Below are 142,726 nucleotides of genomic sequence, written 5' to 3'. Positions count from 1 at the left end.
TTTAAAAGGTTCCCCTTCTCCTTCCATTTGAAGAACCAACTCCCGCCTTGTTGCCTTGTTTGTTGGCCGGTGTAACTGTTAGTAGCGATAGCGATAATGGGACAAGCAGCAGTTACAAAGTGTGCAAAAAAGAGGTGACAGAAACTTGAAAGTGAACTCTATTTCAAATTTCTTAACCTCAGGAAGTTAGTGAATAATGTTTTTAAAGTTATATTTTGTTTGGGCCATGAGTGCCAGATTGAGGAACAATAAATACTTTTTATTTAATTTAATTAAGTTAAATTAATTAATTAATTATTTATTTTTAAAGATGACCGGTAAGGGGATCTTAACCCTTGACTTGGTGTTGTTAGCACCACGCTCAGCCATTGAGCCAACCGGCCATCCCTATATGGGATCCGAACCCGGGGCCTTGGTATTCTCAACACCGCACTCTCCCGAGTGAGCCACGGGCCGGCCCCAATAAATACTTTTTAAAAGTATGCACCCACACAGTTTTATTGTAATCTTTGTTTCCTCAAATATCTGGGGCTCTAGGGTGGTGGTTCACAACTGCACATTTGCTTTACTTACAGGTTAAAAAAAAAAAAAAGAACTTGGACTCTACCCCAGACCACATAGAAGTTCTGTCTAGCGTTGAGCCCAGGCATCAGTGCAGGTTGAATTATTTTTGTTAAAAGATCCCCACATGATTCCAATATGCAGGTGGAGTTGAGAATCACTGCCCGAGAACAGATTCCCAGTGTGGTCTCAGCCAGTATTAGCATCGCCTGAGAACTTGTTACAAATGCAAATTTTCAGACCTTTCTCAAGACCTATTGAATCAGAAACTGAGGGGGTGGGACCAATAATATGTGTTAACAAGCCCTCCAGGGGATTCTGCTGCAAGCTAAAGAACTCCTATGGAGGCACTATGTTTTAAAGCTGAAAACAATCAAAAAGGACATCTCATCTGTCTGTCCTTTTGTACCCTGGAAAAAGGAGGGAGAGTTAAACAGCCTCCTATTAAGTTCCTGGAAGAGTCAGGCCTAGATTCTAGGTTTTGCCTTCCCATCTGTAGTCCTCTCCTCTCTGAGGTCCTGTCCACTCTTGGGCAGCCTTGTGGTAGATGGTCCACAAAGATAGCCACAACTCTTCCCAGCCCTGCACATGCATGTCACTCTTCCCATCAAGAGGTGGACTTGATTTTCCTTCTGTATTAGTCAGACTGCTAGGGCTGCTGTAACAAAGTACCTCACACTTGGTGGCATAAAACAATAGAAGTTTATTGTCTCATGGTTCTGGAAGCTAGAAGTCTGAGATCAAGGTGCTAGCAGGGCTCTGTTTTCTCTAAAGGTGCTAGGAACGGGTGTGCTCCAGGTCTTTTTCTAGCACTTGATAGCTGTGGCAGCATAACTCCAGTCTTCACATGGCGTTCTGCCTCTGTGTGTATATGTCCGATCCCGCTCTATACTAGTAGTACTTCATCTTAACTAATAACATCTGCAATAACCTTATTAAGGTAACATTCTGAGGTACTGGAGGTTAGGACTCCAATATGATTTTTGGTGGGACAATTTTTTTTTTGTCAGCTGGCCAGTGTGGGGATCTGAACCCTTGACCTTGGTGTTAGAAGGCTGTGCTCTAACCAACTGAACTTACCAGCCAGCCCAAAGGTGGGACACAATTTCTAAAGTTGAGGCAATAGCTATGCCAATTGTATGGCTAGGCATTTCATAACCAAAGCCAAATCGTTTCATTATTTTAGTTATACTAAGTTTCCACTTGTATTGTCAGGGCTAGGGCTCAGATCCTTCAAACCCATTGTACAGACTAGGCCACCAGACCCCTCACATGCAGGTCCATGCTAGGTAGCTGGGAAAGATCCCAGGAGCCGTTGGCAGACGACATGAGCTCAGTCCTCAGCAATGGCGGCAGCAGTAGCGGTGGCCTCTCGGGGCATCCTGGGTACATTGGCAGTAACAGCTTACAGCAACAGCCTTCAGCAGCAGCAGCGGTCTCCCCGTGGCCCCCCTGGGGCATCACGGGGGGCCCTGTAGATCAGAGCCGCTCATCCTTTATACTTAAGTCCATAACCCAGGACACCTGGGTGCACATGCACAATTACATTAGACAATAGTCAAGGAACACCTGGGCACACGTGCATATTTACATCAAATGCTCGGCAAGATTCTGAACATCTGAGGGGCCCTGACCATTTTCCTATATTTTCCCAGTGTAATTCAACCCATAACACCTCCCAATGAATCTGGACCTCAAGGCCTAGGTCTTAAGAGACCTCACAACTTGTTTTCATTCTCTAAAAGCTGGCTGCCATGTAAAGAATACGAATTACACTGCTGGAGAGAAAAGCTCTGGAGGATGAGAGGCCAGGAAGAAAGGAAGGGAGGCCCAGCGCACCCCTAGCCTTTCCAGCTGTGTGAGTGCTGCCATTTTGGGTTTGGCTAGGGCAACACAGAGAAGGCAGCTTCCACCACCAAGTCCTGCCCAAATTACAAATCATGAGTGAATCAACAGTGGTTGTTTTAAATCACTAAGTTTTGGGGGTAGTTTGTTATATAGCAAAAGATAACTGCAACAAACCCCAAGAAACACAGGGCCTTTGTAATTAATGCTAGATTCCTTCTGTGGGAAGCCCTTCTGTCAGAGCCCAATGCCTGCCTATCACTCAGATAAAATATTTGGGTCTCACTGTTGGCTGAGTGGCTGGGAATGAGGACAAAGTTGTGCTTGTATTTAATGAATGGCCCCCTCTGACCTACCTAAAAGCTTCTGAGAGTGCGGGTGAGAAGCTGGGGCTCTGGCGTGAGCAGGGGAGGGGCAGAGAGGTACTGAGGGGCGCTTTGTGCAGGTGGGCTTGCAGCCAGAGCTCGGGTGCACAGAGCCAATTGTGTGGGCTCCAGAACACTGGAACCTTGGGAGGTTAAGAGGAGGAATACAAGTAGTGAGAGGCCTTGGTTAAGGGGAAAATTGGAATAATTAACCACTGAGTACAAGTGTCTTCAAAAGAGCTTAATTTTGGTGAAATGAAGAGCTGCAGAGAAGCACAAAGAAGTGATTACTTAGAATAGGAACAGAGGATTATTATATGGAGAACAGGGATGGAAGAGAAAGTGCTTAAACACACAAAGCCCCCTTTCCTCCCTTGTGGTGTGTTATGGTCACCATCGTATTGCTAATAGCAAATACTAATGAGCGCTTACTGCGTGTCAGGTACTGTTCCAAGCTCCGTATAGTTAATCCTCACAACAACCCTGAGGTAGGCACCATTGTTCTAATCTCATTTTATAGATCAGGAAACTGAGGCCCGGTAACATGACCAATGCCGTATAGTTACTCAGTGGCAAAGCTGGGATTCAGATCCAGGCATTCTGGCTTCTGAGTCTGTGCTCCTCATCACTAGCTATGCTGCTGTCCTTAATGCCGGCCAAATGGATTTCCATACTGTCCCTCGCACCTCTGCAGAGGCTTAAATACAGCAACTACACATGGCTCGTGCTTGGGGCTAGTAAAACCCACTCATGCCAAGGGGCCCAGCCATCAGGGGATGGCAGTATTCCCTGGTGGGATACTCTAGAACGAGATGACCAAATGGGCCAGGGTCTGCCTCCCCTTTAACTGTTGCTGCATGAAACTTTATTTTTTGGGGTTTTGGTGGCTGTCCGGGAAGGGGATCCAAACCCTTGACTTTGGTGTTCTAACACTGTGCTCCAACCAACTGAAGTAACTGGCCAGCCCTTTTTGTTTTGGTGGCTTGCTGGTATGGGAATCTGCATGAAATTTTTTTATGGAACTTGTCCATTGCCTGACAGCCTGAAAACAGCCCCTCCCAGAAGAGGCAGCCACAATCTCTAAGGAGGCTGCCCTAGGCTGGGAGCCTGCTCAGACTTGATGGGGAAACAAATCAGACTCCAGGAGACTGGAAAGAGGGGATGGGGTGTGTGGGGAAATGTCTACACCTGACACTCTCATCCTTCAGTGTCTTCCGAGTTGCCTGGGTTCTGTGCCCTTGTCCACGGAGAGGTGGAGGGGGGAAGGGTTCTTAACTGCAGATCTAGTCCCTGTCCCTCAATTTACAGGCCAGGAAAGAGTTTAGAGGAGAGAACTCATTGACAAGGACTAACCCCTGCGCCGAATGAGGTGGGTCATCTTTTCCCATGGGCTGCTACACCGCACTGTATTTCCTCCCCCAGACTGAGGGCTGGGGGTAGGGAAAGGAAGCACATGCTCGCCACGGGCTCCCACATTCTTCCTGTCACTAAGGGAATCCCATGTTACCCCCTCAGCTAAGAGCCCTGCCATGTCCTTCTGAGCAGGTGTGCAAGTCTACGGTTGAGCCAGCATCAACAGCCACCTGGATTGTTCCTCAGGGTGGTCAGAGTGCCCCAGGAAGTGGCACATAGCCACAGCTTGAGGCTGAGGCCCAGAACTTTGTCACCAATTTGCTTTCTAACTTTGTTCTCTCTCTCCCTGGGCAATGAGAATGAGCCAGCCTCATTATGAAGTAAGGTGCCAGGGACATGGAGAACCACCTACATTTATTATCATCCCTTGGACTTTAACTCCCAGACATCTAAGGTCTTACTTAGGTGGTCGCCATCTTTCCCTGACCACTACTCGGCACGCCTGCTCCTACATTCCTGCTCACACAAAGTTCAACCTAGCTCAGTAGCTGTGTATGCACCGGGGAGCCAGCTCTGGGCAGGCTGCGATTCATACACACCCCCACCCTCGAAGGCTCACGCACTAGGGGAGTCCTTTTTTTTTTCACTCGTTAGCTGCACCTTTCATTCTGGTCAGGTGATACCTGTTCCGTTGACACAGGCTGCCCCCTCCCGAGTTGTCACCTGGCTCCCACCACTCTGCCTTGCGCCGTAAGCCCCAGCGTTAGGGAGCTAGTTGGAGTTCTGAGATGTTATGCCGTTCCTTCTGCCTTGTTCTCTCCTGGTCTTCCTAGCAAACTATTCAGCCCTTGAAATCCACTCATCAGCCCTGCTGTCTGCCTGGCTTCTGGACTTCATCCGCATTCCTAATCATCTATCCCATCACCTTGTGATTCGTCTGCATGGCTTCCACTTCTTGTGGTGCTCCCTTCTAAGCTTAGACCTGGACGGCAAGTGCGTTTCATGCTCCGTGTGCTGGGGGCCCCTTGGAAGTGGCCATGCTGGGGATTCTAGGGCCCCATCAGGGCTCAGAAGGGGGTGGGGAAATGTATCCTGCTGGCAGTTCTCTTTCTTTAGATGCTCTTCCCAGGGCCGGCTTGTGGCTCACTCGGGAGAGTGTGGTGCTGATAACACCAAGTCCCCGGCTTCGGATCCCATATACGGATGGCCGGTTAGCTCACTGGGTGAGCATGGTGCTGACCACACCAAGTCAAGGGTTAAGATCCCCTTACCGGTCATCTTAAAAAAAAAAAAAATATAGATGCTCTTCCCAGTCCCCGAGAGGAAAGCTGAAAGTCTCGAGGAGCGCCTGACTCCTTTCTTGCCACTCATGTGATGGAAGACGAGATGAATTCTACCTGAAGGAAAAAATAGAAACCAGGAATTCCAATTTCCCACCTACAGATATACCTGTATGAGTGCCCATCTGCCTCTGTCGCTGCTGTATTTGATACGAGGATTGAGCCCTCAAAACACAATCCTGCACAGAAGGCTATGGCCTTCTGTGACCACCCTTCTCCCCCGGTTCTCTTCTCATCTCTTGGGCTGGAACGTCTCTCACCCTGTGGACAGCAGCACTCTCTGAGGTGTTGCCCACCCAAAATTCATATTGAAGCCCTGATTCCCAGTAGCTCAGAATGTGGCTGTATTTGGAGACAGGGCCTTTAAAGTGCTAATTAAGGTAAAACGAGGTCATATGGGAAGGTCGTAATCCAATATGACTGTAATGTCCTTATAAAAGAGAATTAGGACACAGAGAGAAGACCATGTGAAGACTCAAGAGAAGGTGGCCATCTACAGCCAAGAAGAAAGGCCTAATGGGCCGACCCCGTGGCGCACTCGTCGAGTGCGGCGCTGGGAGCACAGCAGCGCTCCTGCCGCGGGTTCGGATCCTATATAGGGATGGCCGGTGCGCTCACTGGGCGGCCGGTCACAAAAAACGACAAAAAAAGAGAGGCCTAAGAAGAAACCAACCCTGCTGACACCTTCATCTTGGACTTCTAGCCTCCAGAATTGTGAGAAAATATATTTCTGCTTTTTAAGCCACCTAGCTTGTGCTACTTTGTTATGGCAGCCCTAGCAGACTAACACAATATCTATAACTGAATTCATCTCCAAACCCAAACAGGAAACACAGGAGGAAGAACATCTCCTGCTATCCGAGGCAGAGAGTGACCCATGCCTCTTCCCTCCATGTGCCATGTCAAGTCGTTACTAAGTGCTGTAAGTCTAACCCTTTTCCTCTTCCTTTCCCCGTCTCACTGCTCTGGTCCAAGCATTATTTTTCACCTCGATTACTACAACAGTCTTTATCCCTCTACTGTGCCTGGAAATCTACCTTTCTTGCAACTGCCAAGCAATCCTTCAAGGCAAGTGCTATGGGTTGAATGTGTCCCCCCAAACTTCACGTGTCGGAAACTTGATCCCCGTTGTAACAGTGTTAACAGGGTGGGGAACCCGATTATCGTATTTGATAGGTGGGGCCTTTAAGAGGTGGTTGGATCGTTAGGACTATGCTCTCATGAACGGATTAGTCATTCATGGAGTAAGGGTTATCGTGGCTGTGGACTGGTGGCTTTATAAGGAGAGCACGTGAAAGTGCTCTTGCCATTCCCCCCACGTGATACCCTGCGTTGCCACAGATCCTGTAGAGAGAAATGAATTTCATATTTCATTTTCTTATAAATTACCCAGTTTCAGGTATTAGGTTATAAACAGCAAACTGACTAACACAGCAAGATCTCAGCACTACTGACATTTCTGGACAAGATAATTCTCTGTTGAGGGGTGGGGGGCTGTCCCGTGTTTTGTAGGATGTTGAGCAGCATCCCTGGTCTCTACGCATTACACAATGGAACCCCCCTATCACCTAGCTGTGACAACCAAAAGTCTCTCTCACCATTGCCAAATGTCCCCTGGAGAGCAAAACTGCCCCAGGTTGAGAACCACGGCTTTAAGGACAGGTTATCCTTGAATGCAGGCACTTGAAAGCCACTGAAGATTTTATATAGGAGAAAGTTCAAACTCCTCTTTTCCCCCATTGGCTCCCCAGCATCTAGAATAATCCATGGCACATAGTAGGTGCTCATAAATATTTGAAAAAGAAATCCAAAACCAAGGTCGTTCAGCTCTGTACCTTTTTCGCTAGCATCTCCTTCCTCTATCCTGTTTCAGCTACTAACTACTCAAGGTCACCAGAACATAATGTTTTCTATACCTTTTCCTATACCAGTCTCTGCCTTGAACACCCCAACCCATCTTCAGTATTTGGTTCAAGTGTGAATCATCCTGGAAGCCTCGCCTTGGCTGAGTTAGGGTTCCTGCGCCCTCAAGGACACCATGCATATATCTCATCCCAATTCCACAGAGCTTTAAGGAAGAGGGAAGACTGAAAAAGAGATAGCAGATAGGTTCCTCACCGTAGGCAGGACGACTAGTGCAGGAACTGAAAGCCTACCAGAAGAGGATTCACATCACAGAATCTCCAAAAGGCTGAGCAACTGGAGCACTGGGAACAGGGTACAGCTGAGAGTAGGAAGACTGGTTAAAAATCTTCACAAAGTAAGACTCCAAGATCCTATCTTTCACCTTATACAGGCAGACAGTGCATCCAGCAGAAAATAAGTTTATCCTCTGGAGCAGTCAAATCTAAAAGACTCTGTACCTCAGGCACAGCTCAGGGTGTAGGTGTGGAACCAGACTGAAAACCAGGCAAAACTTAGTGAAAGTCTGCACCACTGAAAAAAGAAACAGTCAAGGTCTCCTGTCCCATCTATATGTTCTTGGAAGGCAGGAACTTGTTCTTGTTAAGTTTCTAATATGGACCAGGTGCTTCGGAGGTGCTCGCCATCCCTTTCATTTAGGCCAGTTCCCCTTGGTCTTCAGTCCTGGATCACCAGCAGAATAACCACCCTCCTGGCTCCAAGCACTCCACAGAGCCAACTGCCCACAGGGCTCCTGGATCCTAGGGCAGTTACAAATGGAAGGCAATGGCACCTGCAGGAAGTCATCTAGGTTTAGACCTTGCTATGGCCACAACTAGAGTCCATCTGCTGCCAGCTCCAGGAACAGCATCTGTGAGGAAAACCCCAGCCCAGGAAGGACAATGCTTATTTAATTCTCATGCTTTAAGCAGAGTACTTAAGACTCCAAGAGTCTCTAGTTTCAGATGACAGCTCCCAAAGCAAGAAACTGTCCTCCATCTTGTTCCATAGTTTGAAAGGAACCCAGGCAAGGGTCTCCCAGGGATTTGGCCCTATCTGGGGCTAGGAGGTAGGTGCGGGGATAAGGCCAGGCACGGATTTAGCAAAGATCCTTCTTGCTCATTTCAAAAGTACAAAAAAAGGCCAGTTAGCTCAGCTGGTTAGGGTGTGGTGTTATAACACTCTGGTCAAGGGTTTGGATCCCCATAACCACCAGCCACCGAAAAACCAAAACAAACCAAAAACACACAAAAAGGGGGATGGGAGGTAGAAGACAACATGACTTACATTCTGTCCTACCTGGGGGCCATGTGAAGAGGTATGGCAGCTGCTAGCTTATCCAGTTGTCTCACTTGCTGCCCCACTTGTAACTGACTCACTCTACCTGGTACCTAATCACAGGAGCCTGCTCAGGGTGGGACGTCCAGCCCACATCAGACATTCTCCTTCCTGTTGCCTGGGGTACCCGTGGAGGGAGGAGTGGTCTCTCTACATAACAGTTTGAACTACCAGAGGAAGAACTGCTAATATGTATGAATTTATGTGCCCAAAGTAGGGAAAGAAGGAAACAAAATGTGAGCTCACTGGTTTCTGGGTGAAGACACCAGCAGAGCAGGCTAGAGGCACTTGCTGAACACAGACAGATCCAGATCCTTTAACGGGGCAGGTTTTTCTAACCTCTTTCCCTTCCTTCTATACTTTAATTCCACCTCTAACTCCAGCCCTTTGAGTACTAGAGGAACCAGGAGGTTAAGAGTCCACCAGAAACAGCTTTGAAGAAAAGATTCTGAAGTAGAAAGTCAACGGCTATAGCAAGGGAGACTTGTGTTGCTTGAGATGGAAGAGGAAGGTGGGGCATGAGTAGGGAAGACGCACACCAGTGTCAGAGCTGGGCTACTAGGGAATTAAGACAAATGAATAAAGGAGTCTGAAGGCCTTGTCTTCTTGGGACTATGAGGATTGAGGAAAGGGTGAGAAGTCAAGCAGGAGACTGTCAGACCTCTACACTCACAGCTGCAACTGCACAGGAAGATGGGAAAGCAGGCAAAGACCCAATGCCCGGGGCCTGACAATCACATCTATCCTCAGCATGTTAACTACATGCAGCTCCATGGTAGGGGTCAAAGTCTGTGGGCCTGGGCAACATGCTATGGGCTCTGGGATACCATCCTCTCAGCAAAGCCCTCCCAGGGATTAATCAGGCAAGGCTCATAGATGTTGGGAATCAGTCTGTAGATTAATGCTAATAACTTCTTTGAACCCAAAGCAAGACCACAGGTAGCATTTCCAGGCAGCCCCAAAGCTCACTGGTGCTTAAAAACAGCAGACATATCCTGAGCTACATGCTAGAATTGAGTGTCCCAAAACTAGAGTAGGTAGATCCAGACCAGGAATATGGAGGGCCCTCAACTCTCCAGTGCAGGCTGGGCTGGGTTCTGCTCACTGGCCTTGCTGGGAACAGAGCCTAGCCCTATGGAGATTTTCTGCCTTTTCAGAGAGCACACGTCAGCCACCTCTGCCTGGCTGAGGGGATTCTTCAAGCACATTATTATAGAGAAGCCTCCTTGAACCTGACCTGTGCTAGTAGGGGGCATTTGTCTAGCCTTTAGTTACTGCCAGGACCCTTTTACTGACCAACACACTGATCTCTAAGACTATAGGTGATATGGCTAGCCCCCAGAACAAGTTTCCAACTTTCTCATTAGGTACTCCTTCAAAAATAAAAGATCTTCAGCTTAAAAGTCTCATAGGCACTTAAAAAATTTATTTCATCTGTTCACAGCCCCAGGCTAGAGACCCCTGATTTTTGGACTTTGCCCCTTTATATAAGGCATCAGGGTAGAGCCCTCAGTGGTAAGATGGCTGCTGCAGATGGGCCTGTGAATTCAACCTCTACTGCCCTCTATTGGACATGAGGAGGGAAGATAGGTTAAAAATGCTTCACGCCTTCCAGGCATTGAAATTGAGCAGTTTTTGTCCAAGAATGCTAAGGGCAGATAAACTTTCAGCAGCTTTTATTGGAACGTCTAGAAGGCTTACCCTTCCTTGAGGTGGGCTGGGCAAATAGGGGCACTCAGGGACCTACATGAAGTCAAAGCAGCACAGCCCAGGTGCTTAGCTGGCAGATGTTCGTCAGCTCACCTAGAAGGACAGAGTGCAGATCCTCCACCAGACACTCCCTGGCCAGCGTCCCTGGAGGCAGAGGCCACCCTGCCCCTTAACTTAGAAGGACGACAAAGGAAGTTGGGAAGGTTAGAGAATTCCACATCACTTGCGGCATCAATCGTATTTGCAGGGGGTTGGGGAAACAGTGGAGAGAGAGATACAAAACTGGAGCGAGACACGAGGTGTTGCAGGTGCCAGGGCCCCTAGAAGTCCTCACTCTCATCCTCACCGTCCACGGACTCTGTGCCCACTTCTTCATAATCCTTCTCCAGGGCGGCCAGGTCCTCTCGGGCCTCAGAGAATTCCCCTTCCTCCATGCCCTCGCCCACATACCAGTGCACAAATGCCCGCTTGGCATACATCAGGTCAAACTTGTGGTTGAGGCGGGCCCAAGCCACGGCGATGGCTGTGTTGTTGCTTAGCATGCAGACTGCCCGCTGCGCCCTGGCTAGGTCGCCCCCAGGCACCACTGCGGGGGAATGGTAGTTGATGCCAACCTAAGAAGAAACAGAAAGTAGTGAGTGCCTGGCTCCATGTTCCCAGGAAGGGGTCTGTACTAGGATCCCCATAAGTGGGGAAGGGACTGTCACTTGGCGTTTGGCACTTGCCAACCTGTAAGAAACAAGGAGATAGAGGAAGATCATCACCATGAGGAAACACAAATCCAGAATGTGGGAAATTCTACAGGACAAGACTAGTCCCTTCAAAGTCACTACCAAGAAAAAAGGTGGAATATTTTACATTAAAAGACTTTACAGACAAATAAGTATAATGCCTGGTCCTTGATTAGGTCCTGACTGAAAAATTGACCATAAAAAACATTTGTGGCAACTGGAAACTTTGAATACTGATTAGGTATTCTTATTTGGGGGAAGTATTATTAATTTTGGTAGGCATAAAACCAGATTGGTTATATAGCTATATAAGTGAGCTTAAATGGGTCAACAAAGCAAAAATAAAGAAACAGATTTAGATGTTAAATCTAGGTAGTGGGCATATGGGTGTTAATTGTACTAGGCTTCCTTCTTTCCTGTAGTTTAAAAATAGTGTAAAAAATATAAAATTTTGTGAACATCTCCAATTGAATCTAAACTTAACCTACTTTGGGCTGGCCAGTTAGCTCAGTTGGTTAAAGCTCAGTGTTATAACACCAAGGTCAAGGGTTTGGATCCCCGTATTGGCCAGCTGCTCAAAAACAAAATGCAACTTAACATACTTTGAACATTGGTCTACCCAGAATTTAGAAATACATTTCATATTTTGGGTTTTTCCCCCTCTTAAAAAAAGGTTAACTTCCTATTAGTGCCTCTAAGGACAGAAAACTTACTGTACTTCCTAAAAGCAGCCTAGTCTGCCTTTGAGTAGCTAAAGCTCTTCCTAATATGGAGGCAGAAACAGTCTGTCTACCAGATATCCTACCCCTCATTTCGAGTTCTGAGCTACAAGACAACTCCTTGACACTAGCAAGCAGCTATTATCTTTATGACCAGGAGTCCCTGGATCCCCTCCCATTGTGGTCACATTCACAGCAGTGTCACAGGACAGGAAAGCTATATGTGTTTTATAAATGCCATAGTTGCTACCTTTAATCCTTCTAGAGTCTTACCCCAGAACAAACCCATAAAACTTAAACTAGGTCACACGTCCAGCACCCTGGGAAAGTGAACTGCTAACAGGGTGGGGCATAAACGAGTTCTTCCTCATCACTGCAAAAGGAAGAGACTGCATTCACAGATGCAGAACACAAGCTGTCTGACCTTCAGACCCACGTTTTCCCCATTATTTGACGGCAGGCCTTTCTGCGCTTCCAAAAGCATTCCTTTCTGAGCAAGTGCCATATCATGTGGCTATGTCCCAGGCACATGTAAACGAGGAGGCCATTCCCCCCAATTTGACTGGCAAGCCTGGGGAATGACTATTTGCCAGGCTAAGTGACATGAAACTGATATTTTTCCTTTCATAAAGGCAAGCTTTCAAGCAGAATCCACTCTGGCTTACAGTCCAAAGGCCTGGCTTCTAGACTGGTTGAGATCTATCAAGTTAAAGACACCCTCTAAAGCTGTTATCTGTCCTATTCTCTCCATCCCTAGTGCACTTGTTCTGCATTCCTGCAGCTCTAAAGGAATCTCCCTTCTCTGCAAGTACTCGATCCATGTGCTAATAATCCCTCTTTATCACCAACTTGCCTTGAAACCTGTGGGACACCAGTCCACAAACTGGATGCTGTGCTTGGTCTTGATGGTGGCAATGGCGGCGTTCACATCCTTGGGCACCACTTCTCCATGGTAGAGCATGCAGCAGGCCATGTACTTGCCATGGCGAGGATCACACTTGACCATCTTATTGGAAGGTTCAGAGCAGGCATTGGTGATCTGCCACTGAAAGCTGCTCATGGTAGGCCTTCTCAGCTGAGACAATGGGGGAGTAGATCACCAGGGAAAATGGATGCGGGGATAGGGCACCAGATTGGTCTGGAACTCTGTGAGGTCCGCGTTGAGGGCACCATCAAAACGTAGGGAGGCAGTGATAGAGGACACAATCTGGTCGATGAGCCAGTTGAGGTTGGTGTACGCAGGGTGCTCGATGTCGAGGTTGCAGTGGCAGATGTCATAGATGGCCTCGTTGTCTACCACGAAGCCACAGTCTGAGTGCTCCAGGGTGGTATGGGTGGTCAGGATGGAGTTACAGGGCTCTACAACTGCCGTGGACACTCGGGGGGCTGGGTAGATAGCAAACTCCAGCTTGGACTTCTTGCCATATTCAACAGAAAGCCGTTCCATCAGCAGAGAGGTGAAGCCTGAGCCAGTGCCACCCCCAAAGCTATGGAAGATCAGGAAGCCCTGAAGCCCGGTGCACTGGTCAGTCTAGAGTAGGAGATGACACTGTTAAGGACGTGGATGGCCTGTCATCTGCCCCCCACCCTCCTCTTCTGACAAAACCCTTTTCTGTCTAGAAAGCTACTGTTCCCTAACTACAATTGCATTCACTTCTGTATTGAAAGACTTTGAGGGAGGAGGGGTTAGGGAGAAATTGGCTAATGGACACAAAGAGTGAGTACATTTTATAATGATGAATATGACAACTATCCCGATCTGATCATCACATATTGTACACAAATACTTATAGTCAACTCTGTACCCCACAAATATGGATAACCAATTGTTTCAATAAAAATTTTAAAAATTAAAAAAAATGAAGACAAGCATAATTTTATTTTTGGGGGGCAGCTGGCTGGTTTGGGATCTGAACCTGTGATCTTGTCTAGCTGTGCTAAGACAAGTATAATTTATACGTAAGTGTGTGCATTTTATTGAATGTACAATAAATGATTTGACAAGTGTTTACACCTATAACCAAACTAATAAAGACAGAAATTTCCATCACCCCCAGAAAGTTCCCTCATGTCTTTTGCTTCACCTCTATAGAGGTGAGAAAAGAATATCTATAAGAGGCTTGGAGTTCCCGGGAGACAGATGACCTAGAAATGCAGCGCTGTGCGTGTGGAGTGGCATGGGTTGAGGCGGGACACAGGATTTGCAGTCACAGAGCTAGGCACTCTTAGCTTTGTCACTTTGCCCCCTAGTTGCAGGAAAATGGTAGTGGTGGCATCCTGTTGATCACACAGATTCCCAGGCCCACCTTGGACTGGAATCCCTGAACCTGCAGGTTTAACAACTACCCCAGGTGATTCTGATATAGCTGTTCCTTGGACCAGAGAAGCATCAGTCTATACCAGACACACGGGTAATGTCAGTATAAGAAAAGTTTAACCTGAGGGAGTGCTTTGTTTTATTTTCATTCTTGAGGAGGGGAGCACAGAATCCCAGTCCTCAGGTCATTCCTGAGTCCTCAGGCTCTACTGAGCAGCAGAGAGTATGTCTAGACAATCCCTCTAGATCGACAGTGCCAAGTACCGACTCCCAGTCGGCCTCACTCCTGGTTCTCCAGTGCCTCAGACAGGGGATGAGTTATCGGGAGAGGTAGTTTTAGGAGCTCAGCAGGAGCCTCTCCCAGCTGGAAGATCTGCGTAGGAGTCTAAGAACAAGCTGAGCTGCTGCAGAGATGGATGAAAGTAGGCTTGGATCAGACAATCAGACCTGGCAAAGCGAGGAACCAGCAGGATAGTAGTCCAAGTCCACAAACCCAGGCAGAGCAGGTTATTCAGGCATCCAACCCTAGTCCACACCCAGGACACACAGCTCCCCCTAGGGGGAGCTGAGTGGATACAAAGGCCATAGGCCACTTAATTTAAGTACCAGCCACAGGCCACACACGTTAAGACTCCCAGGCTAGGGAGGGAGGCTAAGGACGCAATGACCTCCTGCAGGTGCCAGGGGCACTGGGTCCTGCTCACCAATTTTCGAACTTGCTCCAGCACCAGATCGATGATCTCCTTCCCCACAGTGTAGTGGCCACGGGCATAGTTGTTGGCAGCATCTTCCTTGCCAGATATCAGCTGATCAGGGTGGAAGAGCTGCCTGTAAACGCCAGTTCTTATCCTATCTTGAGAAGAGGGCAAAGGGAAGAGAGGGTGGTCTCATTCCACAAGAGGACACAAGTTGCTAGAACCTTTGCTGCTAGGCTCCCCTGGGTGTAACTGCACAATGGAAAGTGCTGAACACAGGCATTCCAGAGGCCCACTTCTAAAGCCTGGTCCTATGTGGGCCCATGAGGAGGAAAGTCCAGGGTTGCCTTTCATGGTCCCTTCTCTCTGATCATAGCCACTTCACTTTTCTTAGTGAGGAATAAGAGGGGTGTCAGGGGAATCTCAGTTCATTTGTGACTGGTGTAAGAATTTAGGCCAATGCAGAAAACTCAGCCCACGGTTTTAACATCTAAAACAATATATTTGGATAGACGGGGGAGGAGTACAATGTTCATGAACTGAGGAGAACCAGATGCAGAAGGGAGGAAGCAGAAAAGCCCCTGGGAGCCAGCCATAGCCAAGTTAACACAGGCCCACATCCAATTAAGGGTCTGTTTCAGCTAAGGCTGAGCAGGGGGCCAATATGAATGCTCTCAGCTCCCAGTTACTTAGACAAATGACGTCCTCAAGAGTCTGAGGGTAAGTAAAAGGAAGTTCAAACTTTTTGCTTTTATCTGCTCCTTTCTACAGTCTTTTTTTTTTTTTTTTTTTTTAAAAAGATGACCGGTAAGGGGATCTTAACCCTTGATTTGGTGTTGTCAGCACCACGCTCACCCAGTGAGCGAACCGGCCATCCGTATATGGGATCCGAACCCGGGGCCTTGGTGTTATCAGCACCGCACTCTCCCGAGTGAGCCACGGGCCGGCCCTACAGTCTTCATTTTAGGTATGACCCCTGACTCAAACATCTGGCAGTTTCTGGACAGAGCCGTGTGACCGATCTCCCTCTCAGCACAGGAAGCCCCCAGAACCCTTCCTGAAGACAGAGTCTAGACAAAAGCAACAGATGTCAATCTTTGATGTTGTTCTTGGAAGGGTACTGCTTGCATTCCAAGTGTTTTCCTCTAAGCAGAGCTCCCCACTGACTTTGGGACTGGCAAAAAATAGGGGCTGCCCACTCACCTCAACAGAGGCTCCAGGTCCACAAAAATAGCCCGGGGAACATGCTTGCCAGCCCCTGTCTCACTGAAGAAGGTGTTGAAGGAGTCATCGCCACTCACCAGGGTCTTGTCACTGGGCATGGTGCCACTGGGTTCGATGTTGTGCTCCAGGCAGTAGAGCTCCCAGCAGGCACTGCTTATCTGTACTCCAGCCTGGCCCACATGGATGGAAATGCACTCTCGCTGGTGGGGGAAGCAGAGCAGAGTGACACGCTGTCAGCAGCATGGGGTGGGAGATGAAGGCTTGAAAAGCCTTCCTTGGAAGCACTCTATCTTTCCTCCCTGAAGGCTGAAGCCTAGCAGTGTGTCACCTAGTCCAAACCCCAAAAGACTGGGTTCTCTTTCCAGGCCTTCCCACACTTTAAGTCAAACCACCTCCAGAACCTCATTTCCCTTCATTTACTCAGGGCTTAAGAACAAGGTGGCTATGCCTAGGTCTTCTGGGGCAGAAACTAGAGAAAGCCAAAACCAAGTAGCCAAATCCCACTGCACAGTGCCCTCTCTGCTGGCTGGGGTGGCTTGGGAAAGCTCAGAGTCCTGTGCTCCAAGACAGGCCCACCAGGAGCTTCTAGGTGCAAGCACTGGAGCCTTGGAGAAGTCTCCCGTGGCAGCAGCTCTGTCTCCTCCACACCCTGAAGGGGCAGAAAACTAAGCTCAGGCCTGAACTGAGGAAGCAGTTCTGGAGTTAGAGTCAGCCTTTGGAACTCACCCACAACCTTTCCTTTTTGAGGAACATGTATTGACCTTAGACATCTGTCCCTGTCCACTGCAGTACAGATAAGCTAATCCTAGTAAGTACTGCTCAAGGGCCACAGTGGAGGCTGGGATACCCACCCCACCTTTCAACTCTTCTCACTTGGGTAACTCTTGTGATGGACAGATCCTCCCTCCCATCTTCAGGTCCTTCATCCCCAACCCATAATCCAGAGGATCAGTTAGAAAGGACTGAACACCTCCCAAATGCAAAAGATCTTCTAGGAAGGAGGACAGTAGGCAACAGTTTAACAGTCTTAGAAACTATCCTCCAAGGCCTCAGAGCCTTTAAGGGACTCAGAGCAGAGGTGGGGATTAAGAGATTTCTTTGGGCACGGGAACCTGTGTACACCTCAAGTTCTCAGGTTTAAGAAAAGGACCTCAAGTCCTTGGGCAACACAAGAGGAGAGGAGTGGAGTGAAGGTCATTCTTGTCCAGGCACCAGGAGCTTACAGAAATCCCTGATCAGGTATGGGGCCAAAGGGCGTGGACCTCCGACCTCTGGCCAGAGCCGGCCGCCCAAGACAAAGTCATTCAGGGAAACGGGTTCTGAACTGGAGAAACCTGCTGGAGTTTCCCAAACATCTCGGATTCTCCGGCGCGGGAGTGTGGTCTCAGAGAGAGGCGGGACTGCAGCTAGAGGCGGGCACCTTTGTCCAAACTGCAGCGGGAGAAATCCGGGGCGGGTCCTAGGTCCCCTCCCGACCCAGGGCGCGGTCTGCCGCGGAACGACTCTGGGGCTCCCAGCCTGCGCGCGGCGCGCGGACGAACCCACGGCCCGCGTCTTCCGTGTCGCCATCCTGCCCAGTCCCGCCGCGCTCCGGAGCGCTCCGAACCTTGCTACTTCGCACCCGCCTCCCACGGGGAAGGAGCGCCCAAGAGCAGCGCTCGCACTCCGCGGGCGTCCCCGGGCTTTCTGCACAGCCCCCTCTCGCCATGAACCCCCAACATGCCCGGCATCCCCGCGCGGCACCCCTCACCGTGGATTCCTCCAGTACCCCCAGCTCCCCCTCACCATGGCTGCCCCGATGGGGGAAGGCCGTGAAGGGTAGTTGACTGTAGACGTATCACAGGTCTTCAGCAACACCACGAATTCTGGTGCCTGCCAGCCGGCGAGGCTTATATACCCCGCCGGGGCTCTTCCCATTGGGCAGCGGCTGTAGAGAGCCGCCCCCTGCGCGCCTCTCATTGGGCCTGGCCCCAACCGGGGTCCGCCCCCTCTCCGCTATTGGTCGGCCGCTTATGAACTATCCCCGCCGTAGGCGGTCATTGGGCCGTTTGTAAACCAAAGGGAGGGAAAGCCCTCGGGGTCCGCGTCCTTCCGGTCAGCTCGAGCCTCTTGCTCTGTTACAGTGTGTGCTGAGTCTGGGGGTTGAATCTTTGAGGAAATACCTTCGCTTTGTTTTTGTCGTAGGACTTTACACCGGTAACACCGCGGACCTGGTTGGAAAAGTGCGTGAGCCTTGGAAGAAGGTGCAGACGTGAGCTCCGCAACCACGAGAGAAGGATGTTGTGATAAGAATCAGGTGCCGGGGGCGTCTGAGGCGGGAAGACTTGCAGCTGGGGGTGGGCGTGGGCGGACAGGTGTGGGAAAGAACATCGCAGGCGCCCGTTGTTGCCATTTACCTTCCTTTTGACTGGGGCAACGGCTCCGGTTCAGGTGACTCAGATTTCTGAAAGAACAAGAGGTCCAGGCTGCCCAAAGAATGTCGAAGGGGACTTGGGGGGTGAAGATGGAAAAGCAGGGTGGGGCCTTGAATGCTAAGCCGGAGAGTTTGCATATACAGTCAGCCCTCCGTATCCGCAAGTTTCCATTTGCAAATTCAATAAACCGCAGGTCAAAAATACTAGGGAATAAAAATAAATAACAATACAACAATAAAAAGAATACAAATTAAAAATACAGTATTATAACTGTTTACATAGCATTTACATTGTATTAGGTATAAGTAATCTAGAGATGATTTAAAGTATACAAGAGGATGTGCGTCGGTTGTATGCAAATACCAGGGACGACTGTAATTCCACTGGCTAAGGGGTACCATTGAGGATTTTTGAGTAGAGGCCTGATGTGATCACAGCAGCATTCTAGACAGTACATAAATGTTACTTGTGTATTATTTTTTCCAGAGGTGGTTTCATATTGTTCCGTGCTTCCTCTCCCCCAGCTGTTTGTTAGCTGAGATGAGGTTTTATTTCTAAATACCTACGTGTAACAAATTAGCCCCTTTTCTAGTCTGGGAGAGTTAATTGGTGTTTGGTTTTATTAAATGATGACACACCCCACCCCACAATGGTTACTCTTAATATTTGTGCAGCACAAAAAAATGTTTATATTGTGTAATAAATAAATAAATAAATATACATATATATAAATATACATATATATATATTTGTGCAGCACATTCCAGAGGAACCTGAAGAATCCATCATCTCCTATTCATTCTCACTATTTAGTGGAAAGGTGACTGAACCCACTTTATGAGAGACAGGCTTGGAGAATTGAATTGCCTGAGGAAAATTTGCCGCAGTAATGCCTTTTTGCTGATAGAGCTCAGCAAGACTCAAAGTTACTGTCACTGGCTAATGTGACATCAGACCAGCTGCCTCCTTGATTTCTTCATCTGTTTTTCCACAAGACTCTAGCCATGTCATTCAAAACTGTCCTGAAATATTTTGAAACTCAGTACTTGTGCAGGTGGCTCAGGGAGGTTTAAGCCCAAGGTAACAAGGTTAACTTCAAACTCTGAAAGGTGTTCTTTGGTGTTAACCCTTGGAACTCTGTTTTGGATGCCTTTTGTTAGGAGATAAGGTGAGAGCATGTGGGCGAACATTCAAATAAGTACTTTGAAAACCTTTGTATATACACAGCTAAGACATGGTTATTCACTGGCTTGTCACTGCCCTTGACAAAACAACTCAAATGTCGCATCCCACTAAAGGTGAGCGTATCAGTGATTAAAATGAAGCTACATAGTCACAAACTCAAAAAATCATATATTCAATATTCATCTCTTCCTTGCCAAACCTCATTAAGCATTCATTCCACCCCTGGTAGAGTCTGTCAGTTAAAAATGTCCTTCCATTCCTCTACTGAACAGAGCCAATTCTAACCCAGGGATTATAAATACATTTGAAACAGTGACATCCTTAGTGTTATTTGTGTAAATTACACAAGCCCCCCCCCCCTTGGCAATATACTTCTTTACATCACACTGATCAAAACTAATCCTGTTCGGCCAGCTGCCAAAACAACACAACAAAAACTAATCCTCTTATAAGGCGTTTGGATTTACTTGTGTTATCTAGACTACTTCCAAGCTTAAATTTTTATTTCTAACTTTTCCTCCCCACTTTCTCTGTATCACCACACTGATCTCAACTCTTGTGCCACTGCAGACACACCATATTCACACATCTCTCGGGACTTTAAAATATTTCTGAGGTCAGAGGGAGAGTCCCACGGACAGCTCTAGTTTTCAAGCAATCTAAAGGATCCTGATAAGCCTGCATCCTTATGCTACATATGCTCTCCCCTCATCCTCCTCCATCACATAGCAATAAAATGACACTGTGAATTGAAATGACAACCACTGTCAGACTGGGTAAGGAGGGGCAAAAGAAGATGGAGAGGCTTTGTGGGAGCAAGAATATCCTGTTTATCGAGTGGTGAAGTATCAAGGCAAACAGTGGGACACCAGGACTATGCTTCAGTATTCAATCTTGAGCCAGTGCCAAGACCGCACAGGCAGTACCTGGTTTTCAGATGACTGAATTACTTACAAATACCTCAGTGTAGTTGCCCAAGCTGGGTGCCTACATGAGCTGACTTTCTTTTCCTATTGTCTTAGCTTGAAATTTACCTCCCCTATGACTGGAGCAACTGCTCCCTAGAACCATCAGTTCCCACCCAATTCCTATTTCACATCTCATACCAGAGCCTATTCAGGACAAAGCGAGGGGGGGTGGGGGAGGGACAATGTATAAACCTATGGGAGTTAATCTGCCCATACCTCCTTAGGGCCGTAAGTGTTTCCAGCCTGCATTCTACCTTTCCACTAGTTACACCACTGTTACCTAGGTCAGTTCATCCTGGCCTCCAACCTGAAATAGACTGTCCAGGATCATTGGGTTTGGATTTTGGAAGGACTCTGCTATAATTGCAGCAGAGGACTTGTTCCTGGCATCCAAAGTGACAGTCATTTGTTGCGGTAGTACTATGCATTGGGTACCCATATAGGTTTGTGTCAAAGGTTACAAACTACTCATCATATATAACATTGTTTCTATCTATGGCAAAATGCATTGTTTCAATTGACTTCAAGTGAATTTGGTAAACTTCTGCCACTTAGACACATATTCCAGGAACTTAGTTTTCCAAACACAAGAAAACCTTGGTCACAATGGAAAGGTTGGTGCAGCTGAGGTTAATACCCTTTTTCCCCTTATCCCCTAAAGACTTAGCCTAAAGACTTAGCCACGGTCATGGCCACATTGATGTACTCTCTGAACAATCCCACACATCTGTTTTCATCATCTTTGTTAAATGGCATTGGGAAAAAAGTGCAGTACCTATTCTAATTTTTAACCCACTATTCCTGCATCAGAAATATCATTCACTTTAACCTCTAAGTCCATTTTCAAAAATCTGCATCAAATAGTTTAAATAAATTAGAATTTATTTTAAATTCCCTTAACAACTATTTATTTATTTATTTTTTAATTTTTATTTTGTCGATATACATTGTGGCTGATTATTGAACAACTATTTATTGAACTATTAAAATATGGCAGACATTGGGCCAGGCACTGTGGGTAAATGAGATATTCTTGGTCCCTATGTTTATGCACTTTATTATCCTTCGAGGTGAGGAAGTGGAGTCACGGGTTTTTTTTTTTTTTTTTTTTTAATTTTGTGCGGTTGGCCGGTAAGGGGATCTGAATGAACCCTCAACCTTGATGTTACAACACTGCTGTCTAACCAACTGAGCTAACTGGCCAGCTCCATGGGTTTAATGTTTAAATATACTTAGGTTTAGGAGACAACAGAAATGAAATGCCATCTGACTTTGAAGGGAAGAACTGATGTTTAGGAAAGTGGGCTTTGTATAGGACCATTGGTTACATTCTTTTGAAACTTTTTATTGTGAAAATATAACATATATTCAGAAAAGGACATAAAAGATGTACAGCTCAACCATTTATTACATAACCACTATCAAGGTTTTTAAAAAATAGAACATTACCAGTATTGCAGAAGCCTTCCTCATGGCCCCTCCAAGTCATTATCCCCACCTTTGTCATAAGTCAAGTGTCCATATGCATGGACATGTTTCTAAGCTATTTTGTTCCTTAGTCTATTTATTCATCCTTGTGACAAGCTACACTATCTATCCAACAGAGAAGTTTTCCACCTGGTTCTTCTCCATGACTGTCTTTGCCATTCTTGGTCCTCTGCATTCTCCTATAACTTTTAGAATCATTTTGTTGAATTCAAGACAAACACACGCAAAAAAACAAAAGCAAAAAGCTGTTGGGTTTTTGAGGTTTTATTGAATTTATACATCAGTTTGCAGAAAGCTGACATCTTTACAGTATGAGGAGTCAAACTTTTTTCTTAAATGACTGGATAATAAGTATTTTAGGCTTTGTGGTGTGGGCTGAGGCAAAATTGAGAAAATTATGTAGATATTTATACAGCCACTTAAGAATATAAAAACCACTCTTAGCTCACAGGCTCCTGAGTCTTAATAAATCAGGTGCTGGCTGAATGATTGTGGCCTGTGGGTGGTAGTTTTCTGGCCTCATGGCTTTGTTTTAATTTCTCTCAGTACTATCGTATAAGATTTTGTATTGCGATCTTACACACCTATTTGGTATGCCTAGCTCCCAGTTTTCTGGTTCTTTTTTTTCTGGCGGGGGGGGGGTAGCTGGCTGGAAGAGGGATCAGAACCCTTGACGTTGGTGTTATTAACACTGCACTCTTACCATTGAGTAACCCTGCTGTTAAAACCTTCCACTGAATTCTTAGTTTTGATTATTGGATTTTTTTTTTTTAATTCTAGACTTTTTTTTTTTACATGTCCAGTTATCTGTTGAAATTTCTAAAATTGTATATTTCCTAGAACACAGTAAGCAGTTAGTCTATGTTTGTCAGCACCACACTCAGCCAGTGAGCCAACCGGCCATCCCTATATAGGATCCGAATCCGTGGCCTTGGTGTTATCAGCACCGCACTCTCCCAAGTGAGCCACGGGCCGGCCCCGTCAGTCTATGTTTGATAGCACCAATATCTCTAGCCAATATGGGCCCGTTTCCATTGTCTGTTGTTTTGCTAGTTTTCTTATTATCGTATTTCATATGCCTGGTTACATTTTTTTTGTGATCAATATTAGAAGACAATATTAGCAAAATTATCCCTAGGATAATTGGAGGTTTAAGATGATGATATCTTCCTCTAGAGAGGGTTTTTGTTTGCTTATGCCAAGGGTTTACGGAAACTACCAGTCTGATCACCTTAATCTAATTTCAAAGATTGAGATAACTGGAAGCTGACCTGCAATCTCCTGCAAGAGCCTTCCTATTTCCTACATCTGGCTCACCTTTATTGCTGGGGTGCAAAGGACTGAGGGCCTCAGCCCAAAGTGAGGGACACCCCCATGTCTACCACCCTTTGACAGGCCCTATCCCCTACTTCTGGAAGGCTGTCAAAAATCACCAATCAGCTTTTGAGCTGCCTCCAAGTTTTGCAAATGGAGAACAGTGGCCCGTAACACTAAACCCACCTCCCAGGGCTTCCTGACCCCTCCTCAGTAGTCCTGGTGGTCCAGTAATTCTTCTCATGTTAGCTGTCTGATGCCTTCAAACAGATTTTCAAAATATTTTGTATAGCCTTTCTTGTTGCTCTCAGTGGGGTGGTCAAATTACCTATCCACCATTACCAGGAGCAGAAGACCTCATTAGTTATATGTTACTTACTTGAGTAGCCTCATACATGACATGGTAACGATATGTAACGTGTCAGTGCACTAGTGTCCATCTTTGATTCTGTGTTTAAAAAAGATATTTTTGTAGAAACTAGGCCTCAGCAAGATCAACTGCTCTCCCAATAGGAACTGCAAGTTTTTTGGGGGGGAGGATGGTGGCTGGCCAGTATGGGGAGCCCAAGCCTTGGCGGTGATGTTCCAAGGCTGCACTCCAACCAACTGAGCTAACCGGCCCGCCCTGGAACTGCAGGTTTCTGTAGTCACAGCAGCGAGCACAGGTTTCCTCTATCCACCCATGACAAATAGCAGTTAACTGATTCACAAGTGTTTATCAAGAGCCTATTATGTGTGAGGGGAATGAAGAGACGACATTCTCATTTTTATAGCAGCCACTAAATGGTTGCTTAATTAGATGACATACCTCAAGCTGAACCCTAAGGCTCAGGTTTCAACTCTCCTCTGCTTTTGCAAATTATATATTCTTCCCAAGGACATACAGGAACCTAATTTCCACTGTTTAAATGCCTTTATTTCTTTCAAATCAAACTGAAAAGGCAGAATAGCAACTCAATATTTTTGGCTACTGGGGCCACACTGTTTGGCAGTTCTCAAAAAAGGAAATAAAAATGAATGATAGATGTATAAAAATTATTAGAGATAAAATAAATGCAATTTAAAACAATGAGATACTATTTTTTCCCTCCTATTAAAGTGGCAAAAAATCCTATATATATATATATTTGTTTTTTTTGTGGGGGGAAGGGTGGCTGGCTGATACAAACTCTTGACCTTGGTGTTATCAGCACCATGCTCTAACCAAGTGAGCTAACCGGCTAGCTCAAAATATTTTTTTAATAATACCCAGTATCGGTAAGGGCTCAGAGAAATAAGTGTTCTCTCACACCACTGGACGAGGGTAGATTAACACAAGTTTTTTTGTGGAATGTGTCAATATAGTAAAGCCTTGAAAATGTGTATATCCTACAATTTTGCTTCTAATAATTCATGCCAAGGAAATAATTAGAATGTGGATACAGATTTAACTATAACGTTACACGTTACATCATTGTTTATAAGAAACTGGAAACAACCCAATAGTGGATTGTTTAAATAAATTATAGTGCTGCAATACAATGAAATACTAATAACAATGGTGTACATAGATGGCTATCTACTGACATGGGAAGATGTTCACCCTGTTTTGTTAAATGAAAAATGCAAGTTATAAAAGAGTACAGCATGATCTCATATTTGTCTTTAAAAAACCACGCGTTTATATAAACATATAGCAAAACATTGAGAAGGATATATACCACATTACTATTGGCAATCTCTGAATGGTGGAAGTGTGAGTTAATTAAAATTTTTTTTATATCCATTTTTCAACTTATCTGCAATGAATATGTACTCATATACTATTTCTGTGATTACAAAAAGAAACTTAAAGCCTAATTTTAAAAAATGCTTAGCTTAGGTTCTGGCTTGCGATGTGAGGGGCCATATGCCCCAGAGGCATCTACTTGGTTTTATTCTTTCTGACCTGAGTGGATAATTCTCAGTTGCTCTTCTGCAAATAGCACAATAATGGACATTTGACCATTTGTTTAGAAAAGAGTTCTCTTATTTTGTACTGGAGCTTGCTCTGGCTCTGTCTGGGAAGAAAGCCACCTTTCTAGGAGAGTAGGTTGGCTACAGAACTGTGCCCAAGGCCTGTATTCTAGTGGGAAATGCTTACAAAATTGTGGGGTGAAGGAAGGAGGAAGCAACCAGAAAACAGATGCAAAGGAAGTCTCTAGTTAGTCCTTATTTCAATTTTAGGTCTCCTGAATCTTAGAGGGAGGGATGACGGGAGGACACCTGAAACCTGATTATACAGATTACTTCTAGGATGGTGAGTTATTTCAGAAGAGAACTGACAGAATAATTGGAAATCATGTTGAATGCTTAAATAAGTTTGCTAATATCAAACTGTTAGAGCAAAGCCACAGATATAGAAATAGAGGCATTTGGAAGGTTTGTATTCTGAGTTGGTATAGAGATTCCAATTGAACAAAAACTTTCTGAAGATCATGCCCAGTAGGTTCGGTAAATGATGATCCTATCCATTAAAGAAGTCTTTCCTGAGAACAAAGAAAGTTACCTGTCCAGATGAGACAAACCTATAAACTCATGAATAATTTGGCAAAGGCCTATCCCTCATTATTTCTTACACCTTCCACTCTGATTCCAAGAGAGCCTGGGTAAACAGCTGGTGCTAAATTTTCCATGTGGTGGCTGCCAGATGGGGTTGAAAATCTGATTCTCAATTTACAGGCTATAAGCACCACATCAAGATTTGAAGAGAAGAGGGACCACATTCTTCTTCACAATAAAATGTCATTACCAACCTTGAGCAGAAGCTCTCAAACATGGTATTAGAGATGTATCCAAAGTAATGCATTTCTGATTAGCAGTTTAAATACTGAAATTTGTAAATGCTTTACTTTTAGAAAAAATAAATTACTGTGGATAAGAAGGTTAGCCATACAACAAAGTCACTCTCGGATACTTATATGTTTTCTTGAGTGAGACAGAAAAAGGCAGTTTCAACTATCAACACGTGAGCATCTTTTGACATGTCATCATGGCTAAAAGGCTGACTACTACTCTTCTATTGCAAGAAAAAAAGGGAGCTCCTGGGTAAAATAGAGCCTAGGCAGAATGCCAGGAATGAGACTAGGTTTGTGGAGGCATCAGTGTCCCAAAACTGGGGGAAAAGGGAGATTAGGAAATGTTGTGTTGCAACATGAACTAAGCAAGAGGTGTGCACTTGAGGCTCTAAGGAAGCAGGATTAACCCTGTGCGTGTTCAAGTGGACATGCTGGTACTCATTATTTATAGAAGTACAGAGAAGGCGGCAGCAGAACAGTTATGCCAGGTTAAATGCCAGTTCTTGTGGGGAGTCGCTTTTATAGTTGGGGGTAGAGCTGAGTCCCCCTCGCCTCAGTTACTCATGGGAAACCCGTTCCAAGGCCACATAGAAACTGTTCTTGTCATCTAGGCAATGCCAGCCAATTGGTCCAATTTCACAGTCTGCACAGACCAGAAACTTGATGTTGCCCACGTCTTTGGTGAAGCCCACGTTCTCAAAGATAAACATGTCATCAACCAGCCAGTGGTCCTGGAGGAGATCGCCATCAGGATTGCTGCCATCAGCCAGAGCTGGCTTCTTTCTCATAGAGGGAAGGAAAAGCTGCAGTGGAAGAGAACATAAAAAATATAAGTTAAGCTGGCCCATTCTACCTACACGGCTCCCTAGCAGCTCTGTGGAATGGGGAAAAAAAAAAAAGGAAAAGAAGCGCCCTCTCATTAAGTTTATAGATTAAGATGCTGGGTGGCTCTTCTGTTGCCTCTGGTCCCTGCCCTGATTCTTAAGGGATATGTGAAAGAGGCGCTTCAGCCAGTTGCTGTGGTAACTTTGCTTCCCTGCTGTCCTCACCATGCCCTACAAGGCCCTGCATGGTCCTAGTCTCTCCCCAGCTCATTATGCTTCAGCCATACTGGCCCTCTTGACAGCATATGTCACTTTGTCCTCAGATCTTGGGATGGCCTGCTCTTTCTTGGTATTTAGCCCAAATGTAACCTCCTCAGGAGGTCTTCTCTAACCATACAATTTGAGTTAGCTTTCCATATTGCCCATGGATTTTTTTGTCTTTTGTTTTTGGCAGAAGGCCAGTACAGGGATCTGAACCCCTGACCTTGGTGAACTGTATTTTTTTAAAAGACCTTTATTGAGGTATAATCGACATAAACTATGCATATTTAAAGTGTACAGTTAGAAACATTTTGGTGCATGTATACATAAGTGAAACCAATATAATAATCAAAAGAGTAAACACATTCATTACTCCTAGAAGTTTCTTCATGCTACTCCCACTTTTTTACTTATCACTTATTTTCTGAAATTATCTTAACTAATTACTTACCATGTGTCTCCCTCTGCTAGAATATCAGCTCCTAGAAAGCAGGATGCTTACCATTCTTATTCATTATTGTATCTCGAATGCTTAGTAAGCTATTTTCTTTTCTTTTCTTTTCTTTTTTTTTTTAATTGGTGGCTGACCATGATTGGGATCTGAACCCTTGACCTTGGTGTTGTAATACCATGCTCTAACCAACTGAGCTAACCGGCCAGCTCCAATGCTTAGAATAGTAACTGTTAACAGTGCAGGAACTCAAATATTTGTTAAAAGAATGAATACAGGATATCTGGCTTTGATCTATTCCATCATTGTTACGAATATACAAGGGATCTTCAAAAAGTTCATGTAAAGATTTGTATTTTTTTTTTTTTTTTTTTACTGTGGTAAAATATATAACATAAGGATTGCCATACTAAGCATTTTTTAAATTTCAACATTTATTTGTACATATTTGTGGGGTACAGTATGTTTCCATACATGCATATACTGCACAATGATTCACTTATGGTAGGTAGCATAGTTTTGTACCTGTTAGTCCACTACTTCATTTTAAACATTTTTAACATACAACTCTGTGGAACTAATTACATTCACAATGCTGTGTGACCACCACCTCTATCTATTTCTAAAACTTTTTCGTCATTCTAAACATAAATTCTGTACCTGTTAAGCAATAACTTCTCATTAGCCCTTCCCCCCAGTTTCTGGTAACCTCTAATCTACTTTTGTTTATGAATTTTTCTATTTTTTTCTTTCCTTTTTTTTTTTTTTTTTTTTTAAATTTTATTTTGTCGATATACATTGTGGCTGATTATTGCTCCCCATCACCAAAACCTCCCTCCCTTCTCCCCCCCCCCCAACAATGTCCTTTCTGTTTGCTTGTCATATCAACTTCAAATAATTGTGGTTGTTATATCTTCTTCCCCCCCTCCCCCGGTTTGTGTGCGTGTGTGTGCGTGTGTGTGTGTGTGTGTGTGTGTGTGAATTTATATATTAATTTTTAGCTCCCACCAATAAGTGAGAACATGTGGTATTTCTCTTTCTGTGCCTGACTTGTTTCACTTAATATAATTCTCTCAAGGTCCATCCATGTTGTTGCAAATGGCAGTATTTCATTCGTTTTTATAGCTGAGTAGTATTCCATTGTGTAGATGTACCACATTTTCCGTATCCACTCATCCAGTGATGGGCATTTGGGCTGGTTCCAACTCTTGGCTATTGTAAAGAGGGCTGCGATGAATATTGGGAAACAGGTATACCTTCCACTTGATGATTTCCATTCTTCTGGGTATATTCCCAACAGTGGGATAGCTGAGTCGTATGGTAGATCTATCTGCAATTGTTGGAGGAACCTCCATACCATTTTCCATAGAGGCTGCACCATTTTGCAGTCCCACCAACAATGTGTGAGAGTTCCTTTTTCTCCGCAGCCTCGCCAGCATTTATCGTTCATAGTCTTTTGGATTTTAGCCATCCTAACTGGGGTTAGATGGTATCTCAGTGTGGTTTTGATTTGCATTTCCCGGATGCTGAGTGATGTTGAGCATTTTTTCATATGTCTGTTGGCCATTTGGATATCTTCCTTAGAGAAATGCCTACTTAGCTCTTTTGCCCATTTTTTAATTGGGTTGCTTGTTTTCTTCTTGTACAGTTGTTTGAGTTCCTTATATATTCTGGATATTAATCCTTTGTCAGATGTATATTTTGCAAATATTTTCTCCCACTCTGTTGGTTGTCTTTTAACTCTGTTAATTGTTTCTTTTGCTGTGCAGAAGCTTTTTAGTTTGATATAATCCCATTTGTTTATTTTTCCTTTGGTTGCCCGTGCTTTTGGGGTCGTATTCATGAAGTCTGTGCCCAGTCCTATTTCCTGAAGTGTTTCTCCTATGTTTTCTTTAAGAAGTTTTATTGTTTCAGGGTGTATATTTAAATCCTTAATCCATTTTGAGTTGATTTTAGTATACGGCGAGAGGTATGGATCAAGTTTCATTCTCCTGCATATGGATATCCAGTTGTCCCAGCACCATTTGCTGAAGAGGCAGTCCCTTCGCCACTGAATAGGCTTGATGCCTTTGTCAAAGATCAGCTGACAGTAAGTGTGTGGGTTGATTTCTGGATTCTCTATTCTATTCCATTGGTCAGTGTGTCTGTTTTTATGCCAGTACCATACTGTTTTGGTTATTATAGCTTTGTAGTATAGCTTAAAGTCAGGTAGTTTTATGCCTCCAGCTTTATTTTTTTTGCTCAGCATTGCTTTGGCTATGCGTGGTCTTTTATTGTTCCATATAAATGTCTGGATAGTTTTTTCCATTTCTGAGAAAAATGTCTTTGGAATTTTGATGGGGATTGCATTGAATTTGTATATCACTTTGGGTAGTATGGACATTTTCACTATGTTGATTCTTCCAATCCAAGAGCATGGGATATCTTTCCATCTTCTTGTATCCTCTCTAATTTCTCTCAGCAGTGTTTTGTAGTTCTCATTATAGAGATTTTTCACCTCCTTGGTTAACTCAATTCCTAAGTATTTTATTTTTTTGGTGGCTATTGTAAATGGGCAGGCTTTCTTGATTTCTCTTTCTGCATGTTCACTATTGGAGAAAAGAAATGCTACTGATTTTTGAGTGTTGATTTTGTATCCTGCTACTGTGCTGAAATCATTTATCAATTCTAGCAGTTTTTTTGTAGAGGTTTTAGGCTGTTCGATATATAGGATCATGTCATCTGCAAACAGGGACAGTTTGACTTCATCTTTTCCAATCTGGATGCCCTTTATTTCCTTCTCTTCTCTGATTGCTCTGGCTAGTACTTCCAACACTATGTTGAATAGGAGTGGTGAGAGTGGGCATCCTTGTCTAGTTCCTGTTCTTAAAGGAAAAGCTTTCAGCTTTTCCCCATTCAGGATGATATTGGCTGTGGGTTTGGCATATATGGCTTTAATTATGTTGAGATACTTTCCCTCTATACCTAACTTATAGAGGGTCTTTGTCATGAATGAGTGCTGAACTTTATCAAATGCTTTTTCAGCATCTATAGAGATGATCATATGGTCCTTGTCTTTGAGTTTATTAATATGGTGTATCACATTTATTGATTTGCGTATGTTGAACCAACCTTGCATCCCTGGGATGAATCCCACTTGATCGTGATGAATAATTTTTCGTATGTGTTGCTGTATTCTGTTTGCTAGTAATTTAGTGAGGATTTTTGCATCTATATTCATCAGGAATATTGGCCTGTAGTTTTCTTTTTTGGTTATATCTTTACCTGGTTTTGGTATCAGGATGATGTTTGCTTCATAGAATGAGTTTGGGAGATTTGCGTCCGTTTCAGTCTTTTGGAATAGTTTGTAAAGAATCGGTGTCAATTCCTGTTTGAATGTTTGGTAAAATTCTGCTGTGAATCCATCTGGTCCTGGGCTTTTCTTTGTTGGGAGCCTTCTGATAACAGCTTCAATCTCCTTTATTGTTATTGGTCTGTTCAAATTTTCTACATCTTCACGGTTCAGTTTTGGGAGCTTGTGTGTGTCCAGAAATTTATCCATTTCCTCCAGATTTTCAAATTTGTTGGCGTATAGTTGTTTGTAGTAGTCTCGAATGATTCCTTGTATTTCAGATGAATCAGTTGTAATATCGCCTTTTTCATTTCTAATTTTTGTTATTTGAGTCTTCTCTCTTCTTTTTTTTGTTAGCCATGCTAATGGTTTGTCAATTTTATTTATCTTTTCAAAAACCAACTTTTTGATTCGTTGATCTTTTGAATTGTTTTTTGGTTTTCAATTTCATTCAGTTCTGCTCTGATCTTAATGATTTCTTTCCGTCTGCTAACTTTAGGTTTGGATTGTTCTTGTTTTTCTAGTTCTTTAAGGTGAAGTGTTAGGTTGTTCACTTGCCATCTTTCTATTCTTCTGAAGTGAGCGTTTAATGCAATAAATTTTCCCCTCAATACTGCTTTTGCAGTATCCCACAGGTTTTGGTATGATGTATCATTGTTTTCATTAGTTTCAATAAATTTTTTGATTTCCTGCTTGATTTCTTCTTGGACCCATATGTCATTAAGTAGAATGCTGTTTAATTTCCATGTGTTTGTATAGTTTCCAGAGGTTCGTTTGTTATTAATTTCTAGTTTTAATCCATTGTGGTCTGAGAAGATACATGGGATAATTCCAATTTTTTTGAATTTATTGAGACTTGATTTGTGACCTAATATGTGATCTATCCTGGAGAATGATCCATGTGCTGATGAGAAGAATGAATATTCTGAGGTTGTTGGGTGGAATGTTCTGTAGATATCTGCCAATTCCAATTGGTCTAGAATCTTGTTTAGATCTTGTGTTTCTCTACTGATTCTTTGCCTAGATGATCTGTCTAATATTGACAGTGGGGTGTTCAGGTCCCCTGCTATTACGGTATTAGTGTCTATTTCCTTCTTTAGGTCTAATAGAGTTTGTTTTATAAATCTGGCTGCTCCAACATTGGGTGCATACATATTTATGATTGTTATGTCTTCTTGATGGATCAGTCCTTTTATCATTAAGTAGTGTCCCTCATTGTCTCTTTTTATGGTTTTTAGTTTAAAGTCTATTTTGTCAGATATAAGAATAGCTACTCCAGCTCGTTTTTCTTTTCTGTTTGCATGGTAAATCTTTTTCCATCCTTTCACTCTTAGTCTGTGTGAATCTTTATGGGTGAGGTGGGTCTCTTGTAGACAGCATATAGTTGGGTCCTGCTTTTTGATCCAGTCAGCCAGTCTGTGTCTTTTAATTGGGGAATTTAAGCCTTTTACATTAAGAGTTGTTATTGAAAGGTGTTGATTTATTCCTAGCATTTTATTGGTTGTTTGGTTGTCTTAAGTGTCTTTTGTTCCTTGCTTTCTGATTTACTGTTTGTTTTCTGTGTTTGTTGGTTCCTTAGGTTGTAGATAGTGTTTTTGTTAGCTTGTTTTCTCTTCATGAATGCCATTTTTATTATACTAGCGGGTTTAGATTTTTCTTGGGTTTTTATGGCAGTGGTAGTTATTTTTCAGGAACCAAACCCAGTACTCCCTTGAGGATTTCTTGTAAGGGTGGTCTTGTGGTAGTGAACTCCCGCAGTTTTTGTTTGTCTGAGAAATATACTATTTGCCCCTCATTTCGGAAGGATAGCCTTGCAGGGTAGAGTATTCTTGGCTGGCAATCTTTGTCTTTTAGTATTTTGAAAATATCATCCCATTCCTTTCTAGCTTTTAGGGTTTGTGATGAAAAGTCTGATGTTAACCTGATTGGGGCTCCCTTATAGGTGATTTGACGCTTCTCTCTTGCAGCTTTTAAGATTCTCTCTTTGTCTCTGAGTTTTGCCAATTTGACTATGACATGTCTTGGAGAAGGCCTTTTTGGGTTGAATACGTTTGGAGATCGTTGAGCTTCCTGGATCTGAAGATCTGTGATTTTTCCTATACCTGGGAAGTTTTCTGCCACTATTTTGTTGAATATGTTTTCAATGGAATCTCCATTTTCCTCCCCTTCTGGAATACCCATGACTCGGATATTTGATCGCTTATGGTTGTCTGATATCTCTCTCAGATTTTCTTCAATGTCCTTGATTCTTTTTTCTTTCTTTTTGTCTGCTTGTGTTATTTCAAACAGCCCATCTTCAAGTTCAGAGGTTCTCTCTTCAACTTCGACAAGCCTGCTGGTTAAACTCTCCGTTGTGTTTTTTATTTCGTTGAATAACTTCTTCAGTTCAGCAAGTTCTGCTACATTTTTTTTCAGGACATTGATTTCCTTGTACATTTCCTCTTTCAGATCCTGTATACTTTTCCTCATTTCATCATGATGTCTAGCTGAGTTTTCTTGTATCTCATTCAGTTTCCTTAGAATTATCACTCGAAATTCCTTGTCAGTCATTTCAAGGGCTTCTTGTTCTATAGGATCTAGAGTTTGAGATTTATTAACTTTTGGTGGTGTACTTTCTTGATTTTTTGTATTTCTGGTATCTTTTTTTTGGTGTTTATTCATTGTGGCCGGGGGTTTCACAGTCCACCGGTTTGAGACTAATGACTAACTAGGATGTTGCTGTGGTTGCCAATTTCGTATGGCTCCCTCCGTGACTGCTCAGTTGGCCTCTAGTGCCTTGTGTGTGTGGTTGCCTCGGGTCTTGGGCTTCTCCGGGGAGCCACCTTTCTGGTCAGCTTGGACTCTGCTGGGCTGGTGGGTCACGTACCACAGGGTGTGTGATCTCTGTTGAGCTTTCACTTCCTGTGCAGGACTTCTCCCTGTTCCGTGTGCTCTGGCCCAGGCTGTTAGATCGTGCAGTAGCGACCCCACCGGGTGTGTGGTTTTTGTCGAGTCTCCGCCTCCCTGGCCGCACGTCTCCCCACTCTGTGCGCACTGTGCTGGGCTGGGGCGTGTCTTCTGCACACCTCGTCTAACAGCTGGGCCTTCAAGACCCTGCTCGGTACCGCCTCGCCCAGGAAGTCTACCAGGTTTCTGCTGGGCACAGACGACCGGTCTCTCTGGGTGCCTTTGTGGCACTATGTAGATCTTTCTCGGGTCTTGTTCACCTTTGTATCCCCCCAGTATAAACCGAGTCTAGCGCCCACCTGCAGCCTGGTCTCCGGCAGGTTCAAGCGGACCTGGGAACTCTCCTACCACACTATTCCCAACCAGAAATTCGTTAGGCTTTTTTCCAAACTGGTGGCCGCACAGATGGTATCTGCCTCCCAGTAACAGGGAGTTTACCTGGGGCCGGAGTCCAGGGTATGGTGGAGTGACAGTCGGCCTGCCCGTACTTCCTTGCCCTCCCGAAACTGGCCTGGGACGCCCTCCGCCACCAGCCCCGCCAGAGAACCGCGGAGGGAGTGGGAGCCAAGGCCGGTCCGCAAGCTCCGGAAAGCCCCGCGCCAGGCCAGCAAGTGGGAGGGCTCAGTGATGGCCGAGCAGGGCGGAGCTGCCCGCACCTGGGAAAATGGAGGCAGCACCGGCGGTGAGTGGGCTGGTGGTGCAGGCGGGGGCCGCTTGGGCATCCACCCCCCGAACGGAGCTGTGCCAGGGATCACTCACAGTGCTGTGCCAGGTCGGGTGCTCGCTCTGTCTCTGGTTTGTTGCCTTCCGTGTTCTCGGCGCTGCCGCCTCGGGCTATTCAGTCGCGGCGCGGCTCGCTCCCAGGAATCTTCTTTAATGCCGGCCTGAAACCTCGAATCCTGAATAGGGCAGCTGGCCGCCTTCAGTGCGGCCCCAGCCTCCGGGATCCTGGCTGCATCCACAGCAGCCCTGGCGCCATGTTCCCTGTTTTGAGACTCACTTTTGCAGCTAAGAATCAGTTCTTTTCCTGCTCCACACTTTAAAGCTGTTGCCTGTAAATGAGGCAGCCTCTCCTGCCGGGGGCAAAGTGGCGGTCACCCCCCACGACCGGTCAGCAGCAGCAGTCCTCCCTTAAGAGATGGCGAGAGGAAGGACCACAAGTTTTCCGGCTGCCTGAGACCCAGTGGCCGCCTTTTCCACCTCAGCTACTCCGCGCCAGCCGCCGCAGCCGCCGCCATCTTGAAGACCACATCCTTCTATTTTTTTTTCTTAATTGACCCATGATAATTGTATATATTAATGGAGTACAATATGATATTTGGTACATTTATACAGTGTGCAGTGATCATATCAGCATATCTATCACCTCAAACATCTATCACCTCTGTGTTGGGAACATTCAAAACCCTCTCAACTAGCTACTTAAGTTATATAGTAATTTGTTGTTGACTGTAGTCTCTTTATATTGCTATGCAACACTACATCTTATTCTTCCTCTCTCTCTACAATTTTGTATCCCCTTTCCAGTCTCTAGTAACCACTATTCTATTCTCTACTTTTTTCAAATCTAAAATGGATTTATTATCTATTCATTTATTGAAACATGATTGTACATATCTGTGGGGTACAGCATTGAATATCAATACCTGTGTGCAATATGTGATGCTCAAATCAGGATAATATATTCAGCATTACACAATGTATTCATTTTTTGTGGCCCTTTACCAATTTCTCACAAACCCCTCCTCCCCCCACTTCTCACCTCTGGTGGCCTTAGTTCTGTTCTCCTATTGAAAGTTCAACAAATTACTGTGAGTGTTGTATGTGTCTTTCTTTCTTTCTTTCTTTCTTTCTCTCTCTCTCTCTCTCTCTTTCTTTCTTTCTTTCATTTAGCTCCCACTCATGAGTGAGTACATGCAGTTATTTCTCTTTCTGTGCTTGGCTTATTTCACTTAACATAATTTTTCTCTAAGTTCACCCATGTTGCTGCAAATGGCAGAATCTCATTCTTTTAATAGCAGAGTAGTATTCCATTGTGTATATATACCACATTTTCCTTATCTAGTCTGTCTACTCTCTATTTCTATGAGATCAACAGATTCCTAATATCTTTTAATTCCATTTTTCCACAAACTTTCTGAAGAACCCTTATACTGAATTTATCTTATAAAAGGAAAATCTAGTTCTACAGTTTGGAATATTATCCCCAGAATCTACGTGACTTCCCAGTCATTAAGATAAAGCCTCTGGCACACACGCAACTGCTTTAATTTCTTCCACATGGGTAGTGTACACATGTTTAGCTGCCCCAGACTACTACAAAATACAATGCCAGCAAAGCTTGCTCTTCTGCTCCTCATTATGACTGCTGTCATATGACTTACTTCTCATCCCATAACACTTTTTTTTTTTTTACTGCAACATAGCTGATTGTATATATCTGTGGGATGCAAAGTTGAATATCATCACCTGTGTGCAATATGTGCCACAATACACTTCGAATGCACCTCCAAACTCTAATAAAACAGGATGACCTTAGTGTGCTAGTCTGATAGCAAAAAAATATTTTTTAAACGTATATTTTAAATTGGATTAACAGCCTCCAAATGGTAAATGCTTTGGTAGGGATGAAGTAAGCCTCTCCCTGAATTGGAGTGTAGAAGTCCACCAGAGCTGCTAGCATATTAAATACCCTGGAGTTTGCAGTTCTGAATCCTGGGCCATATAGTGGCCAGTAGGGGAGGAGGGAGCACTGATTCAGAACATTTCTACTCCCCATCCTCTAAGCACTTGGCTTATCAAAACAGTTATCTGTGCACTACCTTTGCTGTGTCACCTGAGATGTCATCTGAGGACGTCATAAAATACGATATCCCTCCTCCTGTTATATTGTTATTCCAGTTGCTCTCTTTGCTTCATCTGATGTTTAAATGTGTCCCCAATGCTCTGTTTTACCTTAAATGAAAATGGGAACAGGCAGAGGCAAAGAGTTAGGAATCAAAATTCAGGAACCTGAAATCTGATTCCAATCCTAACTGTAACTTTCTTTGGGCCTCAATTTCCCTAAAAATATTTATGTCCTATCCTTTATATTGTAGAAGTCACATCTTAACATAAGGAGAGTGAACTTTGGTGAACTAGTTAAGACACCCAGCCAACCAAGAATTCAGTGTGTCCAATAAAACAATGAGGAAATCAAAGACTACTTAAACATGAGCCTTCAGGCGGTGCCCAACAACGGGGCACAAGCTTCCCTCTCACTGTTCCCATAAGTAGCAAAAAGCACCCCTCTGCAGAGTCTCTCCTTTGAGTAGTGATTTAAAGGTAGTACTATTAACTGTCCACTCAAGGTATCATATTGGGCCCTGTTCCCTCTATTCCTCAACATTCCCATTTTTATTTAGATCCTGTAAGGTGGACCCACAAGACTATACCTATACACACGCATATGTATTTGCACATCGATCTCAACCTATTCACTGCAATGCCAGGTACAATTGCTAAGGCCAGGTGATGGGATATAACGTTTGGAGTATAATGAGCCTTTCTGGATAAGATTATTAGGGGTGGAACCCTTGGCTTGGTGTTGTCAGCACCACACTCAGCCATTGAGCCAACCAGCCATCCCTATATAGGATCCGAACCCATGGCCTTGGTGTCATCAGCACCGCACTCTCCTGAGTGAGCCACGGGCCGGCCCTAAAAAAATTAACTTCTGATTTGAGGCAGCTAACCCAAAAGTTTGGGAGCCAAAGTTGCCAGACAGATTCCTAACCAGGTGGTTATCTTTGCTCTGTCAGGACCCTAGCTAGTACCCTTAATTCTGGACAGTTTCTTCAGAAATAGAACACCACAACTCAGTAAGATTCTGTCGATGTCCTGTTAACAGTACCCCTTTAAAAAGAAAATATTTCCTTTCTCATTGTAAAAATACATTCTCATTACAGAAAACTTGGCAAACATGTTACAATATAGATGAAAACAAAAACTGTTACAATACAGAATAAACTTCTGTTAACTTTATTTGTTATTTCCCCCCTTCTAAACACTTGTGGTGGTTTTAAAACACATCCACAAATTCTTTGACAATCCTTTCACCAAGAGGTGGGGTCCACACCTCTCCCCTCAGGCCTAGGCAGGCCATGGTGACTGCCTCCATGAACATAATGTGGAGGAAGTGACAGGCGACGTTAGAAAAGGCCATGCGACGTTAGAAAAGGCCATGCGAGGGCCGGCCTGTGGCTCACTCGGGAGAGTGTGGTGCTGAGAACACCAAGGCCCTGGGTTCGGATCCTATATAGGGATGGCTGGTTGGCTCATTGGTTGAGTGTGGTGCTGACAACACCAAGCTAAGGGTTGAGATCCCCATACCGGTCATCTTTAAAAAAAAAGAAAAGGCCATGCGATTTTTGTCATTTCTCTTGGGACACTTGCTCTGGGAGCCTTCAGCTACTATGTTAGAACTCCAGCTGCTCCAAGAGCACCATGTGAAGAGACCAGGTGGAGAGGCCCATGAGATTCAGAGCACACCCTAAAGCCTGCTCCAGTGCTCAGGAGTTTGAATCTACCCAGTCCACAGGCAGACAAGGGAGGAAAAAGCTTTCAGGGTGACCCTTCTGATTGCCATCCCATGAAAGAGCCCAAATGAGAACTGCCTAGCTAAGCCCTGCCAACCCCCAAATACCTGAGCAAAAGAAAGCACAGCTGTTGTTTGAAGTCACTGTTTTGGGGTGATTTTGTTAAATAGCAACAGATAATTAGAACAATACTATCTTACGTAGCTGAGATGAATGTTCCATTTTGATTCCTGATTGTTTTTTTCTTGTGGTAAAATATACATAAAATTTATTATCTTAACCACTTCTAAGCATACGGTTCAGTATCATTAAGCACATTTACGATGTAGCGCAACCCTCACCACCACCCATCTCCAGAGCCTTTTCATCTTCCCAGACTGAAACTGCACCCATAAAACTGCAACTCCCTCTTCCCTCAGCCACTGGTAACCACCATGCTACCTCCTGGTCTATATGAATGACTACTCTAGGAACCTCATTTAAGTGGAATCATACAGTATTTGTCCTTTTGTGGCTGGTTTATTTCACTTAATATAATGTCCTGATTTTTTCAACTGAAGTTTTATTGAGATAACTGTAAAGTCACATTTAGTTATAAGAAATAATATAGAAATTCTATGTACCTTTTTACCCAGTTTCCCCCAAAGGTAATATTTTGCAAAGCTATAGTACAATATCACAACCAGGATATAAACATTGATACTATTCACAGATTTTATTCAGATTTCCCCAGTTTACCTGTACCCATTTGTGTGTGTATTTAGTTCTATACAATTTTGTCACGTGTACTGTACTGGCCAGCCACCAACCCCCCCCCCCCCCGAAACCAATTTTACCACGTGTATTCACCAACGTAGTCAAAAATTCCTCATGTTACCTTTTTTAACCACACTTATCTACTACCAGCCCCCATTCCTAATCCCTGGCAACCACCAATCTGTTCTCCACTTCTAAATTATTTTCATTTCAAAAATGTTAGATAAATGTCATCATATAGTATGTAACGTTTTGGCACTGGCTTTTATCACTCAGCGTAATTCCCTGGAAAATTCATGCAAGTTCTGTATATCAATAATTCATTCCATTTTTATTGCTGACTAGTCCATGGTATGGATGTACCAGTTTGTTTACCATTCACTTGCTGAAGGACACTTGGGCTTTTTCCAGAATAAACCTGCCATGCATATTCATGTACAGGTTTTGGTGTGAACATAACTTCATTTCTCCGGGAAAAAGACTCCAGAGTGCTGGGTCACCAGTGAAGAGCATGTTTAGTGTTACCAGAAACTGCCCCTGGTTACTGCCCTCGGGCCCTCTTCTGTCACATTCTCATCCAAACACTGCTCTTTACTTTGTCTCCCATAAGCCAATCTTCTGCTGCTCACTCCTGCCACAACTCCTCCTGCCCCCAAAGACAGAAGACCAAACAGCTCTCTTCTACAACAAACTCTCCCTTCTTCTACATTTCCAAACTCCTAGGAGGTTTTTTCTTTTGTTTTCTTTTTTTTTTAAAGATGACCGGTAAGGGGATCTTAACCCTTGACTTGGTGTTGTCAGCACCACACTCTCCCAAGTGAGCTAACCGGCCATCCCTACATAGGGATCCGAACCCGTGGCCTTGGTGTTATCAGCACCACACTCTCCTGAGTGAGCCACGGGCCGGCCCTTTTGGAGGTTTTTTCTTTGTCTTCACAGAAATGAGGCTCTTGCCGTGAACACCGCAACAGTGTCCTTTGTGGCTGCTGTCCATTCTGCGACGCTCCTCTTCCTTTAGGATCTGGAAATGGGAACCAGTGTTCTCCTGGCTCCCAAATTATTACTCCTACATCCTCACCTAATCACCTTTGCTCTTTTAAGGTTTCTGCCATCTGGTGACACCTCATGGCCATCTGAGGAAGCTCTGGTCACTCTTCCCTATCCACAGCTGACTGGCACCTGGCTCAGTCTTCCTTTTGATCCCATATCCTAGCCACTCTCCCACAGGGAGGATTCATCCCCATAGCTCCTCACCTGCTCTATTCCAATCACCTTAACTCCCCCTCAGCCTCATTTCTTGTCATTTTTATCACACTCCATGTTCTGGCCAAGTTGAACTTTTCAATTTTCCAAACACACCACACTTTCTCTCAGAACTATGAAACGCCACACTGCTATTCACCTTGCCTCTACTCCACTTAATTATAATTTCCTCCACCACAAACTTTAGATAAGATTTTAAGAAGTAACAAGTTCAAGGGTATGAACATTTTATATGTGAAATCAATTAAATGGCTTAAAAAGAACAGAAATCACATGCTGCACAAATGGAGTAATGGTGTCAACTAAACATACTGATCCATTGTATCCATGCTAACCTATTATGTACACTGGATTAATAGCTTTTATTCATTAATTTATTTAAATCCAAAAATCACCCCAAAAGATAACAAAAATAAATCCAAATATTTAGTAAGTTCTCACTTATATGCACAGTCCAGGTGTAGGAGATACATAAGTGGAGAGGGCACAGGACCTCATAATCTAGTGGTATAAACAACAAATAATACAAATAATTTCATAAGGTCAACTAAGATGATAGATGTGAGCACTCTGCAATCTGTAGGCCAGGGTTTCTTAACCTTGGCATTATTGACATTTTGGGCTGCAGAATTCTTTGTTGAGGGGCTGTCCTGTGCATTACAGAATGTTCAGCAGCATCCCTGGCTTCTACCCACTAGATTCCAGTAGCATACCTGTTCAGTTTTGACAACCAATAATGTCTCCAGACATTGCTAAATGTCCTCTGCAGGGAGGGGGATCACCCCCCAGTTGAGAAACACACTGCTTTAGACTAAAGAACTGTGGAATATAAGATACAGTAATCACTAAGCCCTAGATGATCTCAATGGTAGGACTGGCAGTCTAGTTCTCAAACTGTTCCTGTCTGGAGGCTATACTAGGCTATTCCACTGGGTGGAGTGAGAGAGAATGCTACAGGCCACCTCTAACCAGAGCTCCTTACACCCTATGTTTGTCCAGGTTTATTTAATGGCTAGGAGCACTCCTTTAACACTCGCAGAGATGAGTACTAGCCCTGCTGTAATTGCCCCGATAGTGGTTTCTCTGCAATAGTTCAGGATTAGGACAAAAAGAGCTACCCCAAAGCTTTAGGGGATTTCAGTTAAGGAGTTCAGTGCTCCTGAAGTTGCAAATTCTTTGTAAGGGCAGGGACATTTTTCCCCCTTGAAGTATGTGACACAGAGGGAGGGAGTAATAACTGGTTAGAATCTTCCGTGAGATTTCTTTTTAAACTTGCTGTTTACATTATGTCTTAGAAGTTATATTTTTGGGGCTGACCCCGTGGCTCACTCAGGAGAATGCGGCGCTGGGAGCGCAGCGGCACTCCTGCCGCGGGTTCGGATCCTACATAGGGATGGCTGGTTCACTCATTGGCTGAGCGTGGTCACAAAAAAAAAAAGGACAAAAAAAAAAAAAAAAGTTATATTTTTGCTATAATTAGTATTTGTGGAAAGAAAAAAATTAGGACTGAAATCATGGGGAGAACTGGGTTGGATTAGAGTTGGGTTGAGTTGCTGGAGTCTGAGGTAAGGAATAAGATTCTTCCAACAGTCCTTTCACAAGAAACAGAAAATTTCCAGAAATAGTGAAGCCATGGTTAAAAGAAAAAAAAAAAGAAGAAAATACCCTCTTTACGCCTTTTTTCTAGTTAGTTCAGTTGGTTGGAGCACAGTGTTTTAACACCAAGGTCAAGGGTTCAGATCCCCATACTGGCCAGCCGCCAAAAAAAAAAAAAAAAAAAAAAAAGGAAAAACTTATAACACATAAAAAACAATTTCTAGGCCACTTTCTAGAAGAGAAACGACTTTCTTAGTTGAGAAACAAAAAGAAATGTCACATGTATAATTTAATTTGCTCACACAATTTTTGACAAAAGCAGTTAGAAATAAAATATATTAAACAAGAATTAAGAATTTAAAATAAACTATCAGTAGACAAAACCTTGCCATGGGAAAGGGGTAGGGTATGAGAACTAACCTATACTGCGCACTGTATGCTAGGCATAGTGCCAAGTGCTTTCACACAAATTTTTCCCTACGTCATCATCTTCATTTTACAGACCTAGCAACCTGAAGCTCATGGAGGTTAAATCACTCTTCCAGTGTTCATAGTGAATGATAACGCCAGGTCGATTCCATGGATGTTTTAACTCCAAGATCCATGTCCTTTCCACTACTCCATAATGCCACTAATTTTAAATAAGCTGAGAACTCTACTTCCAATCCTGCGAAGTCTTACCCAGAGAACAGGGGAGCTCCACCAATCTCTAAATTAAAGTTATCAACACCCCCCCCCCCATAAAGAAGTCACTTTTTTCCACCTTTTAATGAAAAAGGCTCTGCTTTTGGAGAAATAGGTGCTTCTTGCTCTTATATTGGACATTACACTTCACCATCTCTTCAACCAGATGAAATAATAAAATGATCTGGATTTTTTTTTTTTTTTTTGGCGGCTGGCCGCTAAAGGGATACGAACCCTTGACCTTGGTGTTATAAGACCGCCGTCGAATCAAGTGAAGTAACAGGCCAGCCCCTAGAAATAATTTAAATTGGTAAAATATGTACATGGTTGAAATGAGATTACATTTTGCACTTTTCTGCAGGTATATTACAATTGAATAAAAAGTACCAAAATAAATTTTTTTTCAACTTTTTCACTTGGGGTGTGAAGGTGGTACGAAGGGTATTGATACTCCCAACTTGAAAGAAAAAAATTAAGTCTTCCTTCGAAATTTACTTCTCGGACTTCCGCTATCCATCGCACTTGAAATGTGATTCAACTGGAAAACAGTGGATTCCAGTCCTTGATAAAGCATGTAGGTTACAGGAGTTACTCTGTCATATGCCCTACACCAAAGTCGTTTCCGGAGCCCCTCAGTGGGGCAGACGCCTGTGAGAAACGAGGTGAATTAAGGACTGGTGGTCACACCAGCGCCAAGTGACAAGCGCCACCGGGCAGCGTTCGAGCGGCAGCAAGGACACACCTGCGGGTCTCTCGGGTTGGCCAGAGCTCGAGGAGGCCGCGGGCGGGGGCGCGCCCTTCCCACGTGCACATGAAGCAGCAGCCGTACCGTGCGCGGCGGCTCGCGGCGACCGGGGATGGGGCCGGGCCTGGGACGCACGGCCTGGCGGGCCGCTGCCGGATAAATGGAACAAGAAAAGGCTCTGGGCGGCTGGACACAGACCCGCTTCCGCCGCGGGCGGCCTCAGGGGCGGAGCCTTGCCGAGGAGCGCCCGGGGGCGGGGCCTAAGCACCCTCGAGGAGGGGCGCGGTCTCCGGAAACTGAGGGTCCCGGACGCCAGCTCTCAGCGCTTGTGCCCCTCTGGGAGAGAGTGCGGGTGTAGGCGGCCTCTGACCTGCCTCCCTACCTGCCGGCGGGAGAAGACAGCAGTCCCTGGCTGCAGCACCCGGGAGCCACAACGTTGGCACAGCACCGCCTTCCGGTTTCGGCCCTCGGCTGACACTAACTCGTTCAGCGGCTCCGCTGCTTCCATCGCCGCGACCGCCACAGCCTCCTCGGCCTCGGCCGCGCAGGCGCTGTCTCTGCTCGATCTTAACTGCGCTGGCGCTGCTTGGCAGAGGCGGGGAGGGGAGCGGACGAGCACTCCCTCTGTGCGCAGGCGTCCGCTTTTCTCCCCCAGGCACCCCGCGCTGCCCTCGAGTGCGCAAGCGCCTTCATTCATTGCCTAACTTGTGTGGCCAGGCGTTAGCATGGCTTTACAGGGACCGGTGACAAATCTTTCCTCTCCATAGTCCCCTCTCCGTCACTGTGTTTTCTTTAATATTAAGAACTAGACAAATCATTGAAGCTGACCTTACCCATTAGTTTTCTGATATTTGAATTTAGTGTCTTGAGTGATATTATTGACGCAATATGAAGGAAATCTGGCTTGGACTCCCTTCTATGGGAAACGATGCCTGGAAGCTTTAATTGCTAGTCTCTCTATTGTAATCATAGTGATCATTTACTATGGGACGAAACATCGTGTTGAAGCGTTTTAGAAGCTTATCAAATCATCAGTTTCCTTATGGGGCTGGCACTCTTGTTATCCCCAGTGCACAATGAGGAGGGTAAAGATCAGAAAGGTTACTTTGCAAGGTCCATAGATCCAGGCATAGCTCTAATGCCACTGCTCTTAACTATGTACTTTCTCATTCCATCTGATTAGTCTTTAGATCTCCAGCTTATTCTAAAGCAACAGGCCATGAGTTTCCTGAAATGGGCAGGGGAAGCAGAATATGAAGGGGAACTAAGACACCTGATTAAGTAATGTCTAATCTACCCACCACCCCCATCTGCACATTTTTTCTCCTTCCTCTTTGTCCTTCATTAATTCCACATTTAGTAACTAAATATCAGACATTATGCTATACCCTGAGGATATGATAATAGGCACTTTGTAATTGAGAATACAGATACTCCTCGACTTTGATGGTGTTATGTTCTGATAAGCCCATCTTAATTTGAAAATGTTACATTAAAATGCATTTAATACACTCAGCCTACTTAAACATGCTCAGAATGCTTACATTAGCCTACAGTTGGGCAAAATTATCTAACACAAAGTCTATTTTATAATAAAATGCTGAAATATCTCATGTAATTTACTGAATACTGTACTGAAAGTGAAAAACAGAATAGTTGTGTGTGTACTTGAAGTAGTTTCTACTGAATGTGTAGCTTTCACAACACTGTGAAGTCAAAAAATAGTAAGTCAAACAATCATGTACATCATGTACAGTCTAAACAGGAAGACCCAATGGCATGTGATAAACACAATCATGGGAACGTTATAAATGGAAGCATGAAATAGGGAATAGTTCTGTCTGAAGAGTTAGAAAGGGTTTTACCCAGGTCACATTTGAATTAGGCATTAAAAGGAGACTAGGATTGTCAGGAAAGCAAGATTATTTTAGGCAGAAGGAGCAATATAATACATGAACAAGGGTGAGAAAAAAATTAGGAATGGTTAGTGGATCACTGTGGTTGAAACACATTATACCTGGGGGAAGAGGGAGTGGTACAAATAGGTAAGATAGAGGGCCGGCCCGTGGCTCACTCGGTAGAGTGCGGTGCTGATAGCGCCAAGGCCCCGGGTTCGGATCCCATATACGGATGGCCGGTTCGCTCACTGGCTGAGCGTGGTGCTGACAACACCAAGTCAAGGGTTAAGATCCCCTTACCGGTCATCTTTAGAAAAAAAAAAAAAAATAGGTAAGATAGAGAATGGGCCTAGATCACAACCGGTCTAAGGAATTGGAACTTTACAATGTGGGATATGGAAATCTATGGAGTTTTAGGCCAAAAATAACTTTGATATTTACTGAAAACCTGCTGTATGTTAAGTATGTATAATCCTATCTGTGCCTTAGAAAGACAACGGAAGGGCTAGCCCATGGCTCACTGAGTGAGCACGGTGCTGACAACACCAAGTCAAGAGTTCAGATCCCCTTACTGGTCATCTTTTGGGGGAAAAAAAAAAGACAACTGATGACAAGAATGAAGGGCTAGATTGGAAGAGAGAAAGAGTAGAGGTAAGGATATCAGGATGCTATTACCTCATGAATCCAGCCAAGAGATAAAGGCCTGAACTGTCTGTAGCAGAGGGAATGAAGATACGGGAATGTATTTGGAACAATTAAAGATATAATTGTGTAGAACTTAGAAGCTAACTGGATGTCTGTACTGTGATGGGGATGACACAAGACAAATGATAGCTTTCCTAGGTTAGGTAACTAAGTGGCTAGAAAAGCAGGAGGGGGAACCACCAAATTAGGGGTATCTCTGTGCACATGTGTGAGCATGTGATTGTGTGTAGGATTGTGAAGAGTGGAAAAGGACCAAGGAATTTTACATGTTGATTTTTATGCAGAATATTCAATTGTGGATGCAATGTATGAACTATATGTGAATTTGGTCTAAAATTCAGAAGTCCTCACTAAAGACAGCTTAAGAACAATCAGTCCTTTACTCCCACTTCTTCTTTTTTTTTTTTTTAAAGATGACTGGTAAGGGGATCTTAGCCCCTGACTCGGCGTTGTCAGCACCACGCTCACCCAGTGAGCTAACCGGCCATCCCTATATGGGATCCGAACCCGTAGCCTTGGTGTTATCAGCACCACACTCTCCCAAGTGAGCCACGGGCCGGCCCCCTTTTACTCCCACTTCTCTGCCTCCCTTTCAACCTCCTCTGGATCTCTTCCTGAGATAGGATGTGCCACATATCTCATAGGCTGTGGTTTAATCAGCAGGTACAATCCATCTGTTTAAGTAAGGTTGACAAGCTTCTTTAGTGAAAACTTTCTCTTGTTGCTCCTCCTTCCTTTTGCTCTGGGAACACCAGGATTTTTGATTTTGTAGGCCTTCTGCATAGCTGTTTACATAATGTGCCATAAATCGAAGCAAATGGAAAAAGGACTGGGGTGACTGAAACCCTGAAATTCAAGTGTGCACTAAATGAGTTCAAGATTGCCTCTTTATTCTCTATGGTTTTGAAGTAAACTCCAAGTGTGAGAAGGGCCAAGGAATATGCAAATACAGGTAAACATTTACTGATGAGACTCTCCATAGTGGTAAAGTGGCTTCCTCTTACCTGTGTCTAACAGAGAAACAGCAGAGTTAGTTGGCAAACACACCGGTGAACAGGTTGAACAGATGGGACCTACAGCTGATCTCCATACCCTGTCTCCCAAAATGTCTGCTTAAGGCAGTGCTGGTTATCCACAAACTCTCTTAAAGACATTTGAGACAGTTAATTTTTAATATTTTCTTAAAAAAATACAAAGGAAATTAACTCTGTAGGTCAATACAACTCAGGGAAAGAAGAAAAAATGGAATTTCAGAGCACAGGGAAAGTACACCCTTGTTTAGGTTATGGCATTCCCACACTCTCAATACTTATAAAGCAAGAATTTCACTCCATGATACACAGGTGCCTTGAATGGTAGTTCAGAAACGGTGATAGCAGAGGTACTAGAACTAACAAAGGAATTTTTGTTGTCCTTGATTATTCTGTCCTGGAATGAATAAAATCCATTCTATGGACATGTAAGGGAAACTTATAGCAGGAAAAGGACTAAATGTACCAAACACAGCAGTAAAAACCACTCCTTAGCAGAAGTGTGCCCTTAAAAGAATGGGCAGTAATCAGGTAGCTGAAACTGGGCTGCTGCCAACCCCACCCCATCCCCTAATAAATAGTGTGGAAGTGTAATGGTGTAGTAGCATTGGATTCAACAAAAAAAAGACAGTCTCTCACCATTCAAGGCAAACATTGCCAGGGCTAGATGAACCTTGGCAGGAAATAAGACAATTGTAAAATCACAGGTACTTCTAGCTCATCCCCAGGTATGTTGAATTCTCACATTTATGTTATTGCCTCTCATCCCAAGATTTGTTAACTCTTGTTATTCTCCCAGTCTCTACTGCACGGATGCACAACACTCTACTTTAGAAAGACCTTGGGAAAAAAAAACAACCTTCAAATAATGCAACCTTCTCGATCTTCCAGGTTATAAGTTCAGTGGTGTTCTAATTTCACTCACATTGCCTCAGATTGTTTACTTCACTTACTCTAACCTCAGGTCTGATATACTAACCCTGTCCTCCTAAGGGAGTGTAAGATGAGTCTCTCTCCCTGGTCCCCAAAGTTTTGATAGGGATTTCTCTTTTGTTTTCCTCCAGAATGAAACTGTGTTGCCCCTAGCTACCTGTAGATTAGAAAAACATATTTGTTCCTGGAAAAAAGACATGGATTTTACTGAGCTTACTTAAGTTGGTATCCTTCCAATCATCTAGGCTGGATACTGCCCACATCTAGTAGGCCATACTTACCTTAGTTCTCTGCAATGTATGAGGCACAACATATATATATATATATTCTCCTAAGCACAAGGTAAGTTACAAATGACAAGAAAGTGCTCCCCAGACCAGAGGGAGAGGTAATCTGGTCTCTCACGTCCATTCAATGTGCATTTTTATCCCTTGAGTGTCTGTTATCCACCCTTCTCAGAAATAACTACCAATGTGAGGGGGAGTACGGGGCAAATAAGTACAATCATCACTGCACTGGTGCCTGTAATCAACTTATGCACACAGTGAGAAATAGGTATTCTGGAAAGGATCCTTGATTCTCCCACAAACTGTCCTTTGGACTGGTCACTAGCTCTGGACGGTGCTCCAACAATGGTCACTTCTCTCGGAGAACACACACACCAGCATCACAGCGCTGGGTTCCCATGGAAGTCACTACTTCCCAGCTGTCAATGATAGGGTCATAGCATTCAATGCTACTCAGCAGGGAGTTTCCATCATATCTGAGTGGGAAAGAAGCAAAAGAAAAAAATGAGCTTTCTACTACTTCCCACACAAATCCTTCATTAAAGTTGCCACTGGACATGTCTTTCCCTCCCCAAACCCTGTCTCCACCCAAAAGTGAGGATTGGATCACAAAGACTCTTGCCCTGGATGCACGATGACTCCAGCCTGGTTTTTATTAGCACCACACTCTCCCAAGTGAGCCACGGGCCGGCCCTCTAGCCTGGTTTTTAAATCCTCATCACCCTGCCTCCCCCGCAATTCCCCCCAAAAAGAAAATGGACAGAAAGAGTAAAAAAGAGTTAAAAATCAATCAATTAATCAACCCTCACCCTGCAATTGCACAGAGCCGCCCCCGAAGCACTGTGGCCCCTACGTAGCATCGTGGAGTGGTCATACTAGTGACAGTTGTCCAAGAATCGGTGCGAATGTTGTATGCTTCAACAGAAGAAAGGTGGGCTGTACCATCAAATCCCCCCACCACATAAATATGGTCATTCAGCAGGGCTACTCCTGCACCTGGGGGCAGAAAGGGTATTAGCAATAAATGGTACTAACCCTAGGATCTGAATTCTAGAAACAAAACATGGTCACTAATGGCTAGCTGAATTCTAGGGTAGATGAGGGATATGGACTAGGCCCAGATGGGCCTAGACTAATCTAGTCCAGCACAGATTATCCCATCTGTAAACCCTTTGTCTAGGTCTTAAAATGATAAAAGAAAAGCTGAAATGGTTCTCTTCTTCATTTTCAATAACTCAGAGCCCAACCCTCTTCATTAGGCAAAAAGAAGGAAGTGAAAAAAAGAAGGCAATAAAGGTGTAAGGAAGGAAAGGAGTTGTGACCATGGTTCTGCAGGAATTTTTATCCAGAGGAAGTAAACTAGAATAGTGTTTTCCCCTTTCTTACATCCCATTCTACTCCACTTCAAGAAGTTCTCAGTGAAGGTATATAGCTATTCTTCTATTCTTATGCACTAGAGATTTTATTTAACAAACATTTATTTAACATGTACTATATACACAAAATTGTATTAGATATTCTAGAATGCAGAGAAGAAACAAAGACATAAGAAATGAATAAAATAAGAAGGCTTCTGCCCCCAAATTTATAATCTAGTTGGAAGTTTAAGCTTCTTTATCTTCACTAATATTTACAGAAAACACAGGAAAAGGGGAGAATGGAATCTGACTCATTTTTATATTTAGTCTACAGCAAAGCAGGAACTACAATTCTGATTTATTGATAGCCTGTCCTGTGAATGCACCATCCCTGCATATGTAAAGATTTGACAGCACTGCCTACTGTCCCCTCTCTCAGATCTGACTGGTCTTACCAGACCGCTTGGTGGCCATTGGTGTAACATTAGTCCAGTGTCCTGTATGGGGATCATATTTCTCAACTGAATTCAAGATATTCAAGCCATCATATCCTCCTGAAAGACAAAGTATAGACCATCCCAGAAGACTGGTAAATCCTCATGCCCAATCCCAGTCAGCCTTTCTCTGAGTGCTTCAACTAATTCTTTTAGTTTCAATTCTCCCACAAGAGTTCCAATAACCTGAAGAGTACCCTACTTTTTTGCGTACAAGAAAAAGATAATGTCAGTTAATGGGAAATATATTGAGATAGACCAGAGTTTTCGTTGAAGGAAGAACTTAATTCTGATAAAAAAGGATCCCTACCCAGAGTCTGCTAGCCATTGAGTTCTCTCCCATTCCTAAGCCCCAGACTGAATACCTAGGCAGTAGATTACTCCGCTGGCTACTACTAGTCCAGCGCCTTCCCGGGCTGTCTGCATATCTCCCAGCATGCTCCACTGGTCAATGTTTGGGTCATATCGCTCCATACTGGTATGACGCCTGCTTCCATCAAAGCCTCCAGAGACGTAGATCATATCTGCTCAGAATGAAAAAATGACAGACTATTATAGAGTGAGGAATTTCTACGAACTCTTCTTTCTACAAATTCCCCATGGGTCCTTCAATTGTCTGGGAGCAAAAACAAAATATTTCTTTATAGGATAAATCAATTCAGCCTTATAAACTAGGAAGACACCACAGTCAAGACATTTAAAAAGAATGGGATAAGATGAAATCCTTAAAGGCATTTGAAGAGTACATGGGAGTTTGCAAAATACAACAACTAGTGCCAGTTCCCTTCCCAGCACACTAGAACTTGATTTACCAACTTTGTAGTCAGTATTGAAACATCCAATGAATATTGAACAGTTTCTGTAACATTAATATTTCCAATAGCCAAAAAAAAATATTTAACCATACCAATTCATCCTCCATATTTCATGCCCCCGCCAACAGGAGAGGTAAGAACCCTGATCCAGTTACAAGATGGAAACACTGCCCTGCACATCAAGCCTACCTCCCAGGGTGGTGGCTCCAGCAAGTCCTCGTCGGACATTCATAGGGGCCACAGAATACCAGACCCCATCCTCATCTGCTGTGTAGTCTAGACATTCCACTGAACTGAGGCGGGAACGGCCATCATAGCCACCAATTACGTAGATCCGGTCATGTAGGGACACTGAGGCCACATACCGTCTCTTACGAGTGATGCTCTACAGATTTGGGAGAGAAAAGATACACAGCATTGCAGTCAGGCAAGTTTTGGGCCTTACCTTTTGTTATCCTTCCTGTTTTTACCTACATATTTCTTTTCTTCTTCCACTGTCACTATGAACCTTCTTTGAGGCAGTGGTTCATCCTCAAGTGGCCTCCAGCTGACTACCTACTGAATGAGAGGCTTGTTGTGGTGTTCTTCAAGATGCAAGCCTTTTGCACATTTGCCTCTTTCTGAGGCTTCCAAAAGATTTAATGGCTTCTATTTATCCAGTGTCTGACTCCTTTCTTTTCCATAAGGCACTGGGCTAAGAGACTGTTATCTTTCCATAAAGTGGAAGAGTATTCCCACATTGTTAAGGGTCCAGGATTTGAAGACCCTAAAATGTAGGAGGATTGATCAAAATATTTCCATGTTTTCTCAGAAATTATTATTGTCCATTCAGCACTGAAATATACTAAGAGAGAAAGATCCAAATTTCTGAGTTCAACTGAACACTAGTTCCATTTAACACAATTTAACACTGAGTTCAGTTTAACACAGCATGACCAATGGACTATGCTGCGAGTTATACAGAGAGCTTAGAGTTATACAGAGAGCTTATCTAAATAGTTGTGATCAGCTGAATTTAATTTGACATAACATTTATGAACTTTAATCTTCTAATCTAAACAGTCAAAAACTGGCCTGGCCAGTTAGCTCAGTTGGTTAGAGGGTGGTACTGATGACAGCAAGGTCAAGGGTTCAGATCCCCACACCAGCCAGCAACTGAACATAAACAGTCAAAAACTGTTTATTGAGTACCTACTTTGTACACAACGCTGTTGTAAGGAACATTATGCTGTTACTGGGCTTTTCTACTCTTAGGACTTGATTAGTTATGATCTAGTTAGGGACTGAGGACATTTAAGGTCTCTCCCTATGAATGGTTCCACCATCACTAACCGGCAAAAAGCTCCACTCCTGAGTCTTAGGGTCATACTTCTCTACCACGTCAATGGGAGACTGCTGGCTCCCGAAGCCCCCAACAACCAGAAGCACTTCATTGGCTCCTGAGGACAAAGGCAGAAAAAGATAGGTTACTTTAACCATCCCTGCCTGGGTAACTACTCACAGCGCAGTACAAGTAGAGACAGTTCTTGGATATCTTCTTTTATGTGGCTCAGAGAAACAATCTGAAATAGGAGATACATCATAAGGCTGCCTAATGAGAAATTATTTCTTCTTGAGGTCTAGCTCTTGAGGAAATGAATCCAGGAAATTTAAATTTCTGGACAACATTAAAACTCCAGAAGGCAAACTTGAACATACCACTACAGTTTCTACCGATTTAGATGACTTTGGCTGACATAATATCTGAGGTCCTAAGTACAGATGGGAGGCTAAAGGTGCTCTCTGCCTTCCTCAGCCTGGAAAACTCAAACTGGGAATTTTTTGTCATGGGGAAAGAACACTCTGCTAAACCTAATGTGATAGGTGTTTAAAATCTCTTTTCCATGAATATTTACTTTTCCAGTTTAACCAACTATATGATCACAATCCCTGCCAATTCATCAAAACTGCTAGGTAACCAAGGACTAGGCTTTTAAAAGAAAGTCTTTTTCTCTATTTTCCGAAAGAAGCTATTTTGACACCCTTTATACCCTTCCCCTTTCCCATAAGGCCTAATTCTAATAAAATATTTCCTATCTTGGATTTTTCTAAGAGCAAAGTCTCTCTGGGGAAATCCCCTGAGCTTCTGCTATAGTAGAACTCATGGAGAGAATTGTTAGCTGGAGCTTTGGACAATTCAACCACTAGGAAGGCTTTTAGGAGAACAAGGCAATCTCATAAGTAACATGGACTTGAAAGGAAATGCAGCACCTTGAAGCTGACAAGTAACACAGACAAACCCCTAATGACATAATGGATTTGACAACTATCATCAATGGCTGCTACAAACCATTAGATGAAAAACCTAATATATTACTATCAGACATTGTGTATTTCCTGATGTGCTGAATAGAAAGGATAACACTACCAACTATAAAGTATTTTTTCCAAAAAATTCACCCTGAGTCTTATCAAGTTTCTAGTCTAAACATCAGTTTGTAGGAAATACAGAGGAGAGATGAACACGTTAAATGACACTGTAAGGATGAAAGTGGCAAAATCCAGAATGTGAGAAACTCTACAGGTCAAACAGCCTGGTTTCTTCGAATAATAAATGTGCAAAGAAAAACCAAAACAGGAGGAAAAATAATTTAAGAGTTCAAAAACAAACAAAAAATTATGGGTCTCAGTTGGTTAAAGCATGGTGTTGTAACACCAAGGTCAAGGGTTTGGATCCCCGTACCAGCCAGTTGCCCAAAACAAACAAACAAACAAAATTATAGGAAAAAATGAAATGAACACGGACTTGATATGTTATGATAATAAGGAATTGTGTGTGTTTTTTCAAGAGTGATGGCATTTTGAATATGTTAAGAAATGTTCTTTATATGTTAATGATACATGCTGAAGTATAATATATAGGGATGGAATTATATCCTTTCTAGAATTTGCTTCAAATGATAAGCCCCTTATATTTTAGTGTTTCTCCCATGCATTTTTTTTTTGGGGGGGGGGGTGACTGATATGGGGATCTGAACCCTTTGTGCCCTAACCAAGTGTGCTAACTGGCCAGCCCACCAACCCCCACGTTTTTATGACCCATTTACATACAAATGCCTTTAATCCTTTACTGTGGTTGTACCAAACCTATTTTCCTAATTTGTCTTGTAATTTTGTGTGTGATTTTTTGTTTAGTCAAATACATTGATCTTTTCCTTGGTAATTTCTTCCATTGCTTTGTGCCTAGGAAAATCCTTCTCCTCTAGAAGAATTCCTAAGAGTTTAATGTCTTTGGACCCTAAGTTGGGGGCCAATACTCAAACAATCTAATATATTAAAAAAGAGCTAGTAAACGGGTCAACCAAAGGAAGCCTGTTCGTTCTTTGCCAATGAATGGAGTACTTAAGTTAGATTCTTATCGTTTTGAAGAAGAAAGCAAGTCTAGGACATCTGACAAGAATGGTGTGAAAAAGCACTTTACTAAAACTGAGGTACTGTGGCAGTGCCGGGTCATTAATTTAGAGGGGAGGGGTAGAGGAGAGTATGTGGGCTGTTAGACAAATAGGGCAGACAGACTGCAGGACTGCTAAAATAACAGGGTTCGGAGACCTACATTTCCATTTGCATTTATCTTTAGTTCAGAAAAGCAGACAGCTACAAATTAGGATAGATATTTCCATTATATCTTCTGTGAGAGAGTGATGGGTAAGAAAAATAACTAAAACAAAATCCCCTATTTGGGATGATACTTTTACTTGGCTGTATATTTAATTTCCTTATACTGTACGCAGAACAGTCATTATCCTGGTAGCTGGTTTAGCAACCTCTATGATTAGAGATGGGTAGAGGACACAATGATAGAAACAATCTACCTTCTAAGACACTGACAAGGGAATGTCGAGAACCTAGTCAGGTGCTGGCTGGTTAGCTCACTGGTTAGAGTGCAGTGCTGATAACACCAAGGTCAAGGGTTCAGATCCCCATGCTGGCCAGCCACCAAAAACAAAACAAAACAAATGAATCTAGTTGGAAATAGCTTCAGCATTTCCCTTCTGGAAATTTTGAAAAATAACCTCAAAATTATTAAGGTATATAGAAGGTAATATATACCTTATATATTAAGGTATATTCTAATCCCTCAAGGTCAGGGCAATAAGAAAGTTCTCTGACCAAGTAGAGCTCTTTCTGCTGTTGCCTGTTCAGAAAAATGAAGGAAATATACCTCCAAAGAATCTTCTGGGTTTGCTGGTTCACAAAACTTTTAATTGGCTTTAGTTCAATTTCATAAGCAATTAGTGCTATCACGAAAAAAAGAAATATATCTTCTGATTAGAAAGCACCTTAGTGATTAATATACTCCCTTGATATACAAATGAAAAATTGGTAACCCAGAGAAGTTAAAGGAATTGTCCAAATAGCAGGTTACCAGAGTGAGTGAAAAAAATGAGTAGAAATCAAAGTAAGCAAAATCTCTAATCCCTAGTGCCAGGTTCTTTCCACTACATCACTGGCTCACATAGTGTTTAAAAAATATTTTAAATTATTTTTTAAATAATGAAAAGTAACCACATGCTTATGGTTAATAGCACAGAGGTATATAAATAAAACATTTTTAAAAAATAAAACATTAATTGTTAATATTTCCCTGCAATCCCACCCCTGTGAGGTAATCTTGTTGAATGTGGATTTTTGCATTCCTTTAGATTGGCTGTACAACAGTGTGAATGTATCCAGCACTATTCAACTGCACACTTAAAAATGATTATGATGGTAAATTTTGTTATGTACATTTTATAATTAAAAAAAGAAAAAAAAAAAAAAAGCTTCCACCCAGAAGTTATACAAATATTTTCCTACAATTTTTTCTAATATTTTCACATTTAGCAATTTCTCTGACCAAGCAGGAGCTCTTTCTGCTGCCTGTTCAGAAAAATGCAGGAAATGTACCTCCAAAGAACATTGTGTTTGGTTTTCTTATTTTTTTTTTTTGGTGGTTGACTGGTAAGGGGATCCAAATATTTTGTGTTGACATATATGAGGGTAGTTCAACAAGTTTGTGGAAAAACAGAACTGTAAGATAATATGAATCTTTCCATGAATTTTTTGAAATATCCTTGTATCTTTTTTTTTTTTTTTTTTTTTGCAGCTGGCCAGTATGGGGATCTGAACCCTTGACCTTGGTATTTGTATCTCTGTATATAGAATATGAGATACAGATCACATTTTGTCATCCTGCAGGAATTAATAGAACAGTACCATCTACAATGCCTTCTCTAAGAGTTCCCCTTTTTAAAAAATACAATATCTTTGGGTGGTGGGATAATGGATGATTTTATTTTTTGCTTCTCTGTATTTCTAAAATTTCTATAGTGAATATATAGCACTTAAGGCAATTCAAAAATATAGTGGGATAAATCACCATTCTACTTAAACCTATCAGTGAGCAGTTTAATTTGATTAACACCTTAGCATGCATGAGTCCCTAGTCAGATAAGAGCAAGAAAAGGAGACAATAAGGGGCTGGCCTGTTAGCACAGTTGGTCAGAGCTCAGTGCTAAGGTCTGGATCCCCATACTGGCCAACTGTCAAAAAAAAAAAAAAAAAAAAAAGAAAGAAAAGAAAAGAAAACAAAATACCATCCCACTGAATATACAGAAATTCATAACCTATAAAATCCTTTTACACATTATATCTAGGCTCTTGGGACAGTGAAGTAGAGAAAAACAGGAAATGGGAAGTGAAATAATATCTGAGTACCTATTAAGTGCTAGCTACAATGTTAGTCATCTTCTAAACGGTATCTCATTTAATTCCCCCAAAAGCCCAGTGAGATAAGACACTAACCCGCATTTCAGATGTACAAGCCTGGGCTCAGATAAATCGATACCCTGCCCAACCAGTCATTCGTGGGCTGGGATTTGAACCTAAGTCTGTTTGCTAAAATAATGGCTAACATACATAGCGTTTATTACGTGCCAAAAACTGTTTTAAGCCTTTATAAAGTAAGTTACTTTATTGACTCTTTGTAACAAACTTGGAGGTAGGTGCTATGATGATCTCCATTTTACAGATGAGGCAACTGAAGCACAGAGAGGTTGTTTCCTGCTCAAGTTAATATACCTAGTAAGTGGTAAACTGGGATCTGCACCCAGTCTGGCTCCATAGTCCAGGCTTTTAACTACTGCATGTCACTGCCCAAAGCCCTGTACTTACTACTACAGTGAGCTCCTTTTCTGTCCTCTTTTCAGATTCCAGATGAAAAAACACATAAGGGGAAAGGGAGGGATGAGTGGGAAAATATCACTTACTACGTGATTCAAAATAATCTCTAATTCACAGAAGCAAAATATATTGAAATAAAATTGTAACATATTACATAACACGTGACAATTTATCAAGTGTGTTTACCTTTTATCTCATTTAATCTCTAAACAGTTATGTGAAATTGAGAAGATATCCTTGGATTATAGGAAAGAAAGTTTAGAGTGGTAAAGTGACTTGTCTGAGATGACACAATAAAAGATTAAAAATGGGTCTGAAATGAGGTCTTTGTATTTCTTACAGTGTTTTTTTCAACTGCATTATGCCATTTGCAAGAAGTAGTTGAAAAATATTCCCTCATTCTGCCAAAATGCCAGCTTACCTAGACGAGCCCTTGTCCTTGGTCCCTGCATCTGACTCCGCAGTTCAGGCCTCAGATGAAACTTCTTGGCTTCATCAACTAGATCTCTGCACTGTAAACTACAGCGGATGAAAGGCTGAAATATAGCAGGATAGCAGAGTGAGCCACAGGGGCTACCTCTAATACTATAAGAATACAGATGGCACATATAAAGAATTAACTTTTTAATATAGAAAAGCAGTTTCCAAAGCCCTGTGATTCCAGGACTGCTAGTAATAATTAAGTATGATGTGGGTTTCCAAAAATGATTTTTTAAAATTTATTTTTATTTTTTTAATAGGTAATATATTACATGAATCAAAAATCAAATGATATAAAAAGATATATTGAGAAATATTTCCCATCTACCTCAGCACTTACATGTAACTACTTTTATTAGTTTGTACATCCTTCCAGGGATTATGCAGATACAAGCACATAATAACTGATAAAAATTTTAAGAGAAAACCAAAAGCCTTCTGTTATTTTCTGGTGACAGGGAGAAGTATATCTTGTCTGAAATACTTTCCTCAAGGTTCACAGCATTGTCATAATCCTCATGTCTACTTCTTTTTATTTTTTCTTTCTTTCTCCCCCACTCTCCATGCCTATTTCTGATAGAGCTCTGTACTAGACATCTTTCATACGCCTCCCCAGATTTACTATGTACCTTTCTCCACTCTGCTCTCTGGCACAGAAGACTGGCCTATATGAACTGTGTCAATAGGGTTCCCATGTTCTCTGGTTTCTGGTTGGGATTGGTCCAACCAAAGGTCATAGCTCCTCTCAAGGCAGTGACTCTACATGACTCTCTTTCAGGTTCTAGTAACCACTCCTTAACCTTGTCCCTTCAGGCTTGGGGGTTTTGACAGCTTGGCTGTACTAGATTCAGGTCATTTCTCTGTCTTATGTTGTTGCTCTATTGTAAACAGCTCCTTTATAAATAAATCCTTCTTAAATTGTCCTATTTTGAGCATGCCATCTGTTTCCTGTTGGGATTCTGACTGATACAAGTTGTAATTACATAGCACATCTATTAACCGAACCCAGGAAGTTTTCAGTATGAACTGAAAAGGAAAATAAACCATAATAGTAGCAAGTACTTACGTACAAGACATGGTTATAAAAGCTCTTACATATAAACTTATTTAATACTAAGGACAACCCATGAGGTAGGTACTACTATCATCTCCACTTTACAGATAAGAAAGCTGAGACCGATCCTTCTGTGGTTTGAAAAGTGTGATGATTCAAGCCAAGGAGAGGGCTTCAGAAAAAACTAACCCTGCTGACACCTTGATCTTGGACCTTGCTCCAGAACCTAGGGAAAATAAATTTCTGTTGCTTAAGCCAAAAAAAAGTGCGATGATTGGGTTTTTGCTCTACTGTGTGAAATGCACCTCTCTCAATCCTTGTACTGATGTTGGCACGTTACCTGTCTAACATTAAAAAGAAAAAAGAGAAAAAAAAAAAGGAAGAAAGCTGAGGTACAAATATATTAAGTAATCTGCCTAAGGTTCACATACTTAAGTTGTAAATTTGGAATTTCAGTCGCTTGAGTCTGGCTCCAGAGTCTGTTCTCCTAACCATAATGTAAAGAACTAGACACAAAGGGTATGTGGATGGGTTGTAAGAAATTACAAATAGGAGAAAGAGTCTGAGATGTGACACTAACCAACTTGCAACTTTTCTTTTTTTTTTTTTTTTTCGTGACCGGCACTCAGCCAGGGAATGCACCGGTCATCCTTATATAGGATCCGAACCCGCGGCGGCGGGAGCGTTGCCGCGCTGCTAGCGCAGCACGCTACCGAGTGCGCCACGGGCTCAGCCCAACTTGCAACTTTTCTAATGAGAGCAACTGAAAAAATGTGCTCGTAGTTAACTTCCAAAGAGACTTAGAGCTGGGACAGGCGGAGGAGTTCATTCACTGACCTGGGCCTTACCTATATGTTATAAATCAGTGTTCCCGCAAAGTACAGTCTAGATAACATATATTGTATATATGGTAAAAATCATGAAAATGTACCAGAAGAACTTAAGTTGGAGAAATAATTTCATACATAAACTCAACATGATATGACCAAAGTTAATACTAAAATGCAACAAACTACTTTCATGCTGGCTTCACCAGAGGTCCTGTTTTTCAGGACAATCTGGAATAATGTGTGTTTAATGGAGAAGGGGACAAAGTTTATCACCTGATGTTGCTTATACAAAACACTTAGGGTCATGTAAGACAAAAAGATAAGAAAATACAATATTAAATTAAGCCATAGATTTTTCATTTGTATCAAGAACCTGACTTGCCAAGCAATTAATTTTTCCTAGAAATCTGTCTGGGGACTACCCAGCACCACCTTCCCTGGCATTCCTGGAGAGGCAAACCAGGAGACTTTGTCTATATTAAAATAATCAGTTTTGAGTACAGAATACTAAGCTACAAGAGCTAGTCAAGATTTCGGATGCTGAGTGTCTTGCATGACTTACCTCTGCATCTATTACATCTGTGATGTACCTGGGGGTCAGCAGGGGCATCCGCACGTACTGCAGCAGGTCAGGCAAGGATTCTTCTCGCTCCTTCTTGGCATGCTTCACCCAGTTGATGACAGCCTCAAAAACCGGCTCTTCAGAATCCACCTGTAAATGTGTAATTACACATCATGGATCTCTGCTTTTCCAACTAGCTCCCAATCTCCAAGAATAACCATGCTTACTTTCTCCTTCCTGCTCCGCATCGCCCATCACCATTATTTCCCATCTTCCAGAAATAGCTAGGCTCTTTGGAAAACAATCTTTTCAGACACAACTAACTTGGACTAGAAAAAGAATGACAGTCAACTTGGGTTAAAAAAAAATATCTAAGATAGAATGTACCTAGTAAATCATCAGTCACATGTTGGCCTTTGCTTTAGAATTTTTCCCATTCCTGAATTTCTTTCTGTGTCTTTACGGAGAGTGGGTGGGAAAATCTGTTGCCCTATTCAAAATTGGCTCTTGTTTTGTTTTTGTTTTTGGTGGCTGGCCAGTATGGGGATCTGAACCCACGACCTTGGTGTTTTAAGGCTGCACTCTAACCAACTGAGCTAACCGGCCAACCCCCAAAATTGGCTCTTGGAATAACTTTTATTCATTAATTGTTGTCTAATGACCTCTAGGCTCACCTCCCCCATATTGTCCACCCAAGCCTCTGAAGCAGGAGCTTCTCTTACATCATTATATGGAATGTTGCAGTTTTCAAAGCATTGTCAATTAGTGTTTGAGCAACTACTATGTCTTAGGCACTGTGCTACCTGAAATGATACAAATAACCATTTGGGGAACTTAGGTCTAAATTTACATATGACAAACTGGATAAGGTGAGAAACACTCTAAAAAGCCTACATTATACCATCAGAAAGATACGAGGTATAACAACATGTAGGTCTTCCCAAAGACAGACACCTAAGTCCCTTCCACCAGCCCCTAGACCACATGTGTTCTGAGAGATACCTTTCAGAGTGTCACTGTGACTAGAAAAAAAAAAAAAAACCACCCTGTGAACTTTTTCCAAAAATTGTGGTACTCTGGAAATGTAAAAAATGTTTCAGAAAGTTCATTCATTTGATGGATTTACTGAACCCCTGATAAGTGCCAGTCACTGTGCTGAAAGATGGTTATACAATGGTGAACAAATATGATACTTGCTCTTAAGTGGAGAAACAACTGTTAAATCAGAAAAATGAACAATCCCACTGTTAATACAAACTATGTAGGAAAGGTACTGGGGCTATGAGACAGAATAACATGAGATTTCCTAATTTAGATGGATGAGTCAGAGAAGGTCTCCTTAAAGAAGCAATACATTGAAATCTGATGGATGAGTAGCAGTTAGCCAGGGAGAGTAAGAGAGTACTCTAAGGCAGACAGAACAGCACATGTAAAATCACTAGAGCTGCAATATCCAATACAGTAGCCACTAGCCATGTGTGGCTATTTACATTTAAATTAAAATTAAGTTAAGTAAAAAACTTGGCTTCTCAGTTGCACTAGCCACACTCCAAGTGCCCAAGAGCAACATGTGGCTAGTGGCTTGTGGCTAGTAAACTGGACAATTCAGATATAGATCCTTTCCATTTTCAAAGCCTAGATTGCTAACCATTACACCATAGGACCACTCTGATCCTTTCCATTTTCAAAGAATGTTCTCTTGGGGGCTGGCCAGTTAGCTCATTTGCTTATTAGAGTGCAGCCTCACAACACCAAGGTCATGGGTTCAGATCCCTGTACTGGCCATGTGCCAGAAAAACAAAACAAAAACAAACAGACAAACAAAGAATATTCACTTAGACAGCACTGTCCTAGAGCAAAAAAGAACTGGCAGCTGGAGGAAATTATAGATAGATAGTGTAGCAGAATGAATGAGGGAGTGAAAGAGTAGTAAAGGTGATGCTGGAAAGGCAAGCAAGGGCCTGATCACAGAGGGCACTAGAAAACTGTAGTTTATTCTAAGAGCAACTGGAAATCACTAAAAGGTTTCAAACAGTCTAGAGGTATAATCATATTGGTGTGTCATAAAGACTACCCTGGCTACCATGGGTAGAATAGTTTAGAAGGGCCAAACGCTGGAAGACCAGTTAGAGGCTACTCTGGTACATTAGGCAAAAGGTGATGGTGTATAGATTATAGTGTTGGCAGTGGTGAGAGAGAAATAGTTGCACTAGAGAAATATTTGGGAGGTCAAACTAACCCAGCCTATTGATGAATGAGATGCAGGGGAGGGTGCAGAAAGGTGTCCATGATTTAAAAAAAAATTTTTTTGTTAAAGATTGATTGGCAAATAGTTTTAAGCGACGTACGCTAGACTCTGACACATTCTATGTTCAGATACATCAATTTAAAGATGGGGTTTTTCAATCATAAGCAGAGATTCTTGATCTTACTGAAGACAGAATAAATTAGAATTGCAGAGAAACAGTTAAACGGGCAGGAAAAACCCCCAACATTAATGCTTCACTATGGAGAAAAATAAATTTTCTCCACAATAAATTTTTCACGAAGAATTCTCTTATGTATCAGGCACTGGCATTCTTGTTTAATGCTCGGGACAGCCCTATGTACTAAGTACTAATATTATACATTTTACAGAAGAAGAAACTGGAGATTAGTAGTTAGGTAACACATGTCACACAGCCAAGACTAAATCCCAACCTGACTAAAACCAATTTTATTTCAACCAGTATGATATACCGCTTCCCGTATGTTGTATTGGTCAAGTACTGTTGTTTCATTTAATAAGAGGAAGTGTTAGTTAGCACCTGGGAGTCAGATGTCTGGTTCCTATTTCTGGCTGGTATATGGAACAGAAAAAAAATGTCACTTGCTATCTTTCCAGAAAAAAAAGGAAAGGCCAGTCTTGACACATACTTACGGAAAACTATACAAAAGAGTTCTCAAACTGTTTTTCATCTCAGCTTCTGATGGTTAGTTATTTGCTCTCTCTGTTCAATCTAGTTTTATTCCAATGTCTATATAGTTTCAAAATAAATGACTTCTGTTATTGTCTCCTGATTTGGACAATTAGGAAGAAACTGTCTTCATGACCAGCTCATAGTTTAATGGTTAAGAGAACAGACTCTGGAGTCAGATGCCTGGATCTGAATCCCTGCTCTATCACTTACTAGTTGTGGTATGATGGTTAACCTCCAAGCCTCAGTTTCCTCCTCTGCAAAATGGAGATGTGAGAATTAAATAAGATAAAAATAGCCAGAATGGTGCCATGAGAATGGAAGATCCAGGGGATAGGGATTTTTGTGTTTTGTTCACAGTTGGATCACTAGCACCTGTCCTGGGTTCACAGTAAGTTCTCAATCAATATTTGGTAAATGAACCAACAGTAAATGCTGAGTATTAACTGTTTTCTTATTATATGCAGTGAACTTCAAATCTGTAGTGCTCATTCTATTCACTGTATTTTCCAATACATGTAAAAAATCAAGAAAAATTAAGATATTCTAGCAAATTGCCAGTTTACAAGTATGAAGAAAAGTATGTTCTTTTGGCTATGCCTGCATTTCAGCACAAGAATACAATATCTTACACCATGAGAATGAGAACTAAGATTTTAGAAAATTCTTGACTCAGCAGCTTCTCTGGGCTAATACAAAACAGCATGTTAGGCTGGAAAATAATTCCTGTTTGGGTGGAAACAATGTCACCAATGTGCCTAATCATTTTTCCCCAGGGTAAAGTATAAAGAAAACGTTGGCTAAAAGTTAAGTACTGTTACCATATAACATAAAAATCATAGTTTTAACAAAGTAAATCAGGGAGTAATCATTTTGCTTGCAAAAGTACATTACGGGATTTCTTTAAGCAGCAAATTCCTCCAGCAGCACCTAGAATATTAATCAAACTTTGATTCTTTCTAATCTCTTGTTTAAATTGAGGCACACCTGCAGACGTGCCACTAAATTCTGGGAATCCACTAATTTAAAATCTATTTTCTTCCTATTACCAGAAGAGAAAAAGAGAGAGAGAGGGAAAAAAAAAAAAAAAAAAAGAAAAAGAGAACTCTTAGCCTTCCTAGAGAATCAAATTTCTCATAACTGGGGAAAACAAAAACCAACAGGCAGACTTCTATCCTACCACTTGGTCATGCCAGGTATTTTCTTGAAGCTAGTAGCGGGCCACTGAAGATTAACGCCACAGGCTTCAAAGATATCTATTATTGGCCTTATACTGGACTTCACACTCCAATTCTTAGCCTAAGTACAGAATTATATGCAATAAAAAGTCTGATAAACTACCAGTACTCTGACTTAGAATTAGGCTTGACTAAGATCCCGCTGGCTGGGATAAGTCACTGAATGCCTGCCCGACACACGCAGTTTCCCCTCTACTAAGTGAAACACTGCTCCTTTCACACTCAGTTCACACATCCCTTCCTTCCAGCCCCTCGCACCCCCACAAGGCAGTTATGATCTGGCTCCTGCTTATGTAGACCCTCACTTCTGAACTTCTGTCTCTTCCTTTTTGATCTTCTCTTGGGAAAAGCTTAACTCTTCTTTCTTCTATGTAATTTCTTTACCTTGTATAGGCTTATAACTCTGATTATACTCTATTATAGTTTCTTTTGACACACAGACATGTGTCTCTACTACTATACTGTGAATTCTCTGAAAGTAAGACCTGCATCTTATCCACTTTTGGATCTGTAGTACCAAGTATAGTGACTGTTACATAGTAGATATTCTCAATAAATGTTTGTAAAATGAGTGTATGGGTAATAGAGAAGTGTTCTACAGAAATCTACTTTACTTCCAATTTCTGCCTATTCCATACTCTTGTTTAATAGTGATTCTTAACCACTGTGATCCTATATTTAATTAAGGAAAGTGGTGAACTCCTCTCTAAAAATATGCAAATAAGTTTGGTATATCATTTCAGGGGGTTAGTGAAATCTTTGGAGCCAACATGGACACTTGATTATAAATCCCTGATATAGAAACACAGTAACTCCACCCTGTTTTGCAAGTTTTGTAACGGCCCAGTCTTGAAGAAACCATAACACCAAGCCAAATCTGTACCTGAATTTCATCGCACTTGATTAGCTTTTCCACCTCTCCTTGACTTAGAAGAATGAACTCTTCATGCTGTACCACTTCAGGAAAATGCTTCTGGCTAAAAACCTCAGCTGCTTGCATCAGGTCAACACAATTATGAGTTTCAGCAAAATCCCTGATACCGAGGCAATTAGAAGGGTCCAACTGACTTTCTAAGAACTCACAGCAGGCTTGCTTCACACCTAGGACAAACACAGGCAGTGAATACTTCAGGATACGTGGCCAAGTGTGAACTGGTCTGTATTTTGGATCTCAACATCTTCTCTACATGTTATCAGAGGAACCCTGGCTCAACACCTAAGAAACAGATTAGAAATTTTATGCTTCAAGAATTCAAATCTTATTTCTGTCTTATGTGCTGTGTGACTTTCAGCAACTTTTACACATGCATCTGCTTCATCTTTAAAATGAGTATAGCAAGATGAATTGTTTCCAGCGACACTGACACAATTAAACAAAAATGCCTATAAAATCTTTGGAAATCAAGTTATAAAACAAAATAGTAATTCAGCACATGCATCAATTTTCTACTTTACACGAAAACTTACTAAAAGACTCCAGTGAAGGAAAAACAGAAGATACTAATAACGATCTCTTACTTCTCTAATTGAAAAGTTCAGAATATAAACTTAATTTTTAACTGTGCACTAATCCAAAAGCTTCACGTTATTTCAATCATGTATTAAAAACTGAAAATGTTTAAATTATGTGTATATAAAAAGTGAAAATAATGAAACATAACCAAGTTAGGGCTGGCTGGTTAGCTCAGCTGGTTACAGTGTGGTGCTGATAACACCAAGGTCCAGGGCTCCCTGTACTGGCCAGCCACCACAACAAAACAAAACAAAACAAAACAAAGACAGATTGGGAACTAGAAGGGAGACTCTCCAATCCTGTGAAAATTTTACACTTTCATTTCTGTGCATCAATTTAGATTTTATTTTTTTACAGATATTTTACATGGTTCAAAAATTTAAAAATATAAAAGGGTTTACCATGAAAAGTCCCCCTAAGCTTCCCTATCAGCTTGGCTACCCAGTGGCCAGGCAGGTAAACCGTATCCATGTAAACAATGAATAGTTATCAGTCTCTTAAAAGTATTTCCTTAGACGGTATTATAAGCATATATGCAAGAAAATACATATATTATCTCCTCCATTTTTTAAAAGAAGAAAAGGCATAAATGCTTTCTTTTAAAATGCCAAATACTGGCATTTGGAGAGGTTGCTTTACATTGCTGTTGACATCTGATCTTGTATTGCTCAAAGAGACAAAAGCCATGGGCAGTAAACATGAGTGGCATAATTTCATGATTAAGTTTACATCATTAATATTAAACATTTCCTGGGTTTCTTTGACATGAACAATAGCAACTTTTAACATCTATACCTTTCAGCTGAAGTAGACAGGCTGCAGGGAGCAGTTCTTGTACATTTTCCACTGTCACATGTACTGTTTCTGTGTACACAAAGTCCAAAAGGATTTCCATGGTAGAAGCAGTTAAACCTTGGATATCAACATAAGGTTTCCCCTTCTCTGAAAGCTGAAAATTCAAAGAGTATGAAAGAATTATGGATATAATGCCACAAGATAAAGGCAGAATTTCATATCCAAGAGTAAAAGGGATGTTAATAATATTATTTGAATACATATCTTTAAAAAATTATGGTCTATTTTGTTTGATTTGTATAAAGTGAATATGGAATATATTTGCAGCTTTTCAAATGGAGTGGGTAGTTATCTGTGCCCCAGGAGTACACAGTAGGTGACACCTTTCTGGAATATCAATTTTATTACTAAATAATTTAAAATACTGATTTCGTATTAAAACATAGTATATTACAGAATAGAATGCAAAAGTTCCATGAATGTGCCACTAGTGTCCACGAACTTTTAAGATAAGACACATCAGAACACCACCTTGTAACACCGAGGTCAAGGGTTCAGACCCCTGTACCAGTCGGCAGCCAAAAAAAGAGAAAAAAAGGAAAGAATATGGAAATAAAAAATATTAAATTAAAAAAAAGTAAATAAAGATTAAAACACAAAACTTCAATGAAGTTTCATGCCTGAAGAGGACGCTGTGGGTTTCAGCTCCAGACTTTCCAGGATTGCCTAGTTCCTTTCATCTGTCTTTAGACTACAGTTGGTGATGATGAAAAGGAACATGCAGACCATCTAAGGGGCTTTCTTCTATAACACTACCGAATACAAATGAACCATTTGATACTTTTTCAAAATACTGGGTTGACTCTATTCTGGGATTAATGAATTGTTGGTAGTATATTTAGTCTAGAAGATCCCCTTAAAGTTATGAGTATTGATAAGGCTGGATAATCATGGAAAATTGTTTAGCTAAGAGTGGAAATCTTCATCTTTACAGGACAGTAGACCATCTGAAAACTGATAACTTTATGAAAATTTTACTAGATCTTAACTTTAGTTTAGAAATTTGTATTATTCACAAAACTGCAGTGCACCTCCATTATGAACTAAATGACTTTATCATCTTTGATTTCTCCATCAGCCCAGAGAATAATCAAAAAGCATTCTCTATCAAAGCCAAGAACAAAATCAATCCCTAACATTAAAAAAAATTAACTAATACATTATTTTGGAAAACATACTGGGTTTTATTAACATTTAGCACAGTAGAAGTACTTATAAATAATTACTGTCCCAATACATTAAATACAGTTAATACTAATGATAGTGAAATATAAACGTATTCCAGAAGTTTCTCATTAAATAAACTATATTCCCATCAAATAATTTAAATATGGAAATGATTTCATTATGTAAGAACTTAGAACAATTACACACTTCACGTTTATATTTTGCTTTACAAATTTTCAGCATGCTTCTCATTTACTTTTTTTCTTTTATAGCCAAGTTTGCATCATTTACTATTATTTCATCTGATTTTCACAGCAACCTGGCAAAGTAGAAAGATCTGATATTATTGCCATTTAAGAGATGAAGGATCTAAGGTTCAAAGAAGTTAGGTGACTTGACTTAGGGTCACTTAACTAGAAAGAGACAGATAAAACCCAGGTCCTCTTGCCTCAGTCCTGTGATATTTCAATTGAACAACATTTGAGGAGCATTTCAGGGCTAGAAGACACGAAGGAAACCATTCAACCACTTTATTTTACAGATCAACCCAGTGAAGTTAGATGGTTGACAGCATTCATACAGAATTGTTAAGAGAACTAAGCCTAGAATCCAGGTCACTGGACTCTCTCCATACAAACAATTACTCTTAAAAATGAAGACAAAACCATCTGGAATTTTCCTGCCCGATGTCAGTTTTTAAAGAAAGAATCACTGATGAGAAAAAAGAATTCTTTTACAGAATTCCATACTCAAAAAGAGTGAAGACAGACTAATTTTCTTCAAGCTGACAAAAAAACAGGACATACAATATATAATTAGCAGTCAGCAGTCCTAGTTCATTTCATGTTCAGCAGTTGCTGGATAACACTCTCCTTACCTAGTTAAATGCCAACTGCCTCTGATGCTCTTGGGCAGATATCATGGAGAACAGTATAGGACAGGTATCTGTAATGCTATATTACACAAGATCATTTCAAAATTAGCCTGGATTAGCTGGAATGACCTGTGAGGTTTCTATGTTTTTCCTACCAGCTATGTGACTGAGCATTGGCTCATAACATAAACTACATAAACTACACTGGCTTATAACATAAACTACACTGGCTTTAAAATTAGATTGGAGAATATAAAATCCATATTTCAGAGGCTGAGGAGGCACAGTAGTTAAAAATAGTTTGGGCTTTAGAGTCAGAAAACATGATTAAATACCACCTCTACCACTTACAAGCCATGTGCTTGGCCAAGTCATTTAATACCTAAGACCTTATTCCTTCATTTGTGAAATGAGATGGTAATAATTACCCCTAGTGTGATTGAGATATGCATAACAATCACATAGAACAATAACTGGCCCATAAAAGGTAGTTATTATCATTATTATGATACCACGTCTTCTATTCAGATCCAGCAGCAGCACCTTCACTAAAGTGATGGGGCTAACTAAAGAAAATACAGGTATAGGTTGAGCACCCCTAATATGAAAATCCAAAATCCGAAATGTTTTGAGTGCCAACATGACGTTCAAAGGGAATGCTCATTCAGATTTTGGAATGTTCAATTTGTATGTATTCTGCAAATATTCCAAAATCCAAAAAAATCCAAAATCCAAACCACTTCTGATCCCAAGCATTTTGGATAAGGGATATTCAATCTGTAGTTAAAAAGAGTTTTATGGGCTGGCTGGTTAGCTCAGTTGGTTAGAGCGTGGTGCTGATAATACCAAGGTCAAGGATTTGGTACTGGCCAGCCTCCAAAGAAAAAGACATCTAAGAAAGTGTTATTATAATGAAACATTTTAAGCATATAAATAAGTTAAATTATATAATAAACACTGGTGTATCCCATCACTAAGCTTTCAAAAAAAAAAATCAAGATCATTTATTTAAATCTGTTTAAAATCATACCTGGGATTTTGAAAAACAAGAAACTTGTAATGCTCCCTTGTGTTCACCTTCCTAAGAGTATCCCACATATACTCAACTGCCTTTCTTTACATTTCAAGTGTTTTGTCACACAATTACTAAGTACTCTTTCTTAATACTTTGAGCATGACCTTTTATCTTGTCAAGCCAACCTTTTCCTAATTCCCTTCATTAGCTGCTTACACTCCGGAGTCAGCATTTTTTTCCAAGTTATACCCTTTATACCTGTAATCTTCCTCTTGTCATTTGAGGTCACCCTGAAATCTACACTGATAGATAAATACAGATTTTCTTTACAGATTGTTAGGAAGAGTAGGATGAAGTCTGAATCTCCTCTTCCTTCCCTCCTCCCTATCCCCCTGGTATTCACTTTAAAATTTTAAACTTTAGAAGGAGAAAAATTGGAAGAAAAGTTTAAAGAACAATAAGTAAAATCCAGTAGCGGACATTTGTATGTTTTACTACATGCTAGACACTGTTCTAAGCACTTTTTACATAATTTTCTCAAATAATCTTCACAATAACCAGTGTTATTGCTTATTACTATTATCCCTAACTTTAGACATGAGGAAACTAAGGCACAGCCATGTGGCAGATCTTATCCAGAGCCTGCCTATTTAACCACTGTACTATAAAAATTCACTATCATATCAAACTTTTATTATTTTATTCAGTGAAATGAGACAACTACAAGGTTATATGTGTGAGCTTCATTTGTGTGGAGATAATGTACCACTTACCTCACTAGTGAACATGGCACAGAAGTAATCGCTACACGCAGCCAGCACAATCCGATGGGCAGGGAAGTCTTTCTGCTCTACTCTTAATGTCACATCACAGAGGGTATTGCTCTTCCTGAGGGAGTTCATTGAATTGAGGATGGATTTAGCATGAGTATTTGTCATTATGTCTTTGGGGGCCATAATGCCTCCCATCAAGCAATATGGAGAAAGAACAGAAGGGGTCCTTGGATTCTGCAACTACAAGAAAAAAAAATCAATAAGCATATTTGAAGAACTAGGGAAACTGAACATATTCAATTAGCTTTACAAATTAAAGAACTAAGAAGAGGTTTCCTTAGACCCAAACATCCACAAGTAGGAGAGTAGTCCTATCCCTGGCATGACCACCAAGATCTAGCCACTAATTATCCCAAGTAAAAGTTACCTCTTCTTCCTCTGAATTCCTTTATCACTGAATGTCCCTACTATGTGACACTTTTTATAATCAATACTCAATTGTATTTAAGTAGAAAGAAACTATACATGTCCTGTACATCTACACAAGGCTGTTGTCTCAAATGATAAAATGATGAAAAAATAAAATTCCTTAAAGGTGTGATATCACTACTATTCAATATCCACAAGTAGGTAAGTATTTAGAGGGTGGGGATTCTGTATATATTTTTTTCTATCCTAGCAGATGCATGATAAATGTTTAGTAATTGAATATAAAAAAAGAAAAATTATGTATTCAACTAGGAGCATGGAGGCCAGGGCCAGTGAAAATGAACTTTTTTCTAAAGAAATATGCAAAAAATAACACATGATGGCTTCCAAATATATCTGGATTTTTTCTTAAAATGAAACTTCAAATGAGGACACAGTACCTATATAGAATAGTAAAAACCATGCAAGCTGTCTATGGGCTTTCACTTGATTAAACTATTGAAGCTCTTCAATAGGGGGATCTTCCTACTCTATATTATTAGCAATGTTAACTAATCAATATTTGTAGTAATTCTTTTTTTTTTTTTTTTTGGCAGCTGGCTGGTGTGGGGATCTGAACTCTTGACCTTGGTGTTACAAAGTGGTGCTCTAACCAACTTAGGTAACTGGTCAGCCTCTATTTGTAGTAATTGTTATATACTCAAACAACCTTATTAGGACATACACCTATCAAAATTCCTCCACTACTAACTTTATTGCCATAGCCTGTTACTTGCAAAATTCACTTGTATGCATCATTTAATTAAATCAACTCACTAACAGACTACATATTTTTTAAAAAATCAATGTACGGAATAGTTTCTTGATTGTTGAGACTTTAGTCATACTATTTTTTCTGTTTTTGTTCAGATACAATTTCTGGGGAATGAAATGGGGGTGGTTATTAAGAGAGTCTATCTTATTTGGAATCCAAAATTTTCTTAAATAATCCAAGACAAAAAAATCAAAGTGTGGTTTTCAAAAGTCCACAACTCTCACGGGCTTGGATCCTGGAACCGGCCAGCTGCTTTAAAACAACAACAAAAAAAGTCCACATCTCACAATCATAATTTTTGAACAGCAAAAATGAGATTCTAAGTCTTATCTATTTCTGTTCATGGTTATCATATTGCTCTACAGGCACTCAAAATAATCGCTCCAAAAACTCTGCAAGATCCATTTTACAGGAAAGTTGCTTCATCAAAGCACATAATGTTTTTCGAAAACAGTTCCCTTACATCAACTTAATTTTAACTCAGGAAATGGAAGAAAAGTCTGAACAAATGTCCATTTCCTGTGAAGGTCTTCTTGGAGTTACCACAGGGCTCAGCCCATGACCAGGCTTTACAGTTTCAGTGTCAAAACTGACTAACCCTAGTGCAGAGTGGTCCTTCTGGGGTTTCCTGACTCACTAAAGTCTCAGCACATCCTACACCGTCACCTTTCTGAGGAGATCTGTCCTAGAACTTCTATTAACATCTGGATAGAGGGGTTCCAGCCCGGGAGATTCGAGGGCGGGAGCGGAATCAAATTCTGGAAAGGCTAAATTCCAGAGAAGGAAACGAGGTCTCTTCCCCTGACATCATCGGGCATACAGGTGGCACCGCCAGGTGCAGGTGTCGGAGGGGCGCAGTTCAGTGGGGGAGTGAGAGCAGCGCGCTCGAGGCTAGATGCCCCCCCAGCCTTCCTCCTCTCCTGGGCGTCTCTCCCATTCGGCCTCGGAAGGAGACGAAGGATGGGGGAAGGGCCATAACCGGGAGATGAGGGGTAGGGAAGGGCTGACTGCCTCCACCTCCGCACAACTCACCTCTGCTCCCGAGCCCACCTGACCGCGCCGGGCCCGTCCCCCGCCCGTGGGGATGGGGTGGGGCGCGGGGCCAGCCGGCGGCTCAGGAGCCGAACGGCCGCCGCCGCCCCGACGCGGAGGCTCTGGAGCAGTCACCGTGGTGGTCCCGGCTCCAGTTCCCGCGGCCGCGCGACGTGATGACGTACTGCAGCTCGAGGACCGCCCCCTCCCTCCCTGGGGCCGGCGTCACGTGAGGAGGAGGAGCCACGTGACCCACGGGTACCCGGCTTCAATACGCTGCCAGGAAGCCGGAAAGAAAAAGGTGAGGTAGGATGGGGTCCGGCCGGGAGGGGGATGTCCAGCTCTCCAACTCGGTCATTGGCTGAGACTGACTTTCTCCAGGGCCCGCCGGGCAGGGCAGAGGATTCCGAGGCTTTCTATCAGGGTCTGATGGCAGGGAATATGTCTTACCTGCCACGTATTCAGGAGCCCTCTCACATCGAGAAAACCCGCAGAGGCTTCAAATGTCTTCACGTCCGTTGTCTACGTCGCTCTTTTCGCGCCGCCTCCGCTGTGGTGAGAACTCTGAGACCTGCGATCCACAGACCTCAGCATTCTCTGCATCATAACAGGTTCTGTAATCATCACTAGGGTGATTTTACGTCTTTCACTCCACGGCAGGTGGAAGGAACTTGTGGCCACAGGAAGTTGGACACTGTGAGGGAAATCGCGAAGGATCTTCGACAAGTCCTAATACCCTTTATTGCCACTGTTTCTCTTCTGCTAGCTTTTCACCAGGTCGTAGGTGCTGAGGGTTTAGTTTAGGAATTTTGCTTCTAATTGATTTTGGCGCATTTATCTTAGTAGCTGAGAAGGCAGAGTTTCCTTGGTTCAGCGTATGTGAATGTCCAAAAACTAATTGTGCTTGGTTGGTTATACTGTTCTCCAACGTGCGGCCTTTGATTCTTAAGAATAGTAAAACCATCGCCAAGTGGACAGCATTCTAATTTTATGTAGCGTTTCCATCTCCCATATGATATCTTCCTAATCTAAAACTGTCCCTGTGATGAATATGCTAATTACCCTGATTCGATCACTGTATGCATACATACACATATATACACATTGTATATATGTATTGAAGTATAACTCTGTACCCCATAAATATGTACAACCAATACGTGTCAATTAAAAATAAATTAAAATAAAAATTTAAAAAGCTGGTTTAGCCCAACACAAAATAAATGAGGCACAGCTGTTTGTTGCCCATTGACAGTCTTGGACATGCTCTTGCTGCTTACCCACCCATCAGGTACAAGTATTTAGGAAGTTAGTGAATGAACCAGAAGTATGTAGTTAGAGAACGAAGGTAATAGTTACTTGCTGCTATTAGCAGTTCTGACAAAAGCAAGGGAAAATATTGAAATCAGGAGCAAAAGGAATTTTTAAAAATGATCTGAGGCTTTAGAACATGGGGTTTAAGTCAGAATGATCTGGACTCAGATACTGCCCCCAACCCTGTCATTTTAGGAAAAATTACTGGTCCCCTGGAGGCATCTGCATTTCCAACCACTAGTGTAGAACTAGAAGGAAACCTAGAGATCATACCTGATTCAACTCCATCTGTTTTCTTTTTCTTTTTTTTGGCTGCTGGCCATTAAGGGTATCTGAACCCTTGACCTTGGTGTTATGAGCACCATGCTCTCCCAAGTGAGAGCATGCCCTCCATCCATTTTCTAGATGAGAAAATAAGAAGATCCAAAGCAGTTGATGAAACCTGGTGTGGTCCTCAAACTTGCTGAGGACCTATTATGTGCTGGGCACTATGAGTAAATGATGACAGAAACACTGATGGACTGTGATTAAAGAAAGGCCAAGAATAAGAGCTAAGGATCTGATTCTACCCCTTTCCTATCAGTAAACCAAAAATTAGGGGAGAGACTAACTTATTTCTTCATATGTGCCCAAATTTTTTCACACGTGGAATGGGGATAATATTACCTACTTTGCAGGGTTAAAGATATAAAGACATACCAAAAGTACAAAGTAGGGGCTCAATAGATGTTCTCTTTCAGCTTCTCTTTCCCTGGTCCTATGTAATACTGAAAAATGAAAAAATATACACTGGGTTTCATCAACTGCAATGGATCTCCTAATTTCCTTATCTAGAAAATGCAGGGAGTTGGATCAGATATCATGCCTAGTTTTCCTTCCACATCTATACTAGTGGTTGAAAACTCAGAGGCCTCCAGGGGCTAGCAGATAACTCCAATGAGTGAGTCACTCTAGGTAGGGACAGTGATGAGTTGGAGAGCACAAGCCCTCTGCTCTTGAGCTGTAGTTGATTGTTCTCAGTGTGCAGAGTCAAACAAAACATCTTTGTGAACTTTTTTTTTTGCAAATTTTATTGCTTTAAATACTGCTTACAAGTAACAAATTATGTGGGACACAGCTCACAACTGTTAAACATTAGTGTGCTACATAATGTTTGAAAACTCTCATAAGGATAATCACACCGTAGATTTTGCTTTTCAGATTATCCTTGTAGATGAAAACCCGTTTGTGAACATTTGAAGCCTACAAGTCATCAGTTTGTGACTTCTGTTAACAGTTAAAGTATTTTTTTGAACTTAAAATTGTTTTAAACAGGTACTTATTACATATAGGCAAGAATAAAGACTCTAGATACAAGGAACACCCAGGTACTCACCACTTAGTTAAAAATTTATCCTGTTCTTACCCTTTTAGAGGTAATCATTATTCTGAATTAATATTCCATTTTTAAGTTTTTACCGTTTGTATCCTTAAATTATCATTAGTCCAAATTTCTGAACTTTACGTAAGTGCAATCATACTGGATCATCTGTAAGTTTTCCTTCCCTCCCTGCCAGTCTTATTTTTGAGACTCAACCATATTATTGTCACTGTAATTCATTTTCACTGATAGTGTTTCATTATATGAATAAATCAAGATTTATTTTTCCATTCAATAGTTCTGGACATTTGGCTTGTTTGCAATATTTTGCTACTACAAACAGCTGCAATCTTTTGGCACAAGCCAAGTTTTTCAAGAGCTGTGTTTTTCAAAGTGTGAGTTGTGACTCACAATTAATTAATTAGTCATGAGAACAATTTAGTGGGTCAGAACCAGCATTTTTTTTTCTTAGTGAAGTAATCTTAGATATCAGATGCATCTTATATTGTAAAGTGTTGTTTCATGAAATGTTTGTTGTAATGTGTATATACTCTGTGCATGTTCACACAAAATGGTCCTGCCAGTGTACACTTCCACCAGCAGCATCTGGTCTGCTCCCCATCTGCACCAACACTTAATATTAGGCTTTTCAATTTGTGCTAATCTGGTTGGAATGAAATGGTTTATCATTTTGGTTTTAATTTATGTTTACTTGATTACCACTTTAGGCTGAGAAACTTTTCCTGTTTCTCAGATGGCTTATTTTTTAAAAGGATTGTTCTCCCTGTTGTACGAACTTGACCCTTGAAGTGAATCCAACCTTACAACTCAAGAACACTCCCCTCTAATTGCCTAATTACATTAGCTGAGAAGTGATTACTGCCAGCTTATGCTAGACAGTGAACAGAACTCATGTCAGGTTGAGTACAATTCACAAAGGCACAGAAAAGGATGGAATGACCCCTTGATGAGACACCCCTGGGCAAGCTGGGTTTTTTTTCTTTTTTTTTGAGGCTGGCCAGTATGGGGATCCGAACCTGTGACCTTGGTGTTATAAGGCTGTGTTCTAACCAACTGAGCTAACCAGCCAGCCCAAGCTGGTTTTAATAGAACTAAACTATGGGACATATCCCAACACCTTTGCAAATCTTCTAATTATTAAATACTAATATATCATACCAATTTCTCTAATAAGATGTCTGTGCAGTATGTAGGGGAAAAAAGCTGTATTGAAAAACAGAAGCTAGGAATTTGATGAGGTTCATTCACTGGCCCACATAGGCCAGCCTGTCAATGCCTATGATTCAAATTTGTGCCCCAGAAGAATCTTAAATTATTACAGGTCTTAATCCTTTGGAGTTGTGTGCAAATAACTGAGACCATACATGTCAAATCTTTGAATGCCAAGTGTCTTCTGTACTTTCTTTTATTATCATCATAGTCTTTTCATCAAGATACACAGCAATGATAGCAGGTTTCTTTTTAAAGCTTAGTATTAAATATTAAATATCTTTCCCCATTTTAATTTTACATTACTCTGCCAAGAAAAAAAAATTAAAACTCAAGTTATTTGAAGCCTGGACACACGTCCATGATTAGCCGGGCTACATAAAAGTTGGTGCCTTTATTCTTCCTGCTATGTAAGCAGATCCAGGCCCTAAAAAGGTGGGACCAGGTTATAATTGTTTTTGAAAAGTGTGCTACAAAAATTGATGGCCTGTTATAAGCCAGGTAACAAAGTAAGGATAGGGGTAAGGAAGGGACATTTTCCTCCAGGAAAACAAGAAGAGTCCCAGTCCATAATTTTTCCCAAAATGGTTGGAGGAGTGGGTAAAATCTCAACATGAGCTTCAAAGTACTGTCTCTGTGAGGGGCCAGTAATTGCCTTGCCAGGGTCGGGGATGGCTTGGTTTGACCATCCCCACCTTCCCCAGCTAGGGGAATGGAAATGGAAAGTTTATTGCCCAGTGGGTGTGAAAGTGGGCTGAAGCTTCGTTGGTACTGAATTCTCTAAGAGGTTTCTTCTAGAAACAGACAACTCAGACTCTTCCTCTCACTTCAGCAAAGAAGTTATTTTTAAAAGCACTTGGGAAGTTCTTCCTCCACGCCTCAGGTGGGAAGGCTCAGAGAAGGGAGTCATCAGTACAGCCACCTTCTAGGCCATAACGGAATTCTTGAAGGTTGGAGACCCCATAGAAGTGGACAAAGGCTGCTGCCACCACCAGAACATGGAAAATCTGATGAGACTGGAACTGCAGGAATAAAAACAGAAGAGCCTTTAGGATAATGGCAAGAAGGTATTAGAAATAAGTAGGAGAAAGTATTTGCCTGTTCTAGTTTCTCCTCATATTTTTTCTTTACATCATAAAAGCGATATATTTGTTGTAGAAAATTTTAAAAACAGACTTTGTCAGAGATACATCAAAATGGTAATATTGGCTATTTTCCCCAGTATACCCCCAAACACTACATGGTCCAAGTCTTTTACCACTTTTTACTCAGACCTTTAACTTTTGGGCCAGTTATTCACCATCAAAGAAAGCCCTGCTGAAAGAGTCAGTTCTTACCCATATGTCAAATTTTCCAGGAAAGAAGCGCTCAGGAATTCGAGCAGCGTAAAGACCAGCTCCAGTGATGTACATCACAGCCATGAGGAAGAACCAGCCCATCTGGCCCACTGTGGTGGCCTTGACAAAGCCCTCAGCGATAGTAAAGTGCATGGTGGGCACAACACCACTCAAGCCAAGACCGAGGAATACCCCTGAACAGAAAAGACATAAGATCATCAAGCAAGGAAACAGTGACCACATGGAAGGCATTGTTGTCTTACTCTGGAATTCAAATGTTTATGATAATTAGCTATTTTTAGGTAACAGTACATGTTTTAGGAAATTTAGTCATAAGATGGATAACAGTCAGCAGATATGTCTTCTATATACAGAATGGGAAGAAGGCTGTGTAAGTGCTAATACCTTTTAAGGAGCACCAAGAACAAACATTTCGTATTCTTCATTATTTGTTAAGGAGCCTTGGCAAAAATGGTATGTCAAAATGCTCTGATGGGATTTGGATCCCCTTACCGGCCAGCTGCAAAAAAAACCTCAAAAAATAAACAAAAAAACCCCAACCCTCTGATTGCTGACTTGGGTACAGAACCTAAATGGTAAGGCTTCAGCTGGCTCCCAAGCCAGAGAAGAGTAGGATAGGTTTCCCATTAACATCATAGTAGACTTAAGTAACCAGGACCCTGACTTCCTGAGTAGACAGATATACCCAGATTAGCAGTTGTCTCTTGCTGCTGGGACACACAAATAAGGCAAGTGCAAGGGAAGAATGGGTACTTGTCTCAACACTACCACACTACACATAACTGGAGAGCAGGGACTACCTTCTCTGTCTTTGTAGATACCCTTGTTTAAGCATAGTACCTGGCACATGATTGATGCTTGATAAATAATTCTTTTCACTTAACATTAAAACAGCAGATGTTAAGAAGTCTAAATGGGCTGAAGACTAGTGGTAATTGGTGGTGTTGCTGCAAGTATTAAAACCTTATAACAAATGAACACCAAGATATAAAAATAAGTAAAAGCTAGAGTTCAGATGAGACAACATGAAAATGTTTATGCTTGTAGCTATTACATTAGTTGTTACCACTGTTTATGCTCAAGGTATTTTATTTAATTGTTTTTTTGCAGCTGGGCAGTACAGGGATCCGAATGCCTGACCTTGGAGTTACAAGGCTGTGCTGTAACCAACTAAGCTAACTGGCCACCTCTAAGGTGTTTTAATTTCAACCAAAATGACTATGCTTGCTATACTTTATACTTTAAAACTATCTTATTTATTTATTTATTTTTTTGTGGCTGGCTGGTATGGGGATCCTAATCCTTGACCTTGGTGTTATCAACACTGTGCTCTAACCAACTAAGTTAACTGGACAGCCCTTAAAACTGTCTTAAACCAAGTATAAGAGCAGTCATATCTATCCTTGCAATTAACTGACCAGCTGGGTAGTAATCTGTCCTATGGCATTCTACTGAAATAGTGTGAAACTTAAGGGAGAATCGAGCTTTGAAAATTCATGCCATATTGAAACTTCTAAACACAAATCAGCATTTGGGTGGTATTCTCAAACTGCAAATCCTAGGGCCCAGGGTTGAACCTATCAGGCCCAAGGTCCAAATACCTCTGAGGTTTACACTATCTTCCTACCTGCTCTTGTCTGCCGGTGCTTAGGAGTGGCAAACCGGTCCCACTGTGCCACAATGATGGCAGAAATGCCCAGGACACAGACGATGGAGAGGTAGATGAGCCGTGGCTGTGGGGAGCAGTAGAAAGAGTAATAGAGCCAGGGGACAAAGCTCCCCATAATCAGTAGAGCGATCCCTGAATAGTCCAGTCTGAAACAACCACAAAAATGAGACAAATCAGCGGGAGAAATTAGGATTCCTATGCCTCATTTAGCAAGTGCTTTCTGTTCTCCACTTGTTCCCAGATTGGACCATCCCTAGTCTCCCTCACTTTCCATACAATCTATCCTATACCCAGGGTTAAAATTCCACAAGGTTAAGCACTTCTACTTTACAGTGGAAAAGTCTCTTAAAAATCCCTGCTCAGAGAACTCTGTCCCTTTCTTTTCGTTGTGAATAGCTATATCCCACTAATGGGTATTTGAATTTAGAAGTTCTGTCACATCCAGCTGGTTGCCAGCATCACACTCAGGAAGGGCTCCAAATATGTCCCAATTCTGACCGGATGATTTCTAAAAATAAAATCTTTAGATTAGGACTATTATTAAGGGGTGCTTTCACTTGTTCTGTTTCAGTTAACCTTTTTAATGATGAAGATATATTCTTGTTACTGGTGTTATTGGGGGAAAAAAAAATCCACCATCACCACCAAAACCAATAATAATACCAACAAAAACAAACAAACAGAACACCAGGCTCAGAGATTGGGAACAAGGAAAGTGTTAGATAATGGACATCTCGGGCTTCCAGCAGTGCATGGGCAGCAAAGATAAGCTTTACTTGACTGGTGGGCAGGAGCACTAGCAGATGAAGCAGACTATTTATCACACAAGACTTTGGCTTGTGCCCATAGGAGGGTAAACTAGTATTGGGTACAAGCTCTTGGAAGGCAGCCCTCTGGCACCCCATGTTTCACAAAAGACAGTACTGTTTAGGTAAAAAGTATATTCCACAATTGGTTTCCGTCTGTTGAGGAGGCTGTAGTAAGTTTTTTCATGAAGTGTTTAAAAGGAAAGCTTCAGCATCCTACCATATCCACAGAACAGAAAGCCTTTTCTCTGGCATCTCAGGGGATCTTTAGGAGTTATAGGAATTCCCAGCACCTGGCCAGTACTGGGATCACAAGATGTGACAAAAGTGCATGGTCTTTTCCTACTGCTGTCCTTTCAACTCACTTTGAAAAAGTCCGAGAGACTTTCTCTGAATGACAATAGACGGTGTGGAAGAGCCAGGAGAAGCTGAGGCAGAGCACTGCACCCAAAAAGAACATCCCAAAAACCACTTTCTCCTGTAGCGGGGCCATGAAGTACATATTTGGTCTGAGCATGGTCAAGATTCCTAAAAAGAGAAACAGCACAAAACCTGCAGGAGGGACAAAGAAAAAAACCTGTGAGAAAAAAGGGAATGTGTGCAATTTGACAGTTGATGGTTTTCAATCATGGAGCCACAGGGTTTAGCTGTGGGAACCGCAGTCAAAATTTTCAGAAGAAAATGGCACCAGTCATACAAACCCTGACAAAAAGGCCATTTTTTGGGAAATGTTGGCATTTTGTCTTTACAGTGGGAAATGATGAAGCAGAAGGAACTGCCCCCATCTGGAACTGGTTCTGCCAAGCATCACAAGAGAACATCTAGTTCCAATTTCTTTTGTATCCAACCCTTCCACCCTCAGTCTTAAAGATCAATGATCAAGGGTCAAGATCACCGGTAGTTTTAAGGCACAGCTCCAGCTATCAATCAGTCAGAGCAACTTTGTGCTGCTTCTTTCCCATGGACAAAGGCTACATAATTCCCTGGCAGTTCAGGAGACAAAAACTGGATTTCCCCCCATCCACATCAACTCACCAAGCAGGTGGGTCCAAATGTTGCCAGTTTCTGTATGGATGCGGAAGATGCTCTTGAAACAAGCCCGAAAAGAGGGCATGGGTGGTCTATGGCCATGTAGCAGGTAGTCATTGTCCTTTAGCCAGTCAGGGAGCACATCATATGGGATGACCCTCCAACGTCCCTCCCAGACCTAGGATATAAACACTTTCTCTAGGCAGGGCCCTAGACAATACTAGCTTCCCCAAGGACAAGCAATGAAGGAGAACCAGTCTAGGAGGAAGTCCATCAGGTTTTGGATGGTCCCATGTAATAGTGGACAACTAGCCTGGACCAGGAGATATACAAGACACAGCACAAATGGGGCTGGCAGAGTACTGACCCATGTTTTGACTACTTTAAAAATATTCCTTTGTTGTTGTTTCATGTTAGTTTATCTGGATATGCTTTAGGTAAATGTTTCTCAACATTTAAAGAAAATGCGACACAATCTCCTTTAAGCTACTTGAAATTTCAAAATTAACAGTGAGTGGAAACAAAAAAATCACAGATATGGTTTTTTTTTTTTTTTTTTTTTTTTAAAGATGACCGGTAAGGGGATCTTAACCCTTGACTTGGTGTTGTCAGCACCACGCTCAGCCAGTGAGCGAACCGGCCATCCGTATATGGGATCCGAACCCGGGGCCTTGGTGTTCTCAGCACCGCACTCTCCCGAGTGAGCCACAGGCCGGCCCCACAGATATGGTTTTTAAAAACATATAGATCCCTGCTTTGCTCTTCTCCTCCAAGAGATTCTGCTTGCCCCCTGTTCTATCCTTTCTCCCAATTAGACCTAAGTTCTTACCAGGCTGGGCCTATGTCTTTTTAGAGTGGGGGTTCTTAATCTAGAATCCATACACAGTGGACAGAATCCAGGGAGTGAGTGGAAACTTGGATGGAAAAAAGTATCATTATTTTCATTTACCCTTAATTAAATTTGGCATTTCCCTCAATTATAAATGTAGGCAAAAAATCACAGCAGTATTAGCAGAACTTGTGATTATGTCACCAATAGAAATTACATATATTTTCATATATGAGTTCTGCAGATATCTCAAAATACTGTTTCTACTCATCACTACTTAGAAGTTACAAATTTTAATAATACATTAGCGCTTGTCATAAATGCATATTTAATGTGTTAGTGAAGGAAGGCACATTATTATATCATATTTAAATATTTTGATGACTGCCAAAGGGATCATAGCACAAAAAAGTTTAGAACCCCTGTTTTAGAGGATATTTTGAACAATGCCTAACACAGTAGGCAGTAAAAATTTAGCTAATCTTTGTCTTGATTTACTTTAACCAAAAAACCAACCTACCCATAGGAGTAAAAGCTTCTCAACCCAATGCAAGCTTGCCAGCTAGGAACATCTCAGACAAGCCTGCTGTTGGGCCGGCCTGTGGCTGACTAGGGAGAGTGTGGTGCTGATAACACCAAGGCCATGGGTTCAGATCCCTATATAGGGATGGCCAGTTAGCTCACTTGGGAGAGCGTTGTGCTGACAACACCAGGTCAAGGGTTAAGATCCCCTTACTGGTCATCTTAAAAAAAAAAAAAAAAGCCTGCTGCCCTTCCCCTTCCAGGACAGAAGCTCTGAGGCTGCACCTTATACACAAACTCCTCCATCTTCTCCATGGCATGGTGGGCTTGCAGGGGAAGTGTCAATACCCGCACCTCCTCCTCTTCTTCCTGGGGCACTGGGCATGCTTGATCTTCTTCAGCCTGTAGGAAACAAACAAGCAAACAAAAAACAATCTGGGGAATCATCTCATAAACTGTGCTACTTCAGATCAGAGAGATCCTGAGAAATCCAAACCCAGCGCTTTCTGCCCAGCCTGTCTCCTACACAGGGTTTTGTCACTATCCCTCAGCCAATCAGGGAGCACATCATATGGGAAACTATATGCCACACAGGGTCCTGTGGCCTCTTCTCCAAAACATGATACTTACTGAGTTTACATTACTTATTATTATTATTTTTTTTTAAAAGATGACTGGTAAGGGGATCTTAACCCTTGGCTTGGTGTTGTCAGCACCACGCCCAGCCAGTGAGCAAACCGGCCATCCCTATATAGGATCTGAACCTGTGGCCTTGGTGTTATCAGCACCGCACTCTCCCGAGTGAACCACGGACCGGCCCTTACATTACTTATTAATACTTCTAGATTTATTAATACTTCGTAAATGCTGGAGTGGAAGTTCTATTCAGCACACAGGAGACAGACTGACGGAGACTAGCACTGGAGGGACACAGGATTAGCACACCAGCCTAGGTGTTCTTTAAGACTGAATGACCCATCCTTTTCTCTCGGACAGTGGTTCTCAATTTTCCCCAATTTTCCAAATAACTTTCTCTTCCAAGACACTAAATTTTCAAAACAATGAAGGAGACACAGAGTCTCAAAGATTTCCTTCACAATAACTCTGTTCATAGTTCTCTGTTCATTGACTCTGGGGATGCTATCATGACTGAAGCTTTGTATACACAGTAGCTCCCAGGAGTATCTGGGCCACAGAAGTGGTTCCACAGAAAGCAGCAGTACCGATTCCTGGGCCCAAAGGAGTGTACCCAGGAGAGAACTTGCCTGTAAAGGAGAGACACCTTTCTCTCCATCCCAAGGCTCCAAACCATGGAGATGGAAAGCCTGGCAATTGAACTCCTTCTCTGGGCTATTCTGTCTCTCTCCTGTTGATGGCCCCTGGTGAACACATGGTCTATCTTAGATTTTGTGATATAGATTCAGGCTTGTCTACCCCAATATCAATTCTCTCTCTCTTCCTAAGTTACAAAGTCCTTGGTTTAATTTAGGGTGGCAGTGTTATTACATTTTTACTCAGGTCCAGGGAAAAGACTACATTTCCTAACTTCCACTGCAGATGACTATAACTATGTAACTAAGTTCTGGACTAAGTGTTGTGGGATACTTTCTGGTGGTGGTCTCTTTAAAATGGAAAGAATGGGCCCTTCTCCTCCACCTTCCTCCTTGGTGGTGGGTAAAATGTGGGTATGACAGGCAACATATTAAGAATGATGGAGGAGCAAGACAGGTGCCTGAGGGGAGTGGAGCCTCTCTACCAGCCTTGCATTGGCTACTCCCAGAATTCTTTTTCTTGAGAGACTTCTATTTGATCAAAGTTACAGGAACTTATGTTTGTTATATGAAGTCAAACCTAATCCTGATTGACTGCTTCCTCCACTCACTCACAGACCTTTATTGATTAATTATTGGATTTCAGACCTTGTGCTAAGCACTTGGGTTACAAAGATGAGTGAACTCCCAAAAGCTTACAGTGGGAAAAACAGACAAAAAGATACTTTAATATAGCATGATAAGGACTTTGGTAGAGATATTGCCAACGTGTTATGGTTCCTCATTTTGGAAGGAAGACCTTAAAAAATAAACACTGACAGAGTTGTCTAAGGAGAGATGTTGGTCAAGGGAATGAATCCTAGGAAGATGACTTACTTTGGTTGGGCTGGAGATTACCCGTTTGCCCTTCTCTTCTAGCAAGGGTCCCAGTTCAGCCAGTTCCACCGTGTCAGTTTCCCTGTTACTGGCAGGAGCCCCATTGCCCTGTGCCACCACAGATCCTTTGTGGGAAGACATCTGGCTGGAACCTCAATACCCTGCAGCTTCAGCTTGGGGAAAGGTTGGGGGTCTCTCAGCCCCAGGGGGCAGAGATCTCCCTGTGATGGTAGACACTAAAAGCAAACACAAACATGAAGGGTTTTGACATTTATTCCTCTTATAGTTTCATTTCTATAATTCAGTATTGAATAAGACACAGCTCATCAATCCATACCCTGTCTCCAGTTCTAAAGGCCAGTTAATCATGTAAATGAAATCTATTCCTTGTCGTCCCTCTTTAATATCACCCTAACCTAAAACCTCACTAATCTTACAGATAAAGCTGAAAATATAACACCTAGATACCTGACTTCAAAGGATTTGTTGTTACTGCACCAAACTGTCACCACAGAAAAACAGCTCCCCACCCTCAACTCCCTCCCACATGTATGAAAGCCCATTTAATGAGAAGAGTCTTGCCTACCATTCCTAAAACTCATTCTCCCCAAGAAAGGCCTCACTCTGAGACTGAGGAACAAAATTATGAAGCCAGCACCTTCCTGCAATTACTACAAGATCATCCAGGCTTAGAAATAAATTAAATGCTAACTGAGGGCTGGCTGGTTAGCTCAGAGTATGGAGCTGATGAATGCCAACTTAACTCATCTGGGCTCTATCTACAAATGCTCTAACAAATGTGTCTTGCATACAAAAGGAACCTCATTGTGGGATGGATGCATAGTGGTTAATTTCTCTGCAAGGTCTACTAATTCTATTATAGAATTATAACCTGGGCCCAGTATTTGGATAACACGCTTTCATCACAATCTCTCCTTAAAGCAAGGAATAACTTACCTGGAAGCAGGAAGTTTAAGACAAGGAGGCAGTTCCAGATTTGCCCATTGCCACACACATACCTAATAACCGGTTCTGCGAGAGCTTGTCCCAACCACCAAAGCCCATAATCTAAATCCCATTCAAATTAGCTTTTCAGAAACTAGAGACAGGCACACAGATCCTTTTGGAAAAACAGAGAAACCCAGAATTCAGTTTTCTAGGAAAAGTCCATAGACACACTTTAGGTTTTTCCTTGGTTGGACTTTAGGTCTTTAATCAGGCCTCAAGAAGATTCAAATAATATTCAAAAGAAGGGAAAGTTTCCAAAGATTTCTACTATGTCGTAAATTACTAGTTCTGCACTCCCTCCACTCCTGACAAAGGACTCTATTGCTCATAGCAATAACAGCAGCCAGAATATTTTCTTGCACTAGTTATCCAAGCCCCAGTAACCACAGGGTAATGCAAAGATGGCCAGGTTACACCTGCACATGGAGTGGGCTGCTTTACAGGAAAGGAAACTTAAGCTTAGGGAGACCAAATCTTTTATACTGGTCAGTAAACATGACTTTGCTCCCAAGGGAGACACTATATCATCCACAGCTGTTCACTGTGTACACATCTTTGACTTCTTATACTTTTACCTTTTTAACCAAGAGTAATCACAATCCTTTTCAGGGATTATAATTATATATGTAGTCAGGTGTGATGGCTGATTTTAGGTGTCAACTTGACTGGATTAGGGATACCCAGATAGCTGGTAAAGTGTTATTTCTGGATATATCTGTGACAGTGCTTCTGGAATAGATTGGCATTTGAATTTGAGTGGACTAAGTAAGGAAGATCCACCCTCACCCAATGTGGGCAGGCACCATCCAACTGGCTGAGGGCCCAGACAGAACATAAAGGCATAAGAAAGGCGAATTCATGCATGCTCTCTCTTACGGAGCTGGGACACCCTTCTTCTCCTGCCCTTGGATATCAAGAACTCAAAGTTTTCCAGCCTTTGGATTCTGGAACTTGCACCGGCAGCCCCCTGGGTTCTCAGGGCTTCTGCCTTGGACTGAGAGTTACACCATCAGCTTCCCTGGTTCTGAAGCCTTCGATATTGGACTGAGCCATGCTACCAGCTTTTCTGCTTCTCTTTTTTTTTTTTTTTTAAAGATGACTGGTAAGGGGATCTTAACCCTTGACTTGGTGTTGTCAGCACCACACTCAGCCAGTGAGTAAACTGGCCATCCCTATGTAGGATCCGAACCCTCAGCCTTGGTGTTATCAGCACCACACTCTCCTGAGAGAGCCATGGGCCGGCCCTCTGCTTCTCTGTCTTGCACATGGTATATATCATGGGACTTAGCCTCCATAATTGCATAGGCCAATTCCCCTGATAAATCACGCTTCATTTATCTACCTGTATATATATCCTATTGGTTCTCTCTTGAGAACCCTAATACATCACATGAGGGCAATCCTCAAATTTCAGAACAGTCAGGAGTCATACTGTGCTCAACGCACAAGCACAACTGAAAACAATGGGGAAATCTAGTCCGAGAGAGACAAAAACAATAACTCACTGTACAGCAGAACTTCCTACGGCATCAACACATAGACAGTTCCTCTTCCTTTAAATGTGCAAGACTCTGACAAGACGGATGCCAGCACACAGTCATAGTCAACAACTGAGCTCAGGGAGAACAGGAAACTAGAGGTTCCTGAATACCTCAGGAGATAGGCAAGCCACATTACAAGAAACATTAGGAAATCTTTCCCAATAGGCTGACTTCAAAACATATTTCCTCAAAGTGAAGTACTACTGAATAAACAGCTTTACTAAGAAATAATTTATACCATGAGCAAAAAATATAAATAGCTTTGGGCATCTCGGAGAAGTCTGAGAAGAGAAGTACACTTAGCTTAGAATACCGCTACCAGTAATTTGGAGCAGGCCACCAGGGTAGGAACAAAACAAAACCAAAAACTTCAGGTTTGGGGATGCAAAACTACATGGATCATAAAATGATTCATACTCCTAATTTTGGTCAAAACCCATATTTCAAAATGAATGAATGAATGGGGCAGATTCCAGCCAGCAAGCATATGACTAAGCTTCTTGCCACTAGCTAAGGGTTTGTGTGCTTTTTCTTGTGCTTATGGGGCTTTCTCTTATCTCTTTCCCCAGAATAAGCGAATATTCACTGAATGTTTAACAAATGTATTAGTACTAGCATCCTATGTCACTTTCGAGTACTGTGCAAAATACAAAGCTGAATAAGTTAGTCACTGTCTTCAAAGAGCCTATAATTAGATGACATAAGGTAGTATATGGCATATACAAAATAAGTGATACAATTTCACTGCCCAGGAGGGCAGTGGACAGAGAGAACCCCTTAAACTAGAATGGTCACACACTAAATTCACTTATTTTGAGTGGTGTGTAACTATTTTACTAGAGGCAATGAGAATAACATTGACAAACTTTAAGTTGGGCAATTAGGTTCCAAAGATCAGATGCTGAATCCAGTGTGGTATTCTTCCTAATTTCTTTTGATCTAAAAATTTTTCATGCTTTCAAGTCTTTTGGCCATTATCAAAGTCTTTTCCCTTTTCACTCCAAATCACTTTGTTAATTCTTCTGATTCCCTCCAACTCCTTTATCACTAGTTCCATCTTCTAGACCCAGAGACACCCCAGTTAACTCACAAACTCACCGTCAGCTACAACTCATCATACAAAATATATCATCATGCATTAAAGTACATACAATGGAGATCAATGGAGAGCATGTCATCATAGTGAGCAAAGTCCATTGTCCAGTTTGGTCTTCTAAACTGTAGCAACACAGAGACAGGAAAGGGAGAGGTAGGGATTGGAAGTTTGGCCAGAAAGAAGAGCAAATAATAATAGGCCATGATAATATAGCTTGTATAGGACGGACCACTCACAAACTGGGAATTACAAGCAAATGCTTTAGTTTAGATTATATAAAAACAGAACAAACCTTTAAAGTGTCAGACTGCTCCTGGGAGACTCAGGAGAGCCAAAATACACTTCAACTTTCTGCCAGCTTTCTATGTCCTTATGTATTTTAGAGGAAACATCTTTCCCCTCAAACTTGTCACACCCAACATAGGAAATTATAATTGAGCCAAACTCCATGGAGTGCATTTTTGATGGGATTTCTTTAACTCAAGCTAATAACCCTTTACCACTAAGCTTTCCAATTGGTTAAACCTAGGATATTAAAGAGTAAAGCTGTGGAGGCAGGGAAGTGTTTATGCTCATACAAAAAAGATAATCCGGTGCCAAACTTGGAAGAAAGATTGATTCTTAATCACCAGCCAGCTAGCTGGAGAGTAATTTCCCTTACAGTTTTTGGAGACATTTATTCTGTGAACCAATTCCCAAGTGTTCCAGGATATAGCACACTCCTTCCCTGGAGTCAAAGGCATAAAGCTACTTCTAGGAGTTTTTTTTTTTTTTTGACCGGTTAGGGGATTGCAACCCTCTGCACGGTGTGGTCCGCACCACGCTCAGCCAGTGAGCACACCGGCCATCCCTATATAGGATCCGAACCCGCGCCCTCGGTGCTATCAGCACCTCACTCTCCCGAGTGAGCCACGGGGCCGGCCCCTTCTAGAAGTTTTTAATCTGGGGTCCCTGGATTCCATAGGTAGCCTCTATCTATGCCTACCTTGATTCTCATTGTTTTAAAGCAAGAGCATTCTAGCAGTATAAAGACCATAGCCATCTTCTCCTCTATCTACTCTTTTCTGTTAGGGAGGGTAGTTTCATAGCTTTGTTGGAGGAAAAATGAGTCAAGTCTTTGTTTCAAATTACCAAATAGTAGCAATGGGGCCTCAGCTCTCCTACTTGATGCCCAGTGTCACTAACTTAAGAGTCTGAATTGAAAAATCACAACCTAACTTCCTTTGTAGCTATCCCAACAGAGAGGTCTTTTTGATCCCTAACAGAGGCAGGTAAACTTTCCTAATAGTATGACCAAAAAAACCTCCCAGTAAACAGACATATACAGATATATGAGGGATTTTCATGCCAGTGTCTGTTTTTTAATACCCCTCTTTCAGGTACATTACAGATATATGTTCAATACAGTTACACGATATAGTTACTCACTTTAAACTGTGTACCTCAGATTCCCCAAAGAAACAAAAGCAAACTTGATGCATGCCTAAAAGCCAATCCACTTTGGACTGGTTTGGTGAGAGGGCACTTTCAAGGATCATTTCAAGTCAAGATAGCTACAAACTTTTTAAACATTAATCATGCCCCCAACATTTGTGAGCAGGAAAAGGAAATGAACTTTAAGCATGGTGAGAGGAACAAAGTCCAGTTTGTGACATTAGGGACAAAAGAACATTAAGGACAAAATATAACAATGTTGAAGCCCCCTGCTCTGGAGTAACAACTTTGATGAATACCAGCTCCAGAAAAAACCCCACCATAATTAACAAAGCTTTTAAATACAAAGATGACTGTTTAGTTCCCTAGTGTGATCACAAGTAGACAGGATAACATAGCAAGAATGTTGAAGAGTTTCAGTTTGGCTTTCTACTACAGGAGTCAAAGGAAATTTCCTAGGGAAACAGAACAAATTTAGTGGCCTAGAAAGAAGGGCAAATTCTATCCTTCATTAATCTGAGAATATAACTGTTTATTACTATTGATTATTTACAATATGCATGGTGGTGTGGGTACAGAAACAACACCATGCATACTGGCCTTGCTGTGGATTGATTGAACTGTGTTCCACAAAGCTCACATAATAGAAGCTTAATCCATTGTAACTGTTGAGGGTGGGAAATCCTATTACAGTAATCGAAAGGTGGGGACTTGAAGAGGTGATTAGATTGTAAGACCATGCCATAGTGAATGGATTAATGGTGGTGAGGGGTGTGGTTCTGAAGGTTTTAAAAGGAGACCACGTGAGAGTCTCTCTCTGTTCTGCCATTTACTACCATGTGAGACCCCTGTATTGTTGAAAAGCCACCACCAAAAAAGACCCTCACATAAGGGTTCCCGAGACTTTGGACTTTCCAGCCTCAAAAACTGTAAGCAATAAATTTCATTTTTCTTACAAATTACCTACTTCCAAGTATTTTGTTATAAGCAACAGAAACAGACTAATACAGGTAAAATAAGGGGAAAATAACTTTTGTTTTCTACTAACATCACTAAAAGCTCAATTTTAGTTGAAGTGATCAGGAAAGTTTTGTGGAAGATATTAAGAAAGAATCTTGATAGGTAGAGATGGGAGCAGGGCATTCCAGGAGGATACGTGGTATGAACAAAGGGTTGAAAGAACACAGCCCCCAGGGCAATGAATAATCCACTTTTCCAGAAGGGAGTCTTACTTAGGTAAAATGAGGCCAGACTGAAGAGAACTGAAGATAGCCTAAAAAGCCTACTTAAGGTGATGTACTTTGTCTCTCAGAAATGGAGAGCATAGTGGATTAATTAATGTCGCTTCCTGTTACTTTTCTGAGATTCCTATGTGCAGACAAAGTGGTCACTTATTTATTTTTTATTCCTTGGGAATCATATAATTTCTTGATGATTGAGAATGCTTTCAGATTCTACTCTGCAATTAGGTATAATTTTGTGGAGGTCTACCCTAAGTTGTATCTTCACAGATAACACCAGTTTTTAAGACTGATTGCCCAAGTCCCAACCACAATGGCCACATAGAAGTTACTTCTGGAATAAAGAAATTTAGTGGCTGCAAGCTGGGAACCCTGACATTGCAATCTGTTTAGTGCCACCCTGTCTAAATTCCTGGCAGTGCACAGATACTACAAAACCTCATGAACAGCAGTTGCACCATCAGCCTATCCAACCACTATCAAAAGAAAAAAGCAGTTAACAACCCCACTATGACTTCATTTCGGAAAAGAACCAGCCATTACAGTCTTTACTTGATTTAAGACGGCAGCCTATGTATTCACTGCTGTGTTTTCTAGGCCAAATACTTAAGGGAAATACTATGGTTAATGGCCTCCAATTGCTTCTCCAACATCTGAAACTGTGTAAACTGATATTGTCCTTGTCAGTTTCCCATTCTCCCATGGAGCACAACAAACTGAGGGAAAACACTTATCTGTTTTCTTTTCTTAAAAATCAAAGGATTGAAGACCAAAATTCTTAAACATGAGATAGCATACATCAATCTAGATTTCTAATGGAATGAAATTTAGTTTTTCCCGAGTAGTTTAGGGTTTTCTCACATTTCAGTTTTTAGGATTATCTTAACCCCATATATTGTCCACCAACCTCTCCTCTGACCCCATCAAGGTGGGAGCACTGTCACGGTCTGATTTGCCCAAGAGGAACCTTAGGACTTCCCCGGCCACCAAGGGCGGGTGTCCCCAGCCAGACCCGCACCCCCTAACCCTTGGAACTTGGCTTAGCTCTGGCTGTCCATTCCCGACCTAGGGTCGGAACTCGGACATCTCAAGCCCCAGCGGAGCTGAAGACGCAGCACTCACCAGGGCTGATGGGAGTCGGAGACAGCCGGGCACCCAGACTGCTTCGGAGGCCGCCTCGGAGGCGGCGCGCTGTGGGAGGGGCCGGAAATGTTTACAACCCCGACCCGCGAGAGCCCTGAGGCCCGGCCAGCTCCAGGGCTGGGTCTGGGACCCTCGGGACGTCGGGGCGGGTTACCCCCGAGGCGGTCCCTTCTTTAGGCCTGGGCTGGGGCTCCCGGGGTCCCTGCACTCAGGCCGAGTGCCTGCCCACCGGTCAGCCCCGGGGGAACTTACGGCCGGGAGGGTAGGCTCTGCTGGGGGCCGCCGTTCCCCGCGCTACATCCCGCGGCGTTGGCGGCGGCCTGCGGCCGAGCGGCCCGGGATCTTCAGCGGCCTCCCGGCGCCGGAAGCGGCGCGCGACCGCACGGCGTCACCTCCGCAGCCGCGTCAGCTCCTGGTGGCCTCTACCGCGCCCCCTCCAATCCCGGGCGTTCCTTCCGGAGTCCCAATCACACGCCCGCGCCGTCGGCCACACCTCCGCGCCCGGGGTCCCGCCCCCGCGGCCGAGGCCCCGCCCCCCGCACGCCGGGCCCACCTCCCCGCCTGGCTCCTCGCACGGTCGGATTCCAAACTCCCCGTAAGTTACAGACCCGAGCGCGTGATGGATAAGGAATTTCAGAGCATTAGACCAAACCCTGGGAAGGAATGCTGAATTTCCTACGGCGCACCTTGCCGTCTAAGCCGGGAAAATCCCTCCATCTCTTCTATTACCAAGGCCAGTCGTTGTATCTCCGAAACACTGCTTAATCCCTTCTTCAACCTCATGGTTCCTCCCTCCTTTCCTTCCACAAACTATTTATTGGGCTCCTACCATGTGCCAGGCACTGAGCTAGACTTTAGTTTGGGCTCCTGTTATTTCTTGTCAGAAACAACGGAATTGTTTCTAACTAATCTTGCTTGACAACTCCTGCTCCAGCTCATGTCCCACATGCCGCAGAGTGCCTATCTGGGAAACAATATAGGGCAGTACAGCCCTCGTCTGAACCCTCAACACAAAAGGTGATTTGAGGAACTGACAATTTTCTGTTTTCCCAAGGATGGTACACAACTAAGGCCATTCTAGATGCAGAGAAAGTGGCTCATTATAATCCTATATGGACGCCTCAGGGCAATGGTGTTAATTCTGTTGGTGCTGGTTAAAAGCATGGGCTCTGGAATCACACAGACCCAGGTTTCTGTGTTTGGCCAGCCTATGATATTAAGCACACTGCCGAATCCCTCCAAATGATAATTACCTCATCTGAAAAATGGGGGGAAATAGTGCTATTTCCATGGGTTCTTTGTCAGGATTCAGTGAAATAATTAATGAAGGCTCTCAGTATAATGCCTGGCAAATAGCAAATGCTTCGTAAACATTACTATTATTATGTTGCCTGCTGTATAAAACCCTCAGAAACTGCCCACTATCCACAGGATTGAGGTCAAGTTTCCTCTGCCTTGTGTTACAAGGTTTTTTACCAGCTGGCACTAGCCTACTCTCAGACTCATCTTTCTGTTTTCCCTCTGGCATGTTGGGCCTCAGTGAACTTCCCCTAGTTCTCCAAATGTGACCTTCTCTTACATTCCTCCAGGCTTTTGCACATGCCAGTCCTTCTGTTGGATTGCCCTTCCCCTCTGTCTGCTGAAAGATCCAAGCAATTTACAATGACCAGTTCTAGTTTTGACTTTGGCCTCAGACAATCCTAAATTCACATTCAGGCTCTGCCAGCCACTGACCAGCTGTATGACCTTTAGCAAATCCTTAATCTTCAATTGATGAAATTATCATAAGGATTAAATTATACAATTAGACAGAGTTCTTAGTACAGTACCTGCTACATGGCTAGTTAACTCAAAAATGTTAATTCTCTTCCTCTTTCTCTGAATCTTTCCCATCTGTACCTTATATGTGTATCTCTGCTATGGTATTAGTCATGCTGTGTTGAAATGATTTGTTACTTGTCTGTCTTAGACTGTGAGTTCTTTGGAGTTCTTTTGTGAGTTCTAAGCCCAGTCTTGGTCACAATTGTATTTTTAGGGCATAGCACAGTGCTTGGCACACAACAGGTCCTTAATAAATGTTTGTATGTTGAGTGGATAAGGCAGAAACCCATGCAAGACAAGGAATGGTGAGCTTCCATGTGGAAAATTCTCTTTGCTGGGCTTCTTCACTATCTGAGCCCAGCAATCCTAAGCAAGATTTTCCTTTCTGGAGGTGAGGTGGTTGAGACTGTGTCTTTCAGAGCACAGTGCCATACAGGAAATGTTTGATGGCGTGCAACCAGCAGAATGTACTGAAAACTCTGCCCTATGGAGGGGTGAGTTCTGAGGGTTCCACAAGCCTTTCTTTCAGGTGCACAGAGACAGCAAATAGATAGTTCCATGCAGAAAAACGATGTCAACTTTCCTGAGCCCAACACATTGTTTTGTCCCAATGAGACTCACAAAGAAGAATCTGAAGAGGCTGCCCTAGTGCTATCCTGGGAGAAGGGAGTGGATTGGGTCATGCTGTCATAGCAGAGGAGAAGGGCATTCAGAACAGATGGGCCTGGGGATGGCCAACTCTGTCCATGCACCAACAGGTCTGGCCAGGGCTGGGGATGTCAGATTACTTTTTAAAGAAGGCTTCTCTTCCAAACAGAAAGAAAATACTTTAATTTGTTTGCCAGGCACCCTGAAGGACAAATATGGTGAAGGAAGAACCAAAAGAAGGAAGAAGGGGAAGAGCGGCCAAATCAAGGGATCTCTGTGAGGGGACCCTGGGCTCAACAAACATCCTCTAACATGTGTTCTCCTTCCCCCACCTTAAAAGCCTTCAGGGAGAAGTTGAGCTTTGGCTCTGCTGAGACAGCTGTTGAGATGATCACTGAATTTGGTGGCAGCTCACATTTCAGCACATGAGACAACTGCTCAAAGGCTCTTTGGAAGATATGGGAGAAATTCTGTGCTGAGAAATCCTTTCTCCCAAGGTCCCCAGGCATTTGGAAACAAGGAGCCCAGACACAACAACCCCTTAGGTATCACACAGAGGCCTCAGCCCCATTTATTTGCATAGCCAGAGGTTCCTGCCACAGCAGCAGTCTTAAATTATGGGTAGCTACTTCTCTCTAGCCCAGGCAGGGGCTGAGAGAGACAGACACACAAATACATGTTTCATACTCATTCCTGTGAGGTTTGGTGGCCTGAAGAAACCATTTCCTCTTTTCTTTGCCATCTCTATAAGACTACCTCTATAAGTCCACTCAACTTGTACTCACATATGCAGAATTTGCCCATGGGTTAAGCACTGAATATTAAGTAAATCCCACTGCACAGACTGTTCCTTTCATCACAGACAAAGAAGGTGAGAGTGTGATGCTATCACTGAACTAGCCGGTATTTGAGCAAATGTACATGCTCCCAGCTTTCTGACTCTGTGGAAGAGACTGCTCCATTGGCCTCACCTGGACCTTTTATCAAAGAGAGATTTGGGGGACCTTCTAGGGAATGACTCAGCCTTGGCCCTCTTCCATGGCTACAGGAATGTTGTTCCTGCAGGCACCATCTGGATTTCAGCTCCAGAGTAAGATACAAAAGGCTGATACTTTCAGGAAAAGAATCTAGGGCTTACAATGTTTGAGTACTGACTGGGGACAATTGCAGGGAATGAGACCAGGGAAACTGAGGGATGCTCAGTAGGTGAATCGCATCTTTTGCGAGTAGCCCAGCTTGTCCAAGTTGGGATGGCAGGCCAACTGCACCATCGGCGGTGGCCCACAGAGCAGCAGCAGCACATCATCCCCTGGGGCAGGCAGGTGCTCCTGGATCATGTCAGCAGTCACAAAGCCCTTGCTGTAGGCCCAATCTGAAGTATAGGGGAGAGGAGAGAACTGGCGCTCCAGACCTATGCTGGCAAGGGGGTGTGGTGCCATGAGGATGGGCCACTGGGGAGGGCCCTGAAAAGCTCCTGAGAAGGTATGAAGTTGTAGCAGCAGCTACAGCCATCCTTGCTGCACACCTGGTAAACAGGAGCTTGAAGGAAAGGGACGAGGGGACCACTGTGTCTCTGCACTCAGACTTGGGGGTTTGGCAGGGAGGATTGGTTTCACTGAAACCAGAACTCACGGAGGGGGCAAGACTTTGATTTTGATGATGAGGGGATATTGGGATGTCCAGAAAGGGGAGGGTACCTTCTGGGGGATGATCCAGAGTGAACCACAGCTTAAAGCGATTGGGATATCGGGCCTGCAGTTCCTCCAAGTCCTCCCTCAAGATGATGTCCTTTTCAGTCTGAAATGCAAAGAGGAAGGAAAGTCTTTAGGAAACGTCTAGGCCCACAGAAAAACCTGCTACAATGACGTTTCAACCAAAACAGAAAAAGAATGCTAAAGGAATGCTAAAGTTCTAGGGAATAAGCAAGACTTGCAGTGCTTTTAGGGAGTTAGGATGAGGGGAAGGAGAGGTGAACAGCCTTTATCTACACATTATTTAGGAATAAAGACAGAATATTTAACCAAGAAAACCTGAGTTTCTATGCTCAGGACTACATGCCTTACATGTTCCCTTCTTTCCTTGAGGACCAGGGAAGGAATCTGGCTCAATGCTTTGTACTTTTTCCTCCTTACAGTAGTAGAGGGTCCTGTACCTTATATAGTTGTAGAGGGACTTTGGGCAGAGGCTAGAACAGACAGTGGGCCAGTTTTGCCCATTGGTAGCACATCTCTCAGCCCTACCCACAGGCAACTTTGAAGTTCCAGAACTGAGAAAAGCAAACCAACCTGGTTGGCAAAAAGCAGAAAGCACTGGGTTGGATCTTCAGCGTCTTTCAGAATGGCCCGGACTAGCTGTAGCATTGGGGTGATTCCTGCATGAAGATACCCCCCAGTCATATGAGGCCACACCCTTTGCCCATCCCAGCTCCTTAGCTGATCAACCCTTTCATGTTAATTCTTCTCATTCATCACTTCACTTCATTTTCCTTTCATATCCTAATCCTTTAGCCTCCTTCTGCATATTCTCCAGCACCTACATTTCTGGATACCCTCAATATTCACCGAAGTTCATATTGTTGAAATCCTCCTAAGGAACAAATCTAAGCCTCTTCCTCTGAAAGCCCCTTGGAGGCTAGGACTCAAATGTCATATATGACTACAAGTACCTCCTGATTCAGTGATGAGAGTTCTGGAAAACTGGACTTGCAGAGGTTAAGTGCAAGTACTTTGGAATTAGGCAGAGCCAGATACTAATCCTGCCTCTGGCCATTAAATAACCCTGTGGAAACCATTTAACCTCTCTGAACCTCCTTTTTCTAATCTGTAAAAGGGGAGGACTAGTACCTCCTTCATAATTATATATATGTCTAATTTATATGTGTCTAATACACGGTAGTATATTAGAGTACACACCGTGTCCAGTATCAGACCACACGGTGTCTAATACATAGTAGTGTCCAATGTTAATTTTCTTTCTTCCTGATTAGTCATTCCTATGTTTCTCTCTATTCTCACCTAAAAATTATTAGATCCATTCAATGTGAGGAGAGCCCATTTGATTATTTCTCTCATTCTATCAGTTAAAAATTTTTTTTGGTTTCTACCTCTTATGGTTTTGTTTTTCAGATATTGGGGAGCTCTAGGCATTGCTGGGAATCCCCTGATTAATAGCTTGGCTCTGATTACCAAATCTTCTGAGAGTCACTTAGGGTTGCATGGCAACAATCAACAATGGTGAGAGAGAATGGTCCTGGTCCCTCAAGTGATATGCACCTGTCCCTCCAGCAATCATTCCCAGTTTCTTTGCCACTCTGGGTTCCGGTGGAGATTTCTTGTTGGGCTGAATGTTAAAATTCCCTGAGAAGTCAAGTGAAGAGAGGGGTGTAAGAACAAAGTCAATATAGGGAACTAAGAAAACAAATGCAGAATTGAAAATGTGCCCAAGGCCAGTCTAGCAGCTGCTATGAAATCTGATCCTGGAATTTGGGTGGAGGTTTGAGTTGAGCCAGCCCTGACAATAATACACTTGTGGGACAATGGGGCCAGGACTATCTGTCTACCAGTCAGTTCAGGGCCACACAGTGAGTATCAGCTGCCTCTGGCAGAGGGTCACCCCTGGTGAGGGCAACAGGCATGAGGCCAGGTGTGCATCTACTTTCCCGAGTGGCACAGAACAGCTCCAGGGACTTGCTAATGCACCCAGCTGGTCCCTCTGGAAGGGCTGAAAGCTATCTCTGGCTCTCTCCACAGCTCAGCCTGAGGGGCGAACTGTTGCTTTAGTAATCTCCACTGCTGTCATGGCTGGTGAGTTCAAGGGGATGGGGAACTGCTCCCTGTCACAATTGGGGCTGAGAAATATGACTTTCTATAGTATCAGTGTTAGGTTTAGAAGCAAGGGTAGCTCTGGCCCATATACACACATACACACACGTACACACAGCCATACTGTGCTAAGAGGACTATGGGAACTTGAGAAATGGGAGACAGGCTCAAGGAAAAGACAAGTCAATACCTTTCCCAGTGTAAGTGAGCAACCCACTTGGCCCCCGAAACTCCACCACATCCCCAATCTTCAGGCTATCCAGGTACTGAGACATCTTTCCTCCCTCAGGAAATTTGGGGTGCACACCCTTCAGGTATATCTGATAAAACAGGAAGGAAAATACATTATTTGGAATGTCACTTGTTTCTGAGTCTTATGTTGACTGAAACTTCCCGAGGCTGTGGCAGGGATCACACACATGCTGTCTTTTCTCAGTCCACATACTTTCCTCATATCCACAAAGGACATGCCATCTCCTGCTATCAAATACGTGTTGGAAGTTTCTACAAATCCCAGAAAGAGTAAGGTAAAGAGCCCCTGGGGTTCCTTCCTACCCCCTTACCTTGATGACAAGATCCACATAGCCTCGGTCCTCATCACTGGTGACAGGAGTGTATGGCCTGATGACCAGGCTGCCATCGATTCGGGCAGAAAGGTAGACATGTCTGCCTGAGGACCGTGCGGAGAGTTATATAAAGGCTGCTTGTGGGTGTTCTGCCCCCCTGTTACCTTTCAAAATACTCAGAAGTTTGGGAAAATAGGGTGTCTTGCTTCATGCTGTGGTCTCAAGGAGCTACCAGGCAGGGAGGATTCACACCTTGGAGCCCCCAGCTGGATTTCTCGTTAAGTCCCCCCCATTGGAGAAACTCATCAGTTGCTGCCAGGACCTTGGCAGCAAAAGGTGAGTCTAGGGTATGGGCAATGGGAAAAAATTAGTGTTTGCTCAGGGGGAGCTATGAGCAAATTCTTTAGGAAGGAGGGAAGACTGCTGAGTGTTAAAGATGGCTGGGGGCACAGAAGCCACACCCTAGAGGGGCCCACTGGCACCTCACAGCTTGGAGGATCCACAGCTGAGTGGGGGGAGGGGAATGCTGCGTGGAGGAAACAGATAGGAGCAGCGCGTTTCACGCGACCCCAGAAGGGAATCACCCTCTTAGGACACCAGGGAAAGGAGCTCACTCCACACTTTCCTTACCCACAGGTAGCCCCAGAATGTGGTGGGCGGTGGGCAGGGCAAAGCGTAACCTCTTGGTGTTGTGGCTCACAGTCTGGAGGATGGATGACACAAGGGTTTCACCAGGCGCGTCCGGAGCTGCCAAGTCCCACGGGACATCCCAACCACCGAGGATGCTGAACCCTTCATACTGCTCCCCTCGTCTACCCTGGCCCCTTCTTCCACAACTTACCGTCTTGTCTAGCAGTCGCAGCAGGTACTTCTCATTGGGGTCCAGGAGAGTGACCCGAGGCCGGCGAGACTTCCGAACCAAGTAGGAGCCCAGAGCCACGCCGAGCAGAGTTAGCAGCCCCACCCCCAGGGAGGCCAGCAGGCCTGCGCTCTGTGGGTAGAGGAGGCAGCGTGACCGCCACGCTGGGCAAGAGCCCGGGGCGTGGGCGGTGACAGTCCTGTTCGACCAGCCGCCCTAGGGGTGGCGACCCCAAGTTAAAGCGTGGAAGCATGCCAAGGCCGGAGGGGTAACCTAGGCGGGGTCCCGAGCCCGGATGCCCGGTACCGGGACCCCAGCTTCCAGGGCGGATCCAGAGCTCTGCGGAGCGGGGTCGGCCGTGAGCCCCTAATCTGGAGCGGAGTGCCCAGAGCCAGATGGGGCGGTGCCCCCCGGCGCAGGCTATGGAACAAGGGTCTCACCGGCTGGATCCCCATAACCGAGCGCCGTGTCCTCCACCGCCCGGCCGGCGGACAGATCCCACAATGCGCCGCGGGGCGGGCCGGGGGGCGTGGCCCGGAAGGAGGCGTGGCCCATCAGGAGGCGGGGCCCGGCAGGAGGCGTGGCCGGCGGCTCTGCGCCCCACCCCTTCCCTCCGCCACTCGGTGGCCCGCGAGCCCAGGATCTCCGGTACTTCCCCAAGGTCTTTTACGACCTCAGCTCCACCCTTCTGATCCCTGTCACTTTGACTGGCTTATCTCTGAATAGGATGGGAGGTCTGTCTAACGAAGAATCACGCTAAATTGAAGGACTAAAGATCGGATTCTGCGAATACTAAACGCAGAGTGTAGTGTTGAGCCAGAGACAGGCTCGAAGTAGATCAGGGGGGCCTGAAATTAATCCTTGTGTCTGTCACCTTAGTTTTTCAACAGGCAGCAAGAGGATTGAACAGCCCGGGGGAGTCTCTTTCAGGAATGAGCAGTGGATGGCAACTTCATTTCCTGGTCCCTCTTGACAGAAGACTGATTTAGGAATCTTGCTTCCAGGGCCGGCCGGTGGCTCACTTGGGAGAGAGCGTGGTGCTGACAACACCAAGTCAAAGGGTTAACATCCCCTTACCGGTCATCTTTTTTTTTTTTTTTTTTTAAAGAATCTTGCTTCTGGCACTTAGAGTTCTCTGGGACCTTAGACAATTTAATTTACTCCACTTCTCTGAATTTACTACTCTGTAGATGGATGTATATTATCATATGTAGATGGGTAGTACCTAGTTCATAGGGTTGTTGTGAGGCTTCAATGAGGTATGTTACCAAACTTAGTGTAGTGCCAGTCACAGAGCGAAACATTCAACAGATGGCTGCTATTACTGTAACTCAGAAGACAGCACAAAGGCTCAGTTAGGGTTTTAGACCTGAGCTCTGCTGGGAGCAGAAGCATGGGACAGGAGGAGTTAGAAAGAGACACTAGAATCCACTGGAGCTACCAGTTTACTAAGATGACCATTCTTTCTCATATACTAGTTTCCCAACCAGAATGACATTGATGTACAGTGATGAATGAGATCTCCACAGATGTCACTGTCAACATGTTAACTAATACTATCAGGATAGGGACATTGGAGCCCGAGTTTTTAGTTGCAGTTGGTAAACTCTGTGAATGATCCAAGAAATACTTTGTTTTCTTTTTCTTCTGAGCTGGCTGAAAATGTCACTCAGACCTAGTGCTATGGTTTGAATGTGTCCCCCAAAATTCATGTGTGGGAAACTTAATCTCCAATACAACAGTATTGAGAGATGAAAACTTCAAGAGTTGATTAGGTCATTAGAGCTTCCCTCATGAATGAATTAATGTCGTTGTCATGAGAGTGGTTTTGTTATAAAAGCGAGTTTGGCCCCGTTCTCATGCTCTCTTGCCCATGTGATGCCTTCTGCCTTGTTATCATGCAGCAAGAAGACCTCTACCAGATGCAGTCCCTTGATCTTGAACTGTGAGCCAAATACATTTCTGTCCATTATAAATTACCCAGTCTCAGGTATTCTGATATAGCAACACAAAATGGACAAAGACACCTGGCTACATTTCCCTCTTAATTTTTTGAAGCAGCCTGTACACTGTCTTAAGGGAAGTCAAAGTGTGCCAGAGTGTGACAAAGTGCCAATTCAGGTAGGGAGGATTGTAAAGGGGAAGGGAAGGATCCTTCCCTTTTGTTATGAGAGACTGGGGAGATTATGTTCCAGTGCTTCTAACTCTCCCACTGCTGGCTTAGCTGAGATGCCACACTACTGAGCTCTGGCCAGCTAGCTCAGTCAGTTAGAGTGTGGTGCTGATAACACCAAGGTCCAGGGTTTAATCCCTGTACCAACCAACTGCCAAAAAAAAAAAAAAAAAAAAAAAGAAGTCACACTACTGATCCTTACCACTGCTCAGCTCTGGTTGGAGAAGTTCTAGCTTCTCCTCCCTTTACTGGGTAGAGGATGTGGCAAGAGAGGGAGAGGTATGAAACCAAAGGAGAGCATAACTACAACTTGGCCTCTCTCAGTAACTGTATTTTCTGAACTCCGAAGTGGCACACTTTAAGTAGTATGAGTGTATCACTGGGCACCACAGAATGGAATGTTTGAGACTGAGCTTATCCTAGACTCTTTAACTATATGTTCTCTGTAATCATGGAAGAGCTTCTTTGTCCTGAAAATGGATGCCATAGGAGTGCTGGAGAGAGGCTGCTGCCTTGAGTTGGAGACTGGACCAGATGATCTCACTGGTCTTTTCAGTCTCAGATTCTGTGATTCTGTGATGTCAGTCCAGAAGATGAACTCCATCTCATGATGACTCACTATAAACTTTCATTTATTCCTTGTCTAGAGGAAAAGATAGCCACTTCTGGATTTTTATCCAACCCAATCTTTTAGGATTTCTTCCTAGATAGATATTAGAATAAAGAATAGAACATAGAATGCGGTGAGAGCGGGAGGTAGAATTTCAAATATATGTTTCATAATTCTGAATTAGGATGTAAAATACAGTGGTCCTTTTGAAATACCATAGGATATCCAGAGAGAAGCTTGGGAGAAGACCTGCTCATACAGAGGAGATGACATTGAGAAATCAGTTTGGGAGCTGTAATTAATGACCCCCAAATAATGAACATTTATTGAGTATGTGCAATATACAGTAGTTCCCCTCTTCTCAGTGGTTTTGTTTTCCACTGTTTCAGTTACCTGTGGTCAACCTCGGTCCAAAAATATTAAATGGCAAGTACCAGAAATAAACAATTCCTAAGTTTTAAAATGATTTTTATTACAGTATATTGTTTTAATTGTTCTTTATTATTATTGCTGTTAATCTCTTATTGTGCCTAATTTATAAATTAGACTTTATTATAGGTATGTATGTATAGTAAAAAGTATAGTATTTATAGGGTTTGGTACTAGCTGCAGTTTCAGGCCCCACCAGGGGTCTTGGAACATACTCCCCAAAGATAAGGGGGACTACTGTACCAAGAACTAGGTAAATTGCTTTTCATGTATTCTGACAACATCCACTTAATTTTGACAACAACCTGTGAGATGGATGTGATCATTAATACCCTTGTTTTATGGATGGAGAAAATGAAGTTAAAGACAAATAAGTAACTTGCCCAAGGTCAACTACTAAATGGCAAAGTCAGGCTGCATACCAGCCAGCCTGATGTTGAAGGTTAACAACTTCTTTGTAAACGTTTTTAGTATGAAATCTATCAAGCGTATACAAAAGTAGACAGAATAGTGTAATGAAGCCCATGTACCCATCATCCACCTTCAACAATTATCAACTCATGATCAGGTTTGTTTCATTTGTTCCCCATCCACTTCCCTCCCCCAGTAGTACTTTTAAGCAAATCCCATATTTCACATAATTTTGTCCCTTAAATATTTTAGTGTGCACCTTAAAAAGATAAAGAATTAAACAAAAAAGAAAAGAAAAAAGAAAAAAATATTAGGACTTAAAAGTAACATTATCACATGTAAAAATAATTAACAATCATTAATTTCGTCAAATATCTAGTCAACGTTCAACCCAGTCTCATTAAAATTTTTTTTTAAATTTTGTAAGATTGTCCTACATCAAAATAGACATTTTTGTGTGTACAGTTCTATGAAATTAGCACATGTATAGATTTGTGTAACCACCACGATTAGGATACAGAATAGAATAGTTTTATCACGACAAAAAACTCCCTCGTGCTGTCCCTTTATAGTCACATCCTGCCCTTACCTTTAACTCCTGATTATCACTGATATGTTCCCTGTCAACATACTTTTCCTTCTACATGTAAATTTCTTTTACAAATTCTGTCAATATACTTTTGTCTTTTTAAGAATGTCACAAAATTGGAGTCTATGTAGTATGTAATCTTTTGAGATGGGCTTCTTTCACTCAGCATAATGCCTTTGAGATTCATCCAAGTTATTGAGTATATTTATAGTTCATTCTTTTTATTGCCAAGTAGTATGCCGTTGCATGGATGTGTCATAGTTTGCTTATCCATTCGCCAGCTGAAAGACATTTGAGTTATTCCCAATTTTTGGTAATTTTGAGTGGAATTGCCTTAAACATTCATGTAGATTTTTATGTGAACATAAATTTTCATTTCTCTGAAATATCCACAAGTGTGGTTTCTATATAGTAGGTGTATGTTTAGTTTTGTATGAAACCGTCAAACTGCTTTCCAAAGTGGTCATACCATTTTGCATTTCCACCAGCAAGGCATGAGAATTCCAGTTACACCGCATTTTCATCAGCTCATGGTATTGTCAGCATTTTTTATTTTAGCCATTCTAATAGATGTGAAGTGGTATCTCATTGTTATTTTAATTTGCATTTCTCTAATGGCTGATGATAATGAACATATTCTTATTTCCCATCTGTATATCCTCTCTGGTGAAGTGTCTGTTCAAGTATTTAGTCCTTTTTTTTTTTTTTTTGGCGGCTGGCCGGTATGGGGATCTGAACCCTTGACCCTGGTGTTATAACACCGTGCTCTAACCAAGTGAGGTAACCAGCGAGCCCTATTTTGTCCATTTTTAAGTGGGTTGTGTGTTTTCTTCCTGTTAAGTTTTGAGAGTTCTTTATGTACTCTGAATAAAAGACTCCTTGTTAGACACTGCAAATATTTTCTCTGTCTGTAGCTTGTCTTTTCATTGTTTTTTAAAGTGTCATTTACGGTGTGAAGGTTTTCAATTTTGGCAAAGTCCAATTTATCAAATTTTTCTTCTTTCTTTCCCCCCCCCTTTTGTCAGCTGGCTGGTGCAGGGATCGAACCCCAGACCTTGGTCTTATCAACACCATGCTCTAACCAACTGAGCTAATCGGCCAGCCCCAACATGTTTCTTTTTATGCATTGTGCTTTGGGTGTCATATCTAAGAATGCTTTGCTTAACCCCAAGTCACAAAGATTTTATACTACATTTTCTTCTGACAATTTTATAGTTTTGTGTTTTACATTTACAAAAATTTTTTTTTGTAATTTTTTTGTATTTACAAAATAGATCCATAATTTATTTTGAATTATATTTTGCACAAAACATAATAAAGTTTATGTTGCAGTTTATTTATTTGTTTTTATATGCAGATGTCCTTGGTTCTAGCATCATCTGTAGAAAAGACTATCCTTTCTCCATTGAGCTGCTTTTGCACCTTTGTCAAAAATCAGATAGCATATTTTTGTGGATCTAATTATGATTTCTCTATTCTGTTCTATTGATTTATGTGTCTGTCCCTCACCAATACCATACTGTCTTGATTACTGTAGCTTTATAGTAAGTCTTAAAATCAGGTAGTGTGATTCTTCCAACTTTATTCTTCTTTTTCAACCTTGTTTTAGCTATTCTAGTCCTTTGCTTTTCCATGTAAATTTTATTTTATTTTTTATTTTTTATTTATTTTTTTTAAAAGATGACCGGTAAGGGGATCTTAACCCCTGACTTGGTGTTGTCAGCACCACACCCAGCCAGTGAGCGAACCGGCCGTCCCTATACAGGATCCAAACCCGCAGCCTTGGTGTTATCAGCACCACACTCTCCAGAGTGAGCCACGGGCCGGCCCTCCATGTAAATTTTAGATCAGCTTGTCTATACCTACAAAAAATCCTGCTGGGATTGTAATTGTACTAAATCTGTAGATAAATTTGGAGGAGAACAATTTCTTTATTAGGTTAAATTTTCAATCCATGAATACGGTATATTTACATTTCTTTAGGTCTTTGATTTCTTTTATAAGTATTTTATAATACTTAGCATATAGATTCTGTACATGTCTTGTTGGATTTATACCTCAGCGTTTCACTTTTTTGTGGGAGGAGGTATATTAGTTTGACAGCACTGCTGTAATGATGTACCACAGACTGGGTGGCTTAAACAACACAAATTTATTTTCTTATAGTTTGGAAGCTAGAAATCCAATGTCAAAGTGTCAATAGGGTCAATTTCTTCTGAGGTCTCTCTCCTTGCTTTTAAACCTTTTTTTTTTTTTTTTGGCAGCTGGCCAGTACGGGGATCTGAACCCTTGACCTTGATGTTACAACACTGTGCTCTAACCAACTTGCTTGTAGGTGGCCATCTTCTCTCTGTATTTTCACATGGCCTTCCCTGTGTGTGTCTGTGTCCTAATCTCCTCTTCTTATAAGGATACCAGTCATATTGGGTTATAGCCCACCTTAATGACCTCATTTTACCTCTCTAAAGACCTTATCTCCATATACAGTCACATTCTGGGGTTAAGACTTCAACATATGAATTTTAGTGGTGGGGGAGCCACAATTCAGGCCATAACTGCGGTGTGTGTGTGTGTGCTATTTTAAATGCTATTGATTTAAAATTTTTAAAAAATTTCTATGTACTACGTTACTAGTATATATACATTACTAGTATATAATATATTACTACATATGGAAATTTAAAAATTATACTACATTACTAATATATACTACATTGCCAGTATATAGAAATTATTATTATTTTTTTTACTATAGAAATTAAAAAATACATTGCTAGTATATAGAAATATAATTACTGGTATATAGCAATATCATTAATTTTGTATGTTGACCTTATATTCTGCAAACTTGTTAAACTTACTCATTAGTTCTAAGAGTTTTTTTGTAGACTCTTTGGAATTTTCTATATAGACAATAATATCATCTTCGAATAGGGACAGTTTTGTTTCTTCTTCCAATCCATATGCCTTCTCTTTTATTTGCCTTATTGCATGAATTAGGCTTCCAGTACAATATTGAATAGGAGTGTTGAGAATGGACATCCTTGCTTTGTTTCCAATCTTAGGGAGAAAGCATTCAATCTTTCACTATTAAGTATGATGTTAGCTGTAGGATTTCTTTTTTTCCCAGTAGATGCCCTTTATCAAATTGAGAACGTTCCCTCCTATTCCTAGTCTTCTGAGAGTTTTAATCTTGAGTGGATGTTTAACTTTGTCAAATGTTTTATTCTACCTCAATTGATAAGATCATCTTCACACTATTACATGGTAGAATACAGTTATTTATTAATTTTTTAAAATAATGGGCCAGTATTGCTCTCCTGGGATAAATCCCACTTGGTTGTGGTATATTATTCTTTTTATTTATTGCTGGATTTGATTTGATAGTGTTTTGCTGATAATTTTTTGTTTATGTTAATGAGAGATATTGTTCTATAGTTTCCTATTTTTTTTGTACTATCATCTGGTTTTCATTTTTTAAATATGTTGTTTGAATCAGGATCCAAATAAGGTCCACAGATTTGTTGATATATCTCTTAGGTCTTTGTAAAGTTAAGGGTTCTCGCTCCATATCTCTCTTACTCTCTCCTTTTTTTTTCCCCCATGAATTTAGTTATTGAAGGAACAGAAGCCTGTACTACTAACAGACAGGTGTTTGAGGTCCAGTGCAAAGTTTACTTCAATCCAATACCACAAGTCTGCAGGTAGTCCTGGGTGAATCCCAGTAATCCACGGAGTTCCTACTGGCAGGTGTGAAGGTGGGCAGCTGTTATCTGGGAGCTCTTTTTCTCCTCCTCAGATGGGTAACTTGGGAGAAGAGGTTGGCTCTGCGTGGATGGGGACCTATAGTCTCAGATAGTGGAGGGAGCTTGTTTTACTTGGAGCTTTCAGTGTGTAGAGCCAAGAAGAGAAATATAACCATCTGGTATGGGGGCTGAGGTCAGGGGGTCAGAAAATGGATTTCAAGAGGGTCTAACAAGAGGGTCTGAGGCAGATAGGGGCAGTTGGATTAGGTGGTAGGGGGATCAAAGAAACAAGGAGTTGACAAGTAGGAAAACTGTCACCAACACACCCGCTGAGTACCTATCATGTTTAAGGTACTAGGTTAAACATGAATACAGAGCTCAGAAAGATGCAGATCTTCTTTCAAAGAATATGTAGTCTGGGGTCCTAATTCTTTAAAAAACCATTTCTTGGCTCCCCATTGTTCTTAGGATAAACATCAAGCATAATCCCCAGACTCCCTGCGGGAAGTGATCTCTCTCTATTTCTTCTTCCTCATATGGTGACAGACTCCATCAGTTTTCTCCCCTTCAGCCACACTCTCCTCCATTTTCTTGAATAATCTTGCGACTAGGGTCTTATAGTCTTTGCAAGTGTTATTCCTTTGGCCTAGTGTAGCAGAGGACCCTGAGCAATACCAACACCATCTTAGGTAGAGCCTCCATTTTAACTGTTAGACCAAGACCCCCCTCTGCGTGAGAAACCATTGACCTTCCCATAGAAACAGAAACCGTTGCAGGGAAACAGGAACATACCCAGTGAACCATTGCATAGGAACAAGAACCATACACAGTGGAAATTTGTACGCTTGACTGCTCTAATGGCTCATTCTTGGCTTCTGTATTCAAGCACCCTGGCTTGCTTTGTGCACCTGGACAAACCCGTGTGCCAACACGATGTGGTTTTTGCCTTTAAAAACCCCACTAGACCAAGGCTCGGGGCTGTTCTCCCAGAATACCTAGGGGAGGCTGTCGCTGGCCAGCTAATAAAGACTGTATTAAAATTCTTAATTAAGTGTTTGGTTCCTTTCCTGGGCGACAGCCTCACAACACTAGAACATTTGTCTCACACCCTTCCACCCACGCTTCACCTAGGTTATTTTAACTAATTATGTATTCAGAGCTTGTTGTAGGCAGAATTCTACAATGCCCCCCAAGTTCCCTCCCCCTGTTGTACATGCCCTATGTAATCTCTTGTCTTTGATTGTGGGCTGGACTTTTGAACATGGTGGGACAGTCATTCTCTTGATTAGGTTACATTATATAAGACTTCATTTTGGTAGACTGGAGAGATTCACCTGCTAGATTTGAGGAAGTAAGCTGTTGTGTTATGAGGGGGCCATGTGGCTAGTGCCTAAGAGTGGCCTTGGAGAGCTGGAAGTGAACCCCCAGATGATAGCTAGTAAGAAAACTGGGACTTCAATCCTACAGTCACAAGGAATTAAATTCTGCCAACAGCCTGAGTGAGTGTGGAAGAAAACTCTGAGCTTCAGATGAGATTGCAGCCCCTGCTGACACCTTGATTCAGCCTTTTGAGACCCTGAACTGTGGACCCAGCTAACCTGTGCCTGAACTCCTGACTCAGAATCTGTGAGATAATAAATTTGTGTTATTTTATTAAAAGTAGAATTATTACATGATCCAGCAATCTCAATAATGGGTGTATACCCAAAGAAAATGAAATCAGTATGTAAAAGAGATATCTATACTTCTCTGTTTATTGCTGCACTATTCACAATAGTGAAGATATGGAATCAATCTAAGTGTCCATCAATGAATGAGTGGATTTACATATATATGAATGGATGTGGTATATATACATAATGGAATACTACTCAGCCATAAAAAAGAAGAATCCCATCATTTGCAACAACATGGATGAACCTGGAGGATATTATGTTAAGTGAAATAAGCCAGGCGCAGAAAGACAAATACCACATGATCTTCCTCATATGTGTAATCTAAATAAGTTAATCTCATAGAAGTAGAGAGTAGAATAGTGATTACCAGGAGCCGGGGTGATGGAGGAAGGGGAGTTGGGGAGATGTTGGTGAAAGGATATAAAATTTCAGCTAGCTGGGAGAAACAAGTTTAAGTAATCTATTGTATATGTGGTGATTATAGTTAATAACAATAAACTGTATTCTTGAAAAATGCTGAGTAGATTTTAAGTGTTCTCACCACAAAAATGATAGTGTTTTGAGGTAGTGTATTTGTTAATTAGCCATATTTAACCATTCCAAAACGTATATATATTTCAAAACATCATGTTGTACTTGATAAATACATACTATTTAATCTGTTGATTAAAAAATTTTAAAAATACTGCAATACCCTCCCCAGAAAACCCCCCACATTCTCAGACCCTTCCCCCAAAACTGCTGAATCTGAAACTCTTAGGGGTGGAGACCTAGCACTCTGGTTTTAACAAGCACTGGAGGTAATGCTGATGCATGCTCACATCTAAGAATCACTGAGAACCAAGCTGTGTTGAGTTGGCTTTTCTGTTGTTTTTAGCCAAGCATCTGTACTGATAATGAAATCTCTATAAAATCTTCAAAAAATTTGTTATTTTAAGCCACTGTTTTTGGTGATTTATTATGCAGCAATGAAATACTAATAAAGAGCCGAACTAAGGTGTCTCTTCTTCAGAGGAAACTATTTTCAGCCACTCCTGTCCCCAGTAACCTAGTCCCGGTAGACACCCTGACTCTGCACTGCATTTTCTTAGCATCTACCACAAGGTTATATCTCATTCATTTTGTAATCAGTTATTTTTCGTATTTTCTCCCTAATTTGTGAGCTCTGTAAGGGTAAGGACTGATATATTTCTAGCACCTCACACAGTACTTTAACTTATTTGGTATACAATAAATATTTGGAGATTATGTACTGTTTTGTTAACAAAGACAACATAAGAAATAAAAATTATTCTGCAACCTCATTTATGAACATAGATGAAAAATTACTAAATAGTATGTAAGCAAATTAGTATCCCACAGTTATTTAAAAAAACAATAAATCATAAACTGATTAGGGTTATCTCAGGAATGAAAGGTGTATCAGAGATAGGAACTCTCTATATAAAATTCTCCACCTTAACAGATTGAGGCAGAATGATCACATGATCACCTTGTTAGTTGCAGGAAAAGCATTTAATAAAGTTCAACCCCATAACTCTTAGAAGACTAGGAATAGGTGGGAGCTTTTTAACCTGATAAATATCATGTACAAAAATCCTACTGTAAACATCACACTTTAGATACATTTCTATTGGTCAGAAACAAAGCTAGAATGTCTATAGTTGATGCTTTTATTCAATATAGTATTAACAATCTTTGCCCAGTAGTTGACAAACATTTTCTGTTTGGGTCAGATAGTAAATAGTTTAGGCCATATGGTCTTTGTCTCAACTATTCAAGTTTGCTTTTGTAGCACAAAAACAACCATAGACAAGACACAAATGAATGAGCATGACTGTGTTCAATAGCATTTTATTTACAAATACAGACAGTAGGCAATATTGAGCCTGCAGGCCATAGTTTGCCAATCCCTGTACTACCAGTGTAATAAAATAAGAAAAATAAATGAAGAATGAGAATTGAAAAAAAGTGATAAAATAATCATTATTGGCATATAATGTGTATCTGCATAAAAAATTCAAGAGAATAAATAGAATCACAATTATAAACTATGAGAAAATTCAAGATTGATGGATACAAGATCAACCTAAAATAGAAAAAAATCTCTTATACCATAATTAATAAATATAAAATATAAATATTACATTTATAGTTTAATGTATTAGTATCAACAGAAAATATAAAGTTCCTAGAAATAAATAAAACAGAGGAGGTACAAGGCCCTCATGAGCAAATTATCAAATTTCCTTAAAAGAAATATAAAGAAGCTTTCCCCATTTCAGTGGATGGCAGCTTCATTATTCCAGTAGTTCGGACAAAAATCTTGAAGTTATTCTTGTTTCTTTTCTTCTTCTTCTTTTTTTTTTTTAAAGATGACCGGTAAGGGGATCTTAACCCTTGACTTGGTGTTGTCAGCACCACACTCAGCCAGTGAGCGAACCGGCCATCCGTATATGGGATCCGAACCCTTGACTTGGTGTTATCAGCACCACACTCTCCTGAGTGAGCCATGGGCCGGCCCATTCTTGTTTCTTTTCTAAAGCCCTACAACCAATCTTCAGGAAATCCTCTTGGATCCATCTTTGAAATGTATTCAAGAATTGACTGCTTCTCACCACCTGCATTGCCACCACTCTGGTCTAAACCACAGTCTCCTCTCACTTGGATTCCTGCAGAAGCATCCTAATTGGCTCTGTTTCCATCCTTGTTCCTGTATAATCTAATCTCCACACAGCAGGCAGAGTAATCCTTTTATAACTTCAGCCAGATCATCTCAGTCCTCGAATCAAAGCCCTGCAATTCCTCTGCATCACACTCGTTTATTGTGCTCATTGTTTCCCTCTCCCTCTTTAGTACATGAACTCCATGAGGGTAGCAAACTTGGTCTGTTTACTGTGCATCCCAAGTGCCTAGAACAATGTAAATAGTAAAAGAGGAAACTATTTGCTCTAAGAAAAAAATATACACAAAAGAAAATATAATCACAGATTGCTAGTGTTAAATCAAGAGGTCGAGCAATCCCTAAACACGGTGTTGCTGCTAGGCTGACTTGCCACACCTCCATAAATCCAGCTGGTAAGGAAACGACAAACCCTTTATTACCCATGACACAGCAGGCAGCATGGGCTTCATGTTGCAACAATTCAAAATCTCTTGCCCCCAAGTTTCAAGGGGAAACTTGGTTAAGGGAGACAATGTGCACTCGACCCAGGGGAATATAGAACACATGTTGGATCTGTGTCACAGCTGAGAAATGCTCAGGAAACCCCCGATCTTATAAGGGGACCACTAGCAAACCTGTCCAACCTGTGCCCCACAGGGAGACCCTATCTTTATTATCCTGGTTAGGAAATAAATCTTCTCTGGAGAGGGAAGGGAGATCTTACTACTCTGCAACAACACTGGAGAACCGTGACTCTAGATCTCTCCAGAGGGAGTCACTGTCTTTATACACAAATCTGCCCAGTGCTTTGGAGGAAGACATTGCCTCCCAGGCAGTTTGCTGCCCAAACACCCTGGAAAAGATAGTCCAAGAGGTGGAAATGTCTAGGAGAATTGCCTCCCAACAACTGCTTGTTCAGCAGTGAATATTTTACAGGAGCATCATAATGTAAACGTGGATGAAACTACATTGAAAGAATGGAAGAATGGAGGAAGGATAAGTACATATTTGTGGAGTAGCATACAAGGGCTAAAAACCTTATCTAATACGACTAGGAATTGTGTATAAAACTAATATTTAAAAATGGTAGTGTTAAGTATACTATTTAGAAATATGGATGCAACACCAAAAGAAACAGTTGAAAGACTTGAAAGTAGTTATGTTTGGGGAACAGAACTAGGGCAAAGGAGGTGGGGCTGTTTTTCAATATAATCCTTTAACTGCTATTTTGCTTGATTTCCACATGGTTAATCCAATGCTGGGTGATCAGGCATCATTCCACTCAGCCTATCAGCAGCCTTTGATCCAACTGATTGTTCTGTCCTTGAAACTCTGTCTTCACATCACACTCACTTGGTTCCCCTCCTATCTCTACATCTACTCTTGCTTGTTCTTTTGCTGGTTCCCCTTCATCTGCTCAACCTCTTCATGTCAAAACGATCCAGGGCTCATTCCTTGGTAATCTCACAGTTTTGTGTGCTGACAAATCTCAAATTTCATTAGAAATCTTGACAAGAACAATTTTGGTTGAGCGGTAGGGACAGAATCATTATTGGAGAGGGTTTAAATGAGAAGTTCATGAATTTATAAAGGATTGGTATAGTCCTTTCAAGGCTACAGATTATCTTTACAATACAAATCCCAAGTGAAACCTTATATTTGACCAAATACACAAATCCAAGTGTAAAGGAATCATAAAAAATTAGTATATGTGCTGCCGAAGCAAGCACAGGAATCATAAAAAATTAAAACAAATCTTAGTAGAAATTCTTTAAGACATCACACTCATGAAGTTTGTCCTTTATAGACAATTTTCTAGACATATTTCATGCACCATTACTTACTCATTGAACTAGTGGTTTTGTCTTTTGTGGTGGAAAAAAAATTTTTGATCCATCTGTTACTTGAAAATTCTATTTTCCTCTTATATAATTTTGACATTTCCTGCTTTTAGTACAATCGTTTTAAAGTGGTTTCACCTTGTCATGAATGCTGTTGCTGATTTATTGAAGAGCAGGGTTTCTCAACCTTTGCACCGTTGACATTTTGGGCCAGATAATTCTTTGTTGTCGGGGGCTGTTCTGTTACAGTTTGCTTAGCAGCATCCCCAGTCTTGCACTAAATGTCAATAATATCCTCCAGTTATGACAACCCAAAATATCTCTAGACGTTGCTGAATGGCTCCCTGGTGGGAGAGGGGGGTGCAAAATCACTTCTGGTTGAGAACCGCTGTTGGAGAGAGGATCAGGGAACAATGGAATGCAGGGAGGCTGGGAAGGTGTATGTGGGGTGCAGGTACAAGGGAACTGGGGAAGCAAAACCAAACACTTCTTTACTGTCTCATTTTATTTTTTTGCCTTTGTTCTGTTTTTTGTCACTCTTTGTTATCTAAAACAATCCAAGTGCTCTGGGGACACTATCTCTGTGTTTCAGTATCTGTCATAGTTCTTGTGCATCTTTCTTGAGATGGCACAGGTTGAGGGTGAGAAGCCAATATCTAGAGAAGATTAAAGCTTTCCATCGGCACAGAAAGAGCTCTGGAAATTACTGAGATCAATTGTTTCTTTAACCTTTGTTTTCCAGGCCACCGCTCCTCATTGTGAGTGGTGCCGTACCTTGATCAGTCATTGCTAACGACAATAGTCTGAATCAAATCTGAGTTCTTCACGCCCTTTTGAATATTGTAATTTGTCCAAGAATAAAGGGAGATATGGCATTTCAGGGATGAATAGAGTATAGAACTGCTGGTAGCAAATGAGCTGGCAGATGTAAGTAGTGGTTAGATGGTATTTTTGCAAAAGAATTAGGAATTAGTGCTTTAAATAATAATGGTAATGATAGTAGTAGCTAATATAAACAAGCCCTTTGTATATACCTCCTACTGTTTTAAGTGTCTTTCATGAATTAAATCATTTAACCCTCACAACCCCATGACTAGGAACTATTTTTACTCCCGCAGTAGAAATGAGAAAATTAAGGCCCAGAGGGGTCAAAACAACTTGCCCAAGAGGTAGAGCTATGTTTTGAATTCTTGCCCTCTGCCTCCAAATCCTCATTCTTCTTTCTTTTTTATTAGTTCCCACTTATGAGTGAGGACATACAATATTTCTCTTTCATGTAATTTTCACCAAGCTCATCCACGCTGCTGTCAATGGCAGAATTTCATTCATTTTTATGGCTAAGTAGTATTCCATTGAGTATATATACCACGTTTTCCTTATCCAGTAGTCCATCAATGGACATTTAGGTTGGTTCCATATCTTGGCTATTGTGAACAGAGCTGTGATAAACATTGGAGTGTGAGTATCCCTTCGACATGATGATTTCCATTCCTTTTGGGTATATACCCAGTAGTTGGATTGCTGGATTGTACGGTAGTTCCATCTGTAGTTGTTTGAGAAACCTCCATATTGCTTTCCATAAAGGCTGTGCTAACTTACCATCCCACCAACAGTGTATAATTGTTACCCTTTCTCCACATCCTTGCTAGTTATTTTTTATTTTCTGTCTTTTTGATAATAGTCTAACTGGGATGAGGTGATATCTCAGTGTAGTTTGGTTTGCATTTCCCTGATGATTAATGATGTTGAGTACTTTTTCATGTACTTGTTGGGCATTTGTATGCTGTCTTTTGAGAAATATTTATTCAGCTTCTTTGCCCATTTTTAAATCATATTATTTGCTTTTTATTATTCAATTATTTGAATTCCTTGTATATTCTGGATATTAATTCCTTGTCAGATGCATAATTTGCAAATATTTTCTTCCATTCTGTAGGCTGTCTTTTCACTCTGTTGATTGTTTCCTTTGCTGTGCAGAAGTTTTTAGTTTGATATAATCCCATTTGTTTATTTGTTTATTTTGTTTTCTTTGCTTTTGAAGTCTTAACCATAAAGTCTTTGCCCAGTCCTACATTCTGAAGTGTTTCCCCTTTGTTTTCTTTTAGGAGTTTTATAATTTCAGGTCTTGTATTTAAATCTTTAATCCATTTAGAGTTGATTTTGGTATGGTGGAAGGTAAGGGTCTATTTTTACTCTTCTACACACGGATATCCAGTTTTCCCAGCACCATTTATTGAAGAGGCTGTCCTTTCCCCAATATATGTTCTTGATGTTTTTGTCAAAGATGACTTGGCTGTAAATGCATGGATTGATTTCTGGGTTTTTCTATTCTGTTCCATTGGTCCATGTATCTGTTTCTATGCCAGTAACATGCTGTCTTGGTTACTATAACTTTGTAGTATAATTTGAAGTCAGGTGGTGTAATGTCTGGCTTTATTTATTTATTTTTGATCAGTATTGCTCTGGCTATTTGGGGTGTTCTGTTGTTCCCTACGAATGTTAGGATTGTTTTTTCCATTTCTGTGAAGAGTGTCATTGGTATTTCGATGGAGATTGCACTGAATCTGTAGATTATTTTGGGTAGTATGGACATTATCACAACTCTAATTCATCTAATTCATGAACATGGATGTCTTTCCATTATTTTTGTGTCCTCTTTAGTTTCTTTCATCAGTGTTTGGTAGTTCTCACTGTAGAGATCTTTCACTTCCTTGGTTAATTAATTCCAAGGTATTTTATTTTTTTGGTAGCTATTATAAATGGGCTTGCTTTCTTGATTTCTTTTTCTGCAAGTTCATTGATGGTTTATAGAAATGCTACTGATTTTTTTATATTGATTTTTGTATCCTGCAACTTTACTGAGTTTATCAGCTCTAGCAGTTTTTTGGTGAACTCTTTAGGTTTTTCTCTACATAGGATCATGTCATATGTAAACAGGGACAATTTCATTTTGTTTTTTCCAATTTGGATGCTCTTTATTTCTTTCTATTTCCTGATTGCTCTGGCTAGTACTTCCAATACTATATTAAATAGGAGTGGTGAGAGTGGGTGTATTAGTCCATTTCTGTTGCTTATATATAGCAGAAATACCTGAAACTGGATAATTTGTAAAGAAACAATACTTATTGCTTACAGTTTTGGAGACAGAGAAGTCCATTGTCCAGGGAACACATCTGGTGAGGGCCTTGTTGGTGTGACTGTATAGTGATGCAGGGTATTATATGGTGGATAGCTTGAGCAGAGAGAGAGAGAGAGAGAGAGAGAGAGAGAGAGAGAGAGAGAGAGAGAGAGAGAGACACTAACTTCCTCACTCATTCTCCTTTTAAAGCCATCAGGGGCCAACCCCGTGGCTCACTCGGGAGAGTGCGGCACTGATAGGGCCGAGGCTGCAGGTTCGGATCCTAAATAGGGATGGCCGGTGCACTCACTGGCTGAGCGTGGTGCAGACAACACTGTGCCCAGGGTTGCGATCCCCTTACTGGTCAAAAAAGAAAAAAAAAAAGAACCACCCCCATGACCACCATTAGACCATCAATAGATTAATCCATTCACTAGGCCATGGTCCTCACAATCTAATCACCTCTTTAAGACCCCATCTTTCAATGACCATAATAGGATTTCCTACCCTCTTAACACTGTCACAGTGGGGATTAATTTTCTAATACATGGACCTTTGGGGGACACATTCAACCTGTATCATTCTGCCACTGGGCCCCAAAGTTCATGTCCTTCTCACAGATAAATGCATTAATTCCATCCCCAAAGTCTTAACTTTTTTCATCTGAAAAGTCTAAAATCTCAAGGTCCCATGTGTGAATTCAAAACAAGTTATCCACTTCCAAGATACAATGGTGGGACAAACATAGGGTACATATGCTCACCCATTCAAAAAGACATAGGCCAAAAGAAAGCAGTAACATGTGCTAGGCAAGTCCAAAACCCAGCAGGGCAGGCATCAAATCTCAAAGCTGGTGAACCATGTACCTTGGCTCCGTGTTTGTCATTCTCTGCACACCAGTGTAGGGGTTGGGTCCCCAAGTCCTCAGGCAACCCCACTCCTATGGCTTCCTTGTCTCAGTCCATGCTTCTATTCTCACAGGCTGGTGTTTCACTCTGGTCTCTCTACAAGGCTGGGGTCCCCTTGGTGGTCCCACTCTCACGGCTCCACTAGACATGGCCCTGGTGGAAATTCTCTGGGGCAACTCAGACTCCATGTTTCCGTTCTGCATTGCTTTAGTGAAGGCCATGTGAGGTGATTCCACCCCTGTGACAGATCTTTTCCTGGGCCTTCAGGTTTTTGCATACATCCTTTGAAATTTGGGTGGTACAGCTCTGGCATTCTGGGATCCTGCGGACTTAACACCACATGGACACCACCAAGGTTTCCGGTTTGTATCTTCCAAAGCTATGGGTCCAGACATGCCTGGGACAATTTAGCCACAGCTGGAGCAACTGGAATAGGCAGAGTGTGAGGAACAACATCCTGATGTGGCCCTGTGCAGCAAGCCCATGGAAGGCACCATGGGGGACCTGTTCCTTGAAACTATTCTATCTCCCCAGGGCTTTGGGTCTGTAATGGGAGGGGCAGCCTCCAAGATCTCTGAAATGCCTTCAAGATCTTTTTTCCATTTTCTTGATAATCCCTTTCTTCTGTACTAATCTCTTTAGCAAACAGTCACTGGATTACTCCCTTGCTTTTCTCTCCCAAAGACACCTTTTTATTCTTTTTGTGGCCACACTGAAAGTTTCACAATTTTTTGCCCTCTTTCTTTTGACCTATAAGTTCTGGCATTATTGCTCTGACTCAGTGTAGGCTATTGTAAGTAGCCATGCAGCTTCCTGAATGCTTTGCTGTTTAGAAGTTTCTTTCACCAAATACCCTGGGTCAGCACCTTGAAGTTCCACATTGCATAAAACTTCTGGGCATGAACAGAACGCAGCCAAGTTCCTTGCAAGTTCATAGAAAGGGTAATCTTTGCCCCAGTTTTCAATAAGCTCCTTCTTTATTTACATCTAAGATCTCCTCGGTATGGCCTTTAATGTCTACATTTCTATCAGCATTCTGGTCACCACCATTTTGTCAGTCTCTAAAATGTTCCAAACTTTCTCTGATCTTTTTGTCTTCTGAACTCTCACCGGTATCTAGGCTTTTTCTAGACTCTCCAAATTCTTCCAGCCTCTGTCCAACACCAAATTGCAAAGCCACTTCCACATTTTCAAGTATTTTTTATAAACAAGACACCACTCCTGGTACCAATTTTCTATTTTATTCTGTTTCTTTTGCTTATCACAGAAGCACTTGAAACTGGGTAATTTGTAAAGAGACAATATTTATTGCTTACAGTTTCAGAGACTGGGAAATCGAAAGTCCAGGGAAAACATCTGTTGAGGGCCTTAGTGGTGGTAAGTCTATAGTGATGCAGGGTATCACATGGGAGATGGCTTTATCAGAGATAGAGAGACTAACATCCTCACTTTCTCTCCTTTTAAAGCTGTCAGAACCATTCCCATGAACACCATTAAGCCAGCAATAGATTAAGACATTTACTAGGGTATGGTCCTCGCAATCTGATCACCTCTTCAAGACGCCACATTTCAATGCCCAAAATAGTATTTCCCACCCTCTTAACACTGTCACTGAGGGTTAAGTTTCTAATACATGGAACTTTGGGGGACACAATTCAATTTAAAGCAGTGGGCACCCTTGTCTTGTTCCCGTTCTTAAAAGTTTTGGCTTTTCCCCATTCAGGATGATGTTGGTAGTGGGTTTGTCATATATGGCATTTATTGACATAAATGAGATAATTTCCTTCTATACAGAATTTGAGATAATATACTTCAATACAGAATTTATTGAGAGTCTTTATCATGAAGGGATGTTGAATTTTGTCAAATGCCTTTTTTATATCTATTGATATGATCATATGGTTTTTGTCCTTGATTTTGTTATGTGGTGTATTGCATTTATTGATTTGTATATGTAAACCATCCTTGCATCCGTGGGATGAATCCCACTTGGTTATGGTGTATAATCATTTTGATGTGCTGCTGAATTCTGTTTGCTAATAGTTTGTGGAGAATTTTTACATCTATGTTCATCAAGGATATTAGCCTATAGTTTTCTTTTTTTATGGTGTCTTTGTCTGATTTTGGTATCAGGGTGATGCTGGCCTCCTAAAGTGAGTTTGGAAGAATGGCCTCTGTTTTGATTTTTTGGAATGGTTTGAAAAGGACTGGTATCAATTCTTCTTTAAAGGTTTGGTAGAATTCAGCAGTGAAGCCATCTGGTCCTGGACTTTTCTTTGTTGGAAGACTGCTGATTTACTGCTTTAATCCTGTTGCTCATTATTGGTCTGTTCAGGTCTTCTATTTCTTCTTGGTTCAGTCTTGGTAGTTTTTATGTGTCCAGGAATTTATCCATTTCCTCCAGATTATTCAAATTTGTTGGTGTATAGTTGTTCGTAATGGTCTCTAAAGATTCTTTGTATTTTCAGTGGTATTTGTTGTAATGTCTCCTTTTCCATTTCTGATTTTTGTTATTCGGGTCTTCTCTCTTCTTCTTCTTTTTTTTTTTAGTTAATCTAGTTAGTGGTTTGTCTACTTTGTTTATATTCTGAAGCCAACTTTTTGTCTCATGATATATATATATATATATATATATATATATATATATATATATATATATATATTTAGTTCTGTTTTAACCTTTATTTCTTTCCTTCCTATTTTTGCGCTGGATTGTCCTTATTTTTCTAGTTTTTTGATGTGTAACATTAGCTTGTTTATTTGAAGTCTTTCTATTCTTTTGGTGTAGGCATTTACTGAAATTAACTTCCCTCTTAGTACTGTGTTTGTAGTGTCCCACAGGTTTTGGTATGATGTGCTCTTATTTTCATTTGTTTTAAATTTTTAAATTTCCTGCTTAATTTTTATCTTTTATCCATTGGTTGTTCAGGAATGTGTTGTTTAATTTCCATGTATGTGCATAGTTTCTATATTTTTGCCTGTTATTGGTTGCTAGTTTTACTCTGTTGTGGCCTGAAGAGATACTTGAAATGATTTCAATTATTAAAAACCTATTGAGACTTGGTTGGTGACCTAACATGTAGTCTATCCTGGGGAATGTTCCATGTGATGATGAGAAAAAAGTTCCATTTTTTTAACCTCAGAAAACAAACAACGGTCAAAGCAGATGTCAATGGATAAGAGTCCAGTTGATCAATAGCATTTCACAATTTGTATCATCTCAGGAAAGGAGCTTTGCACGTCACTTTAAAAGGATTGAGCAGAGAGGGCTTCTGGTCAAGACGATAGAATAGACAGTCCCCAGTGTCACTCTCCCACAAATCAACCAATTTACAACTATTAAAAAGCAACAACAGCCAAGGTGGTTTTGCTAGAGCTCAGGGGAAGAGGAGGAGAGACCTATGGAGTGCATGAAGGCAGGAGAAGTCACGGTGAGAGAAAGGAAGGATTGCTCTCACCATTTTGAGTCCCAGCTGCTTCAAGGCTGGAGCTGCTGAGCACATGGAGCAAGAGTTGGCAAAAGCCACAGCTGTGCCCTCTGGATAAGGTTGCTTGGATTTGGCAGGGGAGGAGAGGGCCCTGGTGGCCCTCAGGCCAGCAAGACCACTAACAGTGTTCACGTGGATCCACATAGGAGCAAGGAGCCACAACAACTGAAAAAAGGAGCTGTTCAGAGGCCAATGAGTCATTACAAGGGATTGGCATACAGCCTGTTCCATGGGAAGTGTTTGGAGTACAGGCAGTGGGGAAGATGGGCCCACGGTGGAACATTGGGGCACAGCATAGACAGCTGATCTGCCTGCCAATCAGCGCAGGACCACTCAGTGGAGACTGGTCAGGAATACAGATCTGCAGAGGGTGCATTTTGCTAAAAAGTCTCAGGCCCGGACCAGGGTTTCTACATAACCCAGGTGTATTGGACCTCACAAGACCCAGAAGTACATAGAAGATCAACAATTAACTTGAACTGTATAAAAGGATGGAGCACCAAATTTCCACAACTGTGTTTCCACAAAGTCCAAATGGGTTTTAAATGAAAGCCCTCCCTTTTCTTCACTTGCAAATCAATTTCTCAAGTGTAAAAGCTTTGGCCACAACAAATATTATCCTCCTAGACACAATGACTCACATACGTATCACTTTGGTGTAGCACATGCCTTTATAGGGGCCAGAAGGTTCTCATAGGTGGCAGGTGTGTGGAACATATTTTCAATTAATGAGCACAAAAGTTTTCAAGTTACAATATTCTCCTGTCTTAAAAGCACAAGAGTTGGAGACTGGCTTAACTTGGTCTCTTCTCTGGCAAGGCCACCCATTTGCTCATGTTTCACAGGTTAAGGTGACCATAGCACTTCTAATGTGCACTCTCTTTGACTTAGAAGAGAGGGATGACCAGGCTGACCACACCTCTCCCTGCCAACATTTCAGCTCCTGCACACGTTCCTCTTATCAGATTCCATTCATCCCACAACTATTGAGGGGTACAATCTGCTCCTGGGGTCTGGAATGGGAGGGGCTCAGGCACCTGTGGGTGCCTTAGCTCCAGCAAAGCAGACTTTCTGCCCCTCCTGTACTGCAAGCCCTTGCTCAAGTGTCCGCAGAGGGCAGGGCCTGCTGCATTCTTTTTATTATTTATTTATTTATTTAAAAAAGATGACTGGTAAGGGGGTCTTATCTCTTGACTTGGTGTTGTCAGCACTACACTCTCCTAAGTGAGCCAGAGGCTGGCCCTGCTGCATTCTTTTTAAAGGTATCTATCTCTTTGTGAAATTTCTCCTTCAGATCCTGGATCGTTTTTCTTATTTCATTGTGGTGTTTATCTGAGTTTTCTTGCATCTCATTGAGTTTCCTTACGTTTGTTGCTTGGATTTCCTTTTCAGTCATTTCAAAGGCTTCCTGATGTTTGGGGTCTGGTACTAGAGAATTATTATATTCCTTTGGGGTTGTCATATTTTCTTTCTTTTCTCTCTCTCTCTCTCTTTATTTTTCCTCTAGTATTCCTGTGTCGATGTATGGTCATCTGGTGGAGCAGTTGCTTCTAATATTCTGGAGTAACTTTTGAGGAGAGAGACTCCTTCCTATAGATGTGTTTCATATTGACCATGTGGTAGGGTGTTTTAATTTTGGTCCCAGGTAGATTTAGTAGTATAGTTTCCAAGTGATGACTTTGGCTGTTTTCAGTGTCAGATTTGTCTGTCCCTGTGGCCTAGGCTCTGGGGCACTCAGTAGTTCTTGCTGAAGTAACACTGGGTTGGGTCATTGAGGTTGTGGGTGAGATCTTGAGCTCTTGGTATAAACACCTAGGTGCCTGTAGCTTCTTGGCTGAGGTGAGTGGCCCTGGGTAGACTCACTGGCACCCTATCTAGTGTCTCATGACCCTGATAGGTGCGCTGGGGTGTTCTGAAGCTCCTCAGCTTGAATGGATGACTCTGGGTGGGACTTCTAGGGGTTGGGATTAGAACCTTAGGCTTTGAGGGAGACAGTGAGTTGCTTAGCAGCCCCTCAGCTACAGTGGATGACTCAGTGGTGTCACTAGGACTCTGGGCAGAGCTCTGTACCCCGAGAGGAGGTGGTGAAATAATCTGTAGCTTCACTGTTAAAGTGGGTGACACTGAGTGAGGTCAGTGGATTTGCATGTGGAGCCCTGTACTCTCAGGAGGGGCACTGGGTTGCTCTGCAGCACAACTGCTGAAGTAGGGTACTCTGGGTGAGGTGTAAGCAGTCTTGGGTAGGTCCCTTTGTACCTAAGAGGGATGCTGGGTCCCCTCTGTAGCTATTCAACTGGAGTGGCCACTCTGGGCAAGGCTGCTGCAGTTGTGGGCAGGCCCCTGTGACCCTGAGAGGTTCTAGGACACTCTGGAGCTCATCAGCTGGGCTGAGGAGCTGTCCCACAGAAGATCACTGGGGCTGTGGTGGGCTGCTGTGCAAGAGAGATAATGGATCCCTCTGAAGCCCTGCTGCTAGGGCAGGCAGCCCTGTGCAAGCTCACTGGTGCTGCAGGCTTGTGTCTGTGCTTAAGACTTGTGCATACTAGTCCTCCACTACCTCTCGTAGCTTTAAGAATTGAAAGGGCTTTTCACTAAAGAAAGCAGGGTTGCCAGCAGAGGCTACAGGCCCTGATTAGGCTTTCTGGCTCTGTAAAGTGTGTGCATTGACCTCCTCTGTCCTGATGGTGGCACCCTCGCTGCACCGGAGTGCCTGTTCCCAGGGTGTGGGACACTGCCCTTCACTTTTTGGTCCAAGTGTAGTTGCACATTCAATATATTCTCTGTCTTTGAGGGAGAGACAGTGATGTATCCTTCTAGTTGGCCATCTTGCTTCACCCCACCTCCAAACCCTCATTCTTAAGCCCAGTGATATTTACAAGCCACATTGTCACTCTAGAAAATGACCGTGACATTGAGAAAGGTTCCTTATGGAAGTTTGGGTTTGCTTTGCCTGATTTTTGTTTGTTTTGTTTTGTGTTTTGTAATATCTGAAGTTCTGTAGTTGCTGGATTGTTTTCAGTGGGGAGATTTCCCCAGGTACTTGGGTTAGGTTGCTGACAAACATGAAAGGTCATCCGAGCACCTCATGTCTTTGGTAAGAGATCACTGACACTGTGCACTACAGCTCACCCCTTGACGTCCTTTCTCCCATGCTAACAGAGATTTAATTCAGTGTTCTCTCCCTATCGTCATTGCCTTGTGTATACTTGTAAGCTCTCTTTGCCTCTCCATTCATTGAACAAGCTTGGCAAATCTACAACCCCGTCTAAATCCAGCGGTCAATTTTCTCTATCTATTCTGAGCCTGCACCTATTCAGCTTGACTGTGGCTGACAGAAACGTGCAACTAAGCTGATTTGCGTCGCTTTGAATTCATGATCATGAGCCTTGAGTGAGCCATTAATGTTGCCTGTCATATTTCCCAAGTCCGTTCTTTCTCTTACTCTCATAGACAATCTCCCACCTTCTCTGTCCTCTAAACGTCCAGGACCTTTACCTCCATCCTTACTCTCCATTGATAGCTTTGACTCTTTTTTCATTGAGAAATTAAAGCAATTAGGAGAGAACTTCCACAGACTTCCTCCACCACGTCTACCCGTCCACCAGCTTCTGCACCCATATACTCTGCCTTCTCCATCTGTTACTATTGATTAATCTAAAGCCATTCCCACTGCTCAGGCACTAGATCTCCTACCCCTTCACTAAGTGAAGGACATGGCTCTAGCAAGTCTCCCTTCTACCGTCTATGTCATCAATTTCTCATTCTTTACTAGATTCTTACCATTAGCATTTTTAAAAGAGAAAACTTCTCTTGACCCTACTTCTTTTTTATTTATTTATAAATAAATAAATTACCAGCTCCCTATTTATTTGTTTATTGGCTTCCTTCACAGCAAAACTCCTTTAAAGAGTTGGTTCCATTTTTCTGCTTCTAATGTCTCTCCTTCCAAACTGCTTAAACTCAGTCTAATCAGGTTTTTACCTCTACTGTGCAACCAGACTGGTCAGCAAAATTTCACCAAGTGAACACATCCACTCAGATCAAGAAGTAGAACATTACCAGTACTTCAGAAGCCCTTATCCCCACTCTTATTCTCTACCACCCAGAGGTAACCACTATGCAGACTCCTAACCCCACAAATTAGTTTTGCCTATTTTAGGAATTTATAGGGCCGAGCCCGTGGCGCACTCGGGAGAGTGCGGCGCTGGGAGCGCAGCAACGCCACTCACTGGCTGAGTGCCGGTCACGAAAGAGACAAAAAAAAAAAAAAAAAAAGATAGGAATTTATATAAATGAGACCATATATTATGTACTCTTTGTTTCTGCTTCTTTTGCATTATGTTTGTGAGATTTATCCATATTCTTGTGATAGCAGTAGTTTCTAAATACATTAATTCTAAATACGTAATGTTACTAAATACATTATTGTGCATGTCTTTTGCTGCACTTACATTTCTATTTCTGTTGAGTATATACCTAGGAATGAAATTGCTCTGTGATAAGGTATACAGTTGTTCAACTGTAGTAGTTACTGCCAAACAGTTTTCCAAAGTGGTGTTGGTTTGCATGACCACCAGCAGTGATGAAAGTTCTTATTTCTCTATATCAGAGATTGATAAACTTTTTCTGTAAATAGCCAGATAGTAAATATCTTAGACTTTGTGAGCTATACTTCCTCTGTTGTAGCTACTCAGCTCTGCCCTTGTAGCATGAAAGCAGTTATAGACAAGATATAAACAAATGACCATGGCTATACTCCAATAAACTTTATTTGCAAAAACAGTTGGTGGGCTGTATTTGGCCCGTGGGCTACAGTTTACCAACCCTTGCTCTACATCCTGTCCAATACATGGTACTATCAGTCTTTTTAATTTTAGCCATTTTTATTTCTATTTGTAGTTATCTGAGAAGAAATGAGATGAGCATCTTTTGAAACACTTTCTCTTTTGTGAAATTCCTTGTTGAAGTTTTTTACCCATTGGGCTTGTAGCAGTTCTTCACGTATTTCTGGATAGGCATCCGTTGTTCGTTATGTGTATTGTAATATTCTTCTATTTTGTAGCTTGACTTTTCATTTTCTTTATGATCTTTCTTGATATGTCGTTATGTTTGCACCTATATTGAATATTTTCTTCTCTATACTTGCATTGTTTTCTTTTTCTGCTACGTTACTAAATTTTTGAAGGATGCTTATTAATTTGTAATCTTTTTTATTTTCTAATTTACTAGTCTTATTTTCATTTAAGGCTATAAATTCTCCATCAAGAAAAGGGGTAACTGCATGCCCCAAATTTTCATAGTAGTAATTCCATTATGGTTCAGTGTGAATATGTTCCAATTTCTATTAGAATTTTTCTTTAGCTTGTGAGTTATTTAGAAATATGTGTATTTGTTTCCAAGTACATGGGTTTAAAACTTTTTCTTTTTTTCATTAATTTAGAGACCAGATGGGTTAGAACCTAATTGCATTGTTATCTGAGAACTCAGTGTGTTTTTAATTCTTTAAAATTTGTTGAGATGCTACATGGTTGATTTTCATAAGTGTTCCATGTGTGCCTTTAAAAGAAGGACAATGAAGCAATGTTATATATATTCCCATTGAATCAAGCTTGCTAATTATGTTTAAACCTTACTATTATTTTGCTGTATACTAGATTTATCATTTACTGATATATATGTATATGTGTGTGTGTGTGTGTGTGTATGCATATATATGTATATTTTTTTGCTGCTGGCTGGTGAGGGGATCCATACCTTGAACTTGGTGTTATGAACACCATGCTCTAACCCCAGCTGTGTCTCTTTGAGGTAAATGCTTTGATACATGCACTGTTCTATCTCCCTGGTACATTGCAACTTTTATCAAGCAGTTCCAGAGATACATCATGATCTTCTTTATTTCTAGTAATGCCTTTTTTGCTTTTAAGTGTATTATGGTCAATATCATAAATTTTAGTCAGTGTTAGCCAGGTATATCTTTTTCATAGTGTTACTTCCAACATTTTTGTGTTATTAGATTTCAGCTGAACTTCCTGTAGATAGGAAAAGCTGTATTTTTTTTTCTAACTGAGTAAGGCAATCTGCTTTTTTTTTTTTTTTAAATTTTATTTTGTCAATATACATTATGGCTGATTATTGCTCCCCATCACCAAAACCTCCCTCCCTTCTCCCTCCCCCCCTCTCCCCCAACAATGTCCTTTCTGTTTGCTTGTTGTATCAACTTCAAATAATTGTGGTTGTTATATCTTCTTCCCCCCCCCGGTTTTTTTTTTTTTGTGTGTGTGTGTGTGTGTGTGTGTGTGAATTTATATATTAATTTTTAGCTCCCACCAATAAGTGAGAACATGTGGTATTTCTCTTTCTGTGCCTGACTTGTTTCACTTAATATAATTCTCTCAAGGTCCATCCATGTTGCTGCAAATGGCAGTATTTCATTTGTTTTTATAGCTGAGTAGTATTCTATTGTGTAGATGTACCACATTTTCCGTATCCACTCATCTGATGATGGGCATTTGGGCTGGTTCCAACTCTTGGCTATTGTAAAGAGTGCTGCGATAAACATTGGGAAACAGGTATACCTTCGACTTGATGATTTCCATTCCTCTGGGTATATTCCCAACAGTGGGATAGCTGGGTCGTATGGTAGATCTATCTGCAATTGTTTGAGGAACCTCCATACCATTTTCCATAGAGGCTGCACCATTTTGCAGTCCCACCAACAATGTATGAGAGTTCCTTTTTCTCCGCAGCCTCGCCAGCATTTATCATTCACAGTCTTTTGGATTTTAGCCATCCTAACTGGAGTTAGATGGTATCTCAGTGTGGTTTTGATTTGCATTTCCCGGATGCAGAGTGATGTTGAGCATTTTTTCATATGTCTGTTAGCCATTTGGATATCTTCCTGAGAGAAATGCCTATTTAGCTCTTTTGCCCATTTTTTAATTGGGTTGCTTGTTTTCTTCTTGTACAGTTGTTTGAGTTCCTTATATATTCTGGATATTAATCCTTTGTCAGATATATATTTTGCAAATATTTTCTCCCATTCTGTTGGTTGTCTTTTAACTCTGTTAATTGTTTCTTTTGCTGTGCAGAAGCTTTTTAGTTTGATATAATCCCATTTGTTTATTTTTCCTTTGGTTGCCCGTGCTTTTGGGGTCGTATTCATGAAGTCTGTGCCCAGTCCTATTTCCTGAAGTGTTTCTCCTATGTTTTCTTTAAGAAGTTTTATTGTCTCAGGGTGTATATTTAAATCCTTAATCCATTTTGAGTTGATTTTAGTATATGGTGAGAGCTATGGATCTAGTTTCATTCTCCTGCATATGGATATCCAGTTATCCCAGCACCATTTGCTGAAGAGGCAGTCCCTTCCCCAGTGAATAGGCTTGGTGCCTTTGTCAAAGATCAGCTGACAGTAAGTGTGTGGGTTGATTTCTGGATTCTCTATTCTATTCCATTGGTCAGTGTGTCTGTTTTTATGCCAGTACCATACTGTTTTGGTTATTATAGCTTTGTAGTATAGCTTAAAGTCAGGTAGTGTTATGCCTCCCGCTTTATTTTTTTTGCTCAGCATTGCTTTGGCTATGCGTGGTCTTTTATCATTCCATATAAATGTCTGGATAGTTCTTTCCATTTCTGAGAAAAATGTCTTTGGAATTTTGATGGGGATTGCATTGAATTTGTATATCACTTTGGGTAGTATGGACATTTTCACTATGTTGATTCTTCCAATCCAAGAGCATGGGATATCTTTCCATCTTCATGTATCCTCTCTAATTTCTCTCAGCAGTGGTTTGTAGTTCTCATTATAGAGATTTTTCACCTCCTTGGTTAACTCAATTCCTAAGTATTTTATTTTTTTGGTGGCTATTGTAAATGGGCAGGCTTTCTTGATTTCTCTTTCTGCATGTTCACTATTGGAGAAAAGAAATGCTACTGATTTTTGTGTGTTGATTTTGTATCCTGCTACTGTGCTGAAATCATTTATCAATTCCAACAGTTTTTTTGTAGAGGTTTTAGGCTGTTCGATATATAGGATCATGTCATCTGCAAACAGGGACAGTTTAACTTCATCTTTTCCAATCTGGATGCCCTTTATTTCCTTCTCTTCTCTGATTGCTCTGGCTAGTACTTCCAACACTATGTTGAATAGGAGTGGTGAGAGTGGGCATCCTTGTCTAGTTCCTGTTCTTAAAGGAAAAGCTTTCAGCTTTTCCCCATTCAGGATGATATTGGCTGTGGGTTTGGCATATATGGCTTTAATTATGTCGAGATACTTTCCCTCTATACCTAACTTATAGAGGGTCTTTGTCATGAATGAGTGATGAACTTTATCAAATGCTTTTTCAGCATCTATAGATATGATCATATGGTCCTTGTGTTTGAGTTTATTAATATGGTGTATCACATTTATTGATTTGCATATGTTGAACCAACCTTGCATCCCTGGGATGAATCCCACTTGATCGTGATGAATAATTTTACATATGTGTTGCTGTATTCTGTTTGCTAGTATTTTAGTGAGGATTTTTGCATCTATATTCATCAAGGATATTGGCCTGTAGTTTTCTTTTTTGGTTATATCTTTACCTGGTTTTGGTATCAGGATGATGTTTGCTTCATAGAATGAGTTTGGGAGATTTGCGTCCGTTTCAATCTTTTGGAATAGTTTGTAAAGAATCGGTGTCAATTCCTGTTTGAATGTTTGGTAAAATTCTGCTGTGAATCCATCTGGTCCTGGGCTTTTCTTTGTTGGGAGCCTTCTGATAACAGCTTCAATCTCCTTTATTGTTATTGGTCTGTTCAAATTTTCTACGTCTTCACGGTTCAGTTTTGGGAGCTTGTGTGTGTCCAGAAATTTATCCATTTCCTCCAGATTTTCAAATTTGTTGGCGTATAGTTGTTTATAGTAGTCTCGAATGATTCCTTGTATTTCAGATGAATCAGTTGTAATATCGCCTTTTTCATTTCTAATTTTTGTTATTTGAGTTTTCTCTCTTCTTTTTTTTGTTAGCCATGCTAATGGTTTGTCAATTTTATTTATCTTTTCAAAAAACCAACTTTTTGATTCGTTGATCTTTTGAATTGTTTTTTGGTTTTCAATTTCATTCAGTTCTGCTCTGATCTTAATGATTTCTTTCCGTCTGCTAACTTTAGGTTTGGATTGTTCTTGTTTTTCTAGTTCTTTAAGGTGAAGTGTTAGGTTGTTCACTTGCCATCTTTCTATTCTTCTGAAGTGAGCGTTTAATGCAATAAATTTTCCCCTCAATACTGCTTTTGCAGTATCCCACAGGTTTTGGTATGATGTATCATTGTTTTCATTAGTTTCAATAAATTTTTTGATTTCCTGCTTGATTTCTTCTTGGACCCATATGTCATTAAGTAGAATGCTGTTTAATTTCCATGTGTTTGTATAGTTTCCAGAGTTTCGTTTGTTATTAATTTCTAGTTTTAATCGATTGTGGTCTGAGAAGATACATGGGATAATTCCAATTTTTTTGAATTTGTTGAGACTTGATTTCTGACCTAATATGTGATCTATCCTGGAGAATGATCCATGTGCTGATGAGAAAAATGAATATTCTGAGGTTGTTGGGTGGAATGTTCTGTAGATATCTGCCAATTCCAATTGGTCTAGAGTCTTGTTTAGATCTTGTGTTTCTCTACTGATTCTTTGCCTAGATGATCTGTCTAATATTGACAGTGGGGTGTTCAGGTCCCCTGCTATTATGGTATTAGTGTCTATTTCCTTCTTTAGGTCTAATAGAGTTTGTTTTATAAATCTGGCTGCTCCAACATTGGGTGCATACATATTTATGATTGTTATGTCTTCTTGATGGATCAGTCCTTTTATCATTAAGTAGTGTCCCTCATTGTCTCTTTTTATGGTTTTTAGTTTAAAGTCTATTTTGTCAGATATAAGAATAGCTACTCCAGCTCGTTTTTCTTTTCTGTTTGCATGGTAAATCTTTTTCCATCCTTTCACTCTTAGTCTGTGTGAATCTTTATGGGTGAGGTGGGTCTCTTGTAGGCAGCATATAGTTGGGTCCTGCTTTTTGATCCAGTCAGCCAGTCTGTGTCTTTTGATTGGGGAATTTAAGCCTTTTACATTAAGAGTTGTTATTGAAAGGTGTTGATTTATTCCCAGCATTTTATTGGTTGTTTGGTTGTCTTAGGTGTCTTTTGTTCCTTGCTTTCTGATTTACTGTTTGTTTTCTGTGTTTGTTGGTTCCTTAGGTTGTAGATAGTGCTTTTGTTAGCTTGTTTTCTCTTCATGAATGCCATTTTTATTATACTAGCAGGTTTAGATTTTTCTTGGGTTTTTATGGCAGTGGTAGTTATTTTTCAGGAACCAAACCCAGTACTCCCTTGAGGATTTCTTGTAAGGGTGGTCATGTGGTAGTGAACTCCCGCAGTTTTTGTTTGTCTGAGAAATATACTATTTGCCCCTCATTTCGGAAGGATAGCCTTGCAGGGTAGAGTATTCTTGGCTGGCAATCTTTGTCTTTTAGTATTTTGAAAATATCATCCCATTCCTTTCTAGCTTTTAGGGTTTGTGATGAAAAGTCTGATGTTAACCTGATTGGGGCTCCCTTATAGGTGATTTGACGCTTCTCCCTTGCAGCTTTTAAGATTCTCTCTTTGTCTCTGAGTTTTGCCAATTTGACTATGACATGTCTTGGAGAAGGTCTTTTTGGGTTGAATACGTTTGGAGATCATTGAGCTTCCTGGATCTGAAGATCTGTGATTTTTCCTATACCTGGGAAGTTTTCTGCCACTATTTTGTTGAATATGTTTTCAATGGAATCTCCATTTTCCTCCCCTTCTGGAATACCCATGACTCGGATATTTGACTGCTTAAGGTTGTCTGATATCTCTCTCAGATTTTCTTCAATGTCCTTGATTCTTTTTTCTTTCTTTTTGTCTGCTTGTGTTATTTCAAACAGCCCATCTTCAAGTTCAGAGGTTCTCTCTTCAACTTCGACAAGCCTGCTGGTTAAACTCTCCGTTGTGTTTTTTATTTCGTTGAATAACTTCTTCAGTTCAGCAAGTTCTGCTACATTTTTTTTCAGGGCATTGATTTCCTTGTACATTTCCTCTTTCAGATCCTGTATACTTTTCCTCATTAAATCATGATGTCTAGCTGAGTTTTCTTGTATCTCATTCAGTTTCCTTAGAATTATCACTCGAAATTCCTTATCAGTTATTTCAAGGGATTCTTGTTCTATAGGATCTAGAGTTTGAGATTTATTAACCTTTGGTGGTGTACTTTCTTGATTTTTTGTATTTCTGGTATCTTTTTTTTGGTGTTTATTCATTGTGGCAGGGGGTTTCACAGTCCACCGGTTTGAGACTAATGACTAACTAGGATGTTGCTGTGGTTGCCAATTTCGTATGGCTCCCTCCGTGACTGCTCAGTTGGCCTCTAGTGCCTTGTGTGTGTGGTTGCCTCGGGTCTTGGGCTTCTCCGGGGAGCCACCTTTCTGGTCAGCTTGGACTCTGCTGGGCTGCTGGATCACGTACCACAGGGTGTGTGATCTCTGTTGAGCTTTCACTTCCTGTGCAGGACTTCTCCCTGTTCCGTGTGCTCTGGCCCAGGCTGTTAGATCGTGCAGTGGCGACCCCACTGGGTGTGTGGTTTCTGTCGAGTCTCCGCCTCCCTGGCCGCAAGTCTCCCCACTCTGTGCGCACTGTGCTGGGCTGGGGCGTGTCTTCTGCACCCCTCGTCTATCAGCTGGGCCTTCAAGACCCTGCTCGGCACCGCCTCGCCCAGGAAGTCTACCAGGTTTCTGCTGGGCACAGACGACCGGTCGCTCTGGGTGCCTTTGTAGCACTATGTAGATCTTTCTCAGGTCTTGTTCACCTTTGTATCCCCCCAGTATAAACCGAGTCTAGTGCCCACCTGCAGCCAGCTCTCCGGCAGGTTCAAGCGGACCTGGGAACTCTCCTACCATACTATTCCCAACCAGAAATTCATTAGGCTTTTTTCCAAACTGGTGGCTGCAGAGATGGTATCTGCCTCCCAGTAACAGGGAGTTTACCTGGGGCCGGAGTCCAGGGTGTGGTGGAGTGAGAGTCGGCCCGCCCGTACTTCCTTGTCCTCCCGAGACTGGCCGGGGACGCCCCACGCCACCAGCCCCGCCAGAGAACCGCGGAGAGAGTGGGAGCGGAGGCCGGTCCGCAGGCTCCGGAAAGCCCTGCGCCAGGCCAAGCAAGTGGGAGGGCTCAGTGATGGCGGAGCAGGGCAGAGCTGCCCGCACCTGGGAAAATGGAGGCAGCACCGGGGCGGTGAGTGGCCTGGTGGTGCAGGCGGGAGCCGCGTGGGCATCCACCCCCCGAACAGAGTTGTGCCAGGGATCACTCACAGTGCTGTGCCAGGTCGGGTGCTCGCTCTGTCTCTGGTTTGCCGCCTTCCCCGTTCTCGGCCGCTGCCGCCTTGGGCTGTTCAGTCGCGGCGCGGCTCGGGCACTCCCAGGAAACTTCTTTTATGCCAGCCTGAAACCTCGAATCCTGAATAGGGCTGCTGGCCGCCTTCAGCGCGGCCCCGGCCTCCGGGATCCTGGCTGCATCCACAGCAGCCCTGGCGCCGCGTTCCCTGTTTCGAGACTCGCTTTTGCAGCTAAGAAACAGTTCTTTTCCTGCTCCACACTTCAAAGCTGTTGCCTGTAAATGAGGCAGCCTTTCCTGCCGGGGGTAAAATGGCGGTCACCCCCCATGACCGGCCAGCAGCAGCAGTCCTCCCTTAAGAGATGGCGAGAGGAAGGTCCACAAGTTTCCTGGCTGCCTGGCAATCTGCTTTTTAGCTAATGAGTTTAGTTCATTTATGTTTATCAGGTAATATATTTATGGATTTATTTCTACCATCACATCATTTACCTTCTATTTTTCTTTCCCTCTATCTTTTTTGCCTCTTGGGGAGATTGCTTGAGTTTTTCTTTCATTTCCCTTTACATTTGTTTTTCTCTCTGGTTTTGGCATTAAACACTATTTTTAACCCTTGTAATTATTCTAAAAATTTAACATGAATATTTTTACTTAATGTTTCAAATTAATATAATCACTCTTCCATTGCACTAGGACCTTAGAATACTTTAACTCTTATTAACATCCACTTCTCTCAATATGTAAGTGTGTATACAAGCACTCACATAAATATACACATATAATATATAATTTATTTATTTCAGGTTATAGTTATATATTTTTTAACAATACACAAGTGAGAAATTATTGTTTCAGTGTAAGTTAAAACAACTTCAGTGACCTGTGCATTTGCTAATTTCTTTACATACCAGTTTTTCTTTCATCTTAGACACCTATCTGGAATAATATTCCTGCTTCCCATAGTATATCTTTTAGACTTTTCATTAATGAGGGTCTTCTGGTGGAAAACTCTCTGCTTTTAGTTCTTTAAATATATTCTCATGTGCTGGCCTGCACCCTTTGTCCCCTTGCTACCTGAACAGCTCCCCTTGGGGAACTGGCTTCCCTGTAGCTCCCTCCCTTATTCATAAGTCTATCTCCTCTTTTAATAAGCATTGCTTGCTTTAAAAAACAAAAAACCAAAAAAACAAATATCTTCCTCATGTTTGGTTGGGAAGTTAAATATATATTGGTACTTATTGTCTCGGAACATTTTGAAGGTATTTTTCTCTCTTCTAGCTTAAATTGTTACCACTGAGTTACCTGTCAGGGTAATTGTCTTCCTTTATAATTAACCTTTCTTTGTCCTTCACAGTCTTTCTAAGCTTCTTAGTTCCTCTCCATAATTTTCCCCATCTCTTTATCTGTGCTGCATAATGGATAATATCTTCAATTCTATCTTTTAGTTCACTTATTTTCTATTTGGTGGCATCTAATCTGATTTTTAACTTATCCATTGGTTTTAATTTCAGTTATTACATTTTTTCCTTTTTAGAAGTTCTATTTGGTATTTTAAAATTCTCTTAGTCCTTTTGTTAGCCACTGGTTCTGTACTCATATTTTCAATGCTGATTTTTATTTTTAAAAACATATGAATAGTTGTTTTTCATTCTGTGTCTGATATTTCCAATATGTGAAGTCTTTTAGCTCTGATTCTGTTTTTTTCTTTTTCTTTATTTTCCTTTGGCGTACTCTTGTTCTCATTATGGGTTCTTATTTCCTTCTGTGTTTGTGTGTGTGTGTATTTTTTGTTTTTATTTTTTACTGTGAGCACGTGCTTTTTTTTTAGAACTTTGCAGGGATTCTCTGAGTCCTAGACTCCTCCAAAATATTTGCATTTGCTTTTTCCAGGCATCTTGGAGGCACTACCAACTTGGGTTGTGATCAGTTTAAAATATAATCTTGGATGGGGATTTTTGGGAGCTCCTGGTAGTGTTAATTTGGGTGGCTGCAAATTCACATAAAGAACAGTTTATGTTTAGGAATTATCAGGGAAGACTTAATTTTTTTCTCTCTCTGCTATTGCAAGGATTGTGATAGGTGAATTTTATTTCTGTCCCATTTTGTGGTATGTGTTTATTTCTAGCACTCTATGATAAATGTGTAGACCTTTGATGTTGCAGCTTTACATGGTGGTCTCCCATTATACTTGATATCTTGGGTAACCCTTGATTTTTTCTTTTATCCCACGAACCTTGCACAGCTGTTAAAAAAGGAGCTCAGTGTCAGTGGAGTTTGGTTCATTCCTTCAAGGAAAAGCCAGCCTAAATCCTTGTTTACCTGTCTGGTTTCCTATTTCATTTAATTTTTTCATCTCTGAGAATTTCTTATAATTTCATTGATGAACTTAAAAATGGCTTTTAAATATTATATAAAGTACATGTAGTTGTTTTAATGAGGAGGGTTTTTACAGGGTTCATAGTCCAATAAACTGCCAGTAACAGAATCTTCCATAGTTTCTTTTTGTAATCCCGCTGAATAGAAATGTATGAATGAATAATTTTGTATATATTGTATTGAAGCCTTATTTTTTAAATTTAATGGTGTGTCTCAAAGATCTTTTCAAGTCTACCTAAAAGCTTTTTATGATTTATTTATATTTTAAAATTTATTTTTATATTTGTTATTTTTTAATTTTTTAATTTATCAATATACAGTGTAGTTGATTTTTGTGTCCCTTTAGCAATTCCTCCTTCCCCCCTCTAAAAGCTTTTTGAAATAGTAAACTAGGTAACTTGAACCTGCCCTCTCATTGAAGATAACTAGAAAAGCTGAACAAAATATGAAAGGCATTTGACTGAAAGCAACAGTGAAGTAATAAGGTAAAGACAAATTATCAGGCCAATTCACAAAAGGTTTGTGCCAGCTGACTTAGCCCCTATTGGATTTTTTTTCATGAAAACCCCACCCAAAGCCCTTTCCTTTCATTTTATTGTCCAGTCTGAATTGAAAGGGACATGGGAACTTGTTCTTTTTTAGATGTGCACATCATCTCCCATGACATTATTCTGTTTCTAATGAAATGGGAGAATATACATTCTAGTGATAGGTAACTGGTTACACTCAAGTATTTTATTCCATAAGTTTAACTTTAGGAAAAATTCCAAAAACAAAAGAAACTACAAAAAAAAATTATTTCTGTTTCCATTGAGGTTTAACAATTTTATTAATCAATTTAGAGAGAACTGACATCTATGTCACATTTCATTTTAATTAATGATTTTTGCTAAGTCCCTTGCCAGTGTCACCCATGTTTGGTTCATCTTATTATTTATACTGTCTTTATCAGCACCCAACATTAAGTATGCACCCAAATGTTTGCTGAATAGACACATGAAGGAATGGAAATAGAAAGATTTCTGATGTAACATATTGTTTCTTCCCTCAAGAAGGTTATAGCTGCTTGTTTAGCTATTCTTAAATTTTTAGGGGAAGATACAGGACATTTCAATGCTCTGATGAAAGTAAAGTATTCTCTCAGAAAGAAAAGCATATGAGTCTGTACCAGATTTTGCACAGTTCGAGGAGTTTTGTGGATACTTGAAATGTCTATTCCTGAATCCCAGCTCAGCAAACTTTGCTCCAGCAAGTTCTCAACCTTGGCACACTGAAGGTTTGGGTTTATAAACATGAGCCAAAGTCAGTTCCACCCCACAATCATGGTACTGTTAAGACTTGCCTACTCTAGATAGAGCAATAACTCCCTCATCCTAGGAAAGATCCTAGAATGTTATACCCTGTGCGTAGACAAGAACTGTGGCAGGTCATGGTGACTCCTTCTTTCTCTCTAACCTTTGGAAGTCAGAAGGATATTGTCCTGTCTCTGCCCCTCATTAGGCTATGCCATCTATGTTAAATAGCCGAGAGAACTCAGAAGTAGAGTGACCGTCCATCTTATCTTGCCCAGGACTGTCCTAGTTTACATCTACTGTTCTAGTGTAGTTTTTAGTAGTACTTTCCTTTGTTCTCAAAAGTGTCTCAGTTTAAACAATAAATTCAATTATCACCTTACTAAGAACTAGCAGCCCTTGATTAATTTCTTGATTTATTCCTTGCCAACCATGTAGATTCCATTCCCAAACCTGATCCTTCCAGAATCCCAGTTGTGCTCTTTACCTCTCTTCTTCTGCAGGATCAGTCCACACTCTGATCTGCCTGATCAGGAGCCAAGACTCTTGGGAAGCTAATACCAGCAGTCGTATACAGCTCAACTCCTCCACAGAATGTTCTTCGTAAAATACTCTCTGGTCCAAATTTCCTTCTACCAGCGGCCCTAGCAGGGTATAGCGAGCACAGTCTTTGGGATCCTCCATGAGATCGTATCCCAGTTCCACCTGCCCCTGCTGCAGCAGGTACTTCCCGTGCTCATGAGAGCCTGTCAGCACGGCTATGCGGATGACTTTCTGTGGCCTGTCCAGAACTACTGTCAAGTGGTTGCCTTTTACAGGATCCAAGGTGGAGAAGCAGTCCTCATTCAGCGTATAAGCATATTGCGGAATGACACTCCACAGTGACATCATGTCAGTGAGGACACTAGCGGAGGGGTTGTCTGGTTCACCAAAGACCTTGTCCTTCTCCATAGGAAAGCATGTGTCCTCAAACTCAGAACCAGTGCCCATGTGGTAAAAGACAGAGGGACTGAAATGAATAGGAACATTTTGGGCCAAGAGAACAGGGAATTCAGAGAGAAGCAAGTCAGTAGGAGTGTTCTGGAAGAGGAGCAAGAAAGAGGCGAGGCGGGAGAGGTCGCTCGTGTGGAAAACCTTCCCAGAGAACCTCAGGCTGGAGAACTCCAGCATCGCCCAAGGCAGTTCCTTCCAGGCTGATAATGCCGAATAGATGGCAGTCACGAATTTGGGGGTGCAGCGAACATTATCTTCCATCAACAGAAAGTAATCAGAGAGCGTGCTCGCCAAGTGCATGAGCAGGGCATAACCTGCTTTCTGCCTGGAATAAAGCCCTTCGCAGGGTGAGGAGTGACTCATGTTCTTCAGATCTCCCGGGAGGGGAGAGCCACTGAGGAGACCCAGGGCCACGAGCAGGTTCCCAGCCTCAATTTGTGGTGCGAAGAGGCCCGAAATATTGGCAACCGTCTGGCCGAGCCACTTAGGGTCAGGATCTGCCAGGTGGAGCAGCACCACGAGGTACTTCAGCTCAGGTTCCGAGGAAGCTTGGAACAGGGACCGCAGGGTGTCCAAGAGGTAGGTCCCATGAGGACGCCACACTGAGATCCCCACTGTCAGCAGCTCTGGGGGAGACATGGGGACCTTTAGCACTTGAGGATGGTGAAGAGGTCCTAGGACTCTCCTCCTAGGCCTTCCCCTTCATGCCAAGACCTGTGACAATTTCACATTTCTTTTCCCTGGGAGACTATGGTCCAGATGAGAGGTTAATATCTGACCAAGAGCTGTGAAGTGGTCTCATCTGATATCTGACACTTTGAACAGCTGCAGGGGAAGTGTAATGAAGGACAAGGCTCTCTGATGGGGATGGCCACCAAGTACCACAGGCAGATTTGCTGGCTTGGCAAATTATCTTAGCCTGGCCTTGACCTTCAGAGTTATTATCTCAGCTACCGTGGATCAACTGGACCTGGATCAGAGGATCTCAGAGACCTACGTAAACCCAAGGTCTGGCGGTCTAGGGCACTGTGCTGTGTAAACCCAAGGGCACTCAAGTGTCTGGTGGTCTAGGGCACTGTGCTGTGTAAACCCAAGGGCACTCAAGTGTCTGGTGGTCTAGGGCACAGGGTCACAAAGTCCACGCTGCCCTCTTTTCCCTCTACCGAGTGCTTTTTCCCATGGCTCCCCCAGCTCCTCTCCCATCTTGTCTTCCTATCCCTGGGGAACCTGCCATGAATGAGCTTCACTATGGGATGGCTCTTTCACAGGGTCCCTGTGGCCTTCTCATCCTCTTGGTCACTGAAGGAGCTGGCAGCTGGGAGGAAAATGCACTGAGGATTCTCACCGCACCAAACCATCACGTACCCTTGCTTAGAGCACCCTCCTTTCCTCACCAGATGCCAGCCAGTTCCCCTTTTACCCACCTGCCTTCGTCTTGTTGCAATACCTTGTCCGGCTTTCTCCCAGTCTCACCTCTCCCCCCCACATACTCACTCTTTTCCTGGGGAGGGGCTCCAGCCAGGAATTTGTAGTTGGCGTGTTGGAGTAAAGGGGAGTTTTTCTGCATCTCCTTGAAGTTTTCCACATGGTTCTTCCTTTCGGAGCTGATTTGTTCCCGATTTATCCGCCAAACTATGTTCTCTTTTTCTTTCTGAGGATAATATATGTATCAGCCCTGAGGTTCATCCCCAGATCTACTGGAGATAATTGAGGGGCAGATCCCCCTTTTAGGACAGGCTGGGCCAGCCCCAGAGGCCGGTCACCAGGGAGGCCGAACTTCAGGGCTCAGTTAACTGCTCTTCCCATATGTTATGAGAACACACAGGGCTTTCAAGCAGAGGCCGTGGGTTCCAAATGTGTGCAGCGGGGCTCCCCAGGTTTGTGTGGAATGACTGCAGGAAGGTCTTAGGCTTATGCAGGATTAGAATTTCCCTGCCTCCCCCCATGACCCACATCCAATTTTTCCTCCCATTATCAGGATGGCAAACTAGGATTGTGATAGGTCCTGATAGGAATGCTGAAGACCAGTGCCTCTCCTACCCTGAGGCCTGCCGGTCCTGCCGGTCAGCACCATCCTCTAGAGGTAGTTGTGCATTGTCCTCTCCACATTTAACTGCCTTCTGTCCTTTCCTGCACCTCTTCAAAATCTTACCCATATTTCTAGGTTTGGTTTGAAATCTGTCTTTTCTCTGACACTCTCCCAATTCTTCAAGTGCTCTTTTCTTAGAACTCCTCTGATGAGACTAGCATGATTCACATAATTTGGAAAATTTCCCTCTCACTGAAGGCTTGGCAAATGGTCCAGCCTCATTTTGTGGTACTCACCAACCATGTACTGTACTCAACATGCTCTTCTTTATTCTCTGGGAGGAAGAAGCCCAGGACAACTAAGGACACAGCAACTATGATGTATCTGCATCGGCAACAGTGCATGGTGCTGGGCCGAGGAGCAGCTCTGCAAAGAAATGTGAGCAGGTTATGGTCTGGAGTGCCGCTGCTCAGAGAGCACAGGGCTGTCTTCTACTTGCCTGGAGGCTGTGGCCATTTCCTTTCCCCCATTCTTCCTCCTGGACCCCACTGTCTAATTATTTTCTTAAGATTTTCCTCTCAGATCAACCCCCCCCCCTCGACTTGTCACCATCTAAGGAAGGACAGAGATCAATCAGTCTGATCCTGTTCGGCCTCTACATTCTTCTCCTGCTGCCTTGGTGTCCAGGTGAAATTGGAAGAGCTTCTTCCTTCGTTTATTCACTCTTTGTATAAAGATCCAACCAGAGGGGATGTGTTGGCAAGAAGAGGAAATCAAGGGTTAGGTCTTAATTATATTCTTTTCCATACTTCAAACTCAAGCCAAAGTCTCCTCTTGGGTTTTATTGATCAATAACGTGGGTCATGTCTATTAGCTCCACACTTACTTTTATGTCTGACCCTTTCCAGGATTCTGTTAGGTAGATATATGAGGTTTTGAATCAAGTCAGAGAGACCAAGGGAAATTCTTGTGGGTATATTTCCCTCATCCCTGGACTGGTAAGGATAAAAGCCTGACGGTGACCAGAAATGTCTAATCATGTGCAAGACTTCACCATGTTTGGAATGCTGTATCCATTGTAGTGTTTTTGTCTAACAGAAAATTGGCTTGAGGGTTTATCAGAGAGCAGGGATTTCTTTGAAATCAAGATGAAAAAACTTCAGTGTTGTAGGGTGAGGTCCCAGAGTGACTCCTCTGAGGTCACTGAAATGAGTCACCCATCCCAGGAGACCCCACCTGACAACCATTGTTTACCCTGAATAGGGGGCCACTCAGCAGTCTAGCCTCACATCAAGCTCCTGCTTCTGGGTGAGGTGCGGAGATAGTTTCAAAACCAGCTGCCCAGTCTTCTATTCCAAACCCAGAAATCTGGAAATTAACTGTCATTTTAAATCGAACCAATGAAGGTGAATTTTGAGTAATCCCTTCCCTGCTGGTGGACCAGCCATGGCCACTGTCATTCCACGCATCGCTCCCCAGGCTGCTATCACATTGTGCTGCCTGGTGGGTCACTTAGTCATGACAA

General features: G+C 42.0%; 4 protein-coding genes and 2 pseudogenes across 7 annotated transcripts; 1 reads left to right on the top strand and 5 right to left on the bottom strand.

The window, feature by feature from the left end:
• Nucleotides 1-10,734: 10,734 nt before the first annotated feature.
• LOC134391284 (tubulin alpha-8 chain-like) lies at nucleotides 10,735-16,213 on the bottom strand (annotated as a pseudogene).
• An 8,186-nt stretch (nucleotides 16,214-24,399) lies between these two features.
• On the bottom strand, nucleotides 24,400-44,272 carry RABIF (RAB interacting factor). The gene is made up of 2 exons (XM_063114689.1): nucleotides 44,102-44,272; nucleotides 24,400-27,088 (listed from the first exon to the last, which is right to left on the bottom strand). The coding sequence occupies exons 1-2, from the start codon at nucleotides 44,225-44,227 to the stop codon at nucleotides 26,843-26,845; spliced, it is 372 nt and encodes a 123-aa protein (XP_062970759.1). The 5' UTR covers nucleotides 44,228-44,272; the 3' UTR covers nucleotides 24,400-26,842.
• A 3,203-nt stretch (nucleotides 44,273-47,475) lies between these two features.
• On the bottom strand, nucleotides 47,476-73,189 carry KLHL12 (kelch like family member 12). The gene is made up of 12 exons (XM_063114994.1): nucleotides 73,035-73,189; nucleotides 70,760-70,999; nucleotides 66,871-67,024; nucleotides 65,446-65,663; nucleotides 60,368-60,517; nucleotides 57,863-57,977; nucleotides 52,573-52,679; nucleotides 51,430-51,625; nucleotides 50,791-50,949; nucleotides 50,387-50,485; nucleotides 49,383-49,569; nucleotides 47,476-49,049 (listed from the first exon to the last, which is right to left on the bottom strand). Exons 2-12 carry the CDS (start codon nucleotides 70,952-70,954, stop codon nucleotides 48,923-48,925), a joined length of 1,707 nt encoding a protein of 568 aa, XP_062971064.1. The 5' UTR covers nucleotides 70,955-70,999; nucleotides 73,035-73,189; the 3' UTR covers nucleotides 47,476-48,922.
• Nucleotides 59,211-59,325, top strand: LOC134391455 (small nucleolar RNA U13; annotated as a pseudogene).
• Nucleotides 73,190-77,101: 3,912 nt separating the features above from the next.
• Nucleotides 77,102-93,182, bottom strand: ADIPOR1 (adiponectin receptor 1). Of its 4 annotated transcripts, XM_063114607.1 has the most exons (10): nucleotides 93,014-93,182; nucleotides 92,741-92,809; nucleotides 85,299-85,534; nucleotides 84,417-84,530; nucleotides 83,437-83,553; nucleotides 81,807-81,978; nucleotides 81,137-81,323; nucleotides 79,924-80,111; nucleotides 78,276-78,469; nucleotides 77,102-77,960 (listed from the first exon to the last, which is right to left on the bottom strand). In XM_063114607.1, the coding sequence occupies exons 3-10, from the start codon at nucleotides 85,437-85,439 to the stop codon at nucleotides 77,832-77,834; spliced, it is 1,242 nt and encodes a 413-aa protein (XP_062970677.1). In that variant the 5' UTR covers nucleotides 85,440-85,534; nucleotides 92,741-92,809; nucleotides 93,014-93,182; the 3' UTR covers nucleotides 77,102-77,831. The 4 variants fall into 4 exon arrangements, with proteins under 4 accessions (XP_062970677.1, XP_062970676.1, XP_062970678.1 ...); XM_063114606.1 differs by having other exon boundaries at nucleotides 92,741-93,182; XM_063114608.1 differs by lacking the exon at nucleotides 92,741-92,809.
• Nucleotides 93,183-95,771: 2,589 nt separating this feature from the next.
• On the bottom strand, nucleotides 95,772-101,000 carry LOC134390478 (NADH-cytochrome b5 reductase 1). The gene is made up of 9 exons (XM_063113906.1): nucleotides 100,917-101,000; nucleotides 100,459-100,608; nucleotides 100,248-100,320; nucleotides 99,615-99,721; nucleotides 99,242-99,371; nucleotides 98,503-98,586; nucleotides 97,516-97,601; nucleotides 96,928-97,027; nucleotides 95,772-96,602 (listed from the first exon to the last, which is right to left on the bottom strand). Exons 1-9 carry the CDS (start codon nucleotides 100,929-100,931, stop codon nucleotides 96,430-96,432), a joined length of 918 nt encoding a protein of 305 aa, XP_062969976.1. The 5' UTR covers nucleotides 100,932-101,000; the 3' UTR covers nucleotides 95,772-96,429.
• Between the last annotated feature and the right edge of the window lie 41,726 nt (nucleotides 101,001-142,726).

This window comes from Cynocephalus volans, chromosome 11 (assembly GCF_027409185.1).
Source record: "Cynocephalus volans isolate mCynVol1 chromosome 11, mCynVol1.pri, whole genome shotgun sequence".
Classification (NCBI taxonomy): domain Eukaryota; kingdom Metazoa; phylum Chordata; class Mammalia; order Dermoptera; family Cynocephalidae; genus Cynocephalus; species Cynocephalus volans.
Note: the sequence above shows the minus strand (reverse complement) of the source record. Positions and strands in the feature narration are given on the sequence as shown.

Excerpts from the sequence above, each read along its gene's own strand:
- RABIF (XM_063114689.1), bottom strand. The coding sequence starts at position 44,227 with ATGGAAGCAGCGGAGCCGCTGAACGAGTTAGTGTCAGCCGAGGGCCGA. Across the intron at positions 27,089-44,101 it reads CTGTCTTCTCCCGCCGGCAG|CTTTTCCTTCCCTCTATGAG; the intron begins GTAGGGAGGCAG and ends CTTCCACTGCAG.
- KLHL12 (XM_063114994.1), bottom strand. The coding sequence starts at position 70,954 with ATGGGAGGCATTATGGCCCCCAAAGACATAATGACAAATACTCATGCT. Across the intron at positions 67,025-70,759 it reads GTGCCATGTTCACTAGTGAG|CTTTCAGAGAAGGGGAAACC; the intron begins GTAAGTGGTACA and ends TTGAATTTTCAG. Across the intron at positions 49,050-49,382 it reads CGGCTCTGTGCAATTGCAGG|ATATGATGGAAACTCCCTGC; the intron begins GTGAGGGTTGAT and ends TTTCCCACTCAG.
- ADIPOR1 (XM_063114606.1), bottom strand. The coding sequence starts at position 85,439 with ATGTCTTCCCACAAAGGATCTGTGGTGGCACAGGGCAATGGGGCTCCT. Across the intron at positions 84,531-85,298 it reads TAATCTCCAGCCCAACCAAA|GGGCCATCAACAGGAGAGAG; the intron begins GTAAGTCATCTT and ends TGTGTTCACCAG. Across the intron at positions 77,961-78,275 it reads CTGGAAAATTTGACATATGG|TTCCAGTCTCATCAGATTTT; the intron begins GTAAGAACTGAC and ends TTATTCCTGCAG.
- LOC134390478 (XM_063113906.1), bottom strand. Across the intron at positions 99,722-100,247 it reads CATTCTGGGGCTACCTGTGG|GCAGACATGTCTACCTTTCT; the intron begins GTAAGGAAAGTG and ends CACGGTCCTCAG. Across the intron at positions 98,587-99,241 it reads GCTCACTTACACTGGGAAAG|GGAATTTTAACATTCAGCCC; the intron begins GTATTGACTTGT and ends TTGACTTCTCAG.